The sequence below is a fragment of the Zalophus californianus genome, chromosome 12 (assembly GCF_009762305.2).
Source record: "Zalophus californianus isolate mZalCal1 chromosome 12, mZalCal1.pri.v2, whole genome shotgun sequence".
Taxonomy (NCBI): Eukaryota; Metazoa; Chordata; class Mammalia; order Carnivora; family Otariidae; genus Zalophus; species Zalophus californianus.
This window is the reverse complement of record NC_045606.1, coordinates 29,783,913-29,928,091: the sequence shown is the minus strand read 5'-3', so window position 1 is coordinate 29,928,091 and position 144,179 is coordinate 29,783,913.

The following is a 144,179-nucleotide window of genomic DNA, read 5'->3' as shown; positions in this document are numbered from 1 at the left end:
AAGTCAGTGTAGAGCACTCCAGGTACTAAATAATGTGAAATGTATTCTTAATAATAAGATTACTAATCAGGGATGACAATATTTATAAAGAAACATTTGCCCTCTTACATGTGTTTGTATTAATTTGCTTTTTACATGATATGTTAATATTTGATTTCCTTAAATTGCAATTTGGGAGCGCCTGGGTGTCTCAGTCATTAAGCATCTGCCTTCGACTAAGATCATGATCCCAGGGTCCTGGGATCGAGCCCCACCTCAGGCTCCCTGCTCAGCGGGAGGACTGCTTCTCCCTCTCCCACTCCCCCTGCTTGTGTTCCCTCTCTCACTGTCTCTCTTTCTGTCAAGTAAATAAATAAAAAAATCTTAAAAACATAAATTGCACTTTGCCTTTAAAATATCTTTAAAATTTGTAACCTATAGACAATGCAGTTATGTAATTACTTAATCTTGGTGTTGGGGATAGTGAGGGAAGTAGCCTGTGTTGTAGGGATATCTCACAAGATGTTTTTATTTTTCCTTTAAATTTAATTAATACTTACTTAGTATTTAAAATTTTAAAATTAAAGCAAAATTTTTCCTAGTGTTCACATATAATCAGGATTTGCAACTTATATCTTTTGACTAAAAAATATATTATAAATAAAAGCTAACTCTGATGGTCAAAACGTCTTACCCAGGGAAGAGAAAATTTAGTCTTAAATGTTTTTCTCCTGAGAGAAATCAACCAAGTGAGGTAATAGTGCTTGGATAATCTGCCCTTCCTTGCTCCATTTCCCAGTCCTTCAATGAAATCAAACAATGAGAAGTAAGACTTGACTGTGAAGGAGTGGAGACATAAAAGGACATAAAAGATTTGAGTTTCTATTATTGGGTTTTCTTACTGTGATTGCCCTATATCCATTCTTTTTTGATTAAGCTCTGATACCCCAATTTATTCCTCAGGTTTCTTTTTTTTTTTCCCCACGAGAACTCTCAGAGAAGATCCTTTATCTAAGGAGAGTCATTAACATGGTGTCTTACCAAAAACCACATATATTCAAAGAGAAAGAATGACTGAGCCCATGATAGCCATCTTTCCTGAGGCAAGAGACATGAAATCACAAAGAGGTGCTAGGGATATGTATGTTTTATCTACCTTCTTTTTGTTAACACACACATACACACACACACACACACACACATATACACACAGAGAAATTTGTTTTTCAAAAATAGATATAGGAAGAGAACTGCCTGCAGAAATTGGAAAAACAAATGGAAAACCTTAATGTTACCTGAACTTAATTATTAGTCTTTGCTTTGTCTACAACAAAGTTCTCTTTTTTATTTCTCAAATTGGGAGAAAGAGAGAGACATATAGAGATATCCTTGAAAAGTATAGGAAATTTTTATTGCTTAGAAAATAATTCAGATATCATAAAAATTTATATCTATAAAAATAACTCTCACCATTAAAAACATGACTCTTTATTAAGAATGTTAAATTTATGCCTTGAAACAATACTATAATTACGTTCTCAGTTTGATGAGCTCTTGAAAATAACCTGGAAATTATGCTTGATTACTACATTTTTCCTATTAGCATTTATTACTTAAGTACCCATGATATACAAACACATCTTGACAATTTTTGTTTTCCTAAAATATTACCTGGTTGTAATTTAAAGTGAAAATATGGCCATTATGAAATTTCCTTAAGCAGACAAATTCTTAGTTTATAAATTAGGACCTGAAATAATTTGAGTACCTTTCCAGACCTCTGACCTATTAGTATTTTGGTGGTGGGTAAAAAAAAAAAAAAGTACCATTATCTTTATCAGAGTTGCCAATATTTATAAAAGATGATTACATAGTATTGAGCCTGTGGCAAGATTCCATGTTTTTCTCAGACCACTAAATGAACTATTTAAATAGTATTGAGCAAATTATACTCCTTTGGCTTTTATCAATCAACAATCAATACATATTTAGCACATGCCTTTGATGTGTTCAGGTCAGTGTTCGAATAGGAATATATATGCATAAGCCATCAATTTCACTTTTAAGATATTTACATTTGAAGAAACTGTAATTACACATAGTAAACATTGTTGAACAGTAACATTGGTTTCTGATCACACCTATAATGATGTGGTATCTATTTTATTTTATTTTTATTTATTTTTTTAATTAACATATAATGTATTATTTGTTTCAGGGGTACAGGTCTGTGATTCATCAGTCTTACACAATTAACAGTGCTCACCACAGCACATACCCTCTCCAATGTCTATCACCCAGACACCCCATCCCTCCCAGCCCCCACCACTCCAGCAACCCTCAGTTTGTTTCCCAAGATTAAGAGTCTCTTATGATTTGTCTCCCTCTCTGGTTTCATCTTGTTTCATTTTTCCCTCCCTTCCCCTATGATCCTCTGTCTTGTTTCTCAAATTCCACATATCAGTGAGATCATATGATACTTAGCTTTCTCTGACTGACTTATTTTGCTTAGCATAATACCCTCTAGTTCCATCCATGTCATTGCAAAGGGCAAGATTTCATTTTTTTGATGGCTACATAATATTCTGTTGTATATATATATACCACATCTTCTTTATCCATTCATCTGTTGATGGACATCTAGGCTCTTTCCATAGTTTGGCTATTGTGGACATTGCTGCTATAAACATTGGGGTGCACATGCCCCTTCTGATCACTACATTTGTATCTTTGGGTGAAATATCCAATAGTGCAATTGCTGGTTCATAGGGTAGCTCTATTTTCCTCTCTTTGAGGAACCTCCATACTGTTTTCCAGAGTGGTTGTGCCAGCTTGCATTCCCACCAACAGTGTAGGAGGGTTCCCCATTCTCCGCATCCCCGCCAATATCTGTTGTTTCCTGACGTGTTAATTTTCGCCATTCTGACTGGTGTGAGGTGGTATCTCACTGAGGTTTTGATTTGGATTTCCCTGATGCTTGAGTGATGTTGAGCACTTTTCATGTGTCTGTTGGCCATTTGGATGTCTTCTTTGGAAAAATATCTGTTCATGTCTTCTGCCCATTTCTTGATTGGATTATTTGTTCTTTGGGTGTTGAGTTTGATAAGTTCTTTTTTTTTTTTTAAAGATTTTATTTATTTATTTTAGAGAGAGAGAAACAGCATGAGAGGGGAAAGGGTTAGAGGGAGAAGCAGGCTCCCTGCTGTGCCGGGACCCTGATGTGGGACTCGATCCCAGGACTCCGGGATCATGACCTGAGCCAAAGGCAGTCACTTAACCAACTGAGCCACCCAGGCGCCCGAGTTTGATAAGTTCTTTATAGATTTTGGATACTAGCCCTTTATCTGAGATGTCATTTGCAAATATCTTCTCCCATTCTGTCAGTTGTCTTTTGGTTTTGTTGTCTGTTTCCTTTGCTGTGCTTTTTATCTGAATATATCTGTGAAGTCCATTTGGTCCAGTGTGTCATTTAAAGCCTTTATTTCTTTGTTCATCTTTTGCTTAGATGCTCTGTCCATTTAGGTGAGGGGGGTGTTAAAGTCCCCTACTATTATTGTATTATTGTCGATGTGTTTCTTTGATTTTGTTATTAATTGGCTGCTTCCATGTTAGGGGCATAGACATTTAAAATTGTTAGATCTTCTTGTTGGATAGACCCTTTAAGTACGATATAGTGTCCTTCCTCTTCTCTTATTATAGTCTTTGGCTTAAAATTTAATTTGTCTTATATAAGAATTGTGACCCCAGCTTTCTTTTGATGTCCATTAGCATGATAAATTGTTGTCCACCCCCTCACTTTAAATCTGGAGGTGTCTTTGGGTCTAAAATGAGTCTCTTGCAGACAGCATATGGATGGGTCTTGTTTTTTTATCCAATCTGATAGCCTGTGTCTTTTGATTGGGGCATTTAGCCCATTTACATTCAAGGTAACTATTGAAAGATATGAATTTATTGCCATTGTATTGCCTGTAAGGTGACTGTTACTGTATATTGTCTGTGTTCCTTTCTGGTCTATGCTGCTTTTAGGCTCTCTCTTTGCTTAGAGGACCCCTTCCAATATTTGTCGTAGAGGTGGTTTGGTGTTCGCAAATTCTTTTAGTTTTTGTTTGTCCTGGAAGATTTTTATCTCTCCTATTTTCAATGACAGCCGAGCTGCATATAGTACTCTTGGCTGCATATTTTTCTTGTTTAGTGCCCTGACTATATCATGCCAGTCCTTTCTGGCCTGCCAGGTCTCTGTGGGTAGGTCTGCTGCCAATCTAATGTTTCTAACATTGTAGGTTACAGACCTCTTTTCCTGAGCTGCTTTCAGGATTTTCTTTTTGTCTCTGAGACTTGTAAGTTTTACTGTTAGATGTTGGGGTGTTGACCTATTTTTATTGATTTTGACGGGGATTCTCTAAGCCTCCTGGATTTTGGTGCCTGTCTCCTTCCCCAAATTAGGGAAGTTCTCTGCTATAATTTGCTCCAATATACCTTCTGCTCCCCTCTCTCTTTCTTCTTCTTCTGGGATCCCAATTATTCTAATATTGTTTCATCTTATGGTATCACTTACTTTTTGAATTCTCCCCTTGTGATCCAGTAGTTGTTTATCTCTCTTTTTCTCAGCTTCATTATTCTCCATCATTTGGTCTTCTATATCACTAATTCTCTCTTCTGGCTCATTTATCCTAGAGTTCAGAGCCTCCATTTTTTATTGCTCCATTTTGATTGATTTCGATTTGGTTAGATTTTAGTTCTTCAATTTCTCCAGAAAGTGATTCTCTAGTATTCTATGTCTTTTTCAAGCCCAGCTAGTATCTTTAAAATTGTCATTCCGAACTCTGGTTCCAAGATCTTACGAATGTCCATATTGATTAGGACCCTGGCAGTCGGTACTGCCTCTTGTTCTTTTTTTTTGAGGTGAGTTTTTCTCTTTTGTCATTTTGTCTTCCAGAAAGTCGTTGCTTTTCTGTTCATAGAGTTGCTGCTATTCTTTTCTTTGATCTCCTGTTGAGTCTGTAGGTGTTCAAAATGCTTTGATAACTATCTAGCTGAATTCCTGGGACCAGACAAAATTTAGGTCTCCTACTTCTCTGCATTCTTGTCAATGTGGTATCTATTTTAAATGTTCCAGGTATTTAGACAAGGAAGATGGATCTGTTCAAACTCATCCATCTGGTTACCCAGCCTGAGAGGGGAGGTGTTGAGTCAAAGCAAAGCCACCATGACAAACAACCCAATGAATACTTCCTGAGACAGGTAAAATTGATTGTATTATGATGCAAAGCCATTTTCCCAATAATATCATATTCTTCTTTCTTGTACTTTACAGTTGTGAAACTGTAAAATATTTGCCAGTAATATTTGCTGTGTAATATATTGTCCTTGTCTGGACTCAGGAAATTTCCTTGTGTATTCTCTTCCTTTTGGATTCCATGGTACTGAAGAACAGTATTTAAATTTTACTCTCTGAATTGCCGTAAGGCTCTATGCCTAGTGAGTGGGTAATTAATAAATATCTGATGCTGATATACATAGGTCACTTAAAGATTAATCAAAAGGTATTATATTGGATAGAATTTAGAGCTGATAACAAATATGAGCAGCTCACATGAGTAGGTCAACTTTGAAAAAGATTTTTGAATAATTATGGGTTTTAACCTGGATCAGGGGAGATTTAACAAATATTTTCAAGGGAAGAGATTCATTGGGGACAAATTTTATTTGTATTGAGTATTCTTGAAAGCAAATGTGGATTATGTATAATATGAGAGAATTTTGATAGATACTGCTAGACAGATACTGCTGAATGTCCTGAAGTATTTTAAATTCTAAAGCCTGTTTCAGATATTGCAGTTTTCAGTCTCATAAGGACATTTTCATCTTAAATTTTAGTATTTTTTTAAGATTTTATTTTTTAAAGTAATCTCTACACACAACATGGGGCTTAAATTTATAACCCAAAGATTAAGAGTCATGTGCTCTACCAACTGAGCCAGGTAGGCACCCCTCAAATTTTAGTATTTAGTATTTAGTATCATTATTCATCTACAAATGAATACAGAGTGCAAAAGTAGTGTTATATGAGTAAATATAACAACATCATTAATATTCTTGATATTGTCATGGTGAATGAATTTTAGTTCACTAGCAGCCTGTATATCATTGTCTTGTATTCTAAATCATTAGTGTGGGGATATGTATTAGATTACTAAGTAACTTGCTTTGGGTAAGACAGTCTAATTTTTTTTAAACAAAAAGACTTCTAATAGCCAGACACATGAGCAGAAGATACATTATGTAGCTCTTAATGAGTTGCTTTTGGTTGCTGTAATTAAATTGATGATATGGTTGTAAACAAAGTGAATCATAACACTTTACAACCTCAGTCTAGTACTTCTTCCTGGGAGCATGCTCCAGCATGGGCAAGAACAGACATAAAATAGATCTTTGGGCTTGAATTTCTCAATGTACAATTCTCATTGTAAAGATCATACACACACATACACATACACACATACACACACACACACAGAGGCTGAAGCTGTGGAGCAGGGTGAAAAGAATCTAGATTTTCCCAAATCATCAGATTTATTTATCTTATAATCCTGCACCTATCCCACACTTTCTTCTTGAAAATTTTATAATTCTAATTATAACTGAAAGTGAAATAGAAATGTGACTGTAATAGATTAATACATAAGTAAATGTAAGTAGAATTGATTCAATAATAGACTAAAATTTGAGAACGTTATAAATTTCAACACTTCCATATGTATTAACTTCTTTAAGACACAATAAAGCTTTATCATTTGGACAGGTCTTATAAATCCACTTTACAGATGACCAAACAATGATTTTAGAAGACTTACCGAAGAGTAGATCGCTAACTGGTATCAGAGTGAGCACTAAAAATTTTCCTCTTGATTTCTACTGCAGGGCTTTCTCCCTTAAAATGACTTCATGTTCATAAAGCACACTTGCCAGTTGAATATTTTCAGTTTAATAATTTTAAAAAATTGTTTTAAGGCTGGATGGCAAGTGGGCAACAGCTAGTTTCATTATAGTTCTTTATAATGTGACTTAGCTTCAATTTTTCTTAATTTTTTCAAACAGTATGTGTTTGCCTGTGGTGGCAGGATATAGTATATACTAGATGAAACTGATCAGTTCTAGGTCTCAAATGAAATTCTAGAAAATATTAGTTAAATGACAAATCTAAGTGATTGTAGAAGAATGTGAAGACAAAAGAACGCCTTTAAAATTTTTATTTATCTATTTATTGAAGTATAATTAACATGCAAGATTATACTAGTTTCAGAGATGAAAAGTACAGCATGGGGAACACAGTCAATAATATTGTAATAATGTTGTGTAGTGAAAGAGAGACTAATTTCAGAAATAATTATTAGAATACTACATCATGGGGATTTCATGACATATATTATCTATTTTCACTGAAACATTTGGCAAAAGTTTCCTGTGAATTCCTTAAGTTTAAAGCATTTAAATTTGAATTAGATAATATTATTAAGAGTATTACATATTTACCATTGATCAATCTAAGAAATGCTGATCAGTGACAGTTTTTGTGGGAACTTACAGAGGTGTATGATGAATTTCAGCTTTATTTTTCTGTTAAAAGTTGTTCCATTTTGGATGACCTCTTTTCATATAATTTCAATGTCTAAATAAATGGCTACAGAGGCAAGACACACAGACACACACCATCACCACCAAAATACAATGATGACTTCTTCTGAGGCCTTTAATTTCTGGACATAAAATCTTACGAGATTTATCACCATGTAAGACATTAGAAGGACACCTAGTTATAAATATTTTATAAAATCAATAAATTCTGCAAGGAAGAAAAGCAAGGGCTCTTCTTGGATTTTATTTATTTTTTAATTTTTTCTTTAAAGATTTTATTTATTTATTTAATTGAAAGAAAAAGAGAGAGACAGCGAGAGAGGGAACACAAGCAGGGGGAGTGGGAGAGGGAGAAGCAGTCCTCCCGCTGAGCAGGGAGCCCAATGCGGGGCTTGATCCCAGGACCCTGGGACCATGACCTGAGCCGAAGGCAGACAATCAACAAATGAGCCACCCAGACATCCTCTTCTTGGATTTTGATGAAATAGCTGGCAACATTAAGGACAGCATACACAAAAGTTGATCTTTCCTGAAATTTTCCATACTTTAGAAATATTGAATCATACTTCCATTTCAAGGTTTCAATATAACACAATGTTAGTTAAGCCATTCTATTAGCACAGTTTATGAAGACTTTAGGATGCCCTTTTTACCTCCTGAAATACAACAGACATCCACCCACTGCTGTGTACAAAGTGAAAAGGTAAGCTTAACTCTCAGCGATCTATTCCAGAAGACACTGAGTAACTATAAAATGCTGAGTCCACTGAATAACTATAAAATGCTGAGTCCAGGCCCTGAACTTTTAAAAAAAAAGAAACATTTGCAGAGGATCTTATGGTTTGATGTTCTTAGTTTTATATATTTTCAGGACATATGTGAAATAGGTGAGTGATAATACTAAAAAATCATTAAAATACCATTTATTGTGCTGTTAGATAATTTTAGCTTCACTCACATTCCTCCCAGAGGTTTATTTATTCTGGATGCAACATCTTTGTGAAAGGGAGCATCTTGTGTAGTACATGAGACAGAGTACACACACCAGAAGGGTTAGATGATAAATGGTTTTATAATGTCATGGTAATATAAACAACCTCTAGGAATTGTATGAAATAAATCTCCTGTGTGTTTTTTAATTTCTAGAGAAAGTATAAGATAATGATTGTTTGCTTAGGGAATTGAAAAAGGAAACCCACCAGGACATTTAATAAACAATTTTTTTTCAAGTTTTCCTTGGAATATGTTCAAAAGGTAAGATCAAGAAAAACATATCTATAAATGTATCCACTCATGTAGCCCATGGGATAGGGACGCTCCTACAACACCTGGCTATCGTCTGCCTCTGTTATGTTAATAGAAAGTAAGATGGTCAGAAATATAATCTTCAAAAACAATTGGCGAACGTCAGAGCTAGAAAAACATTAGGAGTACAGTTGACCCTTAAACGACATGGGTGTGAACTGTGTGGGTCCACTTTATATGAGGATTTTTTTTTTTCAGTAAACACAATACAAAACTGTAAATGTATTTTCTCTTCCTTATGATTTTTTAATAACATTTTCTTTACCTTACTTTGTTATAAGAATACAGTATTTAATACCTATAGCATGCAAAATGTATGGTAACTGACTCTTTTTGTCATTGGTAAGGCTTCTTGTGAACAGTAGGCTATCAGTAGTTAAGTTTTTGTGGAGTCAGAAGTTATACACAGATTTTTCAACTGCACAGGGGTCAATGGCCCCTAAACCCTGCATTGTTCAAGGGTCAACTGTACCGTTTATTTTAATTGAAAATCTAAACTTTCTCCTAGACTGCAGATTTGTAAAATAAGACAATTTCACAGGGGGAAAGACAAAATTAGCAGTTTTTATGTGATAGTTTTTTTGTGGCATACAGGTAAGTCCCCTGGTTCTGGGTGAAATGTTTTTCAAATAATACACTTGATGTTATTCTCCACGTCTTAACCCACTTTCTTAATAATTTGGCAATATAACTAAGACATTATTAAATATCTATAAGTAAGTTGGTATTCCAGGTACCTTGATCCTAGGAGTGATGAACTCTAAAATCAGAGGTTCACAAACTATAGCCTGTGGGCCAAATTCAGCCCACCACCTGTTTTTGTATGCTCCATGAACTGAGAATAGTTTTTATATTTGTAAATGGTTGAAAGAATGGAAAATTATGACATTTTCTGGCATATGAAAATTATGTGAACTTCACATTTTAGTACATATATAAAATGTTAGTGGAACTGCTTTCACACTACAATGGTATATTAGAATAGTTGCAAGAGAGACCATATGATCTGCAAAGCCTAAAATATTTACTTAAGATGTTTGCTATCTGGTCCTTTCCTGAAATGTCTGCTGATCCCTGCTCTGGACTGTAGAAATAATTACTGTCAGGCGCTTGGGGGGCTCGGTCGTTAAGCGTCTGCCTTCGGCTCAGGTCATGATCTCAGGGTCCTGGGATCAAGCCCCGCATCGGGCTTCCTGCTCCATGGGAAGCCTGCTTCTCCCTCTCCCACTCCCCCTGCTTGTGTTCCCTCTCTCGCTGTGTCTCTCTCTGTCAAATAAATAAAATCTTTAAAAAAAAAAAAAAAAAAGGCAGCTAGAGCTTCCTGGGGCCACTGCCACTCTTGTTCCAGCAGTGGCCCGCTTTAAAAAAAAAAAAACAACAAGAAATAATTACTGCCATCTCTTGGAAAAGGGGATGAAAATTAATATAACATCTTTAAGGTAAAAACTGCTGAAAAAATAGGGACAGATAATAAATGGACCTAGAATAAATAGAGTTTTAGTATTCTCCTTAGTTTGTAGTTTGATTGTGGTCTAATGAAATTAAATACTTCCTTGAAAAAAACATTTTATCATCTGAATAAGTCAGAACATCTGAAAACTCTGAAATCCAATATTTATGGTTATGACTTTAAAATAGCGAGTTTTCTGAAAGCACGGAACACAGCTCTAATATCCTTGACACATCTCATTTACAAAATTTTATATCTGGTGAATGTAAATATAGGCTTTCGTTCCTAAAATCCAGTCTGTCATCGCCCCCAGTGAAGAATAAACAGCCAAGTCATGCCGAACAGAACCTTGCTACATCAGAACCCCGGGCCAGAAATTTGAAGCTGGAAGCCCGGGGTCAAATCCAGCCCACAGACACGCCCTTTTTCTTCTCAGTCTTCGTGTTATCTTTGAAAAATTTGAAATAGTTGCCACCATATAAAAATTGGGAGATTCCACTTAAAAGTTTGGTCTTCAAAGTTTTCAAAAGTTCTGACACGCATTCCCACGTGGAATCCGTGGGAACTCTCGCTGAGCGGCTGCTGACATTTTCATAGGGGCGTGGTCTCCCCAATTGACCTGGGTCCTCAGCTGTTGGCTGCCGGCAATTTTAGGGCCTGCCTGACCCCAGAACTTCAGTTTGGGATGTTTGCAGTAACCCCTTCGAAACAACAAGCTTCCTGAGGAAAAGGGGAACGGAGGCTTGCATGAGAGCGAAAGCGTGTTTCTCTGGCAGACACATCCAGGCATCTCAGAAGAGGACACGAGTTTTACGTGAGATACGAGGTGACCTACAATTCACACTGACATGCTTCACTGGATGACAGGTTAGTGGAATCATCAATGAAGCAGAAGAGAAGACTTCATCTAGTAACAAACAGAATGATTGTTAATATGTATTATATTACCCTTGTATAAATTTGAGTTACGGTCCTGCAGTCCTACATGGACTAAAAAAGTTGCATCAGTGACTTTATATAAAAATGGATGGCTTTGCTTGGTGTAGGTCCATCAGGCACAATTAGAATGTGCAGCAAAATACATTTTATATGAGTCAGCATTTCAAAACAGACTCCTGTTATAGTTCTGTATTTCTACAGGTGTTGCCAATGAGGTGGATGAACTGTTGGTGGAGAGTTTTGCTTAGGAAATTTAGGGATGGGGCGCCTGGTTGGCTAGTTTTGTAAAGCATGAGTTTACTTAAAAAAAAAAAAAAAGTAACAAAACAAAAAAAACAGAAAAAAAAGAAATTTAGATTTCACTTGAATTGTTAAACTAGATGGTGAACTACGGGATGTTTCTAATTCAGAGGCACTATAATTCCCTGTTGGGGTATGTGAATAATCAGTTAATGACGGGAAATACACGTGTGAAGATGTGTATATGGATGTATATATTATTTATCTGTCATCTATCCATTAGGTTGAACCATAACAACACATGTATAGAGGAGGATCTTGGACATCATGTGCAAGAGAATTCCCTGTTTTATATTAAGGAAGTTGAGTCTAGTGATTCCTTAGAAGATGGCAGCATGTTACTGTCCAGTATGTGTCTAGACCTAGAAGCTTTTAAATCCTAGATTATTGTTTTCCTCTCCCTCCCCTTTCTCCTCCTTCTCCTTCAACACTTCCTCCTTTTTCCATCATGTCGTATTTAATGGCTTTTAAGTAACTGGAAAATATTTTACTCAGTCTACCATTTCGCATTTTTTAAATTTGAAAATTAGACTAATTAATAATTCATCAGTCCATCTTGAATTATTTTCCCTACTCGGTGAATGACATTGTGCTACTTTGAAATACAGTGAATAAGGCAAAAACAGTACCTGCTCTCTAGATATAGTCAGACTCCCCTATTAATTTCACCAAGTACAGATGAAAAGCATTTAAAAGATATGAAATCAGAGCCAAGATTTCTGAATGTATTGAAATTAACAAAAATGAAAACACTGTGAATTAGAGCCTATGCATTACAACTGAAGTATACAAAGGAAAATCTGTTGTCTTAAAAACCTATCAAACAAGAAAAAAAAAAATCAATGTATTAAAAACTGAATTAAATGAAGTAGGTAAAGAAGGATGTAAGTTTAAGAAAATCTTAAAATAGTAATTAGATTTCAAAAGATGAACAATTAATAAAACAGAAAAATTGTAGAACTGAAAATATTTAAGTGTTGATCATTCAATAATAAATCTCATTATTTTTAAACTTTTTAAACTTACAGAGTCTATTAAATATTATACTTTAGACACTCAAACTTACACTATTGAATGTTGGTATTATACTTGAACTTTTATTTTTTAATTTATTCTTTATTTTATTTTAGTTTTTTAAGTTCAATTAGCCAACACATAGTACATCATTAGTTTTAATTTATCACAAATATAGTAATAGTGGTTGGGTACTTACTATGTACCAAGTACTATACTGACTGATTATATTCAATATCTTATTTAATCTTCAGAAAATCTTATAATATCCCTTTTATAGAGGAGTAAACAGACACAATGTTTCAGCTCCTCGCTAAATCTCTTTCATTTAGTAAGTGGTAGAGGCAGAATTCAAACCCAGGATTTCTGATTTGTAACCATCACACTTAATCACTCTGGTTTACTTTCTGTTAATACTTCTCATTTTAAACATTTTAAAGTGTTTCTCCCCAAATTTACATTTTCCCCTGAAAACAGTAATTAATTGATGTTTATTCTTTTTTTAAAAAAGATTTTATTTATTTATTTAAGATAGCGAGAGAGTGTGCATGAGCCTTTGCAGGGGGAGGGGTAGAGGGAGAGGGAGAAGCAGTATCTCTGCTGAGCAGGGAGCTTGACATGGGACTAGATCCCAGGACCTTGAGACCCTGACCTGAGCCAAAGGCAGATGCTTAACCACCTGACCCACCCAAGCGCCCCAATGCTTATTCTTTTTCTCTTTTACTTTTTCAGACATAAAATTAACTCACTTATTTTCTGTTATGACTTGACTGATTTTCGATATTATCCCTTTCTTGAGTCCAAAGAGAAACATATAGTTTCTTTGACCCTTTGATAAAACTGGAACATCTTTTGTCTTGTGTCATGTTACACAGAAAAGTCACTTGACGATACCACACCCCCGCCTTACCTACTTGTGGCTTGGCAACAGGCTTTCATGAAACAGTAAAAGCACTTTTTTAAGGAGTGCTGATGCCCTATAATTAGATTATCTGACTTCCTTAGAGTATTTCCCTTTTATGACCTTGATTTTTATCTGAATGAATTTTTACTCTTTGTAATTTTAGTGTGTACTCACATTAGTCCATTTGAAGAAAAATGTGTTCAAAATTTGTTTGGTCTCTTTGAATCTTCTTTTAGTATTTCTTTTCTGGCAGGAGTTTGCTGTGATCATTCTTTTCCTTGACTTAAGGTTCTTGGGTTTTTGTTTTTTTTCAAATTGTTGAAAACTTTCAGCTGTCTTTTCTTCTTTCTTCAGAGTTTCTTTTATTTGTTTTTTATTTTTATGCTACTTCTTCCTTACTTGACTCAGCTCCTTTAATATTCTGGAATATTCTTCCCATTTCCTTTGTTATTATTTTTATAGGTCAATTGTTTAACATCCCATTTCCTCTTTTTCCTCTCTCTATCCAATTTCTTTTCTTTTCTTTTTTTTTTTGCTTTTGCATTTTTGTGTTGATTTCTTTTTCCTTTGCTGTGCATGATACATCTCATTGATGTTTTTCTTTCCTTACCACTATTAACAGGCATCTTTCATCCTTTTGGATGAGTCAAGAAAAATAAGGGAAGGAAAATAGCAACAAGAAAGCTTCATCTCAACAATTCTGTTTTTCTCAGTTCTTATTATTCCTTCTATGTTTTTAATGACCATGTCTCCTTATTCCAGATAATGGTTTTGAACTGATATTCCTGTGTTGATAAATTACCCAGCAAATTTAATGAAGCACATACATCTGTGCATCTTAGAAGGATAAAAAGAAATAACAAATGTACTCCCCAAAGAGTCTTTGTCTTTTTCTATATACTTAGAAGGATTCTGTGGCAAATATTCCTTTATCTTGAAATGATATTCTTTGTTCTTTGCTTTCTTCATCTTCCAGGATTTTTCCTAAGATGATAATGCATTTTAGGGAAGGGCTTGGCTGCTAACAGGTCCATTCTGTTACAGTGAAGGCCACTGGAATTTTGTTATCTTCAAAGTTACTCAAAAGTGAATCAGTTGTAAGTTGAGGCTAGCAAACATTTTTATTATTGCTCTTCTCATTCTGAAAGTATGTGGAAGAAGACAGGCTTCTTCCCCACCAATGTGAAACTTTTTCAAGCTAGTATAGATGCTGTGAAGGAGTGATGCACAGGCTCTAATTTGTTGGTGGTGCTGTCAGTAGTCTTTGCTGCATGGAACCTAGGTTCTTATCAATATGTGTACCTCATACTTCTGTGTTCACTCTGCATCTACCACGTGTGCTAGAAATAGAGTTGGTGCCCTCAAGGATAAATAAATGAAATAACCAACAATACAAATCCCAGAGTAGAGATATCCTCCTCCTGGACATATGATGGGAGTGAAGGGGCAGGGTATACTCTGCTCGTATAGTGCTTGAGAAAGAGAAAAAATAATAGTACTCATAATAATAACAATACTAACAATGATAAAAAACTGACATCGATTGAATACCTACTTCTGCTTTGTATCAAGGATCAACTAGTAATACTAACAATAGCAATAATAATAACAACAATAAAAACGAACATGTATTGAACATCTACCATTAACAAGGTTTTGTGCTAAGTTCTTTATATGCATTTTCTTTCTTAATCTTTATAAAAATCCTATAAGGTTTTATAAAAAATTGTTTACACCTAAGTAACTTGCCCAAGGTCACATAGCTGGTAAATATTGGAGATGAATTTTCTATCCATCCTTGTCTGACAAAATTCCAGAGACAAAATTTCTTAATCCCTCAATATTATTCAGTACCTGCTGAATATTAACTACTGTATGTCAAGCATTACAAGATGTCTTTTTTCCCTTCCTCCAACCGTGGGTGTTGGTAATCCCAGTTTTGTCATACATTTTAATTATTGAATAAGAAAAAATTCTGGAGCTCCGTGAGAGAGAAAGAAAAAATTATTGCAAGCCATGAAGACATTGTACAAATTTCTTTACATGTCGCTCCCTGCCCCAATCTTTGATAGCCTGTGTACACAAATCAAGCAGACGAACCAGCTTCTCTGGTTTGTTTGAATTGTAATGTGTAACACTTGTTTTTAGATTAAAAAAAAATCTGTATTCTAGGAGTCTAGATGCTATAAATTCTATTATTTGATTACATTTTAACTTAACACAATGTATCATCTAAGAAAGTAATAGTTACACCATTGCTAGTAGGAAATAAGAAGTTAGGGAATTATACGGAAGCACTGTAATAGCTCCACAGAGTATGAAGAAAACAAACAAATCAGGAAAGGATAATCAATTCTCTGTACTATGAAAAGCTAACATTGTTTAATAAATAAGAATTCCTTGCTCTTACTTTTCATGCTATAAGTACTATGACACTCTTGGTTTGTTTTTTGCTATTCATTCCAAAGTAGTATTGCCACTAGAAGTTGTGTAATATAGTAACAGTTTTAAGTTCATTTTCATAAAGGTAATTAAACTTCATTACTTCTTGGTTGATGCAACGAGCCAAGCAATAAATGGAAAGGAAAGGCCACAAACACAAACTTTTAATCCAAAATAATGTAACAGCATTTTCTGCACTGAGGAATATGTGGGTAAAATGTGTGAAATTAATCATGTTTAGATAACAAAACAAAACAAAACAGAAAAAAAGTTTTATTTCTTTCTGCTTACAGAGCTACAAGGACATTAGTGAAGATAGTTACAGTCACGCAATTATTAGTTGTAATTACTTTGGATAAATGATCAAAGATGTGAGAAGGACGCACTCTTTAAATGCTTCAATTCAGGACAAATTACATCCCCTTGGAGAAGGTGAGATAGTTCATAAATTCCTAACTCTGGCTTATTTCATAAAGTATAGAGAAAGAATGTACTTCTGTGTTGAAATATACATTATATCTGAAAGTCCCTCTGCTTGAGGGGTATGTTGCTCTTAGAGATGTTGTGGAGGAAGAACAAGAAGAAAATACACCTGGATGGTTGATAATTTTCATAAGGTGAATAACCTGTTTGCAAGTGATGTTACTCTTATCAAGTAGAAATTCATGTTTCAATGGATTTTGTGGGATAGTCTGTAGCACAGGGACAGGCACAGGGACAGTTAAAATTTAACATGGAGGGATTGAGTTTAAGTTGCTTTCATTGTCAGTTAACGCAATCTTCAATTTTTTTTTTTTTTTTTTTTTTTTTTTTTTTTAGAGAGAGGGAGGGAAGGGGAGAGAGAGAGAGGGAGTAAACTCAAGCAGGCTCCACACCCAGCATAGAGCCCAAAGTGGGGCTTAATCCCACAACTTGAGACTATGACCTGAGCCAAAATCAAGAACCGGACACACAACCAACTGAGCCACCCAGGCACCCTACAAACTTCAACTTCTATGTAAAGAAGAAATATATGTAATGCATAGTTATGTTGAGAAACCTACCTTAAAGCTTACCTTCTAATATAGCTTTTTAAAAAATAAGCACAAAATATAATGAAGTTCCTCTTTGATAATACCAGACACACACACACACACACACACACACACACACACACACAATTTATAGTCAGTTTTTTAAAAAAATATTGTACAGTGACCAAAAAAGTTACCTGAAACTACTGTTATTTCAATAACTGATATAGGATATTCATTGAATAAATGAAATTGAAAGACTTCAAAGGCATGTGGGCTTGTGTTCTACATACATAGAAGTATTAGATTATTCTATCAGTCACTGACGGTAGTGATGATGGTGAGTAAGAATCCATGTTTGTCAATGATTACTTGAACTACATATGACATGTTTGTCCAAGTTTTTATGATTTAAAGACATGAATTAATCTTCCAAGGAGCTAACATTGTACAAGTCTGTTTAAATGACTTAACTTTAGGCATCTCTGTAAATTGCTTTCAGTGGGCTTAAATAGAAAAACATCTCACTGTTTCTAAAGTGTGTTACTTGTTTTGGGAAGCGTAGACACTAAATCCACAGGGAAAGGAAACTTACCTAACTTCAGAAAAAGAAGAATAGAGTATCTTGTGCTTTTTTTTTTTTTTTAATGATAGACTATTTTTTTAAAGTCCATTTTAGGTTCACAGCAAAACTGAGTGAAAGGTACAGAGATCTTCCATATACCTTCTGCCCCCACAATATGCACAGCTTCCCCCACTATCAACATCCCCCACTGGACTGGTACATTGTTACAGTTGATGAACATGCATTGACACATTATAATCACCCCAGATCCATAGTATACACTGGGGCTGATTCTTGGTGCTGTACATTTTATGGATTCAGACAAGTATATAATGACAGGTGTCCACCATTACAGTGTCATACAGAATAGTTTCATTGCCCTAAAAATCCTCTATGTTCCACCTACTCATCCCTCTCTCCTTCCATTGTTTTGTCTTTTCCAGCAAGTAATGTAGTTGGAATCATAGAGTATGTAGCCTTTTCAAATTGGCTTCTTTTACTTAGTAATATGCATTTAAGTTTCTTCCAGGTCTTTTCATGGCTTGATAGCTCATTCCTTTATAGTGCTGAATAATATTCTGTTGTCTGGATGTACCACAGTTTATTCATTTACTTACTAAAGAACATCTTGTTTTTTTCCAAGTTTGGGCAATTAGGATTAAAGCTGTTATAAACATCAGTGTGCAGGTTTATGTGTAGACATACATTTTCAGCTCTTTTGAGTACTAGTGTGATTGCTGGATTGTATGGTAAGAGTATGTTTAGTTTTGTAAAACAATGCCAAACTGACTTCCAAAGTGGCTGTACTATTTTGCATTCCCACAAGCAATGAATGCGTGTTGTTATTGCTCTGCATCCTTGCCAGAATTTGATGTTGTTGGTGAACTGGGTTTTGGCCATTCTAATAGGTACATAGTGTCACATTGTTGTTTTAATTTGCATTTCTCTGATGACATATGATGTGGGGCATCTTTTTATATGTTGGTTTGCCATCATATGTTTTCTTTGGTGAAGTGTTTGTTAAGGCCTTCAGTTCATTTTTGAATCAGGTTTTTTTTTTTTATTGTCTAGTTATAAGAGTTCTTTGTATATTTTGGATAATAATCTTTTATCAGATGTGTCTTTTGCAAATGTATTCTCCCAGTCTGTTATCTTTTCATTCTCTTCACTTTATCTTTTGGAGAGAAGTGGAATATTTTGCTTTTAATCATTACATTCCCCCAAAGGCGTAGCTTCTTTAATCTTTTCTTGGTTACATCATGGGTTTACTTTTCATTGCTTCTCACTGGCTCAAATATTTTGTCTGGAAAAAATATAATGATATCTGTTAATTCTTGGGTGTGTAGAGAGAGGGGAGAGAAAGGGAGAGAGAGAAAAATAGAGAGAAAGAGAGGGGAGAAGAGAGTAGAGAGAGACTTAGGAAGAAGACCAGAAAACACATCAAAATATTGATAGTAATTCTGAGTTCAATTATGGGTGATTTTAAAATTTATTTTAGTTTTCTGTATTTTTCTAAATTTCTAAAATAAACATAATTTTTATAGAGAAAACATGAAATGAAACCATTCTGGGAAAAGAAGACAGAATTTCAAGCATATTTTAAATCTGGAGATTAGAGAGAAAATTATTATATATCACTGATAACCAATAGAAATGTAATGTGAGCAAACATATGTAATTTTAAATTTTCCAGCAGCCACATTAAAAATGTAAAAAGAAACAGATAAGGTTACTTTTTAAGAATATAACTTACTTAGGGCTGCCTGGGTGGCTCAGTCAGTTAAGTGTCAGTTAAGCTCAGTCTGTTAAGCCATCTCAGGGTTGTGAGACCAAGCCCTCTGTTTTCCTCTTGGTTTCGGCTCAGGTCATGATCCCAGGGTTGTGGGACTGGCCCTGCATGAGGCTTCCCGCTCAGTGGGGAGTGTGCTTGAAGATTCTCCCTCTCCCATTCACTCATGTGCACATACTCTCTTTCTTGGATAGATGAATAAATCTTTAAAAAAATATAACTTATTTAACCAAATATACCAAAGTATTATTATTTTAATATTTAATGTATAATCAGTATATAATTTATTAAGATATTTTACAAATTTTCCTTGGTAATAAGTCTTTGAAATTGAGACTGTATTTTTATACTTATAGCACATGTCAATTTGAACCATACATTTACATTGGAAATATATGACCTATATTTAAGATTTTGTAATATTTACATTTGTAAAAGTAAGTTCACCTACCAAAGTTACTTTGAACACATTTTAAAAACTTCAAATAAGTGAATCAAGTACCAAAAAATAATTTTCCAGGCGCCTGGGTGGGTCAGTAAGTTAAGCATCTGCCTTTGGCTCAGGTCAGGATCCCAAGGTCCTGAGATTGAGTCCCGCATCGGGCTCCCTGCTCAGAGAGGAGTCAGTTTCTCCCTCTCCCTCTAGCCCTCCCCCCCACTCATGCTCTTTCTCTCTCAAATAAATAATAAATAAATTCTTTAAAAAATAGTTTTCCTTTAATATTAATGTCCACATTAGCAGTACTCATTCATAATGAATTGACTGAGAAGCACAAATGACTATGAAAGTACATTTTTCTAAATTAAGAAAATTCACTAACTTTTGTGTCAACTTAATACATTAACTTCAAAAGATTATTGCACAAATTAAAAAGAAAACCTAAACATAACAATGTCAACAAAGTATTTATCAAATGTTTTGGTATTTTGGCAGCCAATTTACATAATTCTGTCAATTTCAATGAAAGTTTTCTTCATATTGGTTCATGTTAGAAATATATATTAAAGCATTTTTATTGATTTCTACTGTGAGGAATTTCAATTTCAACATAAATTCATGTAGTTCAAATTTTCCTTTCCTTGAAACTTCAGGTTTAACTCATTCACAGTCATTATGATATTAGTGACAAAATTAAATTGCACAACCTCTTTTTTTCTTCCATTATTGAATGGAATTTCTTTTGTTTCAAGAAATCTTGAAGTGGAGTTGACAGACAGTAAGTCTTTGTAAACTTGTGTAGAACTCAACCAATGAGCAATGGCGCAAAAAAGCCAAACCAAACCAAAAAAACACAAGATAATTAAATTTTTTATATTGTATATCATTTCATAGTTCTACACACTAAAATTGTTCATAGCATTTGTACACACACATCTATGTGTATCTAGAGATTATAGATACTAATTTAGAAAATTGAGCACAAATATTTTCAGTAGGTATCATGCTATAGAATAAAGCAATACAGGAAAATAAGTTTGTTGTCTTAAAATTCCAGTAAATTCAGATTTTGACTTACTGTAACTAGAATACTATTTATTATTATAGAAAGAAAATACTTCATATTTAGCTGTAATTACTCTTGACAGATATAAGTGATTCAAAAATATTCCACAGCTTAGGAGCCTCTGGGTGACTCAGTCAGTTAAGCGTCTAACTCTTGATTTCTGCTCAGGTCCTAATCTCAGGGTTGTGAGATCAAGCCCTGTGTGATGCCCTGTACTCAGGGTGGAGACTGTTAAGATTCTTTTTTTTTGAATTAATTAATTTTAAAAAAATGTTTTATTGTTATGTTAATCACCATACATTACATCATTAGTTTTTGATATAGTGTTCCATGATTCATTGTTTGTGCATAACACCCAGTGCTCCATGCAGAACGTGCCCTCTTTAATACCCATCACCAGGCTAACCCATCCCCCCTCCCCTCTAGAACCCTCAGTTTGTTTTTCAGAGTCCATCATCTCTCATGGTTCGTCTCCCCCTCCGATTTACCCCCCTTCATTCTTCCCCTCCTGCTAACTTCTTCTTCTTCTTTTTTTTCTTAACATATATTACATTATTTGTTTCAGAGGTACAGATCTGTGATTCAACAGTCTTGCACAATTCACAGCACTCACCATAGCACATACCCTCCCCAATGTCTATCACCCAGCCACCCCATCCCTCCCACCCCACCCCTACTCCAGCAACCCTCAGTTTGTTTCCTGAGATTAAGAATTACTCATATCCATGAGGTCATATGATACATGTCTTTCTCTGATTGACTTATTTCACTCAGCATAACACCCTCCAGTTCCATCCACGTCATTGCAAATGGCAAGACCTCATTCCTTTTGATGGCTGCATAATATTCCATTGTGTATATATACCACCTCTTCTTTATCCATTCTTCTGTCAATGGACATCTTGGCTCTTTCCACAGTTTGGCTATTGTGGACATTGCTGCTATAAACATCGGGGTGCATGTACCCTTTCGGGTCCCTACTTTGTATCTTTGGAGTAAATACCCAATAGTGAAATTGCTGGATCGTATGGTAGCTCTTTTTTCAGCTGTTTGAGGAACCGCCATACTGTTTTCCAGAGTGGTTGCACCAGCTTGCATTCCCACCAACAGTGTAGGAGGGTTCCCCTTTTTCCACATCCCCGGCAACATCTGTCGTTTCCTGACTTGTTAATTTTAGCCATTCTGACTGGTGTGAGGTGGTATCTCATTGAGGTTTTGATTTGGATTTCCCTGATGCGGAGCGATGTTGAGCACTTTTTCATGTGTCTGTTGGCCATTTGGATGGCTTCTTTGGAAAAATGTCTGTTCATGTCTTCTGCCTATTTCTTGATTGGATCATTTGTTCTTTGGGTGTTGAGTTTGATAAGTTCTTTATAGATTTTGGAGACTAGCCCTTTATCTGAGATGTCATTTGCAAATATTTTCTCCCATTCTGTCGGTTGTCTTTTGGTTTTGTGGATTGTTTCTTTTGCTATGCAAAAGCTTTTTATCTTGATGAAATCCCAATAGTTCATTTTTGCCTTTGCTTCCCTTGCCTTTGGCGATGTTTCTAGGAAGAAGTCGCTGCGGCTGAGGTGGAAGAGGTTGCTGCCTGTGTTCTCCTTTAGATTTTGATGGACTCCTGTCTCACATTTAGGTCTTTCAACCATTTGGAGTCTATTTTTGTGTGTGGTGTAAGGAAATGGTCCAGTTTCATTCTTCTGCATGGGGCTGTCCAATTTTCCCAACACCATTTGTTGAAGAGACTGTCTTTTTTCCATTAGACATTCCTTCCTGCTTTGTGAAAGATTTGTTGCCCATAGAGTTGAGGGTCCATTTCTGGGCTCTCTCTTCTGTTCCTTTGATCTATGTGTCTGTTTTTGTGCCAGTACCATACTGTCTTGATGATGACAGCTTTGTAATAGAGTTGGAAGTCCGGAATTGTGATGCCACCAGCTTTGCTTTTCTTTTTCAACATTCCTCTGGCTATTCAGGGTCTCTTCTGGTTCAATACAAATTTTAGGATTATTTGTTCAATTTCTTTGAAAAAAGTGGATGGTATTTTGATAGGAATTGCATTGAATATGTAGATTGCTCTAGGTAGCATTGACATCTTCACAATGTTTGTTCTTCCAATCCATGATCATGGAACATTTTTCCATTTCTTTGTGTCTTCCTCAATTTCTTTCATGAGTATTTTATAGTTTTCTGAGTATAGATCTTTTGCGTCTTTGTTTTTCAGAGTCCATCTGGTTATATAGATGTTATATACAGAGTCCATTGATTTTATATCCTGCCACTTTACTGAATTCCTGTATGAGTTCTAGCAGTTTTGGGGTGGAATCTTTTGGGTTTTCTACATAAAGTATCATATCATCTGCAAAGAATGAGAGTTTGACTTCCTCTTGGCCGATTTGGATGCCTTTGGTTTCTTTTTGCTGTCTGATTGCTGTGGCTAGGACTTCTAATACTATGTTGAATAGCAGTGGTGATAGTGGACATCCCTGCCGTGTTCCTGACCTTAGGGGGAAAGCTCTCAGCTTTTCTCCATTGAGAATGATATTCGCTGTAGATTTTTCATAGATGGCTTTTATGATATTGAGGTATGTACCCTCTATCCCTATACTCTGAAGAGTTTTGATCAAGAAATGATGCTGTACTTTGTCGAATGCTTTTTCTGCATCTATTGAGAGGATCATATGATTCTTGTTCTTTCTTTGTTAAGGTTTTGTAGCACGTTGATTGATTTGTGGATGTTGAACCAACCTTGCAGCCCAGGGATAAATCCCACTTGGTCATGGTGAATAATCCTTTTCATGTACTGTTGGATCCTATTGGCTAGAACTTTGGTGAGAATTTTTGCACCCATGTTCATCAAGGATATTGGTCTGTAATTCTCCTTTTTGATGGGGGTCTTTGTCTGGTTTTGGGATCAAGATAATGCTGGCCTCATAAAACGAGTTTGGAAGTTTTCCTTCCAATTCTATTTTTTGGAACAGTTTCAGGAGAATAGGTATTCTTGAAATGTTTGGTAGAATTCCCCTGGGAAGCCATCTGGCCCTGGGCTTTTGTTTCTTGGGAGATTTTTGATGACTGCTTCATTTCCTTAGGGGTTATAGGTCTGTTCATGTTTTCTATTTCTTCCTGGTTCAATTTTGGTAGTTGATACATCTCTAGGAATGCACCCATTTCTTACAGGTTATCTAACTTGCTGGTATATAGTTGCTCATAACATCTTCTTATGATTGTTTGTATTTCTTTGGTGTTGGTTGTGATCTCTCCTCTCATTCATGATTTTGTTGATTTGGGTCCTTTCTCTTTTCTTTTTGATAAGTCTGGCCAGGGGTTTATCTATCTTGTTAATTCTTTCAAAGAACCAGCTCCTAGTTTCGTTGAGCTGTTCTACTGTTCTTTTGGTTTCTATTTCATTGATTTCTGCTCTGATCTTTATTGTTTCTCTTCTCCTGATGGGTTTAGGCTTCATTTGCTGTTTTTTCTCTAGCTCCTTTAGGTGTAGGGTTAGGTTGTGTATTTGAGACCTTTCTTGTTTCTTGAGAAAGGCTTGTATTGCTATATACTTTCCTCTCAGGACTGCCTTTGCTGTATCCCAAAGATTTTAACAGTTGTGTTTTCATTTTCATTGGTTTCCATGAATTTTTTTAATTCTTCTTTAATTTCCTGGTTGACCCATTCATTCTTTAGTGGGATGCTCTTTAGCCTCCATGTATTTGAGTTCTTTCCGACTTTCCTCTTGTGATTGAGTTTTAGTTTCAAAGCATTGTGGTCTGAAAATATGCAGGGAATAATCCCAATCTTTTGGTACCAGTTGAGGCCTGATTTGTGACCTAGGATGTGATGTATTCTGGAGAATGTTCCATGGGCACTAGAGAAGAATGTGTATTCCATTGCTTTTCGATGAAATGTTCTGATTATGTCTGTGAAGTCCATTTGGTCCAGTGTGTCATTTAAAGTCATTTCCTTGTTGATCTTTTGCTTAGATGATCTGTCCATTTCAGTTAGGGGGGTGTTAAAGTCTCCCACTATTATTGTGTTGTTGTCAATGTGTGTCTTCGCTTTTGTTATTAATTGCCTTATATAATTGGCTGCTCCCATGTTAGGGGCATAGATATTTACAATTCTTAGATCTTCTTGTTGGATAGACCCTTTAAGTAGGATAGAGTGTCCTTCCTCATCTCTTATTACAGTCTTTGGTTTAAAATCTAATTTGTCTGATATAAGGATTGCCACCCCAGCTTTCTTTTGGTGTCCATTAGCATGGTAAACGGTTTTCCACCGCCTGACTTTCAATGTGGGGGTGTCTTTGGGTCTAAAATGAGTCTCTTGCAGACAGCATATCGATGGGTCTTGTTTTTTAATCCAATCTGATAGCCCGTGTCTTTTGATTGGGGCATTTAGCCCATTTACATTCAGGGTAACTATTGAAAGATATGAATTTAGTGCCATTGTATTGCCTGTAAGGTGACTGTTACTGTATATTCTCTGTGTTCCTTTCTGGTCTATGCTGCTTTTAGGCTCTCTGCTTAGAGGACCCCTTTCAATATTTCTTGGAGGGCTGGTTTTGTATTTGCAAATTCCTTTAGTTTTTGTTTGTCCTGGAAGCTTTTTATCTCTCCTTCAATTTTCAATGACAGCCTAGCTGGATATAGTATTCTTGGCTGCATATTTTTTCGTTTAGTGCTGTGAAGATATCATGCCAGTCCTTTCTGGCTTGCCAGGTCTCTGTGGATAGGTTTGTTGCCAGTCTAATATTTCTATCATTATAGGTTACATATCTCTTCTCCCGAGCTGCTTTCAGGATTTTCTCTTTGTCTCTGAGACTTGTGAGTTTTACTATTAGATGTCGGGGTGTTGACCTATTTTTATTGATTTTGAGACGGGTTCTCTGTGCCTCCTGGATTTTGATGCCTGTTTCCTTCCCCACATTAGGGAAGTTCTCTGCTATAATTTGCTCCTATATACCTTCTGCCCCGCTCTCTCTTTCTTCTTCTTCTGGGATCCCAATTATTCTAATGTTTTTCATCTTATCATATCGCTTATCTCTTGAATTCTGCCCTCGTGATCCAGTAGTTGTTTATCTCTTTTTCTCAGCTTCTTTATTTTCTCTCATTTGGTCTTCTATATCACTGATTCTCTCTTCTGCCTCATTTATCCTAGCAGTTAGTGCCCCCATTTTAGATTGCACCTTATGAATAGCCTTTTTGATTTCGACTTGGTTAGATTTTAGTTCTTTCATTTCTCCAGGAAGGTTTTCTCTAATAACTTCCATGCTTTTTTCAAGCCCAGCTAGTATCTTTAAAATCATGATTCTGAACTCTAGGTCCAACATTTTACTAATGTCCATATTGAGTAGGTCCCTGGCAGACGGTACTACCTCTTGTTCTTTTTGCTGAGGTGATTTTTTTCGTCTTGACATTTTGTCCAGAGGAGAATAGATGAATGAGAGAACAAAATGCTAACAGGTTAACAACGTCCCCAGAAAATATACTCCAAACAAGTCAGAAAAGACTTGAAACCAGGGGAAAAGAAAGGGAAAGAAAGAAAAAAGAAAGAGGAAAAAAAAAGAAAAAGGTAAACAAAAACAGAATAAAACAAAACAGAAAAACAGAATGTGATTGGGCGCCTGGGTGGCTCATTTGTTTAAGCGACTGCCTTTGGCTCAGGTCATGATCCTGGAGTCCCAGCATTGAGTCCCGCATCGGGCCCCCTGCTCAGCAGGGAGTCTGCTTCTCCCTCTGACCCTCCCCACTCTCATGAGCTCACTGTCTCTCTCATTTTTTCTCTCAAATAAATAAATAAAATCTTTAACAAAATCAGAATGTGATTAAATATGATGAGGCTAGTGCATAGATCAGTGCCACACGCTAGAATTTGGGTATATTTTGGTCTGTTAGAAGAAAGTGCCTCCTAAAATTTTAAAGAAAGAAATACTTATATATGTACAAAATAAGGGTTGTTACAATGATGGAATGGAATATGACTGTAAAGATGAAAATTATAAAGGATTTTATAAAAGGAATCGATAAGATAAGAAGTTGTTTGAAAAAAGAAAGAGGAAGATTTAAAAAAAAAAAGAAAAAAAGGGAGAGAATGTGATCAGGCCGGAGATTGGAAAAAAGCCATACACTAGAAATTTAGGGTATATTTTGATATGTTAGAAGAAAGTGTATCTCAAAATTTTAAAGAGAGAACAACTTATATACATATGCCAAAAATAAGGGTAACTACTATGAAGGGATAGAATATGACTCCAAAAATGAAAAATAAAAAAATTTTTTTAAAAAAGGCATTGATAAGATGTTGGTTGAAAAAGGGAAAAAGAGAAATTAAAAAAAAAGTTAAAAAAATTAACTTTGAAAGACTAAAGAATCATGGTAAAAAAGCCATGTGCTGTATTCCCCTAGCTCTGGAGTTCTCCTGTTCTCATTGATTGGTAAACTTGGTCTTGGCTTGCTGGCTGTTCATGCTGATCTTCTGGGGGAGGGGCTTGTTGCCCTGGTTCCCAAATGTCTTTGCCGGAGGCGGAATTGCCCCGCCCTTGTGGTAGGACTAAGCAATCTGCTCGGGTTTGCTCTCAGGAGCTTTTGTTCCCTGCAAGCTTTCTGTACAGCTTTGGAGGTTGAGAGTGAAAATGGTGGCCTCCCAATCTCTCCCCAGAGTAGCCGAGAACTCAGGGCTCCGCTCCTCAGTGCGCCCCCAGAGAAAAGCAGTCAATCACTCCCGTCTCCCTGGTCTCGGGCCCGCACTCCGTGCTCACCTGGCCAGTGACCGAGTGTTTCTATCTCTGGCACCTGACCCGGTGTGGAGTCTCCAAACCCAGCAGATCCCTGCGGTGCGCTCCTGCACCGCTCCTCCCGAGAGAGGAAGGGGAGTCTACCTAGCTCTGCTGCTTGTTGGGTCCCTGCTGGAGGAGAAGTGGCCCGACTGTGCCACGGATCACTGTTTATGGCAACCCTGAGCTGAGAGCCTGCGCCTCGGCTCCGTCTCTGCAGCCGGCTTCCCCGCTCCGATACCTAGGAGCTCTGCTGCACTCAGGCACCCCCGGTCTTTCTGTGACCCCGAGGGTCCTGAGACCACACTGTCCCGCGAGGATTCCACCCCCCACTTAGCCACTGGAGCAACGTCCCTCAGCGGAGCCGACTTCTAAAAGTTCTGATTTTGCGCTCCGTGGCTCTATCACTTGCCAGAAACGGTGGACGGAGGCCCCCTCCCCCGCTGTCTATCCTCCCGAATATCGCCTCGGATTCACTTCTCCACTCGTCCTACTTCCAGTAAGTGGTTGCTTTTCTGTTCAGAGAGTTTTTGCTATTCTTTTCTTTGATCTCCTGTTGGGTTCGTAGGTGTTCAGAATGGTTTGATCCCTATTCAGCTGAATTCCTGAGCCCAGACGAAATCCAGGTCTCCTACTCCTCTGCCATCTTGCTCCGCCCCACCTCATTGAGGTTTTGATTTGGATTTCCCTGATGCAGAGCGATGTTGAGCACTTTTTCATGTGTCTGTTGGCCATTTGGATATCTTCTTTGGAAAAATATCTGTTCATGTCTTCTGCCCATTTCCTGATTGCATTATTTGTTCTTTGGGTATTGAGTTTGATAAGTTCTTTATAGATTTTGGATACTAGCCCTTTATCTGAGATGTCATTTGCAAATATCTTCTCCCATTCTGTCACTTGTCTTTTGGTTTTGTTGACTTTCTTTTGCTGTGCCAAAGCTTTTTATCTTGTTGAAGTCCCAATAGTTCATTTTTGCCCTTGCTTCCTTTGCCTTTGGCGATGTCTCTAGGAAGAAGTTGCTGCGGCTGAGGTCGAAGACGTTCCTGCCTGTGTTCTCCTCTAGGATTTTGATGGACTCCTGTCTCACATTTAGGTCTTTCATCCATTTTGAGTCTATTTTTGTGTGTCACAGGTGTAAGGAAATGGTCCCTTTTCATTCTTCTGCATGTGGCTGTCCAATTTCCCAGCACCATTTGTTGAAGAGACTGTCTTTTTTCCATTAGACATTCTTTCCTGCTTTGTCGAAGATTAAGTTGCCCATAGAGTTGAGGGTCCATTTCTGGGCTCTCTCTTCTGTTCCATTGATCTATGTGTCTGTTTTTCTGCCAGTACCGTACTGTCTTGATGATGACAGCTTTGTAAATGAGCTGGAAGTCCGGAATTGTGATGCCACCAGCTTTGCTTTTCTTTTTCAACATTCCTCTGGCTATTCGGGTTCTTTTCTGTTTCCATACAAATTTTAGGATTATTTGTTCCATTTCTTTGAAGAAAGTGGATGGTATTTTGATAGGGATTGCATTAAATGTATAGATTGCTCTGGGTTGCACTGCCATCTTCACAATGTTTGTTCTACCAATCCATGAGCATGGAACGTTTTTCCATTTCTTTGTGTTTTCCTCAGTTTCTTTCATGAGTATTATTTGTTTGTTTTGCAGCACTCAAGTCATTCTATATATTGTAAAACTCATAAACTCAAATTTTGTTTAAAATTATTAAAAAATTTTTTACAATTATTTCTGATTTTAGTCACTAATTTTATTGCTTATTTTTTGAATTTGGAAAGGAAACTTACCAAATGACTTATATTTTTGCTGAAAATTCTTCTAATGTCTAATATATGACATTTCTTTTTCACAATAAACAAGTTCTTCCTTTTATTCTGATATAGCAAATTGCAATTGACATTCATTGTAAAGTTGTAACATATCTTCTTCCAGGTTTTTTAAAATTTATTTTTCCTATCATAAACCAGCTTCTGAATCTTCTTTGAATTCTGACATCAATAATAAGCTTATATTTTAAATTTGAGGATATGTTCATGTTTATTTTCATGCTATAAAAATAATTTAATTGTACTCTAATTGAAATTAAAATGAATAATTCAATTTAATTATCAAATAGACTTTGCATAAGTATCACTGAACTCATGCTGACTGAATACAATATTCAAATAAACACATTGTAATATTATATTGCTGCTTAGAAGAATATTCAAATTAACACCTGTCCTTATGAAATCTTTTTGGTGATTTAATTTTTAATCTTTGAACTATGTATATAAATCATGGTATTGAGCACATATGTTGTACCTACAGTGGTTTTATTTCCCTTTGTCTAAGCATATTTACTGTATATATTCATTATTTCCTACGAATGCAAGTACTCATCTACTTTTAGTATAATTTCCCCCTCTGTTAAGTAAGCATAACAATATTGTTATCTACCTCATAGGGTTAAAGAGTTTAGTGAATATAAACCACTTAGAAGTGTACCAGACACAAGGAAAATATCCAACAAATGTTACATATATTTAAATTAGAGTAGTCATTATTATCATTATCATTTTTATTATTGCCAAAGGCAACAGTCAAAATGCCTTTATTTTTTGGATATCTTTATTTCTATTTTGTTTCTCTTTTTCTGAAGGATTGAAAGCAAACTAATTCTAATTGTGCTTTGAATAACATTACATGGTTCTGAGCAAAGAACTGAGGATTACCTTTATGATCAAAAAACACGTGTGTTTTTCTTTTCTAGTCTCTCTACTTTTATTATAGGGCATGTCACAGACAGGGGAGAGGAGTGGCCAAGGAATGACAAGAGGGTTGCTGGGGCCATCTCCCACCATTTTAGCTTTCAGGCACACTTGGAGGTCAGAAAAACATGTGCCTACAACATGCTCAGTTTTAAATATGTTTTCAGGTAACTGATGTTACTTGACAGGTGGTTTTCAGCTAGATGAAACATTGCTGTATTCTGATACTCAAGCATAGTTAATAAATGGTATGTTTCCTATTCAAGAATAGTCATAGGTTTCTCATATACATAATAGAAAAACTTGGGAACAACTAAAATATTCAAAAGATAAGAGATTGGTAAATAAATATGAATGCATAATATTCAGGCATTGGTATACTAAGAGTACGTTAATATTTTTACATTCATATTTGTTGGGAGATGAAGATGTGCATGATATATTATTTAATGAAAGAAAGATTAAAAATAATGTATGGAGTATGATTTAAAATTTCTTTTTTTTTTTTTAAAGATTTTATTTATTTATTTGAGAGAGAGAGAATGAGAGATAGAGAGCACGAGAGGGAAGAGGGTCAGAGGGAGAAGCAGACTCCCTGCCGAGCAGGGAGCCCGATGTGGGACTCGATCCCGGGACTACAGGATCATGACCTGAGCCGAAGGCAGTCGCTTAACCAACTGAGCCACCCAGGCGCCCCTGGAGTATGATTTAATTTGTAATATAGATATATTATGTGTAGAAAAGTATGAAAGGCTATATACCAAACTGTCAACAGTCGTTATTTCTGGGATTAAAGGTGATATTTTTAATTTCTAATTTTTATACAATAACCATCTATTGCTTGTATAATAAAATAATTCATTATGAAAGGGAACATTTACAGAAAAACTTCCAGAAAACTCTCTCTGTCTTTCCTTCTCTTCTACAGTTTTTTTTAGAATTAGGTTTTCTTCTAAAATAATTTAGATTTAGTTTCAGGATACTAATTTAACTTGTAGGAGAGGAATTTCTTATGAAACTTGAAAAATGCTGGGTCAATAATCTGGCTGGTTGGGTAGTTTAGATTTGAAACAAGTGATTTTTAAAATGTATAAAAATTGCTATCACTTGGTACCTTTTACTTTATTATGGTTTTTGGCCTAATACATAATTTTGGTGTTTTCTGATTAATACCCTCAAATAAATTTACTATTGTAGTAAGGTGGTTGATAAAAGGTGCAGTTTGATAAAATTACAGAGAGCTTGAAAACTCAGAGAGATTCTTTAAAATATAATTTTAAACGTAATTCTTTATTTAAATCTGTGAGATAATTAACTGCTCATATGATATCATTTTGGGGCCCTGAGAAGTTTCTCTGCCATCCAAACTTTTTTGGTGATGCCTTAAATTCCTTCAACAGAGAACAAAGTTTTATTCCATCTGGATTTCAGGCTCAATAGTTTCAAACTAAATTTAAGGTAAGGGGCAAATGGCTCACAGTAGACCCTTTTTGGGTGTTAACCATTGGGAGGGATAGAGGATGGTGAGCATAGAAGTGTCCATCGAAGCAAGAACCAGGTATAGAAACAGGGCTAGGTGGGGAGATGGAAGGATTCTCACCCAAAACTCTCCCTCGTTCACATTTTTTTCCCGGGTCCTCTCCAATGTCTTTTCAAGCTGGGCACAAAAAGAGAAATTTGGGAAAAAATTTACATTGTATTTTTTCATTAACCTCTCTTTCTACACAGAGTTTAACAAACCACCAAGCTTCTACTTTCCTGCAAACAACACAATACACCCTCCATAGGTCAGTGTGGTGGAGCATGGATAACCAGAGAAGGAGCTCTCCACCTTCTGGCCCTATTCTACATTGAGAGTTCTGTCTATCACTTGTTGAATCACATTTTCTGGAGTCCTGCCTGTTTGTGATTTTTAGATAATAAAAGAATGTACTTGAGGTAGGATAGGAAGGTATCCTCCGGAAGTTACAAGTCTGGGGTGTGGGAGAATGCAGAACTAATTGCTCACTTGGTAAATGGAATCTCTTGGGTCTCCTGCCTCAGACTTCACTTGTGGCTTTGAAGCACATAACAGAGTTCACAGACACACAGTGGATTGTAGATCACTGAAACTGAGAAAAACTCGCTGGGAACATTACCTTAATAGTTGTTGCATGCCTGTGGTCAGATTTACCCAGAAGAGGTGTCAACATTGTAGGAGATATCTTTCGATTTTGCCTGTCACCCTTTATTCTTACTTTGGTAATGACATCCTGCCTTTCTTTTAGGAATTTCTCACCTCCATTTCAGGGGTCATGATGGACCTGTTAATCACATGCACTGCATTTCCCATGTCCCCCACTGCCTCGTCTCACTGGCCCGAGAATCCACATGGGATCCAAGTGAGGCCAGTCTGACTCTTGGGATTTTGAGTCTTGTGCAGTGTCAGAACTCACTCATTCTGACGGCAGAGCCTCAGAGATACTTCCTTCGACATTGATACTTCCCCTTGATGTCTTTCCTCAAAGCTATTTCTGAGTGAGGTTTCCAGAGGAGTCCTGGTTCCTGTCCTCCTCAGGGCTTGGTAGTCCAAGTGGTTTTTCTGATTATGTGGGCTACTGTGAGTAGCTAATAATTCTAGTAAATTAAAAAAAATGAGTTAACCAGAATTGTTTTTTAAGTTACACTTGACTTCTGAATGGCTACATAAATGGATCACCAATAGCATCTCATCTTTTCATGAAAAACCAAAAACCTCTAGTCCAAAACTAGGCTAACCATTCAGCAGAATCATCAATCCAAAGAGCTGCACAGGAGGGGCAAAAGGAGAAAAGTGGAAGCATGAAATACGGCAGGGAGAAGACAGCAGAGGGAAGTTAAATCTTTACTGAAGAAATTTACCAAGTCTTGGAATCTAGCCAAAGATATATTTTAAGTTGACCTATGGCTTCTCTCTGCCCAAGGCAATTGCTATATTGGCTGTTATTGATCCTGCTCAGGTAATATTCTTCACTTAAGTCCCATTGTACTACTGCATTTCTCCTCAACTTTTTCACTCTTCTACTTGCCTTCCCTCTTTACCCCCATTCCTTTGCTCAGGCAGTTCCCCTGTATGAATTTCATTTCTCACTTTGCCCATTGAGATACCCATCGTTGGAGGTTGATCTCTTCTGGGAAGCCTTTTTTGATGTGGCAACCCTATATTAGCCTTCATTCATTCATTAACTTGCAAAATCACTTCTGAGCATTATTTCAATAGTACGAATTAGCTAAAGTGAGGTGTTGGTGGTTTCAGTATTTTAGGCAAATGAAACAAAGCATGTTCAAGAAGCAGGAGTTGAGAGAGTTCCTGGGATGTTTAGGAACTTGAATAGGCTTATTTGTTCCTAATTATTGGAAGTTAGTTGGTGAAGGGGTGGGTGAAATTGCTGAGAATACAGACTGGTGAGTCCAACAAGGGTCAGATGATAGTGTTTTATAAATATCTATGAAGGGAGAATGAACCATGGAGGGTTTTAGTTAGGTATACTATGTGCTTTGCAGCCAGAAGAGGCAGTATTCAAACACAGTTTCCATCTTACTTCAAAGTTCAAGCCCCTCTTATCTATCCTTCTCTGCATCTTTTTTTTTTTTTTTTTAAGATTTTATTTATTTATTTGACAGAGAGAGAGAGAGTACAAGCAGGGGGAGTGGGAGAGGGAGAAGCAGGCTTCCCGCTGAGCAGGGAGCCTGATGCGGGGCTCGATCCCAGGACCCTGGGATCATGACCTGAGCTGAAGGCAGACACTTAACCGACTGAGCCACCCAGGCACCCGTCTACTCTGCATCTTGATATAGTTCTTTCACCAGAGTGTGGAACAGGCACATAGCTTGGGTTAGAGCACTGTTCAGATACAAATGGCTCAAAGTGCAGGAGAGAGAGAAAGAGATGTGATTTTACAGGGTGAAAAGTATACCCAGAGAAGGAAAACTTAGAAATACTGTTTGATGAAACTGTAATGAAATGGGAATGTTGAGCAATTACATTTAGAGAGAATGAGAATATTCTGTAATTTGTGTTAAAATTCCAAATATAATGAGGTGACTTTTCCAAAGGAGATGTGTACAGTATTGAATAATGAGTAAAACATAAGATTAGCAGACCAGTCAGGCTTAGGGCACAAACAGATCCTTATAAGTAAAACTGATTCCAAAGGTTCTCATAGGCAAATGTTTAAGAGACTCTTAATCACAGGAAACAGAGGGTTGTTGTAGGGGAAGGGGGTTGGGGAATGGGGTAACTGGGTGCTGGACATTAAGGAGGGCACATGATGTAATGAGCACTGGGTATTCTATAAGACTGATGAGTCACTGACCTCTACCTCTGAAACTAATAATATATTTTATGTTAATTAAGTGAATTTAAATAAAATAAATAGAGAAAAATTTTAAAAATAAAATCCTTTAGATAATTACTATCAAGTGAACACAAGTTATGTGAACTTTTTGATTATAGCAGCATAATATGTGATTTTGTAAAATAAAGGCAATGCTAATGGACACATTTAAAACAACAACAAAAAAGCAAATATCCTTCCTAAAGTAGGGCAAAATGGTCAATGGCTCTGAGGCATAACCATTGCATTTTAAGTCCTTTGGAAGAAAGTCTGTATCCAAATAAATTGGCTTTGCAAAGCCCTTAAAATCCAGACAACACTGTGCATCTTTTCAGAGTTCAGTGTATATTTGGTAATACTTTAAAGATGACAAAAAGTGGCTGTTGTGTGGTTAGGGGAGTGGCCAGTCATAGAGGTGTAATGTGAGGAGTTTAGGAGAGCACTTCCCCTCTAGCTCAAATGTGATTCATATCTTGCAGCCAAATCCTAATCTATTGATCCTTTCCAAAATACAAATAAATCCCTTTTCAGATATTTGCAGTTGTGTGAGAATAAAAAATACCCAGAATTTCAGTGTATATAGTACCTGTGCAAGTAAATATGTGTGTGTGTGTGTGTGGGGGGGTTTGGGGGTGGAGGACAGAGACAGACAGGGGGGAGGGGGGAAGGGGGAAGGCCTGAGGGGGCGAGTTATCAAGGAGGAAGAATAAGACTTAGAACAAGGAAGCTGGGACCTGTAATTCTCTGACTCTTTTGCTTTATTTCCTCTAAACAATGCTTAAACATGAAGGTTGAGCTATGGGGCACAGTGCCAGGGGCTTGTTTCTGTCCTCTGAAAAAATTATAGTTTCCTACCTCCTTTTTCCACTCTTCAGTCAATGGTGTCTAAACTTTGTGCTTCAGGAACTATAAAGAAAAGTCATTCAGTCAAGGACTGTTTATTTAGTGCCCTCCAGGGTACCTAGAGCTGAACCAGAGAAAATTAATAGCATTAAACCCTCAAGCTTTGATGCTGGTTTTGAAATACAGAGCTGCTTGACACATATTTCCAAAGGGACATTCATACCTCTTTTTAATGTGTATTAAGAGAGGAAAAATATTTGACCTGCTTATTAACGTGTCTTTAATGTCTAAAGTACTTTTTTGGAGTCAGATTTATTAAGGTATAATTCACATATTGTAAAATTTACCGTTTTAAGTGTACAGTTTGATGAATATGATAAATGTATAGACTCATGTTACTACTACCGCAATCAAGATACAGAACAATTTCATCACCCCTAAATATTCATGTCCCTTTATCATTAACCCCTCCTCCTGCAACTAGCACTTAGCAACCACTGATCTGAATTAAGTTCCTATAGTTTTGCCTATCTCATGTCATATAAATCAATCATACATTATGTGGCTTTTTCAGACCAGCTTCTTTCATTTAGTGTAACATATTTGTGATTAATCCCTGTTATTATGTGAATCCAGAGTGTATTTCTTTACACTGCTAAGTAATACTTCACTGTATGGATGTATCAGTTCATCTTTTCACCATTTCAAGGACATTAGAGTTGTTTCCAATTTTCGGTGATTATGAGTAAAGCCATTTTAGGCAACTCAACTTTCCTTTGTTCGTTCTTGCATGATATACCTTGCCAGTTTTTAACCTTTAACCCATTTGTGTCTTTATATTTAAGACTTTTTTTTTTTTGTAGGCAGCATAGAGCTGGGTCTACTGTTTAAGTCTAACACAATCATCTTTCCTTTAACTGCCATTTCTAGATCATTTGCAGTTACTGTAATTACTTATGTATTTACATTTAAATCAGCAATCTTGCTAGCATTTTTTGATGTATTTCTGTTGCTTTTATAATTATTTTCTTCTTTTCGGCCTTGTTTGTATTAATTGTGTATTTTTTATGATTGCATTTTACCCTACTGTTGTTTTCTTAGTCATACCTCTTGCTTATTTTGGAATCCTTTACAATACATATGTCTTTAATTTATCATAATCTATCTTCAAAAATCTTATACTCACATAGATTATACAAATTCTATAATGATATATCCCCATTTTCCCCCACTTTAGCATTTATGTTATTGTTATTATATATTATACTCATAAAGATTTTATAGAAATCACAGTATATTGTTACAGTTTTTGGCTTTAAATATTGTCTTTTAAAGGAATTTAAAAAGTGTGCCTTATATTACCCTATATTTTTATCCTTTCCAAAGCTTTATATAGATCTAGATTTCCATCTTTTCAGATTTTATTTTTTACTTATTTACTTATTTTGTATTTATTTTAATCCTTTACTTAATCCTCTGGTGAAGTGCCGACATATGGTAATTACTCTGCATTTTCTAAACACAATTACACAGTCATCTGCCATAACTGAATTTACCTATGCCTGCATACCTCTTTTTTTTTTTTTTTAAGATTTTGTTTATTTATTTGACAGAGAGAAACACAGCGAGAGAGGGAACACAAGCAGGGGGAGTGAGAGAGGGAGAAGCAGGCTCTCCGCCGAACAGGGAGGCCGATGCGGAGCTCAGTCCCAGGACCCTGAGATCATGACCTGAGCCGAAGGCAGACGCTTAACGACTGAGCCACCCAGGCACCCCCTAAGATTTTATTTTTTGACAAAGATAGAGGGAACACAAGCAGGGGGAGTGGGAGTGGGAGAGAGAGAGGCAGGCTTCCCGCTAGCAGGGAGCCTGATGTGGGGCTCAATCCTAGGACCCTGGGATGACCTGAGCTGAAGACAGACGCTTAATGACTGAGCCACCCAGGTGCCCCTAGATTTCCATCTTTTGCTAGAATAGCTTCCTTTAACAGTCTGTACAGTATCTTTACCATCAGTGAATTATTGCTGCTTTTATTTGTCTGGAAAGATATGTTTATTTCACTGCCATTTTTCATCTCTTCACCAGTGAGTTCAATTATTTTTATTTTTTGAGAAACAATAATGGAACATTTACTACACACTAAACTGTATGACTTTATACGCATATTTTATAAAAAATATATAAATACCTATATAAATCACATATGTATAATCATATACATACATATATGCACATACTAATAAGACAAGGAGCTTGGGGCTTAGTGATCCACAGAAGCAGAGTAACAATTTCAATGACATGTGATAAGTTCTATGATAAGGATAAGTACTTATTAATTCTTGACTACAGAGGAATGTATCTAACCCAGTCCTGATATGGAAGAAGGACTTTTTTTCCTTTTGAGAGAGTAACATATTAGTTGATATCTATAGGCTAATCCTAAGTGCAGTGAACAGCCACACTTAATGGTGAAAGATTCTTATGTTTCTATAACTAGGAAAAACTTTAAAAAAAGATAGCATGTGCCAATTTCCTGAGGAACAAGATTAGAATTTCTTAATGAAATCAGAAGTTTTTGAACTAACTAGAGTTTTGGTTATTCTACCATATATTACAATAGAATTATAGCATGTACTGTTGTATTGCACTTGAAGCAAACCACATAATTATTTGCTGTCCAAAATGAGTACTTATGTCTTAAATGGATTGGGCCTTCTAAATAGTTTATTGTCAACCAGGGGATTTTTATGAAGTCATCAAAAACATATTTATTACATAGATTATATGGTGTATTTCTATATTGTTTGAAATAAATGAAGTCAATTCAACATTGCTTGCTCGCTCACTCCTCTCCAGTAAAGAAACTAAGGTTGCATTCTCTTTTCCCTAAATGCCGTCCTCCAAATTGACAATTGTCAAATCGTTATGCATTTATAACTAAAAAAACAATTGATAATCTGATAAATAGTGCCACAAATTCATTTGAAGTTTAAACTAGCTATAATAACTATTCTTATTTAGCGTTATGGCCGGAAGAGATTGGGGTAGAGGGAGAGGGGCTCGTTTTTTCTTGCCCAGTACCAATCTCTTCTCTCTCCAAGGTATTAGATTTTGTAAATTGTAATATAGAAAGACAGCAGCAAGTAGGAATAGTAAATGCAAACATCCAGGTGCCATGTAGTCCTGTTTTGCTATTCTTCCCATAGTGACATTTCCTTATAATTGGCAGATACTGGATTAACTTCAGGATTCAGCATCATAGCTTTAGTGGCAAATGTGTTTTTTTCTTACATTATGTGCACTTTGATAAAAATAAGGGCTGGCCTCCAGTAGTTAGAAACCAGAGCTCAACATCATTTGATATCACAGAATAAGAAGATGGTTGTCAAATTGTTTTAAAATGTTTAGAGTGATGGATAGAAAAAGATGTGAGAGATACACACACACACACACACACACACACACACATACACACACACACACGTACATATATAATGGAATATTGCTCAGCCATAATGAAGAATAAGACCCTTGCCATTTGCAACAACAGGGATTGACTTAGAGGGTATTATGCTAAGTGAAGTAAGTCAGACCAGAGAAAGATAAATACTGCATGCTTTCACTTACATGTGGAATCTAAAAAAAACAAAACAAATGAATAGCAAATAAACAAACAAAAAGCAGAAAGAGACCCATAAATACAGAGAACAAACTGATGATTGCCAGAGTGGACCGGGGTTGGGAGTTGGGCAGAATGAGCAAAGGCGAGTGGGAGATGCAGGTTTCCAGTCATGGAATGAATGAGTCACAGGGGTAAAAGGCACAGCATAGGAATATCATCAATGGTATTCTAATAGTGCTGTATGGTGACAGATGGTAGCTACACTTGGCGGTGCACATAGACTTTTTGAATCACTATTTTGTACACATGAAACCAATGTAACATTGTATGTCAATTACACTTCAATAAAAATCATGTAAATGTAAAATATTCAGGACAGGTAGAGTTTGGTTGAAATATGGAGAGATGGTGCTGATAAATTTATAATGTGGAGGAAGGCTTCGGAGAGAAGAAATGACATTGATGCTGAATTCCATTAGTACTAGTTTACCAGAGATGAGGCTTGGAGGAGAATGTGCAATGTGATATTTTACACATATAACATCATAGTGTACTTCATAGCATTCCCCAAAAGCAACTCTGTGAGTCACATTTTATGAATGGGGTTATTGAGGCTTAGAAAATTTATATAATGTGTTAAATATATACTAGGAGAAGCAAAATTTAACTTTGTGCTGATATTGGCTCCAAACCCCATTTTCTTGTCTTGTCTTGTCTCATCTCATCTTGCTTTGCCTCACCTCGCCTCCCCTGCCCTTCCCTCCCCTCCCCCTCCCTTGGAGGTATGGTTGACATGCAATATTACATTAGTTTCAGGTGTACAATATAGTGATTTAACATTTATATACATCATAAAATGCTCGCCAAGATAAGTGTGGTTGCCCTGTTATTGTACAAAGTTATTACAATGTTATTGACTGTTTTCCCTATGCTGTACTTTACATTCCCATGACATAACTTATTTTATAACTAGAAGTTGGTACCTTTAATGCCCTTCACCTATTTTGCCATTTCCCCACCCTCTGGCAGCCGCTAATTTGTTCTCTGTATTTATAAGTCTGTTTAGTTTTGTTTGTTCATTTTTTGGTTTGTTTGGGCTTTTTAGGTTCCACATATAAGTGCAATCATAGGGTATTTGTCTCCCTCTTCCTGAATTATTTCACTTAACATAGTACCCTCTAGGTCCATCCATGTTGTCACAGATGGCAACATTTCACTCTTTTTCATGGCCAGTGTTCCATTGTATATATATGTGTGTTTGTGTACATACACATACTACATCTTCTTTATACATTTATCTATTGATAGACACTTAGATTGCTTCCACATCTTGGATATTGTAAATAATGCTACAGTGAACATAGGGGCATGTATATCTTCTTGAATTAGTCAAACCCCATATTCTTATCATTAATAAAACAGCTTAATTCACTGGATAAGTGTATACCTATTTTGTACCTACAGTGTTAAGTACAGTGATGGGGACTTGGGACATAAAAATAAGGAGGTCATGTTTCCTATCTTTGACTGATTTATAGCCACGTAAAGAGAGCCACCAGGTAAACTGATAGTATAAGACAATTTTAGGTCTATGATAGAAACATCAGCTGCCCATTGAGTGCCCAAAGAATGGAGTGATGAATCCTTCTGGGAAAAGCAGGCTAAGAACAGACCTCATGGTGGATAGGATGACCAATCTGAGGCCTGGAACATGAACCTGTGTTCGACAGTCCAAAAACCAGATGATAGGGATAAGAAAGGTTATTCCAAGGAAAATATGCAGCTTGAGTGAAGGCACAGCGGTGAGATTTTTCCAATGGATGCCTTGCAACAGATTATTTTATTAAAATAACTTTGGTGCCCTGAGGAAATGGGACATGCAGAGCTGATTCTGATGCCTTGTGGAGCACACCTTGGTGAAAACAGAACCAGTTGATGTACCCAGTGGGGTGATGTCTCCCTGACATTGTACATACGAGAATAACATATCACTGAGTAGTATAATTTTGGGTAAAGATGAAAACTAGAGAGTATGTTTTCTTCTGAATTTTATAAAAACCTGAAAATGCTAGTTGGATCAGGGAAAATAATAATGTTCACGTGGAATTAGTGGGTGCCATAAGGACAATTAGAGCCAAACGTGAAGGCTTTAGTGTGTGATAGTAAGAAATGTTATGTGTAAAGCAGGTGACTTGCGATTGCTAAATAAAATAAGTATTTGCAAAGTTAAAATCTTGTTGAGAACAAAACTTAATTTGAAAAACTTCCGCAGCTAGGGGCAGTTGAGATAAAAGACTGAAATGAGATTGGGCATTTGCTTAGGATAGTCTTTCTCAGACTTGGCTCTGCATTAGAATCATCTGAGGAGCTGTTAAAAAATCCAAATATCCAGGTTGTGCCCCATACCAATTAAATCAGAATTTCTGGGGGGTACTAACCAAAAATCAGCACTTTTAAAGATCCTAAAGTCATTATTTCATGCAGCCACTTTTGGAAACTGGTGGTCTAGGCCAATGTCTACTTTATTTGATTTCCTTAGGTTAGCTTTATATAGCAAAACTTTGTAGTAAAAAAAAAAAAAAAGTGATAGAGGCCATTTTTATTTTAAAAAATTGCTTGTGAGTGCTCTTGTCCAAACCAGGAGCTGGAATGCCTAATGAAATTTTAGGAGTATACAGAAAATCATCCAGTTGTTTTTTTCCCCCCTTATATTGAAAAGATACATGTGCTATAGTTATTATCATCATATACTTTAGAATAAGACATGACTGATAACTCATTATTATGTGCTGAAAATCAGAGATGACAATGATGCATACAAAGTAGTGTTCTCTTGGCACCTTTCCCAGATCACCTAAACCACAGGAAAATATTATTGTGAATTCCCACTTTTTCCTGTGGACTAGTTAGGACAAAGACCGTAGCATTCATTTTATGATAGGGGAGAGTGAAATGCAAGGAACTGAAGCTAGAATCTAGGTTTATTGATTTTCATCCCCTGTTATCTCTATAGTACCTGGTGCACCAAGCCAAAGCTGAATGCTCACATGATTAAAGCTGGATGCCAGAAATGCTATTTTTAGGATAAAAAGTGACAAGCTGAAAATTTTGCTTTGAAACCAATATATTTGCCCCAAAGGTATCATATTTCCAATGACAGTAGAAATTAAAGTAAGATCTGTGAGAGGAAAATGCTTAAAATATGGTCTAAGGAAGAATGATTATTCTTCTTGAGGATAATTCTAAGTATATTGTCTTAGTCAGTTTGGCCAGCTATAACAAAGTACCATGGACTAGGTGGATTATAAGTAACAGAAATTTATTTCCCACAGTTCTAGGGGGCTGGGCATCAGAGATCAGAGTGCCAGCATGATTGGGTTCTGGTGGCCCTTTTCTGGCTTTGCAGACTGCGAACTCATTGTATCCTCAGATGGTAAAAAGAGCAACCTCTCTGGCCTCTTACTACAAGAAAACCAGTCTCATTCATGAGGGATCCGCTCTTATGACCTAATTACCTCCCAAAGACCCCACCTTCAAATAATGTCATACTAGGGATTAGATTTCAAATATGAATTTGTGGAGGCACAAATATTTAGTCCATAACATATATTAATCCACATACAAACCAAGAAGCATTTATTGCACATCTGCAATGTCCTTAACATTCACTAGGCATCATGGTACCAATAAACAGAAGACAGTTTGTTGTATAAGGAGACTGTAACATATTGGTAAGCTAAGACAGCACTTGGTATAAAATTATCATACATAATAATAAAATGTGTAATTGTTTGGAGAAACTTGATCCCATTCCATAATAGTGTGAGAAGAGTTACTTCTCTTTTACAACTTCCCTTTAATATTACAGAAAAATATGTTAAACTCATATTTCAGAAAATATGCATTGAAAACCTGGAAAGGAGAATATCAATATGAGACATTTTAAGAAGATTTTACTTTGTCTAAATGAAAAGGAGGACTCCTCAAACAAAAGAGCAATAAAATACCAGATATACAACCCATTAAGCTTCTTCTAAATTACTTCTCATTTTATAGCATTCAGTGAATAGGGGAAAAAACTTTGCATGTCATAGTGTCTCTTTAATTAAAAAATTTTTCCATCAGCTGCTCCTCCATCAGACTGAATTCTTTGTTGGAAAAACTAAAAGCTTTTCCTTTAGGACGTGGAACAAGACAAGGATGACCACTCTCAGCACTTGTATTAAATATAGTAATAGAAGTCCTAACCAGAGAAATTAGGCAAGAAAGAGAAACAAAGGCATCTAAATTGGAAAGGATGAAGCAAAACTGTCTCTGTTTGCAGATGCCATGATTTTATCTATAGAAAACCCACCAACACACTCTTAGAACAAATCAACAGATTGAGTAAAGTTAAAGGATATAAAATCAACATACAAATAATCAGTGGTGTTTCTATACAGAAACAATAAACTATTCAAAAAGGAAATTTAGAAAACAATCTTATTTATAATGGTGTAAAAAGAATAAAAAACTTAGGAATAAACCTAACCAAGATGGTGAAAAGCTGTATACTGAAGACTGCAAAACATTGACAAAAGACATTAGAGAAGCACAAACGCATGAAAAGACATCCCATTTTCATAGATTGGAAGACTTAATAATTGCTGAGGCATCTATACTCCTTAAAATGATCTACAGATTCAGTGCTGTCCCCATCAAAATCCCAATGGCATTTTTTTTTTTACTGAAATAGAAAAAAACATCCTAAAATTCATATGGAAACAGAAAAGACCCAGAATAGCCAAAGTGATTGTGAGAAAGAAGAACAAAGCTGAAGGCATCACATTTCTTAGTTTCCAAATATATTACAAAGCTATAGTAATTACAATAGCATGGTACTGGCATAAAGACAGACATTTAGACTAATGGAACACAAAAGAGAACCCAGAAATAAACGCATTTACAGTCAACTGATCTTTGACAATGGGGAATACACAATGGGGAAAGGGTAGTCTCTTCAATAAATGATGTTGGAATAACTGGAATTTGACATGCAGAAGAATAAAACTGTACCCTTATTTCACAATATATTTCACAAGTGGTTAAAAGACTCAAAGACTTAAATGTAGTGCCTAAGCTGTAAAACTACTGAAAGTGAACCTAAGGAAATAGCTTCTTGACATTGGGCTTGGCAATTTTTTTTTTGGATATGACACCACAAGTATAGGCAACAAAAGCAAATATAGACAAATAATACTATCAAACTCACAAGTGTATGTACAGCAAAGGAAGCAATCAACTGAGTGAAAAAGCAGCCTATGAAATTGGTGAAAGTATTTGCAAAACCTTTATCTGATTAAGTTTTCATAACAAGATATGTTTACAACTCAATAGAAAAAATCCATTTAAAAAATGATCAAAGGACTTGAATAGGGCATGTTTCTAAAGACATACAGGTAGCCACCAAATATATGAAAAGGTCAACATCAATAATCACTAGGGAAATGCAAATCAAAACTACAGTGAGATATCACTTCACAACTGTTGGATGGCTTATCAAAATGACAAGAGATAACAAGTGTTAGCAAGGGTACGGAGAATGTGGAACACTTCTACACTGTTTGTGGGAACGTAAAATGGTGCAGCTACTATGGAAACCAGTATCGAGATTACTCAGAAAATTAAAAATAAAATTCATGTATGATCCAGCAATCGCACTTCTGGGTATATATCTGAAAGAGATGAAATCAGGATCTCAAAGAGATATCTACACTTCTCTCTTCATTACAGCATTATTCATAGTGACTGAGAGGAGGAAACAGCCCAAATATACATCAACAGATGAATGGATAAAGGAAATGTGATAAATACATAAAAAGGAATATTATTCACTCTCATGAAAGAGGGAAATCCTACCATTTGCAGCAATATGGATGAACCTGGAGGACATCGTGCTAGGTAAAATAAGAGAAGCACAGATGGACAGATGGACAAATCTTGCATGATTCCATTTATATGAGATATCTAAAATAGTCAAACTCACAGAAAGAGAGAACAGAATGGTGGTTGCCAAAGGTTGGAGGAGGGGGAAAGGGGAAATGCTGTTCAATGGATATAAATTTTGTTATGCAGGTTGTATAAGTCTAGAGATCTGAAGTACCACATAGTACCTGAAGTTAATGATATGGTACTGTGTACTTGAATGTTTTTTAAGAGGGTAGGTCTCATGTTGTATTCTTACTACAAAAAATAAACAAACAAAAACCCCACAAATATTAAAAAAACACAAAAGGAGATGAGGAAACTTTTGGATGTGATGGATTACATGTATTACCCTAATTGTGGTGATGGTGGTATGCATATGTCCCAAATCATCAGACTGTATACATTAAACATGTGCATTTTTTGTATGTCAATTATAACTCACTAAAGCTGTTAAAATCATTGAGAAAAAAAGATAATGAATCATTGATTAAGTTGTTCTTGGTCCACCCATTTTATTCTACATTCTAAATTTCTCTCTTCAAATATCAGTTCCTGAGATCATTGACTTTGGGCTGTGAACAAACTGAAGATTTAAAGTCTTCATTCTGATATGGAAGTGTAAATCTTTTTGCTTAAAATTAATAAATTTTATCACTTAGATACTTTGACATTGTCTAGATAAACCTTATATTTAATTTACTTTGGTAAGTAATACATTGAAAATCAACTATCGCATAAGGTGGTCTTATTGATGTGAGTGAATTCTGCAACACAAGGAGGCATATGTTTGCTAAAACAAAGCTCTAAATGTACTAGGAAAATAAATACCAAGTTTGAAATGAGGTAGCATATTTTTTCTGTTTTAAGTGCAGTTACTTTCTTCGCCTGTCTACTTGAGAAGAGCTTTAAGTGTATATTTTTAGTTCTGCATTTTTGTATTTCTTGGAATGTAAAAACTCTGGATCTTAAATGAAAAACCATGGTGCCCTGAGTTTTTTTAACCTTCCATAATGGATAACTGACTTTTCTTTCTGCAGTTGCAATGGAAAGGCTAATACGGTGAAACGTGTCACTGGATTTTTTAAAATTAAATTTTTAGTGAATTTACTTTAAGGACTGAAGAAAAGCCTAGTATGCTCAAAGAAAGTCTAATGGTAGTATAGCTTCCTTTTATGTGGTTCTTATTAGACAATTCCTAGGTGTGGACAAAAAACAGAGTATATTCCAGGTGTTAAAAAATACCTATCTCTATCTGTGTACTTTAATATGACTGAATAGAATGCAACTGATATTTTTTGAATATCTATTCTGCGTCAGGAATTGTATTATTTTCATTAACCATATAAAGAAAATAATTCAGGTGGGCTGAAGTGATCAATTTACAGAACAGGTTAATTCGACCATAGATTATTTGGTTTTATTTATTTATTTAATATTTTATAATTATGTAATACAAAATATAAAAATAATTTTTAGTAATATTATTGTTTTATTATTTCCTTGTGTTGGTTTTAAGTGTACATTTCTGTAACCCCTACCCTATCAAGATATTGAAAATTTCCATTACCCCAAAAAAGTTCTTTCATGTCCATTTACAGGAAGGTTCTTTCCAAATCCAGGTCCAGGCAACCACTGACTGCTTTCTGAATTTCCCCAAAGACTTAAACCACAAGGAAATGTTTTCTCTGGTTTTGCCTATTCTTGAATTTAACCTAAATAAAATCATACAGTATCTATTCTTTTGCATCTGGGTTCTCTGTTAGCGTAATGTTTTAAGATTCCTTTGGGTGTATCACATTAGTTTGTTCAGTCTTATTACTGAGTAATATTCCATTGATTGACTATACCAAAATTTCTTCCTCTGTTCACCTGTCAATGGCCGTTAGATTGCTTCCCAGCTTTGACTATAATGAGTAAAGCTGCAGTGAATAGTTTTGCACAAATGTTTGTGTGGACATGCATTTTTCATTTCTATTGATTGAATGTTTAAGAGTGGAATGGCTGGATGATACGGGAAGTATATGCTTAACTGTTGGGGAGACTCTCATCCTTTTCCAAAGTGATTATATTGTTTTACATTTCCAACAGCAAGGCACGAAAGCTATAGCTACTCTACATCCTCAACAAAATTTGGGAAGAGTCCTTTCAATTCTAACCATTCAAGATCTTATTTATTTTGTATTTAATATCATTTCCCTGATCTAATGATATTGAGCATCATTTCATGCACTTATCCATCATTTGCGTATCTATTCTTGTGAAATGTACATTCAAATTTTACCAAATTATATTGTGTTGTTTCTCTTAATAATGAATTGTAAGAGGTTTTTAATATATTCTGGGTACAATTTCTTTGTTAAATATATGTCCCGAGAATACTGGGACTTATCCTCTAGGCTATGGATTGTTTTCATTTTTATCTTTCATTGTAATAGTGGTTTTTAAACACCATAAGGTTTTAATTTTGATGAAGTGGGATTTTTCAATATTTTAATAGTTGTGCTTTTCTTCTGTTGAAAGAAGTCATTATCTAACCCAAATTTTTTTTCTATGTTTTTGGGACTGTGATCCATTTCAACTAAATTGTGTATAGTGTGAAGAAGTGTTGAGGTTCCTTTTTTCTCCATATAGATATTTAATTTTTCCAGTATAGTTTTTTGAAAAGACTGTTCATTCTCTATTGATTTACCTTGGGATGTTTGTTGAAAATCAATTTATTATACATGTGTAAAATATGTTGGACTTTCTATTCTGTTCAATTGGTCTCCCTAACTAGCTTCATACCAATAACACACTGTCTTGATTGTTATACCTAGATTTTTACATTGGTTATTTACCATGGAAATGTAAATATATTTCATTTTCCCTTATATTCCATTATACTCACTCGTAGGTTATTTACATTACATTTCCTCAATTTTTTTTAGAAACAATTATATCTTTTTTTTAATTTAAGTTTTTGATTCCAGTTAGTTAACATACAGTGATATATTAGTTTCAGGTGTACAGTGTAGTAATTCAACAGTTCCATACATCCCCCTGTGCTCATCATGACAAGTGCATTCCTTAATCCCCATCACCTACTTCACCTATCTGTCACTGCCCTCCCCTATTTCCTTAAATTTTAAAATCAGCTTGTCAGATTCTCAGAAAAATCTGCTAGGAATTTTGCTGGCATAATATTGAATCCATGTGTCCATTAAGGGAGAATTGGTATCTTAATATTTTTAAGTTTTCTAATATATTTTAAATTTTGGATACTTTTGTAAAGTGTATTTGCAATTTTATTTTCCAACTTCTTATTGTTATTATATTGAAATACATTTAACTTTTGGATGTTGCTCTTGTATTCTATAACCTTGTAAAAATCATTTACCAGTTGTAGTAGATTTTGGAGATTCGTTAGGATTTTTCTATACACATGATGTGAACTATGAGTGAAGAGATTTAAATCTTTCTTTCAATCTTCAAGCATTTTATTTCTTTTTATTGCCTTAAGGAACTGTCTAGAACTTCCATTGTAATATATAATAGAAGTATTGAGAGTCAATATCCTTTAGACTTTTCTTATCTTAAAGAGAAAACATTCAATTTTCACCATTAATTTTTTTCATAGATATCTTTTATCAAGTTGAGGAACATTCTTTATATTCTTAGTGTCGACTTTCTTTCTATATTCTAGGGAATACAAGTTTTCCTTCCATTCCTAGTATCTATTCCTAGAAAAAACACTTGTCTGTAGTTTGCTTTTTTGTAATATCTTTGTATAATTTTTATTTTAGGGTAATGATGGTCTCCCAAAATGAATTGTGAAGTGTTTTTCATACTCCAGGATTTTCTTTTTCTTTTTTCTAAGATTTTATTTATTTATTTGACACAGACAGAGAGAGCAGAAGCAGGGGGAGCGGCAGGCAGAGGGAGAGGGAGAAGCGGGCTCCCCAAGGAGCAGGGAGCCCAGTGTGGGGCTCGATCCCAGGACCCTGGTATCATGACCTGAGTGGAAGGCAGTTGCTTAACCAACTGAGCCACCCAGGTGCCCCCATACTCTAGTATTTTCTGAGATGTTTTTGCATTATTTCTTCCTTAAATGTTTGATAGAATTCACTAGTGAAAACTATGGATACTGTTATAGTTGTATTCTGCAAATGTTGATATGTGTGTTCTCATTATCATTCAGTTCAATACATCTACTAAATTTCTTCTGTGACTTCTTAGATTCAGTGGCATTATTTAAAAGTGTGTGACTTAGTTTGCAAATATTTGAGGATTTTCTATATTTGTGATTTCTACTTTAATTCAGTTGGAAAATTTAATTCATTTTAAACTTATTAAGACATTTTAAGACCCGACAAATGGCCTATCTCCATGACTATTCCATGTAATCTGAAAAGAATGTATATTCTGCTGTGTTTTGGTGGAGTGTTTTTATCAATGTCAGCTAGGTCAATTGGCTGACAGTTTTGTCTAAGTCTTGTATATCATTATTCATTTTATGTCTGCTTGTATTATCAATTACTGAGAGTATTGTCTACTTTCCTTGCATTGTATTTGGTTATTGTTTCATATATTTTGAAGATTTTACAGTAGCATATAAACTTAGAATTTTTGCCCATTTTCTTGATGAATTGACCCTTTATCATTATAAAATAGCTCTCTTTATCCCTGGTGATATTCTTGTTCTGAAGTGTACTTTTTTCCAATATTAATATAGCCACACCAGCTTTCTTATGACTAGGGTTTGTGTGATATATCTCTTTCCATTCTCTGATTTTTAACCTGTCTCTGTATTTTTAAAATGGGTTTCTAATAGACAAAATACAGTGGGGATTAATTTTTCATTTCAATCTGAAAATTTCTGCTTTTTAATTGGAATATAGGCCATTTACATTTAATGTGATTATTGATATGGTTATATTTAAGTCTGTAATCTTGCAAGTTGTTTTCCATTCATCTTGTCTGTTTCTTGTTCAATTTTTTTCTCTTGCCTTGTTTTGAATTGAATGTGTGTGTGTGTGTGTGTGTGTGTGTGTGTGTATTTTCTTTTGTTGTTGTATTTGATTTTATTTGCAGAGTTAGTTGTGTCTCTTTTTAAAGAAAATATTTTAGTGGTGGTATTAAGGTTTACAATATGAATCTTTAACTTAGCACACTGTACTTTCAAATAGTATTATACTGCTTCAGATATAATTTAAGAAACTTATAGCACTAGGGGCTCCTGGGTGGCTCAGTTGGTTAAGCGACTGCCTTCGGCTCAGGTCATGATCCTGGAGTCCTGGGATTGAGTCCTGCATCGGGCTCCCTGCTCAGCAGGGAGTCTGCTTCTCCCTCTGACCCTCTCCCCTCTCATGCTCTCTCTCTCTCATTCTCTCTCTCAAATAAATAAATAAAATCTTTAAAAAAAAAAAAAGAAACTTATAGCACTATAGTCTCAATTTTTTAATCATTTCTTTGAGCTATTACAGTCATAGTTATACTTCTATGTAAGCTATAAATTTTACAATAATTGTGAGTTGTGGTTTCGTTCTGCTATTGGCACTTATCTTCTAAAGAAATTTAAAAATGAGGATTTTTTTTCTTAATATTCACATAAATTTTCATCATTTTGTTCCTCTCCAGTCCTTTGTGTAGAAGCAAGTATTCACCTGGCATCAACTTTTCTCTTCATGAAGAACTTTGTTTAATATCTGGTACACCTTTCACCCCTTCCATCCCCCATTGATCCTTCTTTTACTAATTTCCAAGCTGTCATTGAGTGTAAAATAATATGAATTGTTATTTGGTAGATGAAATTATATGAGAGATAGAAGTATCTCTATTCATTTAATAGTAGCTTACTAGTGTTCTACATGCCAAGGCCTTTTATATATGAGTTTAAATTTATACCTTGAGAACAAACTGAAAGGCAAGTTATGTTTTGATGTGGTTGTGAGTTTTGATATACATTTACTATATGGTCTAAAATATTCCATGAAATCTTTCTGGGGAAAATAAACCTTTATTGAACTTAATTTAAGATTGTTGAAAAGATTTAAAGAACAGACTTTAAAAAAAAATCTCTGGGGTATGTGGGTGGCTTGGTTGGTTAGGTGTCTGCTTTTGGCTCAGCTCATGATCCCAGGGTCCTGGGATTGAGTCCCACATCTGGGCTCCCTGCTCAGTGGGGAGCCTGCTTCTTCCTCTTCCTCTGCCTCTCCCCTGGTTTGTGCTCTCTCATGTGCTCTCTCTCTCTCAAATAAATAAAGAAAATCTTAAAAAAAATAAAAAATCTCTGAGTCGCATATATAGAGAAGACATGCTTTTTCCATTTAGATATTTAGTAATGCTCAGGTCATATTTTATGATGTAGATTTGAGTTTAATTGGTAACGTCAGTTTATGAAATAATTTCAGTATTGTGGTGTTTATTTTTTCTTTCCCTATTTGGTACTATATGTGTCCTTTTGGTTTCCACTTAGGAAAAAATCATAACAGAGGCTTAGTTCTCAATATGAATATATTGATATGAAATTGCTTCATTTTAAGTTGCTCTCAGGAAATAGCCATAATCATTTCTGAGGAATTTGGAGTAATTTTTATGGGGAGAGAAAATATAGGGACTATAAACCTAATATAGTAGATAGAGATTTAATGACAGGAGAAAAAAATGTGTTTGAGAATTCCTGAGCTGGTCTTTAAATAACCTCAGTTTATTTTATTTGTTTAGTAATACATAAAAGTTAAGAAAAAAAAAAAGAAAAATATGCTAGGCATTTTATGTTATCTTGTTAAATTCCTCTCAAAAGTTTAATAAATAGATGATATGTATTTTTAGAAACATGTAAATGGAAGGTCAGGAAGCTAAATAATTTGCCTAATAAATGGCAGAACTAGTATTCAAATTCAGCTCTTTCTTTTTCAGTTATACCACCCACAGCAGAGTAATAAACATTTATCACTTGATGTTCAATATTTTTCTTTGAATTTTTTCCTTTCTTCCTTTGTCTCTCTATGTTTCTGTCTCTGTTTCTCTCCCTTTCTTTCCATGCACTTAGAATAATGGCTGATGAATAGAATCAGTGATTTATGATGTTTAAAACTCTGATGTCTTCCTTTATTCTTCTCCATCTCACTCATCCCACAATCATTTTGTTAGGAAATCCTGGTAGCTCTTACTTCAGAATATCTTCATTTTATAACTTATTCTTATCACTGCTATGAAAATAATCCTATCACTTGGCCTGAGCCCCCATTAGTTCTTCCCTAGATTACTGCAACAGCTTCTTGTTAGTAGTCCCTGCCCAAGCGTCCTAATTTCCAGAAACTTAAGATGGATAAACTTGGAAACTTAAGATGGATCATGTCAGTATTATTGCCTCCCGTTGTTTCATAGTAAAAGCCACATTCCTTACAAGGGCCTCTAATGCCCTTTGCCTGATCTGACTCATCTCTTTAGCTTCATCTGCTACTCTTCTTATTTATTGTCTCCAGGCTTAAGGACATGTTAGAGCATGTTAGCTCTTTTTCTGCCTCAGGCCTCTGCACCAGCTGTTACTTATGGGCATGTTCTTCCCCCAGATATCTATTGGGATATTGACCTCACCCCATTTAAAATTTACTTAAATGTCTTTTTAAAAAAAGATTTTATTTATTTATTTGATATATAGAGAAAGCACAAGTAGGCAGAGTGGCAGGCAGAGGGAGAGGGAGAAGCAGACTCCCTGCTGAGCAAGGACCTCCCCCCCCCTCCTCCCCCCAACTCAGGACTTGGTCCTGGGATCCCGGGACCTTGGGATCATGACCTGAGCCAAAGGCAGATACTTAACTGACTGGGCCACCCAAGCACCCCTTAAATGTCTTTTTCCTACTAGGCCTAGCCTGACCACTGTATTTAGAATTGCAACCCATCTTCCTTACTTCCCCTACCCTCTGTTTTATCTCCATAGTACATATTACTTTCTAATATGTATAATTTAATTTTTCACTCTTTTTTAAAATCTCTCTCTACCCCTTATGACGGAATATAACCTCCAGAAGAGGAGAGATCTTTGTTTCAATCATTGATCTCTCCAGTATTTAGGAAAGCTTGGGACGTAACATATATTCAAGCGATGAATGGATAAATATGTACTGTAGTAGTGGAGGCTGTTAAAGTGGAATGTGGTTGAAGGTGAAAGAGTGTGGGATGGGGGCTGGAAGCAGGGCAGAGCAGGAAGATCAAGATTTTTGTTTCTGCTTTTGCTTTACTTTAGTTTTTTATTGAAAACTAATTAGCATATAACATATTACTTGCAAGTGTACAGCGTAGTGATTCAGTACTTGTATACATTATGAAATGGTCACCACAATAAGTCTAGTTATCATTTGTTACCCTACAAAGTTGTTACAATGTTATTGGTTACATTTCCTATGCTGGGGAAGGTTTAGGTTTAAATCCTGAAATCGGCGGCATAGTTCCAAAACCTATCTGCATAATTTAGATCAGAAGGGATGTGACTATAACTGCTGAAATGCATAGATCCTCTCAGGTCCATGAAATAATAGTGATTTGGAGAGGTGCCTTCTTTCTTAGATGATCAGTTAAATATCAAGTCTATAAGAAGTACTAAATTCTTTCTGGCCTTTACTGAACCAGCAGAAGGAGTGAAATCCTGAAAAATCTGTTTAGCTTGGATTATGATGGCTGGCAGCAAATCTTATTTTCTTGAGACTTTACTACTAAAAAGAAAAAAAAAAAAGAAGCAAAAAAAAGCTTTCTTTATGGGATCCAGGAAGAAGTATTTTGTTACTTTAGTACTTTTGAGTGATAAGGTCATAGGAACACAGGCACTCTTCTGACAATTCAGTAGATTTTGTCAAGGGTGAAAGTCATGTAAAAATAAAAACAATTTATTCCTCACTATCACAGGATGAAGTTTAAGGGAATCATCTGGGGCCAAGAGATCAAGAATGTGTTCCTGGAGGCAAATTGATGCTACTTTATGTTCCCAGGCATTAACTTTTCAAGTAAGCAAAACTATCAGGGAATAACCAGGTGAAGAAAAGCCTGGTAAGTTTCATTTTCTAATTCAAAATATGCCCTTTTTGAAAATATGTTCAGTTGAATTGGTTCAAAAATGGCCACCTTAAAACATGGCCCTTAAACCTGGTACAAATACCGTGTTTTTTTGTTTTTTGCTTTTTTTACCTTATAGAAGCTGGTACGAGACCTATCTTCAACAATGAAAAAATAAAAGACTCTCTTTGTAATTAAAATTCCCTCAGAAAAATGCAGTGCAAGTTATTCAAATTGCATTTTCTGTTACCTTTATTAAGGGTTATTTACAAAGCTGACAAAACATTGATCTCTTTTACTATGAACAGTGGCAACATTTTGATGCTTACTATTTCAGTAATTTGCATATATTAGTTAAGAATCAATTTTTGAATTTACAAATGGAAAATGCTTTCTCCTTTACCTTAACCTCTAATTTTCCACAATCTAAGACAACTCACAAATGAAATAGCCCCATCATTCCTTCTGAATTTTACAGCATTCCAAGACATAAATTTATAAAATTCTGTATCTTTCACCCTGTTATGATTGACTATATGCACAGATTATTTTAACTGTAGATTCTGAACTTATGCATGTATTTGTTCCTAAAGTTGATCTTAAAATCCTCTGAAAAGCAACGGTGCTCAAAATAATTTTTCTCACATTTTACGGAATATATGCATATCCCTCATCTAACACCAAGTCCTGCCCAGTGGACATCGCCCCAATGTTTTAAAATCTAAAGAACACCAAACCAAGGAAGTGCTTTTATAAAACCTGTTCTTTCCTGTCATATATATTTCTGTTAAGTGTGAAGCCTGCCTTTAAATTCAAGGTTTTGGAACATGTAGGGTATGTCTGAATTCAGATATATGCTGGGGGGGAGGGGGTGACAGAGGTCATGAGTTTTCCGTTAGCAACTCTGCCTTTTTTATTCCTTGATGGAAATGTCAAAAAGTGCCTAGCTTTGGAGCAAACCAAGACAAGGGTAAGAAGTGGTGAATGCTAAAAATGCCCCTTTTACATGTATTGACATGTAATGAATCCTTGTGTGTTCTTGATATTAATTCATAAAAATTAATTCATGGGTTGATCATCTAGTTGATCAAATACAACTAGAATGATTTTGGAAATAACAAATTTTTCACAGCCCATGGGATAGCACAAATAAATTTATTTGTCATTTCTTTGAGAATCTGTGTGTATTTGAAGGTAGCTAAGACATATTTTGTTAATCATGTGATAAAATATTAATGTAAATTTAATCAGTTATATTAAGTTATAGCATTAGATATTTAATATTTTCTGATTTCTATTAACAAAACTCAAAATTTATGCTAGCTGCCAGACTGCTTGGTCTTTCTCTTTCATGAAATAAAAAAGCAACATTTGTTTATGAGATATGGAAAAACTAAAGCAGTTACTTTTTTAATTTTTATTATTGGCCCTTATTTAAGTTATCCCCAAGGGTAAATAACAGAGTTCCGTACACATGCAGTGATATCTCATTTTGGTATTAGTCTACATTTCTATGATTAATACTTCTGAGCAACATTCTATATATATACTTTTTTGTGTGTGGTTATTTGGATAGCCTCTTGTGAAGTGCTTATTCAAACATTTTTCCCATTTGTCACTTGAGTTTCTTTTATTGATTTGTAGAAACGCTTTATATATTCTGGATATGAATTCTTGATTGTTTATATGTACTGACTATTTCCTCCCAACCTGTAGCTTATCTTTTCACTCTCTTAACAGAATTTTCACTAAATAAAAATACTAAATTTTAGTAAGGTCCAAATCTTTTTTTCACAACTTTTAGTGTTTTTTTTTTGTATCCTATTAAATATTTGCATTACCTAATGTAAAAGTAATATCAAGAATATGTATTATTTTACCTTTCATATTTAGGTCTGTGATCCATTGTGAACTAATTTTTATGCATGGTGTGAGAAAGGAGTCAAGATCTTTTTATCCTTGATTTTTCCATTGTCTAATATCATATATTGAAAGTACCGTTCTTTGCCAAGTGAATTGTGCTAATTCCTTTTCTATAACTCAAGTGACTGTGCATATGTGAGTCTGCTGCTGACCTTTCTGTTCCACACCAGGATTGGAAAAATACTGAACAATTAAAAAGTAGGTATATTAAAATATACACTATTTAAGTTTAAATGTTTATTTATATACCAAACAGAATATTATAGTTTTATTTTCCTGGGTTTCATCAGAGTAAACTCATCAGTAATATTTTCCAAACCTAGTTTTTTGCTTATCTCATTTTTGATCTTGACTATTACTTGAAATAAATGAAAGTAACTTGTTTGATGAATATAAACTTTATCAAGTGATATGGATATACCTCCTAAATAATTAAACTTAAAATAATGTATATACTTTCAGTTTTCCAATATTTTTTCAATTACTCTAGTGTTCTGAAGAAACCATTAAAGAACACATAGAAATAATGTATATGGGGCTCACATTTTTCCTTTTGCCTCAGTCTCCATTATAGCTTGACACAGCATTTTTGAATTCTTTCTCTCTTTAATTTTTTTTATTATGTTCATCACGCTACTTTTTGCATTACTTATGACTTAAAAAATATTTGCATTAAAATATTGTTTATCTTGATTTGGCACCCCCTTAAAATTTGCATCTGAGGCAATACCTATCCAGGCCCTAATTTTAACATTGTAGTTTTCATCTCTAGAAGTTCAGTTTGAGTTTTTTAAGATCATCTATGTCACTGACACATTTAAATAAACTTCTCATAGAATACTTTTAGATTTACAAAAAAGTTGTGAAGGTAGTACAGAGATTTCTCATAAACTCCATTCCCAGTTTCCCTGTTACTAACATCTTGTATTAGTATGATACATTGTTGTAATCAATCAATCAGTATTGATGGATTATTTTTAGTAAAAGTCCGTACTTTATTAAGAGTTCCCTGCTTTTTACCTAATATCTTTTATGTGTTCCAGTTATCAAATTACATTTAGTTTTCTTGTATCAGGCTCCTCTTGACTCTAACAGTTTCTCAGACATTCCTTACTTTTGGTGAGTGACATTTTTGAGTCAGGTTTGTAGACTGTCCTTCAGTTGATGTTTGGTGTTTTTCTCATAGTTAGACCAGGGTTTTTGGAAGGAGGACCAAGAGGAAACGTGCCTTTTTTTATCACACTGAATTAAGAGTACATACCATTAACCAGCCTATTATTGCTGTAGTTAACCTCAGTCACCTGGCTGAGGTAGAGTCTGTCAGATTTCCTTGCTGCAAAGTCACTTATTTTTCCTCATTTCTACACTGAGTTCTTTGGGAGGGAATCACTATATGTAGCCAACCCTTAAAGAATGGGGAGTTATGTTCTTGTCCTTGAAGGGAGAGTATTTACAGAAATTATTCAGAGTTCTGAACAGGAGACTTGTCTGTAGTGTCCTATTTATTTATAGAATCATTTGTTTATACCATTATGGACTCATGGGTATTTATTTTATACTTTGGGTTATAATCCATTACTACTTATTTATTTTGTTGCTCCAGTTGTTTTAGCTTTGGCCATTGAGAACTCTTTAAGTTAGCTCTTGTGTCTCTTGACATATCCCTATCATTGTGAGGGTTTTTTGTTTGTTTTTTGATAATTTTCTTACTTTCTAGTGCTACAAGATGCTCCGTGTTTATTTTGTGTATTCCTGGCCTGAGCTCTAGTGTCAGACATTTCTCCAAAGAGTTCTGGTTCCTCTTAAAGAAGAAAATTATTAGAAACCAAGATGTAGGTATTAAATGTGCTTGCTACTACTGGAGGGTCATTGCTTTTAGAGCTCTCAGATGACAGAGCAAGGAAATTTATATGTGTATACTAGCTTGTGTATATACACACATATATAAGGATTTTTTTTTAAAGATTTTATTTATTTGAGGGAGGGAGAGAGCATGAGCAGGGGGAGGGGCAGATGGAGAGGGAGAGAGTATCACAGGCAGACTCTGCACTAAGCGCGGAGCCCGACGTGGGACTCAATCTCACGTCCCTGAGATCATGACCTGAGCCAAAAGCAAGAGTCTGATGCTTAACTGACTGAGCCACCCAGGCGCCCTCAGATATAAGTATTTCTATATGTATACAGATGGATATCTGTATCTATATTGAGCTAACCGGGAGTTACTATTGAGTTGTCAAACTCTGGCCATTTGCCACATGGATACTCCCTTTGCTTATCTTTTAAATTTGCACTCCAACAGCAAGAAAATCTGGCTTCCATCCTCTTGCGTTTATGTACTTAAGTCTTGTGGTTCCAGCATACAACTCTGGCAGTTTCAAAATGTTTAACTTCCACTCCCACTATAAGCAATTTTATGGTCTAGAGGAGAGTGCTTACGTACTCTTTCCTTTACCTTTAGTCTTATAGTCTCAACTCATTTTGCAAGTTACTTTGGTCAGAATCTTTTTTCTCTGCCCTACCAGTTAGGTTATTTCATGGCATCTTCTGGCACCTCTTAACCTCCCAAATGTATTTCACATTTTTTTCCTACATTAAATTTCATTCTTCTGGTTGTGAATTTTTATGGGTTTTGACAAATGCATGGTGTCATGGATTCACTGTTGGTGTAGCATACAGAATAATTTCGCTAACCTAAATCTCCATTGTGATCCACACTTTCATCTTTCTTTCCATCTCCTTGAACACCTGGAACCACTGATCTTATTGCTGTCTCTCCAGTTTCGCCTTGTCCAGGATGTCATACAATTGGAATCATACAGTTTGTAGTATCTGTGCCATGTCTGAGTCTGGTTCCGGTGATTGCTTTGTCTCTTTAGAGTATTTTTCCCCCCTTGCTTTTGGCATACTTTGTGTTTTTTTTGTTGAAAGCCATACATGTTATATGGGGTAATAGGTAAATAGGCCTTTAGTTTAGGGATTTGTGTTAATATGGCTAGGAGTAGGGCCGTGATTAATATTTGTGGGAGCTATAGGTTCTAGAGGCTTTGATTCCTGTGGTGTCCTTGATTTTCCTCCCCTCTTGACTTTGGGCTGTCTTATGTACTCTCATCAGACAGAGTCTGGGTCTTACAGGTTGTTCAGGTATAATCCAATGTCACTGTACTAGGGTGTTAAGAGAAGCAGGGCATAATCTTCCAGTTAAGTCTCAGTCTTTTGATGGACCTGTGTCTTGGGATTGTGCTCTTCACAATTGTTTCTTCAGTACTGCCCCTCCATTTACCACCCTGCATTTTACCCTATTCTTTTACTTGACTTCAGTGTTTCCAGTCTATGTCCTTGAAGCTCTGATCTATGTTGTTTACGTTTTCCATTTACTCCCTTAGATGAAACAGGAAGGCTGGAGAAGGGCTGGAGCGGTGAGAAATTCCTTTCCCCTTCCCCTACCTGGCATAAAGTTTTGGAATTATGCACTGACAAAGTTTTTACTCTTGGAGAGAAGGTTTTTGTTATGGTGAAGGCTTTAGGTGTATTTCACTGTCTTTCTCCCTGACCTCCCTCAATCCCTACTGGAGATCTTTCTCCAATCCTCCCAATGAGATCTGCTGTGTCCCTGGAGAGAAAGCCCACAAAAATATGGTACCCCCTAGGATTACCCTCAAGGAGTTTCTGGGTCTTTTATTAGTCCTCATTCAGCCTCCAGCAACTTATCAAAATTGCCACTTAAATGTTCCCGCAAGTTTATAGCTCTAGCAGCTTCTTCTCCAGGTAGGTAGATCTCAGGCATTGTGTCTCTGGTTGCACCTGCTTCTGGAGATTTCAGGGTGGTTTTTGGTTTTGTGACTTCAGTTCTCTGACGTCCGCAAGACAGATCATTGATTTTTGATTTGTCCCATTTTTTTTTCTCATTTTAAGAATGAGTCAACTTTCAAGCTTTTTCCATGTTGTGTCTGAAATCAGAAGTCCCTCTCAACTTACATTTTTGAACTTAAGAGAATGTAGTTATAACTACTCTCATGTTCTTGTCTGTTAATTTTTTTTCAAGATTTTATTTATTTATTTGACAGAGAGAGAGACAGTGAGAGAGGGAACACAAGCAGGGGAAGTGGGAGAGGGAGAAGCAGGCTTCCCACTGAGCAGGGAGCCCGATGTAGGGCTAGATCCCAGGACCCCGAGACCAAGACCTGAGCCGAGGGCAGACGCTTAACCGACTGAGACACCCAGGCACCCCTTGTCTGTTAATTCTAACATCTGTGTCCATTCTGAGTTGGTGTCAGTTGATTAATTTTTCTCCTCATTATGGGGTATATTTTCTTGATTATTTGTAAGCTTCATAATTATTTTATTAGAGGCCAGATGTTTTGAATTTTATCAGTTGTTTTTGTTTTTGTTTGCTGGATATTTTTGTAGTCCTATAAATATTCTCAAGTCTTAATTTAGGGATGTAGCTGAGTCATTTGTTAATTGTTTGATCCCTTTGGGTCTTGCTTTTTGGATTTTTTAGGAGGGACAACGTCAGTGTCTATTCTACATCTAATTATTACCCACTACTGAAGCAGAGACACTTCTGTGTATTCTCCCCAATGCCTGGTGGGAATGCACACTATTCTTAGATTTGTGTTAGTGTGTGCTTTCTTTAAACCATTAATGTGATTATTTTCCTGACTTACGTAGTATCCTCACACACATGATGATCCTTTGAAGATCTCTGGGGCTCTCTGTGTGTACCATTTTCCTTTCTGGTTCTTTCCTAAGAACTGTAACTGCCTTAGTCTCCTTATACTCTCAAGCCCTATCCTCAAATCAGGGGGTCTGCTCACCTCCTCGTGGGTTTCCTCTCCTTGTGCAACATCCTGCCATTCTCTCAAGGCAGTGGCTGGGGCAATCATAGAGCTGACTTCATTTGTTTCCTATCTCTACTGGGGCCCTGTCTTTTGTTTCCAATGACCAGCATCTCGAAGACCATTATTTCACATATTTTGTGCAGTTTTTTTGGTTGGTAGAGGTGTAAGTCTTATCCCTGTTTATCCACTCCTGGCCAGAAGTAAAGGTTACCTGTAGCTATTGAGCATTTGAAATGTGACTAGTGTAAATTGAAATGTGATGTTTGTGTAAAATACATGTATGCTTGATTTTGGTCTTAGTATCAAAGAATAATGTAAAATATCCAATGTATATTTTTATAGTGATTACATTTTGAAATAACAGCTTTGGGTTAAATAATACATATTAAAATTCATTTCAATTGTTTCAGCTTTCAAAAATGTGAATGAAAGAAAATTAAAAATTATTTCTATATTCACATTATTTTTCTGCTGGACAGTACTGATATAGACATTCCACAGAACATCATGTTCATTCACTGTAAACTGATATCATCATAGTAATACTGTGAGAGCAGGAAGTGGAAAGAACTTGGGATGTATTAAAATACATACACTCCAGAGAGTGAGGTATACTGTATTGAGATTTAGGGACCTGCTACCATGATGACTTTTTTAGGGGTTCAGTGTTCTGTGCATCCTCACACCTTGTGGTGAAGTTCTATGACAAGAGGACATAGTGAAAAATACCTCAGCCTGGCTCATGGATGGGTTAATTTGATAAGTTAGCATAAGCCAAAAATGGACTGTTGTTTCATTACAGCAAATGTGGCCCTTAGGGGCAGTACTGAAGGAAAACCCTTTTGCTAGGAGTATCCTTAAATAATGTACTTTGTCTTTTACTTGATGTGGAGAGAGAATTGGTCAGAGGTAATATATATATATATATATATATATATATATATGGAATCCTTGGCTATGAAAAATAGCATGGCTAGTTAGTCAGGAGGCCGGCAGGAAAAAAGATTGAGGCATTTGAGATGAAGAGTTTTATGGAAGGATAATCTTACAGGATCAGGCCTGAAGCTGGCAGATTTTTGTATCCACAGCAATGCCCATGGTACAGCATTTACTACAGAGATGACATTGAACAACTAGCTGATGTGCTGATTTGTCCAAGCCTCTGTTCTGGTATATACCAGAGATTGTGTTATAGGACCATGGATGGGATGATTATAGTTGCAGAATGGAGACTTTGCCTGAGTCCCAAAGCAAGAGTTTCCTATTACAGGTTCATCCAGCCTTTGCTGTAGCTGCAGGAACCAGCACTGACTCATTGAGAAGACCAGCCAGTTCTCTGTGGCAAGTAGATTTTATCGAACGCCTTCTATCTTAGAGGGGGAAATGGTTGTCCTTTTGTGTTTGACATGCATTCTGGGTATGTGTTGATTTTCTTGCCTGCAGTGCCTTAACTGGCACCACTATCTGGGGCTTAGACATTCTGAATGTTTATTATTATGGGTCCCTACATGGCATTGCTTAAGGTCAAGTGACCTACTTTGCAATGAAGGTGTGACCATGAGCACATGGACAAATCCATATCACCCAGAAGTTACAGATCTGATAAAACTTTGGAACGATCTCTTAAATGTAGAGAGGAGGATCCAGTTTAGGCACGTACTTTGAAGTAACAGCCAAATATGGTGTTGGCCTCTAACAGGTAGAAACCAGGGTTCCAGGTACCAAGTCATCCCTAATGACTCATTTGGAGAAATTGTGGTTTATATCCCTGAAAACTTAGGCTCTGTATGACAAGAAATCTTGGTCTCAGGGAAAGGATTCTTTTGCTAGCAGATATAATAAAGTTACAGTTGCACCTTCTAGTGAACACATGTAAAGAAATGAGGCAAAAAAGGCAAGTATATAATACTAATGATTATAATTCAAAATTAAGATTAAAAAATGTATGCAGTTAAAAATGTAACATAAATATTAATAAAGCATAATCTATTGAAAAATGCAATTTATAAAACTGACTCTAGATAGAAAATATAGACTCATTATCATAGAAGAAAAGAAAAAAGTTTTAATTTTTATGTAAGAAAATATTGCATCTGCTTTCTCTGGTTGTTTTGAGCATAGTTTTGCCTCTTATTTTATATGGAAGACGTTTTCCAGAAATTGAATCAGATAATTTTGCAGCTTTGAAGTTTTGACAAAAAACATTTATGTCAAAAAAGATAAAAATATTTTATAAAAGCTTTCATATTTGTAAAAGAGTAATGAACCATACAACACTTTGATTTTTCTAATCCTTGCTGAATATGTCAGGTTAAATCAAGTGCCTATAAAGGAATGTATGACAAGTATGATTTATAGTCATTTGATATCCCTCATTGTAACATACTCCTCAGGAATGGAGATGGGAAAGGAATCATGCCTGGTAACAACTTTTTCACTCTGCTTGTACTTTGTGTAAATATCCTATAAATAAAGGATTTCTCTCTTAGGTGATCTATGGAGAAAAAGCTAGTCAGTTGGATGACACAATGCGAAATGTAAAATTTAAATTTATGATTGGAAGGGAACAAGCAGAAAGTCAAGCATTTTTTTTCTCCTCACACCTCTTGCTCACAGGATTAATGGTAAAATCAATTTACTTAGACTCATTTTAAAAAATACTTGATTTGTAACTGTGAGTGGTGATGGATCCCAATTAGACTTATTGTGGTGATCATTTTGCAGTATATACAAATACTGAATCATTATATTGCACAACTGAAACTAATACAATGTTATATGTCAATTGTATCTCAAAAAATACTCAATGAAGATTCAATTTGAAAGAGATTTAAAGTGAATATTTTTGTGAAAAGTATGCATGAATTTTAAACTGCTTTTGAAGAGAATGTATGAAAATATAAGACTTTACTACTTCTATTTGTCATTGTTAAATGTTTTGCTGAATATGGTGTAATTTAAGATAACCATAATTCCCAAGAAAATTTCATAAGCAAGTATGTAGAAAAGGCTATTTTGAATTAAGGAGATTATTTTTCAGGCCAGCTAAAGGTTAAAATTATAAATCCTTTAATTTTGTAATCAGATCTCTTACATATGATTTTTATAACTATCAAATAAAATTACTTCCTTAACCCACATGAATTCTAAAATAAGTCCCTATCAATTAAAGGCACACTTATTTCTAATTCTGTCAGTGAGGTAGTTATTTTTTGGGATTTCTACACAGGCTTAATCAGATGTGTCACTCTTCTAAGATTAAGTTTTGAAAGAGATATTGAAATCGATAATAAAGGTAAAGAAGTAAAAAACTAACCGATCTTTGCAATTCACAATCTATGGAAAGAGGATGGCATTTTGTGTTGAGTGTTGGAAGTAGGAAAACGTATTTTCCACTCCTCATGATTCCAAAAGGAAGGAGAAGGAATTTTCTTTTTATTCTTCAAGACAGATATGTGTGGGGGAAACACTTTCAGTTTCTTGCTGTTTCTCTTACTCTTTCCTAGGAATGGGAAGTAATATTTTTGGCTGGGAGGTTGGGAGGAGGTAGCGAGATGCATACTGTGGCCACTTCTCATCTCTTTGTTGATAGTGTATTCCCAGTCAGTTCTCTGCCTTTTGATACAGTGCCTTCCTGCTTAGGGTGACCTGCCAGGAACTGAGTGTGTGAGTTGAGGGTAAAGCAGTGAATTTGTTGCAACTACCACACATTCCTGCCATTTTCATCTCTGTCTGATTTCTATATCTCTCATTATTTCCAAACTTGGGGAAAAATATGGTGTTACTTATTAATCCTCAATCCTTCAATGTAGAGCATGCTTCACTGTCCCATTGAAAATATTAAGTTTTCTATACCAAATAAGTGAAGTCTATGACTTAGACTCAATGTATATGGGTACATTACCAAGTCATGATTCTAACGTGATTTGGAGTTTGATTTTCTGTTCGTTGTCTGCTGGGTGGGTCACTTGATTTCAGTGCGATTGGAGACTTTAGATCCAATCCCATAAATCAATGTAAAAAGGGGTAAAATAGGGAAAAATTCTCAGCAAATGGAAAAGTACTGCAATGACTCATAATGGGTAAATGGTGTCATCTTCTGAATCAGAACAGTACATTTGTATTTGTAGACCTATCTCAGGGCAGAAAAATTGATGCCTTGTTTTCTTAAGATTTCTTAAGATTGCTCTTAGTCTCTAATCGAAGGAAGAATGACACTCATATTCATTTTGTATCCAAATAATTGACTGTATGACCTTGAATTTTCATGTTTCCATAGCTTATGGCTAGGATTTCAGGTCACAAAAGGACAAGCTTCATAGCAGATTATTAAATATTAATTTTACAGGATTGATTATCTGAAATACATACTCTCTGGCCAATAGCTAAATTTCATTTTCAGAGTAAATTAAATCATCACTTTTATGGTTATGATTTTAACATTTACCTTTCTCTGGTGTACATTTCTTTTTCAATCAATGTACAGATAGAAGATTTTGTCATTCAGCCTGGCTCTGAATCAAATAGTGTGTATGACATTGTAATTATTTTCCAGGTAAATGTATGTTCCAGAGAGTTGTTAGAAAATATGGTAGTGCCATGGAAGTGGTAAGTATAAGGTTGATCTTATATAATGGTGAATGCTATTTTTAAAGTGCCATAGTTGGGTTATGGATGAAGAATGCTAAGTCCTGGATGCGAGAGTTGGGGATTTATCAATTCCAATATTAATTAAAAGGAAATAGACTCATTCCAAGTTTCTTATGTTGTAGAGTGATAATCTAAATTATAATTTTTTTAAACATATTGTTTCCAGAATTTAGGCATTTCCACTTATGTCTATAGCAATTGTGGGGTGGGACTTACTCAGGACTTATTTAAATAGGACTTAAAAGATCTTAGAAAGAACTCATTCTGAGGGATTAAACATGAAGTCCACAAATTAGAGGAGAGGGATGGTGAAATATATTGCACAATGCGTATTATTCAGATCATTGTTAAAACTATTCCTGAAACTACACTCTGAAACCTCAGAAGATACAGCAAATAATATGAAAGAAGCATATAATTTCTGAAAGAGAGGATATCAGTGTCAATACTGCTTTATAACACTTCCTTAAGGGTTCAGTCTGTTGGTGGTGAGAAAATGGGGGGATTTGAAACGTATTTCCTTTACTGGGGCTCACTGCTAAAACCCAAAATAAATATTAATGACTTGAGCCCAAGACTGAATCAAGATATTCAGACACTATAAATAGTAGTAGTGGAATTAATAGTAGTAGGAGCAGCTAACCCTTATACAACACTTCGGTATACCATACACAATTCTAAGCTTTTTGGTAAGGTGTATTTTTAAAGACATATCCGAGCATCAGAGAGAGACACTGTTGGCAGTCTTAAAGAGCAACTAGTACATCTAAGTCACTCTAGAGGCTTTTAAAATTTAGCAGAAGGGGGTGCCTGGGTGGCTCAGTCGGTTGAGTGTCCGGCTCTTGGTTTTGGCTCAGGTCATGATCTCAGGGGTCATGAGATTGAGCCTGGTGACAGGCTCTGAGTTCAGTGGGGAGTCTGCTTGAAGACTCTCTCCCTCTGCTCCTCCTCCCACTTGCTCTCACTCTCTCTGTCTCTAAAATAAGTAAATCTTTAAGAAAACATTTAGCAGAAAATATGGACTCAATAAAAGGAAAATGATGGAATCACAGCAGAGAGAACCAGGTACATGAAAACATGAAATATACCTTGAGCGCTTTAGGAAGGTAATGGCAGTAATCCTAAAGAGGGGAATGGAGGTGCTATCAGGTGAGTGGCTAATCTTTACCCTTATGTTGGCAAAACTTAGTGATAAATGTTATGTGAATGAAAATGCTAGAAAAGTCTTCTGAACCAGGAATGAACACCCCAGTGCACTTGTCTGAGGTGTTCAATTCTTCTTCCTTGACTTAGATCATGATATGTTACAAGGAAGACTGAGGATGCCATTCATGTTGCTCCAGCCTGTTAGTTTCTTAGCTTTCTACTTTATCTTTCTTCTTAGTAGAAACAGTCCTAATTGTTGTGATAAAGACAAAATATAGCTATATATATATATACTATATGTATATATTCCCATTTATATTTAATATTCAGTAAAGGCTGTGAAATACCTGTTATGCTAATTATCACTTTGGAAACTCACCCTGGCCAACTGCTCTAGAAGATGTCTGCTGTCTCTTGAGGTATGCTCTAGATTCTCCCAAACTAGTATTCCAGTATACTACGAAGTTTATATTTAAGGCAAAACATCTGAAACTTAAACTCTAATAATATGACCCGCTGTTTTCTGGTAATAGTATAATGAATAGATAAATAAGCAGAAACTTAATTTACATATATTATACATAATATAATAGAATGACTGAATTGCCTAAAAGAACTGAATTCAACATGATGAAGTACACATTAGAAAATTTCCTTGTTCTTTGGAACTTTCATTAAATTTGCATAAAGGGAAAGACAGATGCAAATATTTTTAGAACTATCATTCTGAAACTTACAGAAGCTTTCTAATATAATAAACAATTCCAGTGCTAAACTTGCTAAATTACTCTTCTCATTTGCCCCTTAGATTAAGAAAATGATTCTTACAAAAGTATAGTGAAATGATAGATAGAGATGGTGTACTACATTGGAGAGCAAGTGTATTAACTACAATAAAATTACAGTCTTACATTAAAATACATCATTAATGAATGTTCAATTTACAAAGTCCTAATGTTAATGACCTTCTTAATGAGAGGATAGTTAAGCCCATAATGAGCACTAACTATGTTTTCTATCACCCTTGCAAAGAAAAGTTTTTTTTATAATATATTGGGGGCATTTGAACATTCTAATGGTGTTTTCTATTCATGCCCAAAAACTCCTCAGGAGATATGCTTGCTTGCAATGTCATTTGCTCAATAGGTGGACAGGTTAATTTGCTTATATATGAACTTGTCCCCTGCCACAGGCTACACCCTTAATCCTCAATGTCTTTGCCTTTGTTGCAGTCTTCTCTTTTAAATGCTCTTCCTGAACTTTCAAAAGGACAGCTCTGTCTCATCCTTCATGTCTCAACTCAAATGTCAGCTTCTTTGTAAGGCCTTCACTAACTTCTCCATCTAAAGTAACAATTCTAGTCACTGTGTTACATTATACTGTCTTGGTTTTCTCCATTTCATTAACTACTACTTATCTATTCAGCAAATACTTTCTCAGTGTCTACAATGGGTCATTCATTATTGAGGGGTCTGAGGATAATGCAACAGCCAAAGGGGATGGATTCCTGCTCTCCTAGAACTTACATTCTGAAATTCTTTTAGTTTATTTATTTAATTTTTACCATATTCCCACAAGAATGTGAGTTCCAAGAAAGCAGGGACCTTGTGTTGTTTTCTCTTTTACATCTGGTTTCTTAGATTGTGTCAATTAATAGGTGCTTAATACACTGTTGGATGAATGGACCAAATCTGTAAGAGTATTTAAAACTTTCACTATTCTGGGGCACCTTGGTGGCTCATTTGGTGAGCGTCCAACTCTTGGTTTCCACTTGGGTCATGATCTCGGGGTCATGGGTTAGAGCCCAGCATTAAGCTTTGTGTTCAGCCCAGAGTCTGCTTGAAATCTTTTCCCTCTGCCCCTCTCCCCCCACACGCGCATGTGCACAGGCTCTCTCTCTCGCTCAAATAAATAAATAAAATTAAAAAAAACTTTCAATATTCCTTTACTTCACTGACTTACCAGAATCTAATGCTGTCCATACTTCTGTAAAAAACACTGACTAAAGACCTGTAAAGGACCATGACAGTGGATTAGTCCTTAGATCTGATTATGTTGTCTTATTATTTGAGCTTATTCAGAATTAGTTTTGATTTTTCTCAAGCTTGTTTATGGCAAGTGTATATGATTTTTGTCTGGTGTATAACAAATCACCATAAATGCATGACTTAAAGCAACAGACATTTATTATCTTAGAGCTTCAGTGGGTCAGAGGTCTGCACATAGCTTAGTCTGGTCCCCTCTTTTAGGGGCTCTCACAAGGTTGTAATTAAGGTGTTAGCCAGGGTTGCAGTTCATGTGAAGGCTCAACTGTGGAAGGATGTGTTTCCAAACTCATGTAGGTTTTGAACGAATTTACTTCCTTGAGAGTTGTTGAAAGGAGGGCCTCCATTACTGGCTGTCCATGGATTAGAGGCCACCCTTAGTTCGTTGCCATTTTGGCCTCTCCAACAAAGCAGCTTGCTTCATCAAAACGTGTAAGCCAAGATGGATAGAATCTGAAAGTGAGACCAAAGTCACAATTTTATGTAGATTAATCATAGAAGTGACATCCCATCTCCTTTGTCATCGTACATTGATTACAAACATGTCACTGGACAGCTCACACTCAAAGGGAAGGAATTATCCAACATTGTGAATATTGGGATGTTGGAATTATTGAGGGCATCATAGAGTCTGCTTGCCCCAACAATTGTACACATGCTATTTTAATCCTTTGGTTTGATTAACAAGGGAAAGCAATGATATATAAGTGGAAAAGGAGAGTTTTTGGCATAAAAGCTATAATATAATTTATAAATATATGATACATTCGCTTTGAAAAATAAAATGTTCTTGAATTATGTGTGGGATAGAACATCATAAAAAAGCAACAATCTATAATTTTATATACAAGATTTTTTACAAGTTTCTAACTTTTTTCCTAGCTCAGAAATGCAAATTCAAATTATAAATTATAACTGATCCATTATCTATAGTTCTTACACAGCAGGGACAATGTAGAATTTTCATCAACCATACTCAAAAAGATCCTGCCATTGCATCAAAAGTGTGGGTAGCCCACTTGTTTTTAATAAACTGACTTTGGTATAGATGTTGGAAAGAAAATCATGGGATCCTCATGTTGAACACCAACTGGGAGAAATTACCTGGTGATATGCATGCTGCTCAGAGACTTACAGAAAATTTAAAGTCATTTATCAACAGAGAAAATTGGATTAGAGAGCAACTCTACAAAATTGGAGAAACAGGTCTAAATGAGAATATGTCACATTTACTTACATAAATAATGGCATAAAAATAAGAGCATGCAGCATCTAGAATCAGAAATCCAAAGAAGAAATCACAGCAACCACTTGCAGCAATGCAGCTTATATCCAAAATTGCTATTTTTTAAATCGGCAAATCTTAGAGCTTTAAAAACACAAATCTTTTTATCTCTACCAATTTAGTGCAGCTCACAAAACCCAGCATGGATGGATGGTGAATTATTCAAAGAAACATGTGAAGAAAAGTAAAGTTATATGAAAAGCAAATTCATTTTAGATAACATACTTTTACAACTCAATTTGAAAAACCTAAGATTTTGGAAAGACTTTTTATTTTTCTCTTCAATGGGACATTGCTGATTTCAGCCTACACATTACAGGAATCTAGAGTATCTTAAAAAGATGATGCAGGCAAAAATTTTTCTGTTTTAGAAAAAACACAAGACAAGAATATGTCTTATGGGGTCATTTGTATTCACTAACCAAAGAATTTTACAATGTATCATTATTAAAGATACAAATTTCTACTTCATCCTTTGATAAAGATAGGTGAAAAATGCCACCTGAGAATTACAGTGCTGTAAAAAACTCTGAAAAATGAGAAATAATAAAGACTCTAAAGTATTAGCTGATTTGGGGCCAGTTAAATAGTGCATCGATTTACTGGAAGACAATACATAGGAGTTAGTGGTAAATGTTCTGGCAAATTAAATTACTCAAAATGTAGAATTCCTACATGTATGGACAGAAGAAAATTAAGATGTATATAAAGAAGCTATAAAATTGAATCCAGAACCAACAGCTCATACATTACTCAGAAAAGTCATAGGTATAATTGTATGTTATATTGATTTACGGCTGAATGAACAAATAATATTCTGATGAAATGTTGGAGACAAACTTGTAGAAAAGTATATTCTTTCTTGGGAATAACTTAAAATAATTAAAGTTATTAAATGAGTGTTAAATATTAATAATATAGCTTATATTCTTTTTTTAAATGTACCCTTTTAACCAACACTGTCCATTGTCTGAACAAGTAGTAATCAGTGTAGTCCTGGATATGAGAACTTCTGCTGATGTAGCGTACAAACTCGACAGCTGACTCATCTGGAGTCTTCATGACATTTATGAAAACAGTACCCCAGTGTTGATCCTACTGATGGCGGTTTAGTTGCATGAAATATAAGGAATGAAGGTTTTGATAAGAATAGGAATGGAATCTCAGACCTGACTCTAAAATAGTAGCTAAGAAAAAAGAGCATCGTTGTAGTAACGCTTATTCTGCCTATGCCCTACTCTGTAGCGGCCATAACCACTCCGCAAAATCATATTCCTCTTGCAGAATAATTGATCAGGGATGGACCTGTGACATAAGCTGGTCCTAACTGAGTGAAGCTGAGCTTTTGACCTGTGGCCAAGGAAGAGAGCTGTCTGTCTTTTGGAGGATAGTGTATGTGGTTGGTGGGACCTGATACTGTTTCAGCCAATTGGCCACATGATGGACACCAGGCTGGAAATGAAATGTGCATAGATGAGGCTGGACCAAAGAGAATCAAAAAGAAATGCAGGGTAAATTGTGAGAAAACATACTTGAAGCCAATCCTACCTCTCAATGATTCAGTTACAAGAACCAAAGCATGTGTAAGACAATGTAGATTGTATTTTCTATTACTTGCAACAAAGATATCCTTATACAGCAAAGGAGTCTTCAAGACACTGATAAAACCTTGTAGCGTTGAAGAGCAGCTCCCAGAGTCTCCCATAGTTCACTTTAAAGATGAGATGGTGGCTCTGTGTTGTGAGCAACAGAGGCTTCTGCAAAGTAAACACCATCACCAATGCCTGCTAATGACAGTCCTGACAGAGCCGTATCTCTGATGATACTCCTGCAATTTAGAGCTGATTGCCTTTTTATATTTAATGGTTGATTCTGCTGGATACATGAAGACTTTTTCGTTTCAAAATAAATTATACTTCTACTTGCCAAAGCTATTTTCCTCCCACCTTGATCATTTTTGGCTAAAGATATTAAATATTTATTGAAGTTACACATAGCTGGGAATTATTAGTGATTGACCACAGCTACAATCCATAAAATATTCATCATCTATCTTTAAATTATTGATTGTTATAAAAATGTACAAGCATCATAATAGAATGAAAGTTTAGCATATTTTTCTACTGACCTGAATTAAATAGAAATTCTTTACCCACATTCTTTTTTTCTCATTATAGGAAGCTGATAGTATTAGTTAGTTATATGTTTTTCACATTTTTTGATAATGTCATGCCAGATTCCAAGAATTCTGTATGAAAGATTGATGGATAGGTAAAGTAATGCTAAAACAACAAATAAAAAAAAAACAATAGCTAACACTTACGTGGCACTTAAAATGAGACAGACACTCTTTTAGCACTTTCTGTGTACTCCTTATGACAACACCAAGAAGTACATACTATTTTCTCCTCTTAGAATGGGAATGTTGAGACCTAAAGAGTCAAGTTGCTTGCCCAAATATGGAGCTTGAAGGTGACAGAGTTAGTATTTAAACCCAGGTGGCTTAGCTCCAGAGTCTGTGCATTTCACCACTACCCACTCTACTTGTAATCTTAGACATCACTAAGTGTTGGAAAGAAGACACCTGCACAAGGCTGGTCTTTATTGGAGCTGATCCACATGCTTGTGACTCATGGAAAAGGAAATTGACTTTGTGATTGTCCAGCTGAGATGGAACAAGAGACTATCAACTGTTTTTGGTATTCTCAACTTTGGCTCACAGGAAGTTTGTAGTGTGGCAGTGAATGGAAATTTGAAAGAAAGTGTCCAAGTCATTTTAAAAATTAGAACAGACACGAGGTAAATTTTGGAATATTTAGATGTGAGCAAAATTTTCATTAAGTTAGGTAAGCTCCCAAGTGGACTCTTGAGGGGTAGAAGTCTGACAATCAATTAGTTGCTAATAATGCCAACGAGAAAGCAGATGGAGAGGCATTAAATACATCAACTTGACTTCATGGGAAGCTATCCACCTTCAGATTTTACACAATCATGTGGCTTTAACTGAGAATTTATGTAATTTTAGGAATCATGAGTGAAATTCTAGTTAAGAATCCCCTCATAAACCCTGGCCCGTATATCCAGCTACCTACTGGATATCTATCATCATACCATGTGATGGTGTGGGTTTACTCTCCTGGTAAGTGATAACATGTATCACAATTCTGTTTAAGTTTCTTAAGTCTTTAATTGGCTTTATTAATTAAAATGAGTTTGTATTTTCCTTTAAATGTGCTTATTATCAGCATTTGATAATTTTGCATAAATATCTATTTTCTCTAAATATTTTGCTGTCAGCAAAATGTTTTCTAACTCCATTTAGTGTATTAATTACCACTGGGTTGCTAGAATAGCTTTTTATTGACTAATACAGCTTATTATCCATGCTGTTTACCTCAGGTTTGAAAAATTAAATAAAAAGTACTAGCTATGCCTAAAGAAGTGAGGTGAAACCTGGCATAATCCTTGCTGCCACTCCCTCCCTCACCAACAACATAAATTTTGAGTCTAATTCTGAATGTGTCTCAATTATGACCTTTCTCTTCGAGTTCACCACCTTAGATTAGAACATCATTTTTTCACATAGATGATTGCAACATTCTCTCAATATATCTTCTTGCCTCTTCTGTTGCTACCATTCAAACTATATTTTTCCTGGTCATCAGAGTGGTGCTTATATATATATACACCAATCTTTGTGCTCTGTAAGGCTGAACAGAGTCAGTACTCCTGAGGATGACACATACAGCTCTTTGACTTGGTTCTTGTTCAGTGGCCAGATTTATCTGTCACCATTCTGCATCACCATCTTGCCTTTCCAAAAGACATCCCACAGCTAATTGCTAAATACTTAACCCTGCAAGCTACTTGCTCTCCTTTCTTCCTGTGAGTGTGTGTGTGTGTGTTCACTCAATAGTGCATTGAGCGTTATATTGCAATAATTATATGTTATGGTGAAAAGATTTGTGACTTTGAGTATTTTGTGGGGATCTGAGATACATTTCCTTTGAAAGCTCCCCTTCTGGTAAGACCGTATCTGAAGTAATTTTTAGTTCTGGGTGCCAAATTTTAAGGAATAAATCAAGCCAGAGCATGAAAATAAAAAAGAGAAGTCTAAAAAAGATTAGTCTGGCTGTGCTCATGATAACTCCCATCCAATAGCTGAAGGCCTGTTTTGTAGATGACAGCATTGGCCAAATTTGTGTAGCTTCCTTTTGTTATAACTTGGGAGAAGTCATTAGGGCCAATGTGAATGTAGAATGACATTTTGACTTACTAGGTTGCCTTGTGGGGAAGTGTTTAAGTGGAGACTCTTACCTAAGAGGCGAGGAAGGTGGGACTAAAGTAGCTCCCTCAACTCCTTTCAGTCTGAAAATTCTTTTCAGCATTGAATTCATTTTTTTCACTTTAAAATGGTGTATTTCACACCTTAGTGCTTGAATCACAGACTCCATTCTGAAACTATCAACAATCAGTTGAAAACAAACATGTGTTTGCCTACTTTTTTGAGAAACAGTACCTGTACCCCTTACTCAGTTTCTTATTTTTCTATATGTTCCAATGAGGATCTCACAAACTCCATGTTTTTCCTCTCACCTCCTGGGACTAACAGTATACACAAAAAGGTGATTAAGAAAGCCAAGGGGGTGCCTGGGTGTCGGATAAGCATCTGACTCTTGATCTCGGTTCAGGTGTTGATCTTAGGGTCGTGAGTTCAAGCCCTGCATTGGGGTCCACACCCAGCGTGGAGCCTACCTTAAGAAAGTGTCTCCATTAAATTCTAGTATTCCCTATTGACTGTTTCATTTGTTTTTAAATATCAATTCTTAAGCTCTATGTTTGGCATGTCTGAGTAAGTCTGTTTTGATTGTTTGGTTTTGTTAGATTAAATTTTCCTCATTTCAAATTATTTTAGCTTTATTTTACATATCTGTGTGTACTTTTGGCACTCCTCTATTTGAATAAACAGCTAGTTCCTTTTTAAAATAAGCATTTACAAATAGAAAATAATGAAGAAATGATTTGAAAATTGCTCTCGATTCTTCCAGAGACAACTATTAACAGCCATTGGTTTGGGTACATTTATTTCCAGTCTGTTTTCCTAGGCATATACATATATTTTTAAATAGTTACTATCTCACCTTATTTATAAGTTTGTATCCCACTGGTTTTAGCTGACATTATATTGTGTACATTATTATATGCCATTAAAACATCTTCTTACATATATTTTTATTAGCTCACAATTATTAAGAACAGGATTTCTGAGCAATTTTTTTTTAAAATTTATATATAATTGCCCTTCATCTAGAAGCATGGATGGAAGTGGCTGCTTCGTAGCTACCATTCTAACATATAAATATAATTAGAGAAATAGAAATTTAGGAGAAAAAGCTGTAGTCAGCTCTGAACCATGCAGCATGTTTCTGATGAGGTGTTTTCAACATCCACTAATTTTTTCTATTTAATTTACATCAATTTTAGCTCTGTCTCTCACCTTTCAACCTCCTCTGTCATTAACATACCGTCCTTCCTCAAACATCAAATCACTTAACCTAATGTTGTTCTAACCACCACTTCTACTTCATATTATTAAACATAAATTTACTTAATAATGAGGTCCTAGTTTATTGAGATCTTTTCTGTTACTCTTTAAAAATGGAGAAATCAGGGGCGCTGGGGTGGCTCAGTCGGTTAAGCATCTAACTCTTGATTTTGACTCAGGTCATGATCTCAGGGTCATGAGATTGAGCCCTGGAGATTGGCTCTGCGCTTACTGCAGAGTTTGCTTAAAATTCTCTCTCTCCCTCTTCCTTTGCCCCTCCCCCGATCCTGCTCTCTCTCTCTCTAAAATAATAAATAAATAAAATCTTTTAAAAAATTAAAAGAGTAAAAATAGAGACGTCATTGGAGATTTAAAAATTGCTTTATTTTTGTCTGGCTTATAGGCTCTGAAACAAGGTCTGCATTCTCTATTTCATATATGTTAGCAGCTGAGCATGTTGCAGGCACTTATCCAGTGGCATTTAATAAAATGCCAAAATTAAAATTTTCTTTTGTTGTGAACATGCTATTAAAAGTGAGAGAAGAGTATAGAAGAAAAAGACACAAGACAAATTAGAAAATGGGTAGATAAAATGAGAGTTGGCATGTGGATATTTTGCCGCATCTTCTTGAACATATTTGCCTTCCTGGGTTCTGCAAATGTGTGAATCCAACCAACTAAGTTGCATAAGCCAAATAGACTCAACTTAGATCATTTCTCCTAAGGTAAAAATAGGCAAAGTCATTCCTCCTTTAATTTCAGAATTCAACAATCAGAAAAGTATGGGTAAAATATGTAGTTTTGCATTACTTTTTAATAAAAAATAACAGTATATTTTTAGAAAATAAATTTAATATAAATATTTTTTATGAATCCCTTTGATTTATACAACCAGTTGGGAAGTAATCTGGCTTTGTAATGGAATGTTCATTCAGGGAAAATTTGAAAAGTACAGAATATAAGATCGCTGGCACTCATCACCTAGAAGTAAGCAATGTTAACATTGTATTTTATAGCTTTTGTCTTTGCCCCATTTATATTGAGAACATTTTCCACGATAAAATTGAGATTCTGTTGTACATATATTTCAAGTCAAATCTTGACTATGTATTTTGAGTATATTTTCATGCTTTTATCATTAAATAGTCTTCCATATTATTTTAAGCATAATCTTGATTTGATATATTGAAACCAATACATACCAAACTGGAAATGACGTATATTTTAATTTTGACTCAAGTGTGTTATGCCTTTAAGTTTTAAGGTATTTCAGACAATATATTGAAAAAAAAACATTTAAGGTAAGTTTTATGTCTAACAACAAATCTGGGCTGTCTTCAGCTCCTTCCCTCACTAATACTTGGTGGCAGCGACACTTTGGACATGTAAGGCAAAATTTGGCTTTGACTGCAGCATCCAGCCATGCCTAAGAGAGACTGGTGTGAAGAGTAAAATATTTAGAAAATTGTATTTATTGTTAATGGTAAAAACAAGCAAATGAACAAACAAATCCCACAGTATGCACACACATGCATACACCAGGCCACTGAGCAGGTGTGAGCCATTCACACAGCTGGAGTCTATTGATTGAAACTCCTTATGTGATAAGCAAATCTAACAACAAGAGAGTCTTCTGCACATTTAGAACTGTGTCTTTTTCCCATAAACCAGGCACCTCAACCTTGGCCAGACATTAGAATTACCCAGTGAGTTTCTAAAACACATAGTAGTCTAGCCCTATCCCTCAAATTTCTCTGTGGAACCCGAGATTAGTAAGTTTAAGAAATTCCCTAGTGATCCTTATATTTAGCCAAGCATCAGAAGTGTTGCTTAAATGAATATTAAATTGAAAAATTGAGTTTTGAGCAAGTAAAATATAATTTTCTAATCAGAGCATAAACAAAAGGAGTAAGATGAAGTCAACTAACAGGGTAAAAATGTATTTTCAGTTTTCAGGTTAACTTGGGCAGATATCATCTATGCAACATTTAAAATAAGCACAGAACATTTGTCTCCAGAAAAGTTTAAATGTCACCTATGAGCGTTTTCTAAATAGTATTACATATGTGTTAATACCTGTTTATTGATGGAAAAATCTAAACTGTGAATAATTTGCTTTTTGTATTAAAAATGTAACTATGAACTTAAAATGGAGATGGTTGTCCTCATAGAATATCACATCTATCTTTAAATAGCAAACAAAAGAATCATTCAGTTTTATGATGTGAATGTTCCAAAATAATTATTTTAAGATTACATTTTTTGTCTTGCCCAAGAAGATCTTCAGCTATTTCAAATTTGTGAACAACAAACTGAAGTAATGTCAAATAAATACCAATACCATTTTTGGTTAAAATTTGATTATATCGACTAGCTATTTCAAATTAGAATGATTTAAAATTAAATCCTTTCTTAAAAATCAAGATAATAAAAATGTTCCAAAATGATTCTAAATCCATTCTGAGAAATACCGGTAAATCCCTCTATAATTAACTTACCTAAAGCAAGTTCACAGTGAAATTTGCTTTCTGTCTTCTCTATCACTGCCGAGAAAAATAGCCCCAAATCTGATTAACCAGATGTTGTTTGCCTATATTTTATATTAAGCTTTCTACCTCACATAATTTCCATACATTTTATGTAGTCAATAGTTCTTGAATATTAGTGTTCATAAAGAGTCATTTAGGGGTGTTGGTTAAAAATTCAGATTCCTGGTCTCAAATCTAGAGATTCCTAAGGATAGAATCTGAGAACCTGCATCTTTTTTTTTTTCTTAAAGATTTATTTATTTATTTGAGAGAGAGTGAAAGAGTGCAGATGGAGGGGAAGAGGGAGAGAATCTCAAGCAGACTCCCCGCCAAGCAGGAAGCCCGAAGTGGGGCTCCATCTCACGACCCTGGGATCATGACCTGAGCCAAAACCAAGAGTCAGTCATTTAACTGACTGAGACACTCAGGTGCCCCAAGAATCTGCATCTTTAAAACAAACCTCTCTGTCTATTCTGATGTAAAGAATAGTGGTTTGCACTTGAGGAAATGTTCATTTCATTCTGTGTATTCCTAGATATTTTGGAAAGTTGATGCTGTGATGTGTACTTCATAAGCATTGCGAAGAAAATTAAGGGAATGTTACTTTTCTTCCTCCTCACAGGTCCAGAGCTATCCTTAACAAGGAGTAGGCCAGCCACCTGTGCCCTGTGATTTTTAGGGTGATTCAAACTCTTTTTTCCCCAAGAACATACTCTTCTTCCCTTTGTTGATGTACTTTATGTCCCAAAGGTAAAGCCTCTAATGTGTTTTAGACTAATAAGCTTAAATTAGAAATATCCAAGAGACAAATGCATCTATTTAAATTCACCCTGGGTGTAAGTGAATGGAATCTTTCCTGGAGAAAGAAGTGCAGTGGCAACAGGAATGTTAAGGGCTTTCACAGGAATATTAAAGAGGGGTGGGGCTCTGCAGGGATAGGAAAAATGGCTCCACAAGTAAAATCCCTGAACATTGAAGAAACGATACCTCTAATGCATTTGCTCTGTTTTGGTTTAGCATTCTCTACCTATCTATAAGTTCCTAAGGTCAGTGTCTCTCTTATATTTGTTTGAATTTTTCCGAAACTTTTTTGTGTTTGACACCTAAAAGGAAGACAACAACTACTCAATTTTAGATGATAAAATCTCTGGGACACCTGGGTGGCTCAGTCAGTTAAGTGTCTGCCTTCAGCTCAGGTCATGATCCTAGAGTCCTGGGATCGAGCCCTGCATTGGGCTCTCTGCTCAGCGGGGAGCCTGCTTCTCCCTCTGCTTGTGTTCTCTCTCTCTCTCTCTCTCTCTGACAAATAAATAAATAAAAACCTTTAAAAAGAATTATTATAAAAAAATAAATGATAAAATCTCTCGGTCACTTTAAACTTACTTCTCTCCCTCTGACTCCACCTTTTTTTTTTTTAAAGATTTATTTATTTATTTTGAGAGAGTGAGAATGAGAGAGAGACAGAGACAGAGAGAGCACACGAGAGGGGGGAGGGTCAGAGGGAAATGCAGACTCCCCGCTGAGCAGGGAGCCCGATGTGGGACTCGATCCCGGGACTCCAGGATCATGACCTGAGCCGAAGGCAGTCGCCCAACCAACTGAGCCACCCAGGCGCCCTCTGACTCCACCTTTAATCGGACACCATGTCCTGTTGTTCTGCCTCCTAATGCTCTCATTGTTGACATCCCCTTGCCCTTTCCTTGCTTGGCACTCTACTCATTTCCTTCCTTTCTCTCTGATTGAGTCTTTTTTTTCCTATTCAAATTTGTCTTCCATATCAAAACAAAGTTTGGGGTGCCTGGGTGGCTCAGTCAGTTGAGCTCGACTCCTGGTTTCAGCTAAGGTCATCATCTTGGGGTCATGAGATCGAGCCCTGCATCAGACTCTGAGCTGGGGAGGCTGCTTGAGATTCTCTCTCTCTCCCTCCGCCCCTTCCCCCACTCTCTCTGTCTCTCTCTCAAATAAATAAATGAATCTTTGAAAAAAAAGCGAAGTTACTCCCGATTGCCTACAATATAACATTCTCTAAAATATATTCCCAAGGACAGTTATTTCCACAAAATGGAATTCCATTTGAATTTGCCTATTCAAATAAGTCTGTAAAATAATTTCTTTGTGATTGCTTAGAACCTTTATAGACAAACATTTATTCTCCAATGACATGTGCTATTCAGCGTTTCCCAAGCTTATCTGACCAGGAGCTCATTTTTGTGAACATTTCTTGGCCTTTAAGAAGAACTATGTATCTCATACCATGGTACTCAGCCCTTTCAAGGCTTTCCCCCCTACTATGTATCTATGTTCTTTTCCATCACTTTCTCCCATACATTTCACACACAGCATCTCTGGCTTTTGTTAATTCTCAACACTCAGGTGCCCGTCCATGCTTTTGTAGAGCCTGATTGCTCTTCCTGGGATATCACCTGCCTTTAGTTATCATTTCAACATTTGCTCTTTTTTAAAATGTCTTTATGTTTTTACTTCTTTTGAAAAGCCCATATTTATTATCTCCTCCACATTGTCTTTTCACTACATTATCATTACATCAGTGAAATGGCTTCATTAGGGCACACAGAATAGTCTGTTTTTCATGGATGCGTATTCTTTCTCTAGAGTAAGCCTCCTAAAGCCAGTAACTATTCATCTTGGTCTCTCAAGAAATCTGCTTCTCAGTATATGCCAAGTGAATGAGTGAATGCACAAATAAATTTTCACCTCAGCTGATACTTGTTTACTGGCCAGAACTGCTGAATTAAAGTGGTTTGCCTTTATACAACCTCCAAATTCCACTTGTATCCCAATTAATATGATTAGAATAGTAGGTTTGATTCCATGTTATTCACAGTGTCCATTCAAGTCTCTGCTTGTTTCAACCAGTGTCATCTCCTGGACGGTCCTTGAGTGCTCACTGTGTTTCTTCTGAACATAGATATTCTTGTGATGTGTTTGAAAAAAGATGAGTTATTTTTTATAGGACTCAGAGATGGAACACTTAAGATTATCATGAAGTTCTCCTTTCTCTTTTATGTTTTGGTTTCTTTTTAAACTGAGGGTTCTAGAGGGGAGCGGGGTGGGAAGATGGGTTAGCCTGGTGATGGGTATTAAAGAGGGCACATTCTGCATGGAGCCCTGGGTGTTATACTCAAACCATGAATCATGGAACACTATATCAAAAACTAATGATGTAATGTATGGTGATTAACATAACATAATAATAAAAAAAGAAAAAAAAAGATTAAGCCTCCAGCTGGCATTTCATGGTAAAAATAAATAAATAAATAAATAAATTTCCATTTCAGAGAACTCTAAACCTCACTCTTTATTTTATTCTTATTTATCAAGCAATATGATATATGTTATGTACCAGATTCTAGGCAACTTAGAAGTATTAACTCATGTCATCCTTATAAAAACTCTACCAGGCAGATACCATTGTTATCCATATTTTACAGAGGTGAAGTAAATTGCCTTGGGTGGTGCTGTTAGAAGTAAGAATAGAATTTGATTCCAAGCAGTCTAGCTCCCAAGGTTGGCACTCTTAAGCAGGCATCCATGCTACTTCTCACTGTGTTCTAAGTTTGCGATATTTTTCAACCTTGTGCTAAAGAATCACTGAGCATTTCTTAGGAGCACATGTCACTTTATTGAAATTGCCTGGGTGGCTCAGTGGGTAAAGCATCCAACTGTTGGTTTCAGTGAAGGTCATGATCTCCAGGTCGTGAGATCGAGCCCTACATCTGGCTGTGTGCTCAGCCCGGAGTCTGCTTGAGATTTTCTCTTTCTCTCTCCCTCTCCCATTCATGCTTTCTCTCTCTCTCTCTCTCTCTCTCTCTCTCAAATAAATGAATAATTTTTTTTAAAGAAATCACTTAAATGCTCAGTGAAAAAAAATTTTTTTTTCATTTTAGCTGGTTGGTAAAAAGTATATAAATCCCTAAAGAAACTTGAAGTTTACTTATAGGAATGGATTTATGTCTCCAAATGTAATCGTTATAGACTTCCAGTATCAAGAAAGTAAACCGATTTTAAAATGACGGCAAGCAAGCATTTCAAGTCAATTATAATATTTATTAAAAAATTTTAGTTATATCAATAGGTTTTATCTGAGACTCAGTGATCTTAAAGAGATTAAGCCAAAGCCAGCCAGAAACTCTTACATGAGGAAGATGGACACGTCTGTTGGCTGTAAACTCTTTTCAGTGCCCAATAAATAAAATCATCAAGGCAATGTAACTTCAAAAATATTGGGTGCATGAGGAAGAATGGCAAAAAGGAAAACCATAGAAGGAGGGAAGAGAAATGATGAGCCTTAAGAGGGTTGAACTCATCTGTTCATTCCCCTGTTGTCTACATGAAGTGAAGAATATAAATGTAGGTCTGTAAAGAAGGGATCATAAGAGCAACCATGATCTCAGAACAGTAAGTATCAATTATCACATTTAATTACTATCACAGTCTGTGGGGTAGATGGTGTTATCATCACGTTATTCCTTATAAGAATCAGAGCAGTAGTTCACACTCAGATATTGGCCCTCAGAGTTAGTGCTCAACCAATATGCTAGATTACCTCTGTGGAGGAGAAGGCAGGCAACCACGTGAGGGTAGAAATCAAATAATGGCATCTTTCTTAGATTTCCTTATTGTATTAGTTGCAGAATTTTCCAAAACTTGGCAATATATAGCATCAAATATTAATAACCTCCCAGTTTCCGTGGAATCTAGGTATGGCTGAGCTGGGCACCTCTGGTTCAGTGTCACATGAGGTTGCAGACAAGCTGCCAGTCAGAACTGAAATGCACCTCAGTGCTCAGCTGGGGCTGTAGAATTCTCTTCGCAGCTCCCTCATGTAGCTATCGCAGGACTCCTGTGAAGGCCCTTCCTCAGCTCACTCATGCAGGCGCCAGCAGGCTGCCTCACCTTGCTCACCGTGTGGGTCTCCTCCATAGGTGGCCTGAGTGGCTCCATGATTGATGGCTCAAAAAGGAGATAGAACTACAGTAGGTCCAAGATGAAAGCCACTGCCTTTTTGGAACCTCTCCTTGGAAGTGGCACTTCATCACTTTTGCGTATTTTGTTAGAGTGAATTGACAGACCTAGTCCCACAGTCAAGGCGAGGGGATTACCCTAAGAGCCCGAATACCAAGAGATAGGGATCACTGGGCTACTTTAGAGCTGGCCTATCAAAATTGTGATGGATATTGTTTATTTCACCTCAGTCATGTTTCTGATATCTTCAGGATTCTAGCAGAGGAAGCTTGGAGTTAAAAGGTAGTGTTTATTAAATCTAACTTAATTAATTTTAAAACTTGATTGTCAGAGAAGTATTCAGTCTAGTTTTCTCTGTGGTGTCTTTTTTAAGATGTGTCACAATAGAAGAATGTTAAGAATTTGTCAGGTATCTCAAGATTAAAAATAGGATAAGAAGATTACAAAAACCTGGATGTACTATTTCATGAGGTTGACAGGCTTAAAAAACAAAAGATTTTGCCTGTCTTTTGGTTAGTACAAAGAGGCATCTTGCACCAAATAATTTACTGAATAATTTTTGTAAAGAAACTTTAGCATAAAATCAAAGCTGGAAACAGTCATATTACATGGTGGCTTGTGAAGAAAATATAATGGAATGAAATAATTATTGTTTCTTTTTGACAGATACAATAATGATAATACCTAAGGAATGTTCATGTAGCTTGAGTCCTATAGTCTGGAATTTGAGTAAAGTATAGTAAATATCATTCATCTTAGGGGATCATTGATCAATAATTATTTTGAGCCCCTTCTGTGTGTAAGTCACGGTGGAAAAGTAAATGAGATCCTGAAATCTCATGGTTTGCAATTCCTTCATTCACAAACTAATTCATCGAGATGCTAATTGAGACCATACTATGTGCATAGTGTCACCTGCTAGAGTAGTAGGGCAGGAAAAAGATTTTTAAAATCCATCAATCTGATTCTAGCCTTTCAGGATCTCATGCTCTTGGATTTCAATCTGAGTCATTTTTGTATATTTTATTTTTCAATTATAGCATGTTGTTCCTAGTGGAAATTTAGTAGACCCATGCTGAATTACCTATTAGTGTTCTTTCAGTTCATCAATGTGCTATACTCTGAGCAATTTCTACCACCCTTCTCCTGGAAGATGACTACTTATTTTCAGTACTTACTTTAGAACTCATCACCTCTGGGAAGTCTTCTTTGACCACTTTTTAGAGTGGTTCCTTGTTCATCTTTTGTGCTTTTCTAGCCATATGGATTATTCTTCTCATATCATTCATGCCTATTTTCTTTTTAAACCATGAATCCCATTTTCAGAGGTTTAACAATACTAATTTAGTATCTATTATATGCCAGGAACATCACTAGGCATTGGGTATATAGCAGTGAACAAAACCTAGTAGCCAGTCTGGAAAACAGTATGGAGGTTCCTCAAACTGCCCTGCAATCCAGCAATTGCACTACTAGGTATTTACCCAAAGGATACAAAAATACTAATTCCAAAGGACACATGTACCCCAAGATTTAGAGCAGCATTCTCTACAATAGCGAAATTATGGAAATAGTCCCAGTGCCCATCGACTGATGAATGGATAAAGAAGAAGTGGTCTACATACACAATGGAATATAACCCAGCCATCAAAAAGAATGAAATCTTGCCATTTGCAAGGATATGAATGGAGCTAGAGAGTATTATGCTAAGTGACATAAGTCAGAGAAAGACAGACAAATACCCTATGATTTCATTCATATGTGGAATTTAAGAACCAAAACAAATGACTAAAGGGAGAAAAAAGAGAGGGAAGCAAACCGAGAAACGGACCCTTACCTACAGAGAACATACTGAGGGTTAGCAGAAGGGAGGTGGATGGGAGGATGGGTGAAGTAGGTGATGGGCATGAAGGAGGGCGATTGTTGTGATGAGCCCCGCGTGATGTACGGAAGTGTTGAATCACTATAGTGCACACCTGAAACTAGTATTACACTCTATGCTAACTAACTGGAATTAAATAAAAATAAAACCGAACAAAATCAGACTCTACTGCCATGGGGCTTATGTTTAGTAGAATGAGACAGATAATAAATAAATAAAGGTATTCTAACTCAGGGAGTACTAAGCTCTCTCAAGACAAAGTGGGGGGATAAAGAGAGAAAGTGGGTGAGGGAGGGGAGGCAGGGCTGTCTTAGACAGAGAGGTCAGGAAGGTATCTTTCAAGGGATGATACTTGAGGTGATCTAGAGGAAGGGAGGGAGGAAGCCACGGGCACAGGGCGTTCCTGGAGGGCAGACAGTGGGTGCAAAGGCCCTGAGCCGAGAGTGCATTTGATGTGCTGAAGGAGCAACAGGGAGGCCTTTGTGCCCAGAGCAGAATGGCTGTGGGCAGGTGGGGCAGAAAAGTGTTGAGATGTGAGGTCAGAAAGATTTCCAGGGGTCACAGCACATGGACTTTGCGGGCCTGAGGACTCCTAGTACCTGACACACATGATTGGTGGTTAGTGAGCACACATCTGATATTGTTAGTTTAGGTTGGGAGTATAAGAACAGTATTATCTAATTATATATTCGTATTATTATCACTAATGTACTTTGAATAGTGAATCAAAACCTTTGCTGCGCAATAGAATCACCTCGGGATCTTTGGAAAAGGCTAATTCTGGGTCACATGGCAGACACATGACATCAGGATCTCTGTGGGCGGCATCCGGATTTTTAAAGCTCCTTAGTGGATTTCGGATAAGTAGGAGAATCATTAACTCAGATCTGTGGGTCTCAAAGTGTGCCCACCAACCAGCAGCATTGCAGATAATTAGAAATACCAAATCTTTGGCTCCATCTCATACCTAATGAATCAGAAACTCTGGGAATGAGACTAAGCAATCTGTGTTTTAAGAAGTCCTCCAGGTGCTTCAGATGTGTGCTAAACTTGGCGGACCATGGTCTCAGAGGACTGGGCCACATGCAGGCAAAACAGATGGCACGTTGTGTGGTTTTAATTGTGGAGGGCCGTGTTTCCTACTATGTGTGCACTGGCAAGAATACCTGATATTTTACTGTTTGAGAACTGTTCCTTTGGATTAAACGTTCTCTTTCTCATAGCCCTTTGTTTAAATAAAACATTCCTCTGGGATAGCGGTTGTTACTTAGTAGCACTTTGTTGTAAAGGAGCTTAGTAGAATGATTTAGCTGACAAAATGGGTGGTTTTGAATATAAGAATGGCTGAAGGTAGAGAAGATTTCTAGAAAAGGATGGAGATGAGATGATGGTACAATCTTCCTATAACCTTAAAAGTATAATTAGGAGATTAGTAGATTTAATGAGATTTCAACACAGTCTAAATAGAATTTTCTAGTATTTTTTTCAAGGATATTTGAGAAATATGTTTATTTCTCATTTAATTAATTGTGCACCTGATTCTGTATTACGTATGTCTGGAAATAATGATTTAGACACTTGCAGATTTGAAATAACACCAATATTTGTAATAGTTTCAAAGCAAAAGATTTCTTCAGGTTTTTTTTTTTTTTAAGGAATCAATGTTTTTAGGTTTTTAGGTTTTTATCTGGCATCACTCTTCAGGAGTTTTCCATATGGAAATCTCATCATCTTTCATCCTTTCATCCTCCTATAGAAAGCTACATTTTCTTTCACACAACTCCAATATTAATATGTACATTGGAGTTTCTTTTTCCTTTCCCTTTATCTGAGAATAATAATGAATGAGAGAAAGTGAATTATATAGCTCAGGGCCACTGCTGAGAGGCTGAGTTTGAACAATATGCTAATTCTGGTTTGAGTGTTCTTATCAATCCAGCAGGTTCATTCAGATTTAAGAATGCAGTATGCAAGTCTTTTGTTGTCCTGCTACACAAGTTTTCTCTTATAGAGAAAAATCAGCTTTTTCATAAAGGCTTAACCAGAGGCGATACCTGATATTGTCTGCAAAGTGCAAGCAATATATCTTTGAAGCACTTGAATAATATTAGTATCTTGGCTGGGAACAGGAGAAAAAATAATCTAAAAAATAATGATAATACAATTTTAAAAGAGAGCCTTCACATGGCAGAGGATTTCTTTCAGCTTGGTGACAGAGCACTCCAGATAAAAGTAGTGCTTGAGATGGAGCAAATGTAGATGCGGAAAGTAGGTCTTGGTATCTCCCATTTGTGTCCTCATACAGCCCTGAGGTAGATGATTGACCAAAGCATTGCTGAGACCAGCAACCACGTATCAGAAGCTGTCTGTGGGATTTTTAAATGGGTAATTTCCCTCTGTATCATTCAACCAAGCAATATACTTTCTTCATTTTTCCTCCTATTATTTTTTTTTTTTTCAGATAAATCCACACCCTTGCTGGGGAGGTGAATGCAACCTTTGCAATGTCATATTGCCCTCCTGAGAATCCCTCTTCTGACAAAACAGTGTTTCCTTAAATGCCAAATTCCTCTCATCTATTGTTTTTGCATTGGAAACCAACTTTAGCAAAATGGGAAGGTCCTTTTCTTTTTATATTTCTTTCCAAGCACGTAAAGCAGTGTCGTTCAGTGGAGCACTACACAGTTTGATGTCTTGAATCTGAATTCTCCAGCTATGAGGAGCATTAAACTACCGAATGTCTTTTCTCCTTTGCATATCTGAAGGCCTGGTTATTACATTTGATCCCTCCTAGGCCTGGCTTTTTTTTGGTTATTGGTTCACAGTGGGCAGGTACAAATGTATTCATGCGTAAATAACTCTCCCAAAAGCTAATATAAGGTATGCCCAAAACCAATATAAAGGTAATTTTTATATAGTAAAAAATAAAATCACTGTACAACTGATTGGAACTACAGTTAATAAAATGGCGAAACAACTGTATGAATTCGTATTTCAAAAGTGTGTATTTGGGCTTGCTCTGAAAGTTCAACCCACACATTCTCACGCTTACAGAATGCACAGAATACATGTTTATCTCCGCACAGACAAACATATTTTTCTCCCTTTTTCTTTCATATCCAGTGGATAAAATGCATCAGGCTTTAATGTCTGTCTCATAGTGTGCAGATAATTTACTCATTAGTTTTTGATTTAACAACTGTTTATTGAAGGCAGTGTTGTGTGGATACAAATAAGGTCTGTGCATATAGATAATAAGGTCTATGTATCAGGGAGTCTATTTTCTAGTGGGTGAGGCAAAATAACCAAGGAAACAAATACATAAACAAGATAGGAAGAGTGGTAGGCAGAAAACAACAGGGTAATCTAACGGAGACTGCAAGGGAGACTGTAGCAAACAGCAGGATAACATAATAGGGATGTTAAATAGATTAATAGATACATGTATGTCTACTAAATGGTAGGACTATGGAGGTGAGCCATAAATGATGAAAACGAACCAGTTAGGAGAAAGCTGGGAGAAGACGAAATGTGCCAAGTCTGTGGGTGGGCAAGAGGGGACATGTCCAAGGAAAAGAAAGAAGGTTTACTGTGGCTGGAGTGTATCGAGCAAGGTGGGGAATGCTATGTGACAGTGGTATTGTAAGAGCCAGACTCTGAAAGCCTTGTGGACCAAACATGATTCTGGGTTTTATTCTTTCAGCCACAGTGAATATTGGAAGGGATCTGTGTAAGTTCCTCTGTGGTAGAAGATAAAGACTTGGACAAGAACTTTGAGAACAGACATAACCAAAGATATATTTTAAAGATAGAAGAAGATTGACTATTCACAGTATCCATATTGATTTACTAACTATTCTCTTTAGATATTCTAAATATGGCACAAAGAATATTCCTTTTAAATGTCTAAAAAGTTGCCTTGGAGCAAAGATTACTTAACTAACCCTCAAGGATATCTTCTTGATAAAATAGTTATTTAGTAAAAATAGTGGCAAATGGACAAAAGAGCTTAAACTTTTTTTAAAAGACTTGTTTTATTCATTTGAGAGAGAAAAAGAGAACACATGAGTGGGGTGTGGGGGAGCAGAGGGAGAGGGAGAGGCAGACTCCCCACTGAGCAGGGAGCCCGATGCAGGGTCCATTCCAGGACCCTGAGATCATGACCTGAACCAAAGGCAGAATCTTAACCGACTGAGCCACCCAGGTGCCCCCCCAAAAGCTTATACTTAAGACCAGATATTTCAATACATGCATATTCAGTTTAATTTCCCATATCATGGTAGAGTTGAAATATTGCAGAGGAAAGATATCATTTACACACACACACACACACACACACACACACACACACACCTGTGTTTTATATCCATCACATCTTTAGAAATGAAAGCACTGTTCCCTGGCATTTCCATGATTTCAGGAAGTGCTGTATTCACCTCTGCCATGGACTGATTATTTGTGTCCCACCTAAATTCATGTTGCAATCCTAACTCCCGAGGTGATGTGTTAGGAAATGAGAGGGCCCAGACAATTCCTTTGCCAACTTAAACCACATGAATATATAGTGAGAATCCGACCATTAAACATCAGCAAATTAGAAATTGTGGTTTCAACTTCTGATAGTCATTGAAAACAGCACATATCTAGACTAACTCAGAGATGTGAAATAAATCATATATATCTTCTTTTGGAACTTGGCATCATTGTCCCAAGGCTATAGTTAGGCTTCTGTTAGGGACAAACTATCCCCGGGGAACATTAGGCCAGATTAACAATCCAGGAAGAACCATGTGATGCCTAAATGGAGGGAACACAACCAGGTATATTAATCTGATAAATAAAAATATGACTAAAAGAAAGAAGGAATCATGTGCAGTGGGTAAGAACATTGGCTTTGGGCTCAAACAAACCTGAGTTTTATTAATGGCTCTATACCTAGTTACTGGATGATTTTAAGCAGGTGGCTTTACATCTTGGAGCCTCAGTTACTTCTGTATAATGTAGATAATAATAGCCACAGTCTCTGAGGGAAAAAGGAATGAAACAATACGCAGAAGGTGCTTAGCAAAGGTCAGGTGAAAGGTCTCTCTGATGCCCTTATTTAAAAGTGTAATTCGGGATCCAAAGGGATATGTGCACCCCGATGTTTATAGCAGCAATGTCCACAATAGCCAAACTATGGAAAGAGCCAAGATTTCCATCAACAGATGAATGGATAAAGAAGATGTGGTATACATATACAATGGAATATTATGCAGCCATCAAAAGGAATGAAATCTTGCCATTTGCAATGACGTGGATGGAACTGGAGGGTATTATGCTGAGTGAAATAAGTCAATCAGAGAAAGGTAAATATCATATGACCTCACTGATATGAGGAATTCTTAATCTCAGGAAACAAACTGAGGTTTGCTGGAGTGGTGGGGGGTGGGAGGGATGGGGTGGCTGGGTGATAGACATTGGGGAGGGTATGTGCTACGGTGAGCGCTGTGAATTGTGCAAGACTGTTGAATCACAGACCTGTACCTCTGAAACAAATAATACATTATATGTTAAAAAAAAAAAAAAGAAGATAGCAGGAAGGGAAAAATGAAGGGGGGAAATAGGAGGGGGAGATGAACCATGAGAAACTATGGACTCTGAAAAACAAACTGAGGGTTCTAAAGGGGAGGGGGCTGGGGGGATGGGTTAGCCTGGTGATGGGTATTAAAGAGGGCACGTTCTGTGTAGAGCACTGGGTGTTATATGCAAAGAATGAATCATGGAACACAACATCAAAAACTAATGATGTAATGTTTGGTGATTAACATAACATAATTAAAAAAATGTCATTGTCTAAAAAAAGAAAAAAAAAAGCTTTTCTGCGGGGTGCCTGGGTGGTGCAGTCAGTTAAGCATCCAATCTTGGTTTCGGCTCAGGTCATGGTCTCAGGGTTGTGGGATTGAGCCCCACATTAGGCTTTGCGCTCAGCATGGAGTCTGCTTGGGACTCTCTCCTCTCCCTCTGTCCTTCCCCCCCCACCCACTTTCTCTCTCTAAAATAAATCAATAAATCTTAAAAAAAAATAGTGTAATTCTATCACCTCTCCCAGCATTCTTGATTCCCCCATACCTTGCTTTCCTTTTTCTTTTGTTATAGAGCATTTGATCACCTTTTAATATACAGTGGCATTTATTCTGTTTATTGTATTGTTTATTGTGTCTCTCCTGGCTAACATAAGCTTCACAAGAGAAGAGACCTTTGTGTGCCTTTGTTCACTGTGTATTTCAAGACTGGAGAACAATGCCTGACACATAAACACAAATGGATATATTCAAGGAACATAATGAAGTCCAGCTAATAATTATAATCCTCAGTGCTGACTCTAAATTCTACTTCCCTGGATTCTCACTGTACTCTCAGAGATACAGTCCAGTTTCCTGGTCAATAGAAAGAGAGAAAGGAGAAAAACCTGAACTAGTGGTTCTTGGCCTTGACTTGATGGAAGAATCACCTAGGGAGCTCTTAAAAATTCAGATTACCAGGCTACAGATTTCATCAAGAAAACCAGAGTCAGTAGTGATGAGGATCAGGCAGCAGTATTTACATTTTTTAATAAAGATTTTATTTATTTATTTGACAGAGAGAGACACAGCGAGAGAGGGAACACAAGCAGGGGGAGTGGGAGAGGGAGAAGCAGGCTTCCCGCCGAGCCGGGTGCCTGATGTGGGGCTCGATCCCAGGACCTCGGGATCATGACCCGAGCCAAAGGCAGACTCTTAACGACTGAGCCACCCAGGCACCCCGGTATTTACATTTTTGTTCTATATTTCAACATGTAGACAAGCTTGAGATCTACCGATCTAAGCCATGACTGCTACAGTTGCTACAAGTCTCAACAAAATTATGCTGGTCAGTGATGCTTATTTCCTAAGCCAGCTCCTTCTTCATGGCAGCCAAGAGCAAAGTGGTGATGATAAGACAGTGTAAGCATGCAAAACCCCTTGACATTTTGCCACTAAATTTAAGCAAATTGATGGAAGAAACAATAAATACTTTCAAGACTCCGCAGAAGAGAGCATACAAACTAGAATCAGTTCTTTTTTTTTTTAAATAAAGAAAAAATTGGCATATGACATCATATTAGTTTCAGGTGTGCAACATAATCATTGGGTCTTTGTATACACTATGAAGTGATCAACACTTCCGATCAACACAGTAAGTCTAGTTAACGTACATCACCATACAACTGACCCCCTTCACCCATTTTGCCTACCCCTCAACACTTTCCCCCCTTCATAACCACTGGTCAGTTCTCCATGCCTATGAGTTTTGTTTTGCTTGTTTTGTTTTTTATGTTCTTCATGTAAGTGAAATCATATAGTATTTGTCTTCGATTTATTTCACTAAGCATAATATTCTCAAGTTTCATCCATGTTGTCGTAAGTGATAGAATTTACTTTTTTATGGCTGAATAGTATGAAATATATATGACATAGATATATTATCACATCCTTTTTTATATATTCATCCATCCATGGATATTTAGGTTGTTTTCATATCTGGGCTATTGTAAATAATGCTGCAATGAAAATTGGGCTGAATATATCTTTTCAAATTGCCGCTTTCATTTTCTTTAGATTAAATACCCAGAAGTGGTATATAGCTAACTCATATGGGAGCTCAATATTTAATTTTTTGAGGAATCTTCATGCCGTTTTCCATAATGGCTATACCAGTTTGTACTCCCTCTGAGAGTGGATGAAGTTTCCTTTTTCTCCACAACCTCTCCAACCCTTATTATTTCCTGTTTTTTGATCAATTTTAACCATTTTTAATTAAAATTCTTTCTTGTCATTACCTCACATCTTCTTAAGAGACATGTTCAGTAGACTTGTCTTCAGATGTTCCTCCAAGTAAGACACTCATTTCTCTGATTCAAATGACTGTTTGGTTCATCTGCTTGTGATTTATGATATCGTAGTGCTATTATGGATAATGCGTGGCCTCATTGCTAAGTTAACCAGGAGTATGCTTGTTCCCCTTTACTGAAATCCTAATTCTCCCGAGTCAGCTGTTTTGTTGGTTATTCTGACTCATGCGGTCCAAAGAAGGTGAAATGTTCTGCAGCCCTGCCAGCTTTCTTCCTTGTTTTGCCTGTTTCGCCACAAAGAATGAGTGAATGGTACATTGGTTCACTTATTATATTTCTGTCAAACACAATATAACAAATTCCATTTCTTTTGATTATTGCTCACAAAAATTTTTAGTATAATATTTACTTTACCACCAGCATTGGTATAACTACGAATAAGGGAAATGTGATTTGCTGAAGTTCATCAACTCAATGGCAGGATGAAAACTAAAACATGAATATTTTGATGAAAGATGAAAAAAAATAATGATCTAGTTCCATACTCATGTGAATAACATCAAAAATTAAATGTTGAAATTTTATCTGGTTCCTACCCCTTTATCCTTATCATCATTTAGCAGATATATCCCAGAACTGAGTGTAACAGAGATTGACTAGCTGTCCACCAAACCAGATTCCTTGTTTTCCTGAGCCTCTAGACTACATTTACCAAATACACTTGCAGTTAAGCCCAGGTGACTGAGTTATAGCCAATAGGATGTGAGGAAAAGTGACAGGCCAACACACACACACACACACACACACACACACACACACACACACACACACCCCATTTCTAGACTTAGCTCATAAAACCTCCAAAACATAATTCATTCTCTGCTCCTATCCTTTGGCCAAATGCAGAGGACACTGAAGCCCTAGAAGGAGAGAAGCCACAAGAGACAAGGTTCCAGGGCCTGGCCACTGGGAAGGCTGCGGACCAATCAAGGAATATCTGTTTTAGATTTCCTGAGAGCAAGGAATATGCTTCCCTTATGCAAAGCCACTGAAATCTGAAGGCTTACTTATTATAGCCACTCATTGAAAAATTTCTCTTTAAACAAAGATATTTTATTTCGAGTAATGATAGTGCATTCTAAGAATGCCCATAGAGTTTAATGAGAAAAGTGGTCCCTTCCCTGCACTGCACTAAACTCTGACCTTCTACTAATCCTTTATTTCATTTCCTACTCCTCTATTCTTCCTCTATTCTCTATGGAGACAACCTTCAAAGTAATCCATGGCTGTCCATTCTTCCCTATTTTGGCCACATCTTCAACCCTCAGGGAGTAAAACCATCTTTCTATTCATGCTTCACAAATTCTTAATATTTAGCCAAACCACTCACCCAAGACTTACACATTTGGAGCAATCTATAGTTAATACCAAACACCTACTTGAATAAATCTTTTTTTTTTTTTTTTTTTAATTGAAGAGAGAGTGTGTGTGAACAAGGTGGGGGATGGGGAGGGGCAGAGGGAGAGAGAGAGAGAATCTTAAGCAGACTTTCTGCTGAGTACAAAGCCTGACTTGGGGCTTGATTTCACGACCCTGAGATCATGACCTGAGCTGAAATCAAGGGTTCATTGATCAACGCCTGAGCCACCCAGGCACCCCCTACCCCTGCTTAAATAATTTTTTTAAAGATTTTTATTTATCCATTTGAGAGAAAGAGTGAGAGAGAGAATGAGTAGGGGGAGGGGCAGAGGGAGAGGGAGAAGCAGACTCCCCACTGAGCAAGGAGCCCAATGTGGGACTCGATCCCAGGATGCCGGGATCGTGACCTGAACCGAAGGCAGATGCTTAACTGACTGAGTCACCCAGGTGCCCCTTGAATAATTCTTAATGATATTATATGTCTCCTTTGGATTCTGTTTATAATCCACTCTGAATATTTTCTGTATCCACTCCCCTTCTTACACCTCAGATTTACTTAATGGTGTTTTTTTCCTGTATTCTCTTAGTCCTGAAAATCTGGAATCAAATTTAACTCCTATCTTTATTAAATATCCAGTTTGTCATCCGTGTATCATCAGATTATACCATTTCTTCATTTGAAATACCTTTCAGATTTACTCCTGACTCTCACATCTGACTTCTACTGCCTTCATGAAAACTATCACCGCACAAACACATGCAATCGTTTATCCCATGAACCTAGGTCTCTCTTTTTCTTTTTTTTAAGATTTTATTTATTTGAGACAGAGAGGGAGCAAGGTGGGGGCAGAGGGAGAGGGAGAAGCAGACTCCCCTTAATCCCAGGGGGATGTGGGGCTCGATCCCAGGACCCTGAGATCATGACCTGGGCTGAAGGCAGATGCTTTACCGAATGAGCCACCCAGGCGCCCCAAACCTAGGTGTCTTCTACCACTGGTTGGTATGCCATTTAATTTTCTGCCTACTCTACTCAAGAACTCACACACTTATTAGCTCTATATTAATTTTAGATTTATCTGCCTGAAAGAATTCCTACCTAGCTTTTAATAAAAAAATCTTCAGTTTTAGGTTGTCTGATCTATGCATTTGTACATGTTTCTCCCTTCTTTCTCGTCTACATCTGTACAAATTTTATTTTATTAATAGGGGCACAAATTTTAAACATTCCTTGAGGTTTCAGCGCATGTTACAGTTTATTCCTTAGTACTTTTCTTCAATGTGTTCTGTATTTACTGTGACTAAATCTTGGCATTTGCTCGATCCAGATACTCTCTGAGGGCAGGAAATCAGTGTTATATTTTTTCATTATATAAAATATATTCACACATGTAAGAGAAGCAACCATACTCAAAGCCTAACTGCTTTAATATCTTTGCTTCCTCAAAAGCTTTTATTAAATTCTCAACATTTATATTTATTTTCTCGACACAACTCTGAATTAATGGGCTCTGTATCCAGAGTGTTTCCTGACTTTGAAATCATCAAATTCTTATTTCTTTGGTGTATACAATTAAATGTTTTAAATTAGACTGATTACACTTTACTTCTACCAGTACCTTTCATAGATTATACCAAACTATATTATTTTCCCCTCAATTCTCAGGTAATAAATATCTCTGGGGATATTATGGAGACTTATAGGGAACTAGATGTTCACTTCTAACTCCTGGCTATAATGTCGAAGAAATCTTCTTGAGGATACTCAGAATAATGGCACCTAGAAACCTCAGTCTCTGCAATGAAAACTAATGTGAGTTTATCTCCTCATAAGCTTACAGAACTAAAATAAATGTATTTCTTACTGCTTCTGTGAAGTTCTGTGGTGCCAACAACATAGGTTTATTTGGATTCATTCATCTAATTTAAAAAGCTGTGTCTGGCTAAGTCTTTCTAGATTATATTGGACAGAGTTACCATGGCTCTGCACTTAAGGTAATTATCAAAATATATTTGCAAGGCACTCTTCTTGAGAAACATATCCTTCCCTTTGACTTTGCAAATTGTGAAAGAAATTGTTCAGTGCAGGAGGTGAAGAGGGTGTAGTTTGAAGAGTGTGTTTTTAAAGTTCTATAATTAAAAGCATGACCTCGGCTGAGGATCAATTGTGGGTAAGCAAAAATTAAGCTGCCCTTTAGTACATTATCACTTGGTACATGTTGAGGAAAAAGTGTGATTAATAAACTAAAAAGTAATTTTCAGTTAATTGACTTTCATCAGACTGTGATGCTACTGAGCTGAGATCCTGGGTAGATCCGTGTTTGGGACTAGTAGGCTGTACAAACCTTCAGAGATGTCGCCGGCTCCAGCTGATTCATTAAAACCCTTTTGTTAACAAGGAGATGCCAATGGGGAGTTCGAAGGAATATGTGCCACCTTCAAATTCATCACAAAGACTAGGAAAAAAGTGAACTATGTTCAGTGTCAGTGCAGTACCTATCATTTAAGGATCCCTCAATATGCCTCATTGAATGTGACTTCGTTACCAAACGTCAGCGGCTTATTCATCTCAAAAATAGCTCAAGATAGGAAACAGGATCTGAAAACTCCCCTTGATTAGTGGATTAAAATAAGTTGTGTTAGCAAATTTGGAAACTAGATGCAGAGGTTCACATTCAGTAAATGGGTACACACACTTTGTTTTTTTTTAAGGCAAGCTTCCTCTTACACTGTTGTATTATTGTTTATTTGCTTAAGAGTTCTTTCATCAAAACAGGTGCTGAAATACTAATGCTGTGTCAGACCGAGTGCTGGACAAACCATCATTCGAGCCTCGGGATTGGAACACTGCTCTGTGGTGAGCTACAAGAGGTCATGGCAGAACTTTTTTTTTTAATTATTTATTTTATTTTTTACAGTACTCTGTGTATTTATTGAAAAAAATCTGCATTTAAGCCGACCCAAATTGTTCAAAACTGTGTTGTTCAAGGGTCAACTGTATATATTACTTGTCTTTAAAAATAAATAATTTCAGGTGGTTCCACTTATAAACTAGTGGACCTGTCTCTTTATCAAGTACCTAAATTGTGTTTTATTTTTTATTTTTATTTTATTATGTTATGTTAATCACCATACATCATTAGTTTTTGATGTAATGTTCCATGATTCATTGTTTGCATATAACACCCAGTGCTCCATGCAGTAGGTGCCCTCTTTAAAACCCATTATTTTTTGAGATTTTTATTTATTTAACACAGAGAGAGAGAGCTCACAAGCAGGGGAAGTGGCAGGCGGAAGGAGAGGGAGAAGCAGGCTCCCCGCCGAGCAGGGAGCCCGATGAGGGACTCGATCCCAAGACCCTGGGATCATGACCTGAGCTGAAGACAGATGCTTAACCGACTGGGTTGAGCCACCCAGACATCCATGGCCGAACTTATTTGATAGGAGCTGCATCCCAGACCCTGGAGGGATTTCCTGGACCCTTTGTTATTGAGCAGTCGCGAGAAATAATGAGAAGATAAAGGGAAGTAAACCAAGAGAAAGACATTTATATGGAGAAAAACATAACATACGGAAGGGTGAAACTGAGGTGTGGTTGTAGAGACCTGGCTAATTTGGCATTTCTTCTTAATTGGTGTGAAACCCCCGTGCTGTACACCCCTCGGATTTGCCTTCATGTTGTTCAGTCTGACTCTGTGGTCAAGTTCCGTGTCAGAGCCTCTATCAACTGTATCGGAACAACCTGGTCATTTTCTACTGTGTCTAACAGAGTATCCAAAGAAAGTATATTTAAAACACAAAAAGTTATACTAGATTAAAAAGACATGTATTATTTTGCCTCTCAGTATGTATAAAATTTTTGAGCTCTTTGTTGATTACATCTGACCCCCACTTTTACTTTTACATGACAATGACCCCTGCATATTGAAGGTGGAATTCTTCCTTTTACTTCAATTAATAGTGAGCAAAGCACTCACTAGAATCACTGGGGACTAAAAAGATAAGTGAGACACAAACTCTGTCCTCTAAGAGCAATTTAGTGGGGGCTGAAACATCACTCTTCAAATCGAATAATACACGGCAGATGTGCCGAAAAGGAGACGGCACAAGGTTGTGTGGGTGGGAGAGATTGTGTTCAGCTGATGATCACTCAGTGCTCGAAGGGAACAGCAGCATGTTAGGCACATCTTGAAAGTGTGTTTGATGAGTCAAAACGAGTGAGAGAGGCATTAATCCAGGCTAAGGTGTTTTCGTAAACACAAGGCATATTTAAAAAATTTTAAGTGGTTCTGTTTGGGAGAGCATGCTGATCTACAATACAAAATTTTATGTATTTTGAAAATGTGAAGAAATCCTTTTCCGGGTTTCACTTTTTAAAAAATGTAAATTTTGAACTAATTATGGAGACTCACAGGAAGTACACACATAGAACAGTCTCTTGTACCCACCACTCAGCTTCCCCTGACGGTGACATCTTACACAGCTAGAGTGGAATATCAAAACCGGGAAATTGACTCTGATACATTACCTTTAGCTGGAATGCAGACTTTATTCTGCTTTCACTATTTTTTTTTAAACTTGTGTTCATTTGTGTGTGTGTGTGTGTGTGTGTGTGTGTGTGTGTGTTGTTTTTAGTTTTTAATCAGGGGAATAATATAATTAGAGTTGGGCTTTAAGAAGATTATCTGGCAACAGTATATAGGCAAGACTGGAAGTGGGGAGACGAAATCAAAGAATTACTATAGTAAGTACACCAGAGGAATAATGAGATTCTTCAAGAGATAATGCCCAGCACTGTGCTGGATACGGGGAAACTGCTTAGTGAGTTAGGCTTCATATTTTTAGACTGCATTTTTTCAAGTGTAAAAAAAATCAATACCTTTTTGATTTGACAGTGTGTGTACAAGAGCAGAAATCAGAAGAAAAACACATAGTCAGGAACCCAGTGAGGTTCTTAGACCAGCACAATGAGCAGCATACTGCAGAAACCCGTTGTAAGGAGATTGGAAAAACAGGACGATTCTCCTTTGGAATGAGGTAAGTAGCTCAGGTCAGAGAAGGATCAGATGGAGACTCCCAGGCCGTAAATCTGTAGTCAGAGGGATATATGCAAAGTGAGGACGCTTGTGCTTCTGGCCCTAACTGCCGGTAGAAAGCCTCTCATTGTTTTCACTATAGCCTGCTAACAGCTAGTTGTAATTTCAAAATAAAAATCAGCTTCTTCAATTCAAGCCCTTCTTTTTAAAATCTGATCTCCTGTGAGAAAATTCACAAATGGTTTCTTACTGGTTTTTAAATTGAAATAAATGCTAAGAGAATTTTCCAGTACTGCATTTATCCTCTTTTACTCAATATAACGATCAGATAATGTCGTTTCCCTTAGGCCTCAAAATCTCCTTTGAATATTTCAATACTTGCTGGGTAGGCAAAATGGGAGTTGTAGAACCTAAAATATGTGCTTTTCTGGCTGAAGGATTATGAGCAAGTTATTTAAACATTTTCTAAAACTTAATAACCTTGTCAGTAATACAAAAATGTTGGAGTAAAAGGTCTCTTTCCATTATAACACTCTTAAAAAAAAAATCTCATTTTGTTAATTCCCATGTACCTTTTTATCACTGTTCAACTTTGGTTCAGCATTTAGTGGTGACCGGTGACTGGCACACAGTAAATATTTAATGCATGTTTTCTGAATGACTTCTTTGGAGATTCTTAAATACTAAAAAGCTTCTCTCAAGAATTTTAAGTAGTTTTTAGATCTTAATAGAGCGAAACTCTATTAAGCATGAAATCTTTGCCGCTTTGCCTTTTTGTCCTTTATTTTTTATGTTTAAAAAATATGACAGTCACTTGAACTCTTTGGGATTCAGTGTGTCTATCTGTAAATATGAGAATTGAGCTTTTAAAAGTGTTTCTGTTTCTAAAAATCAGTGGCATTAATTAGTGGAAAAATTACGCCCATCTCATATAGCAAGATTTCAAATTAAATTCCACTTAGTTCTTTAACTTCTTGTATAAGTTACAAATATACTTTTAATAACATTTACAAAACAAGACATTTAAATTAAATTTGTCTAAGCATTTGATCACATTATTTTGTAATAAGTATAAATATAATGAACTATAAATAATAAGAGCTAACATTTAGTGAGTCTTTACTAAGTTCCAAGCATTGAGGTATCACGATTTTACTCAGGAAATCCCAGGCCATAGAGGTTAACTAACATACTCAAGGTCACACATCCAATAAAAGGTATAGTCAGGAATTTCACATAGGTAGCTGGGCTTCAGGGCTGTGTAGTTCACCACTGTTCCCATTGTTTGTCACTGTGTGCCATTTCCAAGATGGAAAAAAAAAAGCAAAAAGCAAAAAAAACTCTGAACAGTATTTTCTGAGTTAGGCAATAGAGCAAGGGTTGAATATTTTCTTGGTAACCTTGAACAATAACTTGAACTCTGAACTTCTACACTCATTAATTACTGACCCTTGAAGCTCTGTTGAACAGTAAATCCAGTTTACATTTGGGGACATTTCATCCATGGGCTGTAAATAATTCAATAACCAGAAATAACTATTTACCTTTGTTTATCTGAAGGGAGATTCTTTCCTAAGTAGCCTTTTTGCTCTTGGGCTACCAAAGCTATTCATTTAGTCTCTTTATTTGTTCTGAATTATCCCCTTTCTAAAACATGAGAATGTAGCTGGCAAATTATTTCAGTTATTGATTAATAATCCATCTTTTCAATGGATACGAAAATTTCCAACACTCTATGCTCCACATTTATTTGCTACTCAAGAAGGTAGATTTCTGCTGAGAAGTTTGAGGAAAATAGTTAAATACTTATATATTCTTGAGTCTTCTAGGCAATATGCACCTAAGTGTCATGATTTTTCAGGGATGGCCTGTCTAAACAGTATACATATATAGAGTGATTAAATTTTTTTATGCCCTTAAGTCATTAAATGATTTTTGTATAAACAAACTAGTCCTCAGATATTAGCATGAAAACACCATTTTTTTTTTATTTAACAAAACAGTTCTATTTTTGGATCTTTCTAGCTCTTTCCTTCTCTCTTTCTCCTCAAAGAATGATTAAATTATACTATATTGACCATATGGTTCTTATTAATATGTGTGGTAACACAATACTGAATAGATAGATGGTCTTGAATTTGAGTTTTAAGCTCTTGACATGTGCTGAATACAACAGTTTAATAGTAAAACAACAACAAAAAATTTTGTAAAGCATATGAGTAAAGAAAACAAAACCAAATTAGTGTCATTACACTCATTTTCATCCCTAGAACATTCGATCCCAAAGGCCTTACATAGAAAAATAATTCCTTGGGGGGGTGCCTGGGTGGCTCAGTTGGTTAAGCATCTGCCTTCGGCTCAGGTCATGACCCCAGGGTCCTGGGATGGAGGAGAATTAGGCTCCCTGCTCAGCAGGCAGTCTGCCTCCCCTCTCCCTCTGCCCCTATTCCCTCTCAAATGAATAAATAAAAAAAAATCTTTTTAAAAAAGAAAATAAAAATATTTCCTTGGGCTTTTAATAGGTGTTACTCCAAAAAGCTTGTGAGACTCATAAATAACGCTGAACAGATTTACTCTCATGGAATTTCTTACTGTCTTTAACACCTCATTTATTTAATTAAATGCTTCCCAAATCTAATTTGACAGTTATTGAACATTTCATGGGTCTGATGTTTCATGGAAGCCTGATTATATTCAAATTAGTAGTCCTCAAAAGAAGCTGGACATTAGAATCATTTAGTGTGTTTGTGAAAAATATCCATACCAAGAGCAATCAAATCTGAGGCTTTGGAGGATGGGTGTCTACAGTAAACAGAATAATGGCCCCCCAAATATGTTTACTTCCTAATTCCTAAAATTCGTTACATGACAAAGGGGAATTAAAGTAACAGATGGAAGTAATTTTGTTAACCAGCTGACCTTAGATTTTTCTGGAATATCCAGGTGGTCCCAATGTACCTACGATGGTTTTTAAACGTAGTAGAGGGAAGGAAGCAGATGAGCCAGTGTCCGACTGAAGCCGTGTGAGAAAGACTTCAGCAGGCACCCATAGGCTTTGACGTCGGAATCAGGAGCCTACCGGCCAAGGAATCCAAGCAGCCTCTGGAAGCCAGAAAAAAAAGAAAGAAAAAACCCCCCAAACCCCCAAGTAAACAGATTCTCCCCTGGAGCCTGTAGAAGAAACCCAGCCCTGCAAACATCTTGAGGTTTGTCCAGTGAGAATCATTTTGGACTTCTCACCTCCAGAACAGTAAGTTAATATATTTGTGTTTTTTTGAGTTCCTAAATTCATGGTAATTTGTTACCGCAGCAATAGGAAATGAATACAGGAGCCAAGCGTTGGTAATTTTGAGAGCTACCAGGTGATTCTAATTTGCAGCCAGGTTGAGAGCCACAGATTTAGAACAATGTGGGTTCATTGGAATCAACTCGGAAGTTTTTTAAAGATTTTATTTATTTGACAGAGAGAGACACAGTGAAAGAGGGAACACAAGCAGGGGGAGTGGGAGACGGAGAAGCGGCTTCCCGCCGATCAGGGAGCCTGATGCGGGGCTCCATCCCAGGACCCTGGGATCATGACCTGAGCCGAAGGCAGATGGCTTAACCATCTGAGCCACCCAGGTGCCCCCTGGAAATTTTTTTATTAAACAGTAATATCTCGCACCCACCACCAGGGATTCAAATTTACATTCAAAGTATCAACTCACTTAATCTTCATAACCACTTCATAAGTTTGCAGTTCTTGTTATCAGAAGCACAGATGTTTGTAAGGAAGCTGTCTAATATTCCCTTCTTCTGAGGGCCAGGCTTCAAAATCACACAGGCTGGCTCCCATAACCTCCTTCATATTTAACTCTTGTGTAGTAGAGCCTGGGTAGTCCTATTGTAAACATCATCATTAGAATCATCGAGTATTTCGTGAGTTTCCTTTTAACAGAAAGAGCAGGAAGTTAGAAATGAAAGGTGCCAGTTAAAATGAAAACGTGGATGGCTAAGAAGAAAGAATATACAATCATTCAGTGTTTAAAAATGATGGAAGTCTGAGGGGTTTGAGGGTTGTAAATATTACTAAATGCAGCATTGTTTAGTGTTACGAAAGTATTGCTCTATTAGAGTTCATCTTAACTCATTTGTCAAGATTAATTTTTGTCCTGCATGCCCTCATTTGTGAGAGAAGATATATATTTATAATTTCATTATGGTAACATAAACATGTTAATGATAGGGAATAGCATTGATTGAGTATTTAATAGGTGCTCGATGGGTGTTCAGAACAATTCAATAAAATATATTACATTCTATACCTATGTTATATGCCATATGGAAAAACCTGCCTGTTTGCATATCAGATGTTTTCAATTTCTTGAAAAATCAATGGCCATTCAAAACCAACTGAAATGTCAACACACTTTGACATTTTGGTGACATACTTAGAAGGACAAAGACACCAAAACAAAGCTATAAAATCCAGTGGAAGGCTTATTTATGAAGTATTCAGATTTTACGAATTAGGAAGGCAGAGATAAATGGCAAAACCAATTCCCTAGTGACCGGGTACTTGCCATCTATGTTCGTCCCCATTAAAGACTATAATATTAGTGTATGTTAAATCTTTCACATTTCCTTCTATTCCTCTGAGGGTTGTAATGAAAAGAGCACTGAAAAGACAAAACACTAGCTAGTAGTGTGACTCTAAACCATAAAACCACAGCAGTTTCTCCTGATCTATAAAAGGAGTACTGCACCTGCTTTTTCCACCTCAAAGGATTGTTAAAAATCAAATGACAATGCCTGGCAAAGTACTTTGAAAAGAGTGAAGCACCATGTAAGTAATTATTCCATGCAGCAAGCCACAGTTAATCTGGACTGCAAACATTCTCTATCCCTCCATAACAAAGGACTCCAAAACTTTACGGCTTAAAACAACAGTTACGTCATAGCATCTTAGCTCAGAAATCTGTACACAGCTTAATTAAAACTTCCCCTTCAGGGTCTCTGCCAGGCTGCAGGCAAGGTGTCTGCTGGGCCTATAAGCATCTCAAAGTTCAACTGGCGAAGGGTGTGCTTCCAAGCTCATTCATGTCCTTGTTGGCAGGATTCAGTTCCTCATGGGTTATTGGACTGAGGGGCTTAGTTTCTCACTATGTGTTGGCTGGAGGCTGCCCTCAATTCCTTGGCACATGGGCCTCTCCAATATGGGATCTTGTTGTATCAGAGTTTGCAAGCCAAGAAGGCATTGGGAAAATGCAGCAAGGTGGAAGTTAAAGTCACTGTGACCTGTGGAAATGACATCGCATCACTTCTGCCTTATTCTGTTCATTAGAAGCTAGTGTTGGGGTCCATCTTCCATACAAAGGGAGGTGACAACATAATGGGATATCAGGAAGTAGGGATCTTGGAGTGTCCTCTTGAAAGCCACCTTTCACATCAATCATCTTTTATTACCTTAACATATCCAGGGTTTGGTGATTTGCATTACCACTGAGGATTTCTTTGTTTAAAACTTCCCTCAAATGCAGTTCGACCTTCACTATCCAACTCAATTATGATCTCTTTTTGTGCATTCCCTTGAGTTTCTCAGTTAGATGGGATCTTCCCAATGTCTAAATTCGCAAAGCATTTGGCACTCATCTGCTCATCTCACGTACCATCTCCTGCTTCTTGTAATCATGGTCCTAGCTTTCAGACTATCAATTTATAGGGGCCCTGAAGGCAGGAATTGTATCTTAGACCTGTTTGTACTCTCCTAGCGAGCCAAGAACAAGAAAAAGTACAAAAGGAGCATTCTATACGTATTTACTGGATTGAGTCAGTTTTTTTTTTTTTTTTTTGCAAAGGTTAAAAAGAGCTGTGTTTAGATCGTCTTTCTACTAAAGGGCTCACTTGAAGCCACCAAGAATCAATCAAAAATAACACTTTTGAAATAGTCTCATTTCAGGATTCCTGCCAGTTTTTTGTTTTTTCAGGGGACATCTGTGGTCTGCTCTTCTAATGCCTTGATTCACTGAGAGCATGAACCTACAGAAAATAATGGAACCATTTGACCTCAACAGTAAGGTCCCAGATTTTCTGGCACCTCTACATAAGTGCATACTTTTGTTCCAAGAATTTTTCAGTGCCTAAACACTTCCAGTTATTAAGATGTTCTAGAGCAGGCTTAATTTTAAGGCAGTATTTCCCTTGAGTACAGGGTTTTAATGAGAAATCTTTCATTTACATTAACTTATTAATGTTACTATATGGGTGATTATTTTTTAGTCCAACCCTGTTTGTGTGTGAATGGAGCTATACTTCAAAGAAATCACTGAGATAATAACCTGGATAAAAGACTATCTAGGGATCTATAATGTTATATTGGCATATAGAGTCTGAGCCAACATTTCTACTTCTTTGGGATATTTATGAAATGGGGCCCAATGTGCATAATACTGTAATCTTAGAAGCTAATGGGAGATTAATTCATTTCAGTTTAAAAGATATCAAAGGTTTCACTGGCCTCAACTCAAGAACACTTACATGGTTTGCTAATCTGTTGAAAGTGTGGCCCCAGGGGTTTTGGGTTAGAAAAATCTTTTTGTTCTTTTCACTAATCTAAAGAAGGCTTGGGAAGTGCCTATTTCGGGGCAGCTCACTGTTAAGTTCTCTACATATTCCTTCTGCAAGCTCTCCCACTCCCCTACTTGCTCCTAGTCATTACCATTTCACCCGGGGAGAATTTCAGAAAGTCTGGACTGAATTTGGCTTCTCCTCAAGGCCCTCCACCGTTAATAGTCCCTGTGTAGGAAATAGCCAATGTTCAAAGTTAAATTTTTGGCTAAGCAAGTAGGACTTAATCCATTTGTTCAGTGGTCCATGAACTCGAGAGCATCATGGGGTTTGATTCAGGATGCTGAATGCCAAGTCACAGGAAGCAGTTAGGTTTCCTGTGATATTTCACTGTATTTTGAGAGAGAAAAATAGTGAACTGATGGAAAAATGGGCAAAAAAATGAGGAGATGGAGTTTTAGTCCAGGCCGCATTGATAGCTTTCCTTTTGTCATTGATTAGGTTACTCTTCCATTCATTTGACAGAGAGTAAGCTTTACTCACATTAGTGAGTCTAGTACTGTTTTATACAAGGGTTTCAAATAGCAAACCAAACAAGGTTCCTTCTCTCCTGGATCATACATTCAATAGGGAAATGGATAATGGGCATATAATCAGGTAGATGTATGTTATGCCAGATGGTAATGAGTGCTATTAAAAAAAATAATAAAGCTTGTGAAGCCACAGATAGTAACAGTTGGGTGTGTGTGATCACAGAACAGCATAGGAGCACTGACCTGAAGGAATAGAGCGCATGAGTTCATGAGTGTTTGGGAAGGGGGAAGTTCTGAAAGGAGCAGAAAGCACATAGACACTAAGATGGGGGAATTTTGTGTGTGTAAAGAACATTTGGAGATACAGGGAGAAGAGTAAGAAATGAAATCTGAGAGATAGGGGTGCGGTATGGATCATACTGGGACAGGCAGGCCACTGTAAAAACTTTGAATTAGATTTCAAGTGGGACAGAAAGCCATTAGAAGGTTTTAAACAAAAAGGTTATTGGTTTTCTGTTGTGAAAGGATCAATTATGCTGATGTATGGAGAATAGACTTCAGGAGAACTGGTGTGGAAAAGAGCAAGAGGTGATAGAATACAGCTCCAATAATAGTGAATATTGGACTAAGGTAGTAGCATTTGGGGTGGAAGAAAGAGCTTATTGATCTAGTTCATGGTGTCAACCAATAAGATTTGCTGGTGGAGTGGACATAGGTTGCTGGAGAAGGTGAAGTTTCATGGAGGACCCCAGTACCACAACTGGAAGGATGACGTTGATGTTGGTGTAGATAGTAAGGCTATGAGGGGGAACAGGCTGTGGGGAGGACAGGGGGCTGAGTTCTCTAAATTGTAATTATGAGATACATTACTAATTTAAGTACAGCTGTTAAATTCATAGTTGAATCTGAGTCTAAGTATATGACTTTCAAACTGAAGGAAATGTAGGCATCCTCAGATTTAGACAGTGTTTAGAGTTAAGGAACTGGTTGAAATAATCTAAGAGACAAGTATACAAATGAACAGGAAGTTCAAGGACTGAGATCTGGGGCACGCTAACATTTAGAGATAAGGTAGTTATGGAGGGCTCAGGGGGAATGAGACAATGTGTAAAAGAATTTGAAAGATTTATTGAAATCCTAATATATAGTAGGACCTGTGATTCAGCGATGAATAAAATAGTTTCTGCCCTTGAGGATTTCACAGTTTACTGGTGCTTTAATAGTTATTTATAAAGAGTTATATAGAATGCGCTCTGGGCTCAGGAAAGACAAAGGCTGTTATCTCTGCCTTTAGACACCAGAAATGCTTCAGAAAAGAGATGACGTTTGATCTGGCTTAGAAACATGATCTGGAGTTTACCATGTAGAGCAGGGAGTGAAGGGCATTCCAGGTGCAAGGAATGGGCATGATTGAAGGCATAGAATTGGAACAAATAGGTTGGCAAGAGGGCAAGGAGGTAGTCAGAGGAATAAACAGAGACTTTGGGGACATGGTGAACTGGTCTCTGCCACCTACTGCCTATGTCATTTGGGGCAACTTACTTACCTTCTGTGCCTGTTGGCTTCCTTATTTATAAATCACAGTAATCATCTTCCTTCCATGACGGCTATGAGGGTTAGGAGGGAGTATCTTGAGTACCTGCCTCCACGATGACAGTACCGTCGCTGCACACTGCAGGGTGGTCTTGCTGACCTTGCTGTGACCACATCAGCAGTGCTCCAGAAGAGTGGCATTGAGAGCCAAGATGGAAGGAGTTGCATCCATAGCTTTGTTTCACTGGGGAGAATTTGAAAAATGTAAACCAGGAGTGTTATGATCAGACATTTTATTATGTAAAACATCTATCACAATTGTGAAGGAAGAATTAGAAGAGGAAGGAAGAAGGAATGAGGAGAGGAAGCTGGGAGATGGGTGATAAAGGCACAGCCCAGGAAAGGGGAAGATAATGCAGAAGGAAGGAAGGGAAGCACAAGAAAGGGGGAAAAAAAGAAAAAAAATGCTTCAGAGTTCATATGTGCCATCCATTATGCCAAGTACTTTTTTTTTTTTTTAAAGATTTTATTTATTTGTCAGCACAAGCAGGGGGAGCGGCAGGCAGAGGGAAAAGCAGGCTACCCCTTGAGCAAGGAGCCTGATGCGGGACTTGATCCCAGGAGCTTGGGATCATGACCCAAGCCGAAGGCAGCCGCCTAACCAACTGAGCCACCCAGGCATCCCTATGCCAACTACCTTAATACATACCCTACCGATTACTCCTCACACTCTCTTGAACTGGGTATTGTAACAACCATTTTACATCTAAGGAAATCTACTCTCCCAGAGACTGCCTAACTGGTTCAAGTTTTCCCAGGTAGTAAGCAGGGTGGAAGCTTGGAGTGCAGGCTTCAAAACCAGGCTTGTCTGAGTGTCAACACTAGGCAGGGAGACGTGATGGCTGTTGACATGAGTGAGGCCCACATGAGAGCCTGCTGAGTGGGTTTGTAGGAAAAGGGCTGAATTTGTTCTGGCAGAGGAAAAGCCAAATCACTGCAGGTAAGGCATTGCCAGATGAAAAGGTTTCTAGCTTGAAGAGGCTAGATACAGGATTTCATTCACAGAAGACAATGAGGGAAGTGGCAATTTACTAAGATTAAACTATTCTTGGGGCTCAAAGGGACTTACATCACTTGGATCACTTGAGCTTTTTGCCTGTTTGCTCTGTAAAATCTGGTCTCTGGTCCTCTGGAATTTTGATCACAGTCGTAAACTACAGAATGTTTCTGCCTTCCAGTTACCTAAAACTAAAAAACAAAACAAAACAAAAAACAAAACTGAGAGCCCCTGGAGTTTAGTTAAAACTTAGAAATCTCTGCCTTAGTTTTCTGAAAGCAAGCTCCCTCCCCCACCCGAACACATACAAATAGAAGCTATACTCAGAGGTAGTTCTCCTCTAGAAAAGAGGACACAGAAACTTAAATTCTGGGGATTAGTAGGATGCAGGGAAAGATAAGGCTTTAGCAATGAAGTGATTAATTAAAAAGGCAATTTAAAGTTTTTGATTGAAGCTGAAAATTTTGATAGCTGAATGTTTAATGCTCAGACCTCTCTCCTGCATGGCCAACCTAAATCGCTTTCTCCTGGGCGACTCTCGGGGTGAATGGTCCCCAGGGAGCTTGCAGGTCTCAGAGCCATTACACTCTGTGTCCCAAATTAAGCTCACTAGAATTTTTGTAAGACTGCGCTCCTGTATCTAAAAAGCCAATTCTCAGTGAAAGATGGACACAGAGGTGGGTTACAGCCGTTGAGTTGTTCCCCGACTCTCCTGTTTCCCTTAACTTCTTTCTCCCCACTCCAATCAGCTATGGAGTCTGGCTCCAGTTTCCCCAGTGTATCCTCAGCTCTCCTGGTTGATTCAGACCAGGATAAACCTGTGTCCTCAACCTCCACCTTGAGAGCGCTTGTGGCATGAAGGGTCCGTGAGTGAGGGCAGAGTCTATACAGGGTATGTGTGTATACATGTATCCTTTGTACCTCACTTGTGGGAAGAGCTGTTGCTGTTTGAAAAGAGGACTCCTGTAAATCCACTTTGTTCTTTCCCTGAGCTTCTTGATGGGAAGAAGTTGATGTGATCTTTAAGGTTAACTAGGAAAAAAAAAAATCAAAGAATGTTCTTACATGCTTTTGAAATTCTTCTAGGCTACACAGTTTCTGAGTGATTCAGTAATAAATACGCACAGTGACATAGTAAAACACTGATTTGGCTCTTCCTGTTTAATTGATTATTATCATTAGCAGGTATATTTGCCATGGACTCATCAGAGTGGCCGGGAATAGATTTTTGTCTGGGATCTCCTGGCTTCAAAGGAAGTAAATGGCCTTTCGGAATTTGAGAGACAGAAAAGTTTTCCACAGAATGTGAGGACATAATCAGGCGGATCCCTAATGCACAAGTTCTGTAGTTGAGAAGGTGTAAAGTATTGGTCCATTAAGCAAATTGATTGGATGTTCAGAGAATGAAATTGAGAGCAGGAGGGAGGAGAGATGCCTTTGTCCTTTGGGATTTTGAAAGAAAAGTAGTAGTTAAAAACAATTGTAATCTGTGAGGATGGAATACCTGAAGAGGGAGGGGACACCCCTTCTGAAATTTTGAGAATGGGTTCTTGGAATCATAGAGCACAACCTTGTGCAACAGTCTTGAAAGTGATAGCTTTCTGGGTCCCTGAGGAGACTGAGAACCGTAATTCAGGAGCCTTTGGAAAGGTCCCATGGCATAATCTGGACGTGACTGGGAGAATGCAGATTGACCCTCTTCTAAGTACCTCAAACCTGAGCACTAAGTGTCATTGTTTGACCAATTGTAGGGATTGAGGTTTTTTTTTTTTTTTTTAAAGATTTTATGTATTTATTTGACAGAGAGAGACACAGCGAGAGAGGGAACACAAGCAGGGGGAGTGGGAGAGGGAGAAGCAAGCTTCCAGCTGGCAGGGAGCCCAGTGCGGGGCTCGATCCGAGGACTCTGGGATCATGACCTGAGCCAAAGGCAGGCACTTAACGACCCAGCCATCCAGGCGCCCTGGGAAGTGAGTTTTGAAAAAAGATGGATACTGGCTTTGTCAACTATGATGATTGGCTGCTAAAAGTTTTGATTTGGCTGAAAATAATAAATGGGAAATATCTGACATGCTGAATGTTGTAGAGCAATTCATATTTACCACACAAAAATGATCAATAGTTCAGCTAAAATCTGATGTCTCAAAAAATAAATGACTCATTTTAAATTTTGATAGGTTATTTGAAAATAGGAGCTCTTGAGATTGTGGTAGCACTAATTTGTCTTAGAGCCTGAAGAATAGTGAATTCAAGCTTTTGATGCTGGGGAAAAACAACCTTCAATATTGTGCAGGTACCATAGTGAATGCTTTCTGAGTTTACTTCATTTGTGAACCTCCATAAATCAGTATCCTCAGTAGCGATGAATTGGTTTTCTTACTTTATGCTTGTGGCTGGAAATTCCAAGCACTATTTCTTAAGCTGTCTCTGTTCAAAGGGCATCTGAATAGAAAATCGATGATGTCCTTTCTCTCGGCCCAGAGATGAGGTTCTCTTTTTTGGTTCCTTTACACGACTACGCTGTGCATTCAATAGACTTGGCAGTGGGATCTACTGTAAAGAACATGGAGCTTATATTTATATTACCTGGTTTCTAACCTGGGCTCAGGTATTTACAAGGTGAGGGTTGTGAAGGTTATCAAAAAGATGATACTGCCAGTTGACCAGTCACCTGGAATAGAGTGATCAGAGGCTCCTGACCCCTTCCCCACTCTTGGAAGGTGGGTTTTACTTGTTTTCCTACTCCCAGAGTCTACTCCAAGGACAAAGCCTTGAGATGGTGATGTAGTGTCAAGAACACCTGTCCTGTATACATGACTGAACCCAGTCAAGACCTCTCTCTATATAAACTTTAAAGATGCAGCAGGCAGATATGGGGATCCATTCATCTTGCTGCAGCAAGGTCTTCTTCGTAAGTTCCCTTGTTTATTAAAACTGCCACCTACCCCACCTGGAGTTGCCTGCCACCTTCTTCCATCTCTTCCTGCCCTCTACATACTAGGGGCCAATTTCACCTTACGTTCAGGAATCTCCCAGAGGATTGTGAACTAACACAATCAGAGAGTCCTTTAACTTCATTTTCTACATTATGTTGTTAAAACATTAATCCTTATCACAATGATAGGAGAAACAAGATAATATTGGGGAAAGCTTTGTAACTACCTAGGGCTCTTTTATCATGTGCAAGACTTTGTGATCAATTTTCAAAGGGTAATTATGCTTTTTACTTCATCAGTCTGTAAAATGAGGCAAAATGATGAGCCCTACAAGCCCCTCCAAATTCTGTGATCCTTACAAAAAGAAGAAACTTTGAAAATCCACAGAATGGGTATTTGTGAGAACAGTTTATTCAGGAGATAGAGTTCTTTGAATAAAAATGTGTTAAAGCTTTACCCATTGCGTATGGAATCTATAATGGTAACCTAGAAAAATACATAATGGTTATAAATGGAGATAGTAACAAGTAAATAACTTTTAAAAAAAATTATAAAGATTACAAAGACCTAATAGAATTGGTTATACTTTGCCCTTCATAAGGTTAGGGACTTTGTTTATATTTTTTCAAAATAGCATTTGGTAAGCTTCAATGAATTAGATGAACCTTCAATTTTCAACTTAGTTTTCAGAACCAGTACCTCAAACATTACCTTTAGCATGATTTGGCATTACCTGGAGGGCTTGTTAAAATGCTGACTTCTGGGCTCCACCCTCAGAATTCCTGATTTTTATTTTTATTTATTTATTTATTTTTTGTTCTTTTTTAATTGTTATGTTAATCACCATATATTACATCATTAGTTTTTGGTGCAGTGTTCCATGATTCATTGTTTGTTCATAACACCAGGTGCTCCATGCAGAACGTGCCCTCCTCAATACCCATCACCAGGCTAACCCATCCCCCTACCCCCCTCCCCTCTAGAACCCTCAGTTTGTTTTTCAGAGTCCATCATCTCTCATGGTTCGTCTCCCCCTCTGACATACTCCCCTTTTCTTCCTCTCCTGTTATCTTCTTCTTTTTCTTTTTTCTTAAAATATGTTGCGTTATTTGTTTCAGAAGTACAGAACTGTGATTCAACAGTCTTGCACAATTCACAGCGCTCACCGTAGCACATACCCTCCCCAATGTCTATCACCCAGGCACCCCATCCCTCCCACCCCCAACCACTCCAGTAACACTCAGTTTCTTTCCTGAGATTAAGAATTCCTCATATCAGTGAGGTCATGTGATACATGTCTTTCTCTGATTGACTTATTTCACTCAGCATAACACCCTCCAGTTCCATCCACGTCGTTGCAAATGGCAAGATCTCATTCCTTTTGATGGCTGCATAATATTCCATTGTGTATATATACCACTTCTTCTTTATCCATTCATCTGTCGATGGGCATCTTGGCTCTTTCCACAGTTTGGCTATGGTGGACATTGCTGCTATAAACATTGGGGTACACGTACCCCTTCGGGTCCCTACATTGTATCTTTGTGGTAAATACCCAGTAGTGCAATTGCTGGATCGAACGGTAGCTCTAATTTCAGCTGTTTGAGGAACCTCCGTACTGTTTTCCAGAGGGGTTGCACCAGCTTGCATTCCCACCAACAGTGTAGGAGGGTTCCCCTTTCTCCACATCCCTGCCAACATCTGTCGTTCCCTGACTTGTTAATTTTAGCCATTCTGACTGGAGCGAGGTGGTATCTCATTGAGGTTTTGATTTGGATTTCCCTGATGCCGAGCGACGTTGAGCACTTTTTCATGTGCCTGTTGGCCATTTGGATGTCTTCTTTGGAAAAATGTCTGTTCATGTCTTCTGCCCATTTCTTGATTGGATTATTTGTTCTTTGGGTTTTGAGTTTGATAAGTTCTTTATAGATTTTGGATACTAGCCCTTTATCTGATATGTCATTTGCAAATATTTTCTCCCATTCTGTCGGTTGTCTTTTGGTTTTGTGGACTGTTTCTTTTGCTGTGCAAAAGCTTTTTATCTTGATGAAATCCCAATAGTTCATTTTTGCCCTGGCTTCCCGTGCCTTTGGCGATGTTTCTAGGAAGAAGTTGCTGCGGCTAAGGTCGAAAAGGTTGCTACCTGTGTTCTCTTTTAGGATTTTGATGGACTCCTGTCTCACGTTTAGGGCTTTCAACCATTTGGAGTCTATTTTTGTGTGTGGTGTAAGGAAATGGTCCAGTTTCATTCTTCTGCATGGGGCTGTCCAATTTTCCCAACACCATTTGTTGAAGAGACTGTCTCTTTTCCATTGGACATTCTTTCCTGCTTTGTCAAAGATAAGTTGACCATAGAGTTGAGGGTCCATTTCTGGGCTCTCGATTCTGTTCCATTGATCGATGTGTCTGTTTTTGTGCCAGTACCATACTGTCTTGATGATGACAGCTTTGTAATAGAGCTGGAAGTCCGGAATTGTGATGCCGCCAGCTTTGCTTTTCTTTTTCAGTATTCCTCTGGCTATTCTGGGTCTCTTCTGGTTCCATACAAATTTTAGGATTATTTGTTCCATTTCTTTGAAAAAAGTGGATGGTATTTTGATGGGGATTGCATTGAATGTGTAGATTGCTCTAGGTAGCATTGACATCTTCACAATGTTGATTCTCCCAATCCATGAGCATGGAACGTTTTTCCATTTCTTTGTGTCTTCTTCAATTTCTTTCATGAGTATTTTATAGTTTTCTGAGTACAGATCCTTTGCCTCTTTGGTTAGATTTATTCCTAGGTATCTAACGGTTTTGGGTGCAATTGTAAATGGGATCGACTCCTTGATTTGTCTCTCTTCTGTCTTGTTGTTGGTGTAAAGGAATGCCACTGATTTCTGTGCATTGATTTTATATCCTGCTACTTGACTGAATTCCTGTATGAGTTCTAGCAGTTTTGGGGTGGAGTCTTTTGGGTTTTCCACATACAGTATCATATCATCTGCAAAGAGTGAGAGTTTGACTTCCTCTGCCGATTTGGATGCCTTTGATTTCTTTTTGTTGTCTAATTGCTGTGGCTAGGACTTCTAATACTATGTTGAATAGCAGTGGTGAGAGTGGACATCCCTGCCGCGTTCCTGACCTTAGGGGGAAAGCTCTCAGCTTTTCCCCATTGAGAATGATATTCGCTGTAGGTTTTTCATAGATGGCTTTTATGATATTGAGGTATGTACCCTCTATCCCTATACTCTGAAGAGTTTTGATCAAGAAAGGATGCTGTACTTTGTCAAAAGCTTTTTCTGCATCTATTGAGAGGATCATATGATTCTTGTTCTTTCTTTTGTTAATGTATTGTATCACGTTGATTGATTTGCGGATGTTGAACCAGCCTTGCAGCCCAGGGATAAATCCCACTTGGTCGTGGTGAATAATCCTTTTAATGTACTGTTGGATCCTATTGGCTAGTATTTTGGTGAGAATTTTTGCATCCATGTTCATCAAGGATATGGGTCTGTAATTCTCTTTTTTGATGGGGTCTTTGTCTGGTTTTGGGATCAAAGTAATGCTGGCCTCATAAAATGAGTTTGGAAGTTTCCCTTCCATTTCTATTTTTTGGAACAGTTTCAGGAGAATAGGTATTAATTCTTCTTGAAATGTCTGATAGAATTCCCCTGGGAAGCCATCTGGCCCTGGGCTTTTGTTTTTTGGGAGATTTTTGATGACTGTTTCAATTTCCTTAGTGGTTATAGGTCTGTTCAGGTTTTCTATTTCTTCCTGGTTCAATTTTGGTAGTTGATACATCTCTAGGAATGCACCCATTTCTTCCAGGTTATCTAATTTGCTGGCATAGAGTTGCTCATAATATGTTCTTATAATTGTTTGTATTTCTTTGGTGTTGGTTGTGACCTCTCCTCTTTCATTCATGATTTTGTTGATTTGGGTCCTTTCTCTTTTCTTTTTGATCAGTCTGGCCAGGGGTTTATCAATCTTGTTAATTCTTTCAAAGAACCAGCTCCTAATTTCGTTGATCTGTTCTATTGTTCTTTTGGTTTCTAGTTCATTGATTTCTGCTCTGATCTTTATGATTTCTCTTCTCCTGCTGGGTTTAGGCTTTATTTGCTGTTCTTTCTCCAGCTCCTTTAGGTGTAGGGTTAGGTTGTGTATTTGAGACCTTTCTTGTTTCTTGAGAAAGGCTTGTATTGCTATATACTTTCCTCTCAGGACTGCCTTTGCTGTATCCCAAAGATTTTGAACAGTTGTGTTTTCATTTTCATTGGTTTCCATGAATTTTTTTAATTCTTTAATTTCTTGGTTGACCCATTCATTCTTTAGTAGGATGCTCTTTAGCCTCCATGTATTTGAGTTCTTTCCGACTTTCCTCTTGTGGTTGAGTTCTAGTTTCAAAGCATTGTGGTCTGAAAATATGCAGGGAATGATCCCAATCTTTTGGTACCGATTGAGACCTGATTTGTGACCTAGGATGTGATCAATTCTGGAGAATGTTCCATGGGCACTAGAGAAGAATGTGTATTCCTTTGCTTTGGGATGGAATGTTCTGAATATGTCTGTGAAGTCCATTTGGTCCAGTGTGTCATTTAAAGTCTTTATTTCCTTGTTGATCTTTTGCTTAGATGATCTGTCCATTTCAGTCAGAGGGGTGTTTAAGTCCCCCACTATTATTGTATTGTTGTCAATGTGTTTCTTTGCTTTTGTTATTAATTGCCTTATATAATTGGCTGCTCCTATGTTCGGGGCATAGATATTTACAATTGTTAGATCTTCTTGTTGGATAGACCCTTTAAGTAGGATATAGTGTCCTTCCTCATCTCTTATTACAGTCTTTGTTTTAAAATCTAGTTTGTCTGATATAAGGATTGCCACCCCAGCTTTCTTTTGGTGTCCATTAGCATGGTAAATGGTTTTCCACCCCCTCACTTTCAATCTGGGGGTGTCTTTGGGTCTAAAATGAGTCTCTTGCAGACAGCATATTGATGGGTCTTGTTTTTTAATCCAATCTGATAGCCTGTGTCTTTTGATTGGGGCATTGAGCCCATTTACATTCAGGGTAACTATTGAAAGGTATGAATTTAGTGCCATTGTATTACCTGTAAGGTGACTGTTAACTGTCTGTTGTCTGTGTTTGTTTCTGCTCTTTGCTGCTTTTAGGTTCTCTCTTTGCTTAGAGGACCCCTCTCAATATTTCTTGGAGGGCTGGTTTCGTGTTTGCAAATTCCTTTAGTTTTTGTTTGTTCTGGAAGCTTTTTATCTCTCCTTCTATTTTCAATGATAGCCTAGCTAGATATAGTAATCTTGGCTGCATATTTTTCTCGTTTAGTGCTCTGAAGATATCTTGCCAGTCCTTTCTGGCCTGCCAGTTCTCTGTGGATAGGTCTGTTGCCAATCTAATGTTTCTACCATTGTAGGTTACATATCTCTTCTCCCGAGCTGCTTTCAGGATTTTCTCTTTGTCTCTGAGACTCGTAAGTTTTACTATTAGATGTCGGGGTGTTGACCTATTATTATTGATTTTGAGAGGGGTTCTCTGTGCCTCCTGGATTTTAATGCCTGTTTCCTTCCTCACATTAGGGAAGTTCTCTGCTATAATTTGCTCCAATATACCTTCTGCCCCTCTCTCTCTCTCTCTCTTCTTCTGGGATCCCAATTATTCTATTGTTGTTTCGTCTTATCATATCACTTATCTCTCGAATTCTGCCCTCGTGATCCTGTAGTTGTTTCTCTCTCTTTTTGTCAGCCTCTTTATTTTCCATCATTTGGTCTTCTATATCGCTGATTCTCTCTTCTGCCTCATTTATCCTAGCATTTAGTGCCCCCATTTTTGATTGCACCTCATCAATAGCCTTTTTGATTTCGATTTGGGTAGATTTTAGTTCTTTTATTTCTCCAGAAAGGGTTTCTCTAATAACTTCCACGCTTTTTTCAAGCCCAGCCAGTATCTTTAAAGTCATGATTCTGAACTCTAGGTCCGACATCGTACTAATGTCCATATTGAGTAGGTCCCTGGCTGACGGTACTACCTCTTGTTCTTTTTGCTGAGGTGATTTCTTTCGTCTTGTCATTTTGTCCAGAGGAGAATAGATGAATGAGAGAACAAAATGCTAACAGGTTTACAACGTCCCCAGCAAATATACTGTATACAAATCAGAAAAGACCTGAAACCAGGGGAAAAGAAAGGGAAAGAAAGAAAAAAGAAAGAGAAAAAGAAAAAAAAAAAGATAAAAACAAAAACAAAACAATACAAAAAAGGCAGAATATGATCAAATATGATCAGGCTAGTGCATAGATCAGTGCCACACACTAGATTTTGGGCGTATTTTGGTCTGTTAGAAAAAAGTGCCTCCTAAAATTTTAAAGGAAGAAAGACATATATGTACAAAATAAGGGTTGATACAATGAAGGGATGGAAGATGACTGTAAAGATGAAAATTATAAAAGATTTTATAAAAGGACTTGGTAAGATAAGTTGTTTGAAAAAAGAAAGAAGATTTAAGAAAAAAAAAAGGAAAAAGGGAGAGAATGTGATCAGGCAGGAGACTAGAACAAAGCCATACACTAGTGATTTAGGGTATATTTTGATCTGTTAGAAGAAACTGTACCTCAAAATTTTAAAGAGAGAACAACTTATATATATATGCCAAAAATAAGGGTAACTACTATGAAGGGATAAAATATGACTCTAAAAATGAAAAATAAAAAATGTTTTTTTTTTTTTTTAAAAAAAGGGATTTATAAGATGTTGGTTGAAAAAGGGAAAAAGAAAAATAAAAAAAAAAGTCAGCAAAAATTAACTTTGATGAAATAATGAATCATGGTAAAAAAAAAAAAAAAAAAAAAAAAAAGCCATGAATCTATGTGCAGTATTCCCCTAGCGCTGGAGTTCTCCTATTCTCCTTGATCGATCAACTTGGTCTTGGCTTGCTGGCTGTTTGTGTTGATCTTCTGGGGGAGGGGCCTGTTGCTGTGGTTTCCAAATGTCTTTGCCGGAGGCGGAATTGCCCCGCCCTGGCCAGTCCGGGCTAAGGAAGCTGCTCCGGTTTGCTCTCAGTAGCTTTTGTTCCCTGCAAGCTCTCGGTACAGCTTTGGAGGACCAGGGCAGAAATGGTGGCCTCCCAATCTCCACTCGGAGGAGCTGAGAGCTCAGGGCCCCGCTCCTCAGTGCGCCCCCAGAGAAAAGCAGTCACTTCCGTGTCCCCGTTCTCCGGCCGCACTCCGTGCTCACCCGGCCTGTGACCGAGCGTTGCTATCTCTGGCACCCGACCCCGTGTGGAGTCTCCAAACCCAGCAGATCCCTGCAGTGCGTTCCCGCACCGCTCCTCCCCGGGAAGGAAGGGGAGTCTCCCCGGATCTGCTGCTTGTTGGGTCCCTGCTGGGGGAGCCGTGCCCCGACTGGGCAGCAGATCACAGTTTATGGCAACCCCGAGCTGAGAGCCCGCGACTCTGCTCCGTCTCTGCAGCCGGCTTCCCTGCTCTGATACCTGGGAGCTCTGGCGCACTCAGGCACCCCCGGTCTCTCTGTGACCCCAAGGGTCCTGAGACCACACTGTCCCATGAGGGTTCTACCCCCGCTTAGCCACTGCAGCGACGTCCCTCAGCGGAGCCGACTTCTAAAAGGTCTGATTTTGTGCCCTGCGGCTCTAGCACTTGCCAGAAGCGGCCGGTGGAGGCCCCTCCCCCGCCGTCTATCCTCCCGAATATCGCCTCGGATTCACTTCTCCGCACGTCCTACCTTCCAGTAAGTGGTCGCTTCTCTGTTCAGAGAGTTGTTGCTACTCTCCTGTTCGATCTCCTGTTGAGTTCGTAGGTGTTCAGAATGGTTTGATCCCTATTCAGCTGAATTCCTGAGACCAGACGAAATCTAGGTCTCCTACTCCTCCGCCATCTTGCTCCGCCTCAGAATTCCTGATTTTTAGTAAGTCTCGGTGAGGTGTGATAATTTGTATTTCTAATAAGCTCCTGGGTGATGTGGGCACTGCTGTTTGGAGGACCACACCTTGAGAACCAATTCTTCACAAATACCAGTTTATTCCCTAGTCTTTGAAGGACATGGGTAGAAGTCACCTGGACAACTTTAAAAATAGATTCGCCAGGCCTTACCCTCAGAGTTGGTATTTCTGTAGGTCAATACCTACAGAAATTTCTGTAGGTATTTCTGTAGGCTGAGACCAAAGCATCTGTATTTTAAAAGCTCCCAGGACCTATTAATAATAAAGGTTTGGAAACTATTCTTCATATAGAGCTAAAGGCCTGTTGGGTTTTTATTATGCCCCTTGAGCTTAGGTTGAAAAATCTGAATGAAAGCAGCAATTAAAAATCTCTTTGATTAAAGGGAGAGAACAATAAATAGAACTAGTTTTTATTTAGGGAAATAGTGATTTATTTGATTTCAATTAACCTAAGACAACTTTGCATTTGTATTTAAAATAAATTCCCTTCCAAAGGATGGATGGAATTATTAGGTCCTTAAAGGCACAGGGAAGCCAGTACGCTAAGGTTCCACATAAATATTGTGACATACATGGTACTTAGTAAGAGCTGTTCATAACCTCTTTTGAAACTTACTAAACTTAACACATAAGGCATTTTGTTTATTCTAAATTTATCAAAGTTATCTGCCAGTCATCCAAGACATGAGAAATGGGGCAGGTGAACTCTGGCATATGAACATTTTCAAGATGGATTGTATTCTCTTACCTGCTAAAAAGTGCCACACTTAATCATTTTTCAGGTCCCTTTAAGCTTGTGCTGTTCATACTTGTCTGTATCATTTGTTCAATCTACATGCAAAAGTGATTTTGGTGCAAACTCTGAAATAGTTTTGCAAACTCCATATGGCAGCCTCCAGCCTCAAACTTTATGTTTTTGGGTACATCTTTGGACAACAAAATTATAAATCAGGATTTAGCTGTAAGCTCAACAGATCATGAAAGAAAAATCTAAGCTGATTCTTCCATAACTATTTCAGTTATGTAATATGGGAATGAGTAAATGGTGTTGATCAATATAGCAAGCAGGCGTGGCTTGAAGATAGGCCAGGATGAGCTAAATTAAGTAAAAAGTGGTGTTTTTATATAATTTTCTAACCATCATGAAAATTTATATTGTGCATTTGAGATGAAAGGTTTTGCACAAATTGAAGACTAATCCAGGGAATTTGATTTTCCGAATAGAGTATATCTATGCCTTCTAGTTTTATTTTTTCATTTCACCCATTCAACTTGAAATGTTTATAATTTCTTCACATTTGCTTTCATGATCAACCTTGAAGATTTCCAGCACTGTTAAAGATTGCATTCTTCATAAGGCTAATGATTCAAATTTGCCATATATTTGACATGAATGTCCTTAAATCATGTGGAAACACAGAGAAATGTGGTTTATGAAGCGTTAGGAGACCATGCCTGGAAAATAGTATTGCAAACAATGTTGGCTTCATTTTTACTTAATAATACTTGTGCTAAATTAGGAATTAAACACCCCTTCCAAAGACTCACAGACAACGTCTATATCACATATTTTTGGCCAGAGGCACAGTAAGCCCTGAGGGAATTGAAATATATAAAGGTTAAATCCTTGTCTTTAAAGAACTTACCTTCTAAGAAGGTAAGATCCCATTTGTCAATGGGATCATTGACAAAAATGACACGAGGCCAACTGCCTGGGAGCAAGTGCAGGCTTTGTGGGGACATAATTGTCAAGTTGAAAGATAAAGGAATGTTCGGTGCAGCCCAGAAGAGTGAGGGTATTGGGCACGCAGAGAAGACATGCTTGAGAGAATACAGCGCATTTGGGTAACAGCAAGTTATTCACGGAGCAGGACAAGTTGGACAGTGGGCAGAGAGCAATCATATTATGAAGAGCTTCTTGTTTTGTACTTTAAATGTAGGAGCATGTGTGTTTATCTCTTAAAACCTGGATAGTTTTGTTGTTCACATGACAAAGTGACTTGCCACGCATTTGCGGGCCCTTTCCAGCATCATCGCTGTTTCCTGTGCAGATGTAGACGGAGCACACACAAGAGTGAGTGCAGCCAAGTCACGTGTGAGAACCCAACCACTAGGTGGCAGAACTGTACTACATTCTGTGGCCAAGACCAAAAAGCTGATCTCGATGCCTTCCCCCTACTTTGTTCAAAGCCAAGTTGGCTCCAGACTGATGCTAGGAATCCAGGTTTGTCCAGAAGCTTCGTTGGAGATGGAAGAGCAAATTTTAAGGAGTTTTTGTTCCTGCAGCCACCAGACCTGTCCTCCTTCACTCACCTTCACTCGCTCAGATATCAGTTACTGATTGAATGGAAATACATCTTAAATAATTTCTTTGATTAAAAACGTAAGCCTCATATCAACAGGCACGCACCATATTTCACATATAATTAACTCATAAATAAACTTAGCAATGTGTAAAAATAAAACGTCAATCTAATTTCTTTTCCGTAAAATGTTTCTGCTGCCAACATAGAATAAATCCATCACCATATGGCCCATCAGTGCAACAGAGACTACGTGGTCTAATGGTTTATTAGTAAACTATTGAAATTGATTTCTCTCTCTAGGCTACCAACTGAATTGTTACTGTATATTTTTACTTATACTATCTGTAGATCTATTTAACTGCTTTTTTTGTTGTTGTTTCTATTTTGAAGAACATATAACCGAAGTTACAGAATTCTGTAGTAATTTCACATTTGCCAGGTAAGAATGGAAAAGTGTTGAGAACAGGTAGATATTAAATAGTAAATATTTCAACATTTCTCTTCCATATAGTAAACACAGATCTAAATTTAGGCAGCTCCTATCTTGAGGCAATAATTAGTCATATATGATCTGCATATTTGGGCTGTCTTTTAGTTAATGAAATATTGGTTAACTTAATTCATGAAATCCATTAATCAAATTGCCAATTTAGTTAATTGTTCCATGAGCATGGGGTGATACAGTCATGATCTTCTCATGGTTTTATATTAACTGATCAGTGTGGATGTAATTAATACTCTGAAGAGGTAGCTAATATTTTGCTGCTCCAAGCAATACTCAAAACAGTTGTATATCTAAACTATAAGATTTTTTACAGACATATCCAGCATAGGATGGGAAATCAGAAACTGCAAACTATTTTGCTTGTACATGCAGGCATACAACAGGTATGAGACTCTCCAATCTTAAGGGAAAAATAACCATGTTAATATTAAATATTGAGCTTTTCCTTTAACTATAAATTCTGTAAAAAATGAAAACAAAGGAACAAAAAACTCCCCAAAACCTCTAATTAGACCACTAGGTTTGTAGAGACTTTTAGATCCTATCCAAAGTTGGCTAATCTGTAGTAACTATTTGAGATACACAGGCATTGTGCGACCACATGCACACAGACACCAATCCCACCCATTTTTTTTTTTAAAGATTTTATTTATTTGACAGAGAGACAGTGAGAGGGAGAAGCGGGCTTCCCTTGGAGCGGGGCACTATCCCAGGACCCTGGGATCATGACCTGAGCGGAAGGCAGCAGCTTAACAACTGAGCCACCCAGGCGCCCCCACCCATTTTAAGTATAATAGTCCCAAGATCTTTATGACCAACCAGCAGTTACCAGTGCTGACTTTGAAATTACATATTACTAAAAAGAACTAGAATGCATCATTGAAATCGAAACTGTTTACATTACTTGTTCTGTTGCCTGCTGTAGTAAGTCCCTATGTTTCAGCATATCATTATGTCTTGTTGAAAATAATTATACAAAGCCTAAGTTTCTCTCCCTTCAAGGGAGAAATGCTCAAGTAAAATGATGGAGATTTAGTTCAGCATATTCTCCTATTAAATAATGTTTTCCTTTTCCTTTTCCCGTTCTTTTCTTTGTTTTTTTATTTTCTAGCTTTCTACAATCAAAACAAAAACTTGAATAGAAAAAGAGTATCCCACAATTTTTTAACACTTAGCAAGAATGCATACAGTATGCTGAAAACGATAAATTATCAGCAAGCAAAACAGGTCTATAACACATATTTTAATTCTATGTTAAAAAAAAAAACCTTTATAGCCATGAAACAATACAACTTCCTGAATTCTGACTCTTGTATAGACTGGAATTTTAGTCCTCTGAATAAAATTAAAGATCAGTGATTGTAATAATGTTTCTAGTTGACTATGGACTCTCCTTCTCATTCATTAATATAGAGGAAGCAACTCAAATTAACCTTTGGTTATCTTAGGGAAGATAGAAATATATTTGTACAGCTCTCCATCTGCCTTCAAAATCCAGCAAAGTGCAATGCCAAGTTCTTTGTATTGGCCCTGCTCCTAATTTCTCCACATTGCTTTAGGGGAAAAGAAAGCTACACGCTACCTGTTACTGCATCAAACACAACCCTACTTGAAGATAATACTAAGTTGCTATGATGGTATAATTCTGAGCGAAAACCTTTGAATTTGCCAAGTTGAGTAAATTATTCTCCATCTGGCATTCTCCATGAGCACATCCCAGGTGCCTCACTTTATACCTAGAGACAAGGTCATGTATAAAGTCTCTGTCCAGTATCATGTTCCAATGCCACGTTTCTCAGCCACCTTTCATTGTCCCTGCAGTCAAAACAATAGTTTTTGGCTTAAAGGGTAAAACCAGTGTGTGGGATAAATATGAAAGAATTTTGTAAATATAACTGCTCTAGATCCCCTTGGAGAACCGTCTATATCAGCTGTTTTGCGTATCTGTGTGTATTTTTTGGAAATATTTTTTAGACTCATCATACGGAATGTTTATCTTACACAAATGCACAGGGAATAATGTCATGAACTCAACCACCCAGCTTTAAAAAAATTCTAAACTCTGGTCTCACCTACAAGATCCAGGTCATTTTAAAGCACATCTGAGACACTTAATCCGTTTTATCTGTCAGTATTTTAGTATGTTACCATAAATGGTGTTTTCCAAATAGCCGCCATACAATGAACACACCTAAAAGTTGCCAAGAACTACTTAATATTATCAAATGTATAGTCATTGTTCAGAATTTTCTGACTGTTCTATAGTTGATTTGTTCAGGTGAGGTATCAATTAAGGTCTATATATTCAAGTTTCTTAAGAATTTTTTGGCCTTTTAGTTATTAAATAATCCTGTAAATGTGTCTTGGGGACTTTCTCATAGCCTGTGATTTACTAATTACATTCCTCTTGGGTTATTTAAAGGATTTAACTGCCCCCAGTATTTCTTGAAAATTGGTAGGTACAGGCAAATGCTTGATTTGGGTGTGAATATTTTTGGCAAATATACTTCATATGTAATATTCTTATAAGCATATAATGCCTATTTATTCCACTTCAAATATTTTTAACAGTCATTAATGATCATGGCTTAGATCAATTATTTCCTGTGGGGTTATAAAATGGAGATAGGTTAATTACATCATTCCTTTTCCATTAGCAAGAATACCTCTACAAAGAGGAAACTTGCATCATATTTCATCAATATGTGGTTACCCCAAAGAATGGATAAATGCTTTATAACCTGCTTTTATTGACTAATTTTAAAAACAGCATCTGCCAGTGGTGGCCAATTCTCCAGTGGCTATTATGAGTTCATGCATTTAAACATACTTTCTGTGTTAAAGTCCATTGTAGCTTTGAATCTGCCTCTATTATTCCTACTCATGTGTAGGCAACTCCTTGTGTTGCTCCCTCGCTTTGGCCATTTGACAAGCCTCCAGTAGTCTGTTAGCTTCTTAACTTCCATTGGGCAAGATTTCTCTGGAAACCTTTGTCCTTTTTCCTGCCTGGATATTAAATCACTCTTGCCTTAAGAAGACAAAATGCTTTTAGTGGAGAAATAGTATTTAGAAATCATTAGAGATCACAATCTAGATACAAAGGGTCATTATTACTATTGTCATTGCTTCAAGGCTTTTTTATTGAACAGAGCTTAGAAATGTTAGTTTATTTTGTAGAGACTAAAATCATGAATTTACACTAATAATTCAATTTAGTCCTACAGAGTGTATTTGACATTACCAAGCTCATGTCTCCATTTCCAATGGATAAAGTCCTGGATTTCAGGAACTAATTACTCAATTTCTTCATCTCACAATACATACTGCATAATAGTATACAAATAAAAAATACACTGCCACCAAAAATGCAATTTGTGAAAACAGTTTAAGAATTTTTAAAACCCTTTTTTGGCTTTGTACTTATCTCACCTTGTATACATGAAGTTACTGTGTTTTAAAGTAACTGGGAATAGTTTTTCTCTTTGTGATTATGTTATCAAATTAATAGTTTTATTCATTTTGTTGCACATCTAAGCTTTTCGATATCACTTTCAAATTTGTGTTTTGTAATTACATGAAATACTTAGAGTTTTACATAAAAGTTTATAAAACAATGTATATTTAGGGAAGTCTAGCTTTTGTCACTATTGTATCTTCTTCCTTCTATTTTTAATTAAATATGGTTTAACCTTCAATTACAGTTAAATTCATATACAATTCTATCTTTCTTAGATGCCCAATTTTCTCCCTTTTTTTCTTTTTCATATAAAAGTAAATCTTGGATGGGGTGCCTGGGTGGCTCAGTTGGTTAAGCAGCTGCCTTCGGCTCAGGTCATGATCCCAGGGTCCTGGGATCGAGCCCCGCTTTGGGCTCCCTGCTCCTCGGGGAGCCTGCTTCTCCCTCTCCCTCTGCCTTCCACTTCTCCTGCTTGTGCTCTCTCTCTCTCTCTCTCTCTGTCAAATAATTAAATAAAATCTTTAAAAGAAAAAAGTAAGTCTTAGAGGTTTAATCATAAAGGAGATATTACTTTATTTTTATTTTTTTACAGTTACATAGTATTCCACTCAAGGACAAACTATAGTTCCTTTAAATAATCCCCTATTCTTGGGCATTTATTATGTAAAGACCCTTGTACATATACGTCTGTAATGTGTACCTTTGGGGTTGATTCCTGGAAGTAGAATTGCTAAGTAAAAATGGTAAATGGTTACATAATTTTGCTAGATGTTGCCTTAATCAAATTACTTAAATAGCTTCTACTACTTTGCATCCCTAGTAGAAATACCTGAAAATAACTACATTACCTGACCTTGCCAACAAAGTATAATGTGAAAAGTTTTCATATTTTCTAAAAGTGTGGTTGAGAAATAGAAACTGAGTTTTAATTTGCATTCAGTTAGGATGAACAAGTTTGAACATACATGTTTAGGAGGTATTTATATTTCTTTATGTGTTAACCATCCATTCTTAGGCCTTGCCAATTTTTCTTCTGCAGTTTTAAAAGCTCCTATGTTCTGGTGATGTTAGTATTTTGTCTATAAGTTGAATATGTATTATTATGTCAGTATGGTATTTAATTTCATGTATCACTATTGTGGTTATTGGTTTGCCAGGAAACACATTTTTATTTATTTTGACATAGTCTCTGCCAAATTTAACGGTCTTTTTCCTTTGCACCTAAATTCAAATCTTAATTAGGGATGTTTATCCAACAGTAGTTACAGGGGAATTTACCTATGTTTTTGTCTGATGTTTATATGCTTTCACTTTTTACTCTTTAAATTCCAAAATTCCTTGGAACTTACTCTAGAGAAGAGTGTAAGGAGTGGATCTCCTTTACTTTTCATGACTATGATGATAATTATACTTTTGTTGTATACTAAATTTACAGTCAAATTTGGATAATAAAAGCTTTATTGAGACACACTTGACAAAATTAAGATACTTAAAGTGTACAATGTGATTTTGATATACATTGTGTGTGAAAAGTTTGCCCCCATCAAGTCAATTAACACCGCCATCACCTCACATACTTACCTTGTGTGTATGTGCTATTTATGTGTGAATATCATGCAGTTTTAATTATGGTGAATTTATGTTTATTAATACCAGGTGGAACTATTTCTATTTTATTGGGGGGAGAGTAGGTTTTCCTGGCTATTCTTCCTGATTGTCTTCTAGATGAACTTTGTACTAGATTACCTAGCTCCTAGATATCTATTTTTATTGGGATTGTAAATTAACTCAGGGAGAACAGATGACTTTACAATGTTGAGTCCCCTATTCAAGACCATGGTATATTTCAAATTTATTTTCTCAATATAGTTTTATTTTAGAAAGACACATACCCGATTTTAAGTATTTTAACCCCTGTTGAGTATATCCCACTGCAAATCATATCTACTCTTAACACACAAAGAAATCCTTTAATGTAAAGGTCTGTGGTTCAAGGTGCTAAACTGTAAGAGTTTGATGTAGCTTTCTTAAACTTTTATCATTGAAGAAATACATTTGTCTTTGCAGTTTTCTCCCACAGGTTTTTTCATCTGTTGGTGGAATTTTGCATGGCACAGAGAATCAAGAGACCTGGATTTCAGGACTTGGTTGTTAATTAAAATGAGAGAGGAGAATTTAGTGAAGGAAGCCACTTACCCTCTTTTGCCTCCATTCTCTAATTTGTAAAACGTTTTGTCTTAGGAGGTGGTGGGGTTACATGTATCATTTAGGAATAGGCTCAGCGCCGCACAAAATTCAAGTTAATCAAATGAGGTATTTTCCTTTTGTCTAACATGTAACAAAAAGTTTAGGTTTAGCAAATGCAGTGTTGGCTTGGTAGCCCAAGGAAGATATCGGGGCTCAGGATCCACCTAACTTTTGCTCCACCAACCTTACAGTTGTCCTTATGCTTTTGTTCTCTTGTTTACAACCTGTGGGTGCAAGATGGCTTCTCTGACCCTGGCATTGTGTCTGAATTGAAGGAAAGAATAAGGGGAAAAGTATAGGATAAAAATCATAGTCTAATAGCATCAGCTTTTCGTTAAAATTGCCCCATAAGCTCTGCCCAACCATTTCTGCTTCTATCCCATTGACCACAGCTATGTTATGTGGCCACTGCTTGTCACAAGGGAAGTTGGAGAATGAAGTGGAATGTTTGTTTGATTTTGCAGCTGAGAGCAAAGCCATACCATGCAAAATCTGGGTTTCCTTAATAGAGAAGGGGAAAGGTGGATCTCACAGTTGGCTGCAGTGCTATAAAATATCTAAAGGGCCTTCAAGAGCTATCAAAATAAAAGTAAAATATTTACCTTTTTTTTCCTCTCCCCACAATATTTCTTGACTCATTTACAAAAGATCTTTCCTTAAAAGAGCCTAATTTTTTTTTTCCTGCATTGAACTGCTAAACTGTTAAAATTACTTTCAGGTGATAAGCATTTTTAAACGTCAGAAGTGTGACGAGAGAGTAGAAACTGTTGGGAAAGGAGGAATACTGTGCACACAAAGGAGGAAGACCTGGAGAATGCAAGAAGTGTTCAAATACCAGATAGAACAGCCTACATAGCTGTCGTTTGGTCACAAGTATTCCTGAATTTGCTACTTTAAAAAAACGGGATTATGTAAATAGTTGTTGAAAGGTATTTGAAAAACTACTGTTAAATCACTCTGATGAAGTAGAAGCTGCCACCCACTTTTTGATACCCATTTTAGTGAAGTCCAGGCTGCATACAATAAATGGTGCTATTTTAAGTGTGTAGTGTTGTGAGTTTTGACAAATGGACACACTTGGGTAACAACCACCCCACTCAGGATACAGATCAATTCCATCACCTCAAAAGTTTCCTTGTTTCCCTTTGTAGTCTGTCTCTCCCAACCCAGGAAATAATTGACCTGCTTTCTGTTACTATAGATGGGTTTACATTTTCTAGAATTTCATACAAAAGGGATAGTGCAGTATATATTCTTTTTATTTGACTTCTTTAACTCAATAATTTTGAGATGTATCCATGTTGTTATCGGCTGTTGAATCATTTTATATGGCTTAGTATTCAGCTATACAAAAATAGCATCATTGGTTTTATCCACTGATGTATTGACAGACGTTTGTATTATCAATAGTTTTGAGTGATTATTAAGTTGCTATGAACATTCACATTCAGATCTTTGGACATAGATTTTCTTTCTTGGGTACCTATCTATGTGTGTGATTAGTAAGTCACATGTACGTTTCAGTTGATGCTGCTGCCCTATTCTCTTAAATTGGCAGGAGAAATTTACCTTCCCACCAGCTATGAATGACGGTTCTACTTGTACTATATTCCCACCAGTGCATAGTATTGTCAGTCTTTGATATTTTAGCTAATGTTCAGTGAAATGTTCTCAATTCTGAAAGCATCAAACTCATGGCTTGACTCTGCAGCTCTATCTTTCAGGAGTAGATTGCTCTGGTTTCCTGCCTAGTTACACACCTTGATTCAGGATCTCTTCCCCATGCATGAGTAATTTAGCTGCTAGGGATTTGGGCAGATATTGTACTTAAATTGTCTCCTTCCTTTGTATTCTTGCAGCCAGGATTTCTTTAAGTTTCCAGCTGCTCTGCCAGCACTGAAGTCTGTTCTTTGGCAACTTGAGCTGGTAAGGCTAAAGTTTTCCTCACCTACTTTCCTACCCCTATAACTATGGTGGCTGGGGACTCCCTTTTGTTCTTGTCTTTGCATAATGGCTTGAGCCTTTACACATGGACCTACTCTTCCCTGAACCTTTGTTTATTTTTCTTCATTCCAGTTGCAGTTTGTAAGTTCTTCTCTAGCTTTTGTCAAAATTTTTAAAAGTACATTCTAGTGACTTCAAATGTACGTTGAGTGCACATTCCCAGAAGAGTCTCCATAATTAGGTTCAAAATCAGTGTACAGGAGCCTGTTAACTGATGACAAATGTAACTGAAATAAAGTATTTCTTTAAAAATATAATCCAAGTTCTGGGGCTGTGAAGGTTAGAATGGAATGACAAAGACAAGATTTGATTTCCTTTCTTGGGTAAGGATGGTCCAAAGCAAAAATTAGAATTTATGCACAATTTAACAACGGTCCTTCCATTTCTATTTCTCTTTCTGCTTCTTTCTTTGATTTCCCCATGTACCTAGTGGATGCTATTCTGTCACTGTAGGTCCTGACTCAACCCATAGTGAGGTCGACTTGCCTCCTTGAGTTTTTCTTAGAAGTTATTTACCTTTGACCCTCTTGGATTATAAGTCAAATTCTCCAATGTAGTTCATCTTTATTAAATGTTTAGCAGGCAAATTTCTTCACATTTGCAGAGGCATTTTCATTCTTAAAAGTAGATGTTTAATTTCAAGTTTCTAATCAAGAACATTTAGATGATAGAATATATTAACATGTTCAGTTTACATGGAAAAATGTATTTGGAGCAAGGGACTAACCTGTAGGCAGTCCCTGAATGGGCACATTCACTAATGGTCGGGTCTCCTGGGATGTTGCTGGTTTTTTGCTTGTTTTTACCTATTTTCTCTTTCAAATGTAGAGATTTGTTAAAAGATTTATGTGTTTGGTTTGTATGTCTGACTGATTTCAAGTAGCAGCCCATGGCTTTGACGGGGGATTTGTTGGTGGTGCAGATAGGATCAGTACTAGTGATAGTTGATTTTTTTTTTTTTTTTTTGGCAATAAATTAACTGGTCTCTGGAGCATTCCTCTAATCTATTCTGCTTTCCTCTACTTTCCATATCTCGCTTTATAGGCTCTCCATGAATGAATTTCTCCTCACTGAAAATAACAGTGTTACCAACACTACTTCGCTTTAATCGTATCTCAGTATTTCTGGAGAAAGAGTTTCTTGCAGTTGAGTTTGGGCCTTCAAAATATTTCACCAGTACACTGTACAGTTAGGCCATATAAAATGATGCTCAACCATACTCTTCCTTTGTCTATAAAATTTCCCAACTTTGCTGTAATCACTTTGGCTTTGAAGACCACTTCTAGATGATTGTATTTTATCATTGTGACCTCTTGTTTCTAATCCAGTTTGCTATTTTTTTTAAAGTTAGATTTTCTCCTTTAAGGTCTCATGGAATTTTTCCTCTTTGGCTCTGAGAAATCCTTTTGAATTCTCATGCTGCCCTCAGTGTTCTAGCCTCTTCTTTCCCTAGTTTCTCCCTTGATGCCATTGGTGAATCCTATGCACTTCGAACATGACCTACTTTGTCATACAAGGATTGACCACAGTGGCAAATACATGGCTCTCTTATTAGCCTGCTATGAATTCTGTTTTTTCATATCCTGAAGAAAATAAGGAATCCCTTCTTGCCACTTAGGATGCAACACAGTAATGTGTGGTATGTTTCTGAAGTACTTAGTGAATTACAAAGCAACTTAACATATAACAAAATGTGTCAGGCACTCTTTGATACACTTAATATACATTGTTCATTTAATCATATGAGTAAGGAGGTAAGTACTGTAATTATTGTACAATAGCAATCCAAGCCAGAGAAGCTAAGTGAGTTAACGTAGTCCACAAAACTATGAGGTAACAGTGAGATCTGAGCCTAGGACATTAGGCTTTGGAACTTGACCCTTAACTCTTAAACTGTTGTGTATGTGAAGCCATTTGCTCTAGACAACTTCCCGGTGAGGTGCTACTATTAACATCATTTGTAGTTGAGGAAGTAGCTACAAAGTGAAGCTAATTTATTAATCCCTGTCGCATGACTAAAGCAGTTCAAACAACCCTAGAATGTGATGCATTAATACCTGTGGCAAAGCCTATTACTATCCAACATTCATGTTGCTTCTCTCTCTCTTTTTCTCTCTCTCTCTCGATATCCTGAAGGAGACAGGAGAGACAATAACAGAATCAAACTGAGGTTATCTCGATTTAAGCCTTGGAAGCAACAGCATTTGAAGAGTATAGAAAGAAAATTAGAAGCATGACAAATGCATTTATTAAGTACTGAACAAAATTCCCCCAGCAAACAATGTTCTCCCAGATGTTATTGCAACTGCTTTCAAAGCCTGCCAGTAACAATCACCAGGAGAAGAAGGAAAAACAAAAAACAAAAAAACAGACACACACATTGTGTAACGCAACACTTACTTGTCTGGACTAAATATAGTTGACTACTTGAGAGCCATGGCTTGCTGAATGAAGCAAGTAGAGCATTCAGCCCCAATGTCATTCTACCAGAAAAGTGATACTTAGCCCAGAAATTGTAACTTTAGAAATCCTTCATTAGTTAAAGATGTTTTCTCCTGTGTAAATATGTGCACTCCTTGGAGGGAAAGCATATTAAGTCTCACTCATTATTTAGGCTCTGGTGGAACTAGTTAATTCAATCCAACTGCTGGCCAAGTGAGAGTAAGTCTAGATAAGGAGGCAGAGGGACACACCATGCCATGGGCTGAAGAGACCAAGGTTTTTTTAAGGTCAGATAAAACAGTGTGAATCCGCATTTTTCACTTAGAATCTGGGCAGCAATGAACACATTATGAAACCTCCATTCCTTTACCTGTGAAATGGGTATAATGACATTCAGGATATATTGTTATTACATAAGATTGCATACATAAAATGCCTATTTTATAATACCTACTACAATGTTCCCCTTTCTTCTAAGGCTTCTTTGGAAGATGTGTAGAGGGCAGGCAGTTAGGTCACTTCTGATTCCAGAAGGCTGGGCTGAGTAGAAAGGAGGAAGAGGAAGGACCGATGAAGCAAGACAGTTTTGGAAGGAGGTCACAGGTACCAAAGAGAAAAGATTCAACTGTTTTGAACTTGTGTTCATGATTAGACCTGATGATTTCTCAAAGTCTGTCTCTTTGTCTGTCTCTGATCCTTTCTTTTTTTCCCCCCTCTGTACAACTCCATTTGAAAATAGTGTATCATACAGTGAGGATCCCCATAAAATGATCCTCAGAACTTCAATTCCTTATTCGCTACACTTCAATACAAAGCTATTGTAATGATGCAGGCCAGGGGCACCTGGGTGGCTCAGTTGGTTAACCATCTGCCTTCGGCTCAGGTCATGATCTCAGGGTCCTGGGATCGAGCCCCGCATCAGGCTCTCTGCTCCGCGGGAGGCCTGCTTCTCCCTCTCCCACTCCCCCTGCTTGTGTTTCCTCTCTCACTGTGTCTCTCTCTGTCAAATAAATAAAATCTTCAAAAAAAAAAAAAAAAAAAAAGAAGATGCAGGACATATCCCATTCATGAAGTAACATTTTCATGACTGGTCACTGTAGGCACAATACTGAGATTTGGAAGGAAAAAAATGGCATGTGTATCTGCGTGTGTACGTTGGAGGGGACAGAAATCATATACTTTAATAATATGCTAGGTAAAACTTAGTGGCATTTTGTTACAAGTCTGGAAATGGTTGAAGGCTATGCACATTGTAATTGTGTTGGAAGAATTTCACTGCAAATAAAAAATTACATCTATCATGTTTTAAAACACACCTGTGTGTTGAGGGGGAAAAGAAAAAAAAACAGTGAAAAAGCCAAAAGCATCCCCAGTGCCTCTTTTATTGTTTGGTTTGAGAGAAAGGAAAGAGAGGAGAGTACAAGTTAACACATGGTGAATGGATGAAATGGTCTTTGCAGTTTCACCAGTCACTGTATTTTATACTCAACCCTTCCAGTTTTTCTCTTATATTCCTCCCTCTTCCACAAATAACAAGAATTAGTCAAGTTAAGGTCACAATTCCTTTAGAGATATTTATTATTAATATGGAGGAGAGACATATGCTAGTAGGAAGGAAACTATTGATAACAATCCACAGATGAGAGTTGAGATAATTTCTATGAAATTTGTCAAAGTGATTACTGCCTTTGTGCTCTGTGACTAGTTCTATAACAGCTGACTGATTGCCACCTCTATTTCTTTCACTTTTCTCCCCCCACAGGAAGGTGACCAATTGAGTAGGATACCTAAGTCTTCCCAGAGGTTTTCCTGAAGGTAACAATTCTGATTATATCTGAGAATTGAAAGGTTAAACCGATAATCAGTGATCCTGAATTTTAGTCTTTGCACTTAGAACATTACTATATATATGACTTCAATTGTATATTTGACAACACTTAGGATGATTTCTGATGCTAAGTCTCATTTAAACTGAAGGCAGTTGCTAAGGTGAGTGCTATTCAGGAATCAACACAGATCCAGAGACTTGTACATTGTCAGCTCCCAAGGAGTTCAAGGTGAGGTTTCATTAATTACTAACATTTTCCTTCACTTACATGCCATTCCATGTCAGTGCTATTGTGGAGATACTTAGCACAGTGATTTTGCTCTAACGTTTTAAGATAATGTGAATTATTGGAGAAGATAATCTCCCAAACGGTCCAATGCTAAGCAAAAACTTTCTTTCCACACCCATAAATTCATATCAACAGTGGACGTTGTGCACCTTGTTCCCCAGAAAGATGGTCAGGTCAACTACACTAAAGATGAAACATAAAAGGAATGTTTTACTGGGTGATAAAGTGGTAAAACTGTGTACTTTTTCCTCTTCCTTTTGATTATTAATAGTGCCTTAAATGTTTATGTTAGTGGGGGAGGGGTGAGTTAAAATAGGTTTTCCAGTACAGCGGAAAACCATACATTGGTCGATTTCTGACTGAAATGTGGTAACTTTATGTGAAAGTAACTAACTGTTGTCATTTATTCAAGAACAATGAGCATCTTCCATGTGGCAGGCTTTGTTCTAGGGGTGGGGTATAGAGATGAATAAAGTGGAGGTGGTCTCTGTCCCCGTTAGCTTACATTATTGGGAAAGAGGCAGAGAGTAATCAAGTTAATATATATGCAGATAATATCATTGCAGATAAGAAGGGGAAAAAAACTGAAGAAATAAAACAATGTAAAGGATAAAGTAGGCTCTCCATGGAAAGGGGCCAGTATTTTAAATTGTGTAGTTAGAAAAGGCCTCTCCAAGCAGGCAGACCTTGAGAAGCCACATAAATGGAAAGAATTATAAAGAATTGTATTTAACTATACAAAATACAGTATAATCCCGTGGCAACTTATAAATGTACGTAATTTTTACTTGATCTGGATAAATGAAGATAATAAATTGTTTATGCCCATTTTTAATGAATTATTGAGGAATTTGCCTCCAGTCTTTAAGTTCTTAAGTAGCTGTTATGTGCAGCGCTCGTTGGCCTGACTTCACACAGTCTTCAGATTTTCCTCATTTCCAAGTAGAAGTGGTTGGTGAATGTTGTTTTAGATGCCGAATTATTAGCCTTCCTGGGTGTCTCTATGTCATGGTCGTATTTTAGTTGGGCATATAAATAGAAAAACAAACTCAAGATTTAGAAATTAGTTTTCTCTCAACAATGTCAAGTAGAATCTGCATCTGGGATGATTTTCTGACCAATAATACTTTTCTTACACCAGAGATAACATCATTCACCCTTCTTTATCCTTTATTATTTTTCTTGATTGAATGTCCAAAAAAAACTTTGATTTTTTTTTTTTAACATGCTCTTCTTCGTTGACCTAACCATTAAAATTTTCATCTTAAAATAGCTCTCTGGTCTCTATCCATGCTAATAATTGCAAGAACTAGATAATAATTTCCATAAGAGATAAGCTACAGTTGGATGACATGGATAAAGAATGTACAAAGAGAGCTTAGAGTGGTATTGTGACTGATAAAAGACCATGAACTGGAACTTTCTCATTCACATTAAATTACTCCGTGACTTAGTGTCAATGGCAATGGTGCGTTTTCTTGATGTGGACACTTACCCACCCTTCTAGATAGAGGCCACTAATGCATTTCACACTGGCCGCCAGAGCTGTGTGTAAGTGCTCCCTTTTCTGCCAGCTCGGAATCGGTCAGATGGTTCCTACAAGCCCAAAGAGGTTTGGTCGCTTTCTGGGACTTTGTAACGAGGATAAATTAAAGCACTGTAGCATGAAAAAAGGAAAACACAAGACTTCTAAAGGGATTTAAAAGCTAGAAATGAAAACAGAAGCAGTGCCAAACAATATGGGAAGTGCATTTTTGCGATGTTTGAAGTGTCTTAATATTAATCAGAGCATAAAAATTTTTTCTTTTTTCTTAATGGCAGGAACATGTATTTTTTTTTTTTTTAATACAAATCAGCAATGTGAAAAGGGAAAGAAAATGTGGTGGGAATGTCTAGCTGTCTGATAGTGGAACTCCTTTGCATATTCATATGTCATGTGGATTTTTGATGTTGTAAACATAGACACGTGCAGTTTTTAACAAAATATACAGAAGTTTTGCTAGAGCAATCGACAATATAACTATCCCCATCCATTTTTATTACATTTCTAGGGAAATAGTCAGAAATATGTAGAAATTACAATAAAATGAAGTATTTCCAAGACATTGTAACACCAGCCCTGAGTATTTGTAACAAAGCATGCTCCAGTCTAAAAGTTTAAGGCGGGAGGCACTCTGCCAACACAGTTTTGAATATTATGTAGGTGAGAGAAAACTATGGAATCTCTAGACACTTACTTTTAGGAAAGATAGTTTTAATTAGAGACAATGATGAGCTTGTAGACAAAATATTCCACCAAGGCGATATATTGAGTATTTAATTTTATCTTTCTCTGTTTGAATGTAGATTGATAATTTATACATGGAGAATAACTATTGTAAGGCGACCACTAGCTTTATAAGCAACATTGAATCTTCAAAACACTGATACAAATTGGGGGGTGGATTTTGATTTTGTTAGGTCCCCTTAGGGAAGAGAAAATTACTTTCCCCAAAGCAATTAGTTGACTCCAGTAAAGGCAGATCACAGTATGCACCCCCTGCCCAATAGACTGTTTTTTAGCAAAATTAAGAGATTTAAAAATCCTCTCCCTCCCTCTCTTTTCCCATTTCTTTCAAATATTTATTGGGGCTCTTTGTTTCTTTCTCTATATGTCTGAGTGGTTTATACACTGTCCAGCTCTTCACATCATTCAAACATGGTTTTCTATTTCATTCACGCTTTTTAAAGACAGAAAATTCATTTTGTGTTGTCAGATGGTTTTGTCAAGGATAGTTGGCAAAATCACATTAAAAATGCTATTTTGAAAAATAAGTTGGAAGATGATAAATGGAACTCCATGCCTCATCCCTTGGAGAACAATTTGATAGTTTTCTTGGGCTGGTTTTCTGAGGAAATCAATGGATGGGATTTACAAAAGGTCAACCCTGACCTTTCTTCTATGATCACACCAGTATTTTCAAATCTGTAGGATATTTCTACTTTGCAGTGCCGCTGTCATTTCAAACTCCACATGACCAAACATAAATTTCTATACTTCTCCTCAGGCAAAACAGTGGAGTTTCTCGAGGACTCCATTTTGATCTACCACTGCACTGTGTCAGACCCTCACCCCCTCAAAAACAATTACCTTTGACTCTAATCCCCTCTAGCAGCTCTAACTAATCTATCTCCAAATTTCACACTGATACCCTATTCTGAGAAAATTCTTTCTTCCTATTATGTCTACTCAAGCTATTTTACTATGTCTCTATATCCTGACTGATCCACACTAGCAAGAGACTTATTTGCACTTACTGTCTCCAAGAGCCACCTTCCATTTAATTGTTAACCTACTGTAAACTGGCTTGTGTACTTATCATCCCATGTGATAGCTAAATTGAATAGAATTTTTTTTCTCCTACCACCCATGTATATTGGATAGGTCCAAGGGTGCTCATTTGCACCTGCTGAGTGCTTTTGCTGATCTGCAAGTGTTAAGACTTAGGCTCACATTGTTGAGGAGAATTAGCCAGCCATTTGTGGGAAGCAAAGCATCATCAGTAAACAAAAACATGAAAAAGAACAGAGGTTTTAGAGAAAATGATGCCATCAGAAGTCAGGCAAATTAGAATATGAATGTGGGGGTGTATCAGTTGGTAAGACTAAAGATGGGGATTAGGGTCAGATCATAAGGAATCTCAAATGCTGTACCAAGGGTGCAGACTTTGTGCAGAATTCCTGGGTTACCACCGGTAGATTCCAAGCAGTGAAGTGATAGAGGCACATTGGAATTTTAGAAAGACCATGCTGGTGAAACTTGGAAGAATAAACTGAGATTATGCCATATTAGAAGTAGATATAATTTGGTGAGTTATTTTTAAATCCTAGGGGATTCATGATAAAGTTCTAAACCAGAACTTTGGCAATGAGATGAAGAGAATGGAATAGATTTAATAGCTATTTGGGTTACAGAATTGACAGAATTGACCAAATTTGACAATCAGATATGGGGTGAGGTTGAAAGAGACAACCGTTGAGGAAGATTGCCACAGAGGAGTCATATCTTGCCTTGTAAGGGCAACTAGATAACTTTGAAAGAAGGATGATGAATTTAGTTTTGGTCATTATTAAAAATTGATTGAACGGCATCCAGGTGAAATTGTTTAAGAGGCATGTAAAATAAACATACAACAATGAGGTGATTTTCCTGGTGGAGCTGAGGATTCTGGGGGGAGAATAATTAGTCTATAGGTGACCACTAAAGCTATGGCTACAGAGCCAGAGAGCAGGGATAGAGTAGAAATTATGATATAGATGTATCAGTCAGGGTAGGTGTGGTTACACTGCAGCAACCACCCCTCTTCCTGCCAAACTTCAGTGATTTACAACAAAGATTTCCTTCTCTCATTTGCTACGTGTCCGTTGTGGGGGGGCTTTGACTCTGTTCTTATCTCTGGGATACAGCTTTCCTGCACAACTTCTGTATAGAACATCATTTATCATTATGCAGAAGGAAGAGAGAACATGACGAAGTACGAATGGAGCCTTAGAGCTTCTGTGGGTAACACATGAAACTTCTCCCATTTCCATGATCAAAACAAATCACAAGCTCTGCTGAGGGGTGAGGAAGTAAATTCTCTCCCAGGGAAGGAAAACAGATACTGGGTAAACAAAAAGAAAAATCTTCTAGGATTACCAGGTCAGGATCCAAAAGAATACAAACGTTTAAGTAACTCTTGGAAAAAGGAGTACCTTTCAAAAAAGTGGAAAAGGAGTAGCTATAACTGGAAAACACACTTGAAGTATCTTTCCTGAAATATAGAAGAAAATATAGTTTTAGTATAAATTAATGGTTTTAGAAAATTATATGCCAGAGGTATATTTGCTTTTCATAATCATTGAAAATTGGAGTATGGGGATAAAATTTGTTGTTTTAAAACTTTCTTGCACAAGGATCACCATGTAAGATGTGCGGTCACAAGCAAACGGAAAGAAAAGTATAAAAGAAATGCATTAATTCAGGGTTTGGATACATGGTCCTATAAGGGCAGCAGTACTTTGTGAATTTCTCTTAATAGTTAAAACATGTTTTTTTTTTATTTTATTATGTTAGTCACCCTACATTACATCATTAGTTTTTGATGTAGTGTTCCATGTTTCATTGTTTGTATATAACACCCAGCTAAGGCTAATTTTTAATTTCTCATACTCCATTTGCTGAGGCCTTAGAATGGGTATTACTATTTTCCCCTTTGATTTCAGGCAAAATGAAAGCTCCCACAGATGGAGGTAACTTCGCGCGCGCGCGCGCGCGTGTGTGTGTGTGTGTGTGTGTGTATAAGAAACACAATGTTCATTTCTTTAGCATATGAATAAAGTACTAATCATTTGTCTATTGTGAAGAGCTGGGCAAATCTCCAGAACTGAGGCCTGAATTTGCTGTTAATAAAGGAACAGTGAAACGTTAGGAAGTGGAGGTGGTTCTTTCTTACTCTGAAATTAAATGTGGAATTAAGAATCAAGGTTTTAGATTTTAATAAATTTAAGCTCTCTGAAATACTAATTGGCCTGTGATGACCCTGCTGAGTTTTAATAAACTTTTGAGTTAACTCTTTGTACATCAAAGACAGAAACTGAAGATCAATGGGAATCAACTGGGAATAAAAAAAGCAAGGCCCCTTCTCTGGTGGAACTTGGATTAAGCTGGGGGAAACATATTAATCCTATCGTTAATTGTACAGTTTATTGTGTTAGTAAAGGGAAGAATGATTTCTCAAAGATGATAGGACTTACACTGGTTTCTTTCGAGAAAGGGACCTAGAGTAGACAGTTGAGGAATGAACAGGCATTAGTAGGTCAAACGGATATTGGCTGTGTTTTAGGGAGCTTTCCAGGCAAAGGGAATAGCAATTAGGGAAGCGAAGAAAGTACAGCTGCCTGGAGGATTTGAAAAAACCCCAGTCAAGGAGAGAAACTGGGGGGAGATGTTGACTGGCCTGAGTTGCATTTGATCTACAAATCCTAGAGGGCCTTATAGTTTATGGTAAACACTTGGGATTTCATTCCAGTGACCATCAAAATCTTTTGTGTGTGTTTTTTTTCCAAAGTCTTTCTTTTCTTTCTTTCTTTCTTTCTTTCTCTCTTTCTCTCTCTCTCTCTCTCTCTCTCTCTCTCTCTTTTCTCTCTCTCTTTTCTCTCTCTTCTCTCTCTCTTTTCTTTCTTTTCTCTTTTTTCTTTCTTTCTTTTCTTTCTTCTTTTTTTTTTTTATAAGAGAAGAGACCTATTCCCATTTGTCTTTTCAACACATTATTCTTGGGGCTGTAGGCAGAGTAGGTTAACAGATTGGCAGGAGCGGCCATGGTATCATCCCCTGCAGTTGAGGTAGGGGATCGTAGTAACTGGGAATGAGAATGGAAAGATAGAAATGAAATCTAGAAATGGTCTCAGAAATAAAGTCCAATAGGTTCCCTGATGGATTAGATAGATATAGAAAGTGAACTTCTAAGAGGAATGGATCAAGGATGACTGTTAATATGCAAAGATATTTCTATTATAGGCCCTGGTCTTTGGATGAATACAAGTATCGTTTAACTCAGAAGAGAGATCTAGATTGTGTGTAAGTCATGGGGAAAAAACAATTTACTATGAAGTTCCACTGTTCAGTATCAAGTTAGCCATTTTTAGCCTATTTTAATACAGAGAGGATTTTGATGGAAAATTTACACTGATTGGGTCATTTGACTTTTGGGAATAGCCTCTTCAGTGCTAAGCAGTTTGCAACCAATCACCTCTCAGTTTATCCATGGCACACAATAATGACGATGATGATGATGCCTGAATCCTTACTATGTGCCAGAAACCATTCTATGTGCCTTATGTATGTTAAGTTCTCTTCCACCAACCCTAGGTACTAGCACTAATAGTATTAGTAGTACCCCTATTTTACAGATGGGGGAAAATGAGGCATAGAATTCTTCCATATTTGCTCAAGTATATAAAACTCATAAATAAAAGAACCAAGATTTGAATATAGATACTATAACTGGAGAGTAAGCTCTTAAATACCTCACTGTGGGATTGGATTGTAGTGAATTTGAGTATGCAAAAGCTGAAAGAATTTGACTGGAAAAAGGCAAAGCTCAAGGGGTTGTGATTTGGGGACAAAGTGCTTTGACAAAAAGCCTGGAGTTCCTTCATAAAGTCTAGTCCTAGGTCTGTTATTAGCTCTGATGTTTTCTAGAATGAGTGGTTCCAAGTGATAAATTTGCAATGATCATTCCCCAGGAGTCCTGCAGAGTCACGTCCCTTAAGAATCTTTAGCTAGGGGTTGTGAGATCTTAACCGGTGGAAACCATATAACTTTCATCTTTGTTTTGCCAAAGTGGGAAAATATGGCTTGGTGAAGGACAGATAGTAAGTATCTACCAGATAAATAAGTTGTTCTTAAAGTTATAAGTAGTTCCCAGGTGTCTTCTTGATAAGGTTTAGAGGAAGGCGATAAACTGTGTAAGGCCAAGGACTTAGTCTTTAGTTAGAAGTCTCTCAAGTTACTCAGAATTCTCATCAGGTAAAGAGAAAGAGAAGGCAGGAAAAAATAAACCATTATAACAAAAACCTGAACTTTAATGTGCTTGCAGTAGATTCCATATATAGCCACAAATACCTTAGTGATGAATAAAGAACTAATTCACTTTAGGATAATAACAGTTTTTTATTTGTAGTTATGTTCCCCCTAAATTTTTCAGTTAAACCTCCTGTTCTCTGTTGAGATGCAAGGGAAGATGAGATTATCCCCAGGTGATGAAAAAAGCCAGCCAGAGCATGCAGTGGAGAGTTGATTTGCTCACTTAGTGAACTGAGTAAAGTCTAGTTGAATTCCTTAATCTCACGAAACCATAACTGGATTTTAAATTCCTAGTCGACCATACTGATTCTTGAGTAAAAGACACTTCCCACTGTCATGCACTATAAGAAAGCTATTATAGTGCTCAGTTTGGTGTAACTGGTAGCTTTCACTTTTAAATGCTTCAGGCCTATTCATTTATCGCTTTATTACCTCTACTTAATCTGCCACAGATTGCAGGGACTGTTGGACAATGAATTCTGGCTGAACAGACACTCTGAATTCTGTGACATGGCCAGCCTTCATGTCCGGGACTGTATATTTTGAATTCCTAGCTTTCAATACCAGTTTCATGTTCTTGTTTTAAATACAAGAATTCTATACTCTTAATGGGAGATAATTATTTCATTTGAGTTTGTAATAAGAACAAAAGTAAAGAGTAATTTTTCAAAATCGCCTTGTTGAAAGATCTGGTAGTTGCTCAGGAATTCTACCATAGTTATAATGATACTTACTTTTACGTATTACTCTGTGAGTAATTTCTGAAACAAGATCAAATAAGCCCAACAACTCTATTATGTTGTTGGGCTTATTTGATCTTGTTTCAGAAATAGATTTGCCTCTCTGCTGATATAGATTTAATGCTATAACTTATTTTAAACCCAGTCAGTTACAAATCACTCATTGATTTACTATTAAAAGCATTCTATGGAAATTGTGTACTGCTATGTTTGGGGTTCTAAAAGAAACAATATACTTATAGGCCAGAAGAGAGAAGAGAAACACAGAAAGACAAACAGGTAGTAAAATAATTCTATTTTCCTAAGTGTAACTTGACTAAAAGCACATTAAGTGGTATATTTCATTGGACATCATGTTATATACATTATAAACTTATTTTTCTAAAAGTTTAAAGAATCCTTTCTCTCTTCCATCTTGTAGGCATTGGTTGTAGATTTTACCTTAAGACCAATTATAATGAATCTATTATACAGTAAAGTTATTTTCATGTCTTTTTAAAAATGACAGCAATTACATATGTGGTGGGAATAATACATGAGGTATTAGAGAAAAAAATGAGAGATGAATTCTATTATTGACTTTAAAATTTGCTGATCATTAGAATTGAGGGACATTAAGGATAAAATGGGAAGAAAGGTGAGTTATGGGGTAGAAATCGATTCAAGGTATTGACATTGTAATGTGCCATTTGCAGTGAAGTTGATACCTTGATCTAATACATCTTGTTCATACATCATATGTTGACATGTCAAGAAACTCTTCGGATTCTTTGACTATAACATCTTACCATAGACTTCAATAGATAAAGAGATACATTTGTCTGGTTAATCATTTCTAGTTTGCCCTTTTACTTTTTAGTTTTTTTGCTCATTTACTTTAAAATACATGGT